The 104146-nt window shown below is 41.9% G+C and overlaps 2 protein-coding genes across 2 annotated transcripts; one reads left to right on the plus strand and one right to left on the minus strand.

Annotated features, from left to right (window-relative positions):
- Positions 1-15856: 15856 nt before the first annotated feature.
- znrf3 (zinc and ring finger 3) lies at positions 15857-94295 on the plus strand. The gene is made up of 8 exons (XM_080499806.1): positions 15857-15988; positions 60653-60775; positions 83520-83594; positions 86242-86373; positions 88475-88585; positions 89562-89729; positions 92247-92349; positions 92439-94295. Exons 2-8 carry the CDS (start codon positions 60653-60655, stop codon positions 94199-94201), a joined length of 2475 nt encoding a protein of 824 aa, XP_080355932.1. The 5' UTR covers positions 15857-15988; the 3' UTR covers positions 94202-94295.
- Positions 94296-97031: 2736 nt separating this feature from the next.
- On the minus strand, positions 97032-103140 carry coq5 (coenzyme Q5, methyltransferase; the record flags this gene model as incomplete). The annotated part of the gene is made up of 7 exons (XM_080500121.1): positions 97032-97430; positions 98376-98487; positions 98866-98954; positions 99147-99253; positions 101485-101709; positions 101802-101951; positions 102966-103140. The coding sequence occupies 7 exons, from the start codon at positions 103138-103140 to the stop codon at positions 97329-97331; spliced, it is 960 nt and encodes a 319-aa protein (XP_080356247.1). The 3' UTR covers positions 97032-97328.
- Between the last annotated feature and the right edge of the window lie 1006 nt (positions 103141-104146).

Raw genomic sequence — 104146 nt, forward strand, 5'->3', positions numbered from 1 at the left:
GGTGACATAGGTCCTCGATAACCTGAAGCTGTGCCACACGTGGGGTTGATGAATGATGCATGTGCAGATCTGAAATTTCACTGGAAAGGACAGAAGAAACTTAAGTTGTCACTCGGAAATAAGTTTACAGAAGTTGCATGCTACTATGATGCAACCTTGTTCGGATGCAACTCTGATGCAATTCAAGTCCTAAAAATTATGAAACCGACTTTACATCCTGACCTTGTACTGAAGTCACTTCCTGTATCTATAGAAACTGTTAGACTCAGAGATGTGTGATTAACACATCCTGCTACATTGAAGTCATTGTGCAGAACACGAACTTTAACCTGACTTGTCCTGTCATGATGCTGTGGTTTGGCTTTGCCTGAGTGAATACAATGTGTTTTACTGCCCCCTGGTGTACGTAATTCCACATTACAACCAATCTTTGAATGACGTTGGCGTTTCACTTTTGATTTAAGTTTTTTTTTTTGGTATTGATTTTATATTTCAGAGAACTTTGTATTTGATTTATTTGGATTTTATCTTCATTTTAGCATGTTTTGGTTTATATATCTTTTCAAATCTATTTAACAGGGACACTACTTGTGTTTTTAAGAAGAAAGAAAGAAAGAAAGAACGAAAGGACTGTTATGCCAGCTTGAGACTTAATACAAATTGAACTGCCACTCCTCCCCATTTAATGTAACTTTTCTCTTAAACTGTGTGCATTTTCTCCTAAAAGTGATGTACATTCATTCATGCATGATTTACAGAATGTAGAGGTGAATTATTGAAGAAACCTATATACGAGGCATGCTATTATTTGTGAGTAAAAGAAAGTGTTGAGGAACTACATCTCTGGCTGTTCACATGCTTGAACTCCTGACAGTATATAGGGAATTAAGGGTAAATCCGACATCTTGAAACACAGCTTCATCCTCAGCAGCTCAGAGGATGAATTATTCAATCATGAGATGTGTATAATGCGAAAAGATGTTCTGTAGGAGTATTTTCTATTCATTTCAGAGACTGAGATTATTAAATCATTAAAGCTCACAGTAAAAATCCATCTATCAACAAATACAAAAATTAATTCCCCTCTAACGTAAAACTAGATTCACTAATGTCATTTATTTAATCTCTATTTATTTAACTTTTTAACTTTTCAATTTATGATGAATCACTAATAAATAATCAGATATTGAGACAATCATGTCTAAATTGTTGCTTTAAATCTATCAGATTAGAGGTGGATCAGGTACCGAAGTTAAACTTCAGACATTTACGCACGTGTTTACACGGGGGTCAGATAGATTTATGTATAATGTTGGCTTTTCAGCTAACACAAGAGGTCTTGTTGGTAATCTTGAGATTTTATCCTACCATCTGCAGGTGGCTCCCAACACTGTTGGTGTAAAATAGCAAATCAAGTGTGATGGAGCAGGGAATGTTTTATCGAATTAACTTTGATCAGCGGTTAATCCCAGGGTTCACGTCCTTTTTTCAAACACCAGTTGTTTGGGGGGGTTTTTTGTGTTTAATTTTTTTTAATTTACGAGTTTTCATTTTACTTATGAACGTTGATTTAGCAGATGATTGTATAATATTTTATTAGAATTAATGGTTAAATTGCTTGAAAAGTCATAATGTGACTCTACTGCTCACTGAAAGATTAGTAGGTCAGGTCCAACTTATTGAAGTGAGCTAATGTTTATTCATGGAGTAATATAATTATTAAATTAGTAAACAAGAGTTTAGTGAAATCATAACCTGTCAAATAGCAGCTGTAGCTCAGGACAGCGAGAGGCAGCAGCTCTGCAGTGCTACAACTGGTTTAATACTCAGAATTACAGAAGTAATTAGTAACAACCTCAGGGAAACTTAGAATGTCATTAGTGATGATCAGACTGTCACAGAAACTGAAATATAGATTTGTCTAACTTCTTAATAGTGACACTGATTGTGACTTCAATGATCAGACCAGAGTTTATTACACAGAAGACAAAAACATTCTAACTTTTTTATTGAATCTTGCAAAAATTAGAGCCAAATTGTCTTTCACTGCATAAAACCATGAGGACAGACGAGCTGAAACAACAAGAAGAGCTCTGGTTTCAGCACATCGTGTGCTCATGTGTTCCTCAGGGCTTTTAAAGTCTTTTTAGAACTTGCCAGAACTCAATCTTAATCAGTTCTGCATTTTAGTAAATTGGCCAAAACACAAACTTATCTTTGAGCTGCACAGAAGCCAGCGTGATGACACAGTAGGATAATTGGTGCCCTGGGCAAGAGACTTTCTCTCTCTGAGCGCTCAGAGACCCCCCCCCCCCCCCCCCCCAAATCAGACTGCTCCTCTCGCTGATGAGCTTCATGTAATGTGATTGAAAGCTGGAGCTTGAAATTATTTTTGCCAGGTGCCACCTCTGAGGGCAAGGGTGAACTTCCCGTGCTTAACCAAACAATGAAAAACAACTATAGAGCTTCAACTTCCATCTCAATCCTCAAAAAAAAAAAAAAAAAAAGTCAAATCATCATGGTCTGAGTTCACTGAGATAACAAATGACGAAAAGCTCTGACTCTGAGGGAAAAAGTTAATTTGTGTCTACTGGCTACTAGTTTGAACTGAAGTCTCTTTGATGTCTCAGTCCTTGTACGTATAACTGCGTTACCACAACATAAGCAGAAAATAAAATAAGTCTCGTGGACATCAAACAGATCCAGGAGGGAAGACGATCTGTTTTCAGTCATGGTAAACCAAGAAAACCCAGTTCTCCAAGTCATCCCCAACTCACCCCAACCGCTACCCTTCCACTCCTACTGCCCCGAACCACTGGGTGGCACATGCGGCCAAGTGTTGTTACACAGTCAGCATGCCCCAGCACGCAAGATCCCTTCTTTGAGCACAGCCTGAGTGATGTGCGGAGGGGGCTTTTCATTTGGGGATTTAGATGTTTGGGAATTGGCTCACTGACGCATTGTTTTCCTCCTCATGAGTGATGATCTGTGTCTGGAGTCAGAACGTAAAAAGGGAGAGACGTGGAATTGGAGCGTGGGGGAATATACTGAGCCATTAAAGAAGTGAGAGGGAGGAGGAAGAGTGAAAGGAGGAGATGAATGAAGGTGAGACTGAGAGTTGGGAATTTGGTGTCTGTGTTAGGGCAGCTCTGAAGCAACAGACCACTAGGTTTACAGTGTGAAGCCACAAGTCGTCTGTTAGAAATGTTGAGAAAGAACCTTCCTGCTTGACTGTTGGTGGATCGTCCACCTTACCTTGAGTCATTCATTCACAAAACAGGAGCTAATAGCAATGAATCAATTGATTATTTAATTCACACAATTACAAATTAAAAGCAAGTTAAGAAACTTTAACATGCTTCTGGGGGAAAAGAAAATTGCAATGTGTTTTTTTTTAATACCTGAATTCCATGTTTTGAAATATAGATAATAAAAATGCATGGACTGATTGGCAGTTGACATTTTTCTATACACACACGTTTTCTGGACAGTCCTTATAGAATTTTGTTCCATTGCACTGGAGAAAACCATATTACTTGTCAGCTTTAAGATGGTTAGATCAACACGGAAACAAAATTAACATCAATCTGCCTTGCAGTCGCCAGAATCTTGACTGTTTCTTTACCAAACACTCATTTTGAGTTATTTTGATGACATTTGTGTTGATTTATAAGGCATGACAAAGAAAAAGAGCTGGAGACCTGAATATGAGACAACTCCACTTATTTCTAGGGGTGGGGAAAGTGTTTTCAGACATTTTATGATATATTTTAACAGATTTTTTCCCTCAAAGGTTAAATTAAATTAATATAGTGAGGTAGAAGTGGAAATATTATTTTATAATCAGTCAGAAGCACTTTAATTAAACATTTTCACAACTATGCACATATATACAACAAAACGGGCAAAATGCAGTTCAAAACAGTTGTCTGTCACTTTATTTTTTATTTTCATCTTTTCACTTTGCTGCACGAGCTCACAAGTTGCACTGGTTACAGCAATATTTGTAAAACAAAAAATCAACTCCACACATTTTAATAAGTAAAATATATATGATAGAAGTTGTGATTTTTTTCTTTTTTTTTTTATCAATTACATGATTAGTGTAATTAATCAGTGACTCAGCACTTTTCCAGAATCTTATCTTTCCAAAAGGGGGCAATTTTAAACTTGCAGTGCTCACGCTTCAGTCCACAAGTTCATCTTATTTATTTGCCTGGAAATGGATTCAATGAGATTTGAAGAAAACATTTGAAAAGAAATAGAGTCGGTAAGACGCACCTGAGGTATAGCATTTAAACTCAAACACTTCTTCCATTAAATAAGTTCACGAATGGGTTCCCTTGTCACAACAATGTAGCTTCAAGTTTATTATAGAAAAGGAGATTTACAACTATAGAATCATGGCCGTGTCCAAATATTATCTTAATCAAAGCCTCACTTGACTTCCCAGCACGCACACACACACACACACGCACGCACGCACGCACGCACGCACGCACGCACGCACGCACACACACACACACACACACACACACACACACACACACACACACACACACACACACACACACACACTGTCCTGAGGGCTCCTCATCTATCTTCTGTTTCCAGTCTTGTTCCCATTTTCCACTTTTCTCCGCCAAGTCGCCACCGGCCCTGCTGATGTTTTCACTCTTCGATCATTGATTAGGAAATCAAGCACACGTTTCTCCTCCTTATTTTTCTCTTTTATTACGTCTCAGGATGTTTACAGATTACATACAGCCAAGATATGATTACTGGACCATTCGCTACACTCAAACTTTTTGCTTTCTGCTTGAATACTCCCTGCATTCCTTTATCTTGGTGCGTCTGTGTGAGAGAGAGAGAGCGAGAGAGAGAGAGAGCACAGATTCCACCCATCCATCCATCCAGTCCTTTGAGAACATGTTCACGCCTGTGTGAGTGTATCAACATCATATCCCCCCCTATCCTCCTTATGTCTCAGAGCAGATTATGAGCACTGAAGCTGACTGAAATGACTTTGAATTCTCCAAAGCCCCCTAACCCCTGGGAACATACCTGTTCTTGCAAGCCTCAAATGTACAGGTGCCTCATTTCAAAAGGATATGGCCCTCCTCTCTCTTTCTTTTTCCTCTCTCATTTTCTCCCCCCCCCCCCCCCCTTATGGCTGCAACTTTACCCCACGACTGCACTGGAGGCCTATTGAAATACCTCCCCTGGTCGAGTCTGCCACTTCAAAGTCGACTTTCACCCTGCAGCCAGATCCGAGGGGTGGGCTGTCTGACCAGGGAAGGGCTCGGGACTTCAAAGTCTGCAACGGTTAGTTGGGAGCTGTTTGAAAATTGGAGAACACCTTCAAAAAAACGTAGGTGACTGATACTGTCGTTTGTCCACTGTGAAGTTGATACTGTAATTATGAGTGTCTGGATATAAATGCCATTATGTAGACCAGTTCTGCTTTAACTGTACGTATTTTAAACAAATGACAACCCATTTTTTTTCAGGCAAAATAATTACCTTTTTTTAGTCACGATTTCTTGTCGTATTATTTTGATTTCAAAGAGCACATTAAAAGTTTGGGTGTGAGGTCACAGTGACGGAGAAGTCCTCTCACAGTTGAGTTCATTCACTTAAAATTAAACTGTTCGTTGAAGAAATTATCATAGAAAGTGGAAAACTGTTTATAAGTGTAATAGAGGGAAGTAAAATCATATTATAAGCTTTAAGTACCAAAGAGTTACAGTTACAGCTTTGGGAGTTCCTGATCTTATATATGAAGACTGACTTGAGTTTTCACTTTAGATCTTGACAATATTACATGTAATAAGCAAGTGAAGACATATACCTGCCTTCCAAAGCGTAAAGCTTTCCACTCTAATGTAACACTCAAGATTAAGATTTTTTGATGCAAGACACATTGAGACAAGTGTTGGTTCAGATTTGCATTGTGGAAGTCTGTATAACCCTGCAACGATGCTCGGACAACACAAACATAACACAACAACAACATGTTTTGAAAACACTTACTGTGCATGTATGTGCACCACAGCCAAAATAAATAATTGTTTTGCACATGATGGGGGGCCTCCACAGTGTCATGACGAGCAGTCCATATTCTCCTGGGACTTGATGGTTTTACAGTTGAGTCACTTGGAATAGCAATTCAACTTTATCGTCTGTTCATAAGAATGTCTATTACAAAAACAAACAACAGCCCAACGGAAAAACGACATTGTTTTTCAGCATTTCTGCCATTTCCATGCAAATGGACATTGTTTTCAAAAGGTTGTGGTATTAACGCAGTATAAAACTTTTCTAAATTGAAAACACAAAAATTGTGCATTTTCACTTGAAACATTATCGTGTAAATTGAGTGCAGCAACACCACAATGATACAGTGTTTTAGAACACCCTATGTGGGAGAGATAATTAAAAGTAACACATCAGTTTCTTCTACAAGTAACTGGCTACAGTATAATTACCCTGTAAATCCACTACTTTTCAGAGAAGTAACTCATTACTGAAGTTATACGCTAATTTGCATGATTGAATGCAATTCTCCCACTTTTAGTAACTTGAGCATCATTGCACATCACTGGAATCAGGCTAAACTAACTGGACTGCTCACTTTGTAGCCTTTTTCTAATTATCTCTATTATATTGTCCAGTGACATGGAAAAACAAACAAACATACAGACAAAATGAGCCTATAGCTCTAATGTATCATACCACGGTACTATTGATGACTGAGCTGTCTTTTTAATTGGCCACCCAGGATGAGTAAAGCTTCCCTAATTCTGATTGGAATAAGTGTTTTGAAAGAGACACTGTCACACAATAGCATTGGCAGTAAATCTGCTCAATAGTATTGATCGATGAGGCCCCATGATCACTCAATTTGACTTGTGTGTGTTTAGTATCCAGCACCCCATGAGAACAATATCCATCTCCTCACACACTAAGCTTTTAAGAGCGGTCCAGTCATATTACTAAGAGTTAAAACCTTGCATACAACTGTACATAAGTGCTGTTGTTGCATTGTTTTGAAGGAAACACGATTGGAGCTTGAACTTCACAAAACAAACAGTATCTGTTGGTTGAAAGCACTCTGTAAATAAAGTTTGTCTCATAACTCGACTCTCCATCATTCCTCACTCAGTGCTGGTACCCCCCCTCATCTGTCTCCTCGACTTATAATCCTTCGCAGAACTTTTCATGAGACTTTCCCACTGCGGTCTGTGCAGTGACATCATTGCAAACATGCAACAGAGCCAGAGCTGGCTGGAGTCAATAGTCATCCCCATACTGTGTCATCATGGGGAAAGCATCCCCCATAATCTGGGGGGCTGTAGGGCCCCCTAATTGCTTTATGTAATAATATGCTACAGTGATGCGCTCTTCTGGGAGCCATGAATGTAAATGCTCCCCCTCCTCATCGTCTCCTTTCTTCATTAAAGCATAACGTCAGCACCGTGCCAACAAAGAGACAATTCAACAGAGGCTGGGAGCCTCGTTGGTGCGCAGTCCTGCACTGAGGGACACATTCCCTTTGGGTATTATTAGTAACCCGTGATCTTCTGTTTATCTCATATTTACTTATTTATGTGGCCAAGTCAATTAACAGCGAATCTGTGTTCACATAGACATGATGGTGGTGAGGCGGGTTGCAACGTTGACATTTTATATTTTGCAGCAGAAAATTTACGCAGCTTATAGCCGAATGAAAACAAACACTTGATTAGAATTGACACAGAGCCACATTAGATGTTTATTCCCAATAAAATATGTAATCATGTTCAATGGAATTAGGTTTACTTGCTTCCTTGTTATTCAAAATAAATCGTAAATAAATCGTACTTTAACGATTTTAAAGTAATTTAAAAACAGTTACCACAGTTGCGAACCTCGTGTGCTTTCTTTCATTTCTTTTTTTTTTTTTTACAACGTTAAAGTTACTTGTAATACCACCTAGTGGTACAAAGTGGAATTGCAAGATCAGAATATTTGAAGCAGTTCTGTAGATTATTTCAATAGACAGTGAATGTTGTCTACAGACTTTCTTGATGAGGGAGGTGAGTTAGCGCCCCTGGCCCGCCTCTCGGTGACAATGTCTGCTGGTTTCTAATGGACTCAGAACAAACTATATCAGGGGTGTCCAAACTATTTGCTCTTTTATTAGGGCTACATACAGAAAAAAAATTACATCTAGCTCACTCACTGGAGGTGAAGTATGTCATACACGTTTTCTGGCCTTCACTTCATATCTTGCATTTCTTTTTGGTCACAAGTGAAAGCTTTTTTGGGGGGGTGATTCCATTTTGTTAAAAAGTTAATTTGTCCAAGTGTTGAAACTCAAAATACAAACAATACAGCCAATTGCAAGTTTCACTTGTGGACCAGATTTCACTATATTTTTAGAATTTGCTGTGGGCCAATTAAAAATAAACCAGCAGTCACAGTTGGAGCGTGGGCTTCAGTTTGGATGCTCACCACCACCATGTGGTACAAAATGGGAACCTAGGACAGTGTTGGTTAGCTTTCCTATATAAAACAGTTTATATGTCTCAGTTCTAGCAGTTTCTTGAATAGAGCTTCAGCCATTGTTTGAATTCATTTATTCACATAAAAGTGTTGGTACCTGCTTGTTTGTTCTTCCTTGATGGACTGAGGAAATGCTGGATGCTAAAATGACTCATCACATCTGCCTAAGTGGGAGATAGCTTTACAAAGCAGACCAGACTGAAAAAGTTGGTAAGTTTGATAACTTCAGCAGATAAACCCACAGCGCAGTACAAAGAAATGTTCCCAACACCATATCTGTGCACTGGGTGAATGTGGAGGGTCACTGTAACATCCGGAGTTCTCTAAGTTAGGTTGTTTGAGTCTTGGGAGTTTCTACCTCAATCAACTGAGGATAGACCACAGTGACTCACCATACTTGTGGTACAAAGAGGTATTACAAGACAGGATCGGTTGAGGTAAGGTGTAAACTCATGGCTTGACGTCCATGGTCATTGTTTTATCGCATTCTGTTGAAAGTGTACTTCACAAATGATTGTGTTAAAGACAACACATTACACCTCTACAGCTCACAGGCTAAAATAGCATAAAAATTGAGGTAAAGAAAAGTCCCAAAAGTTCAAATCTAAACACAATAGTTGCAGTGAGAGCTACAAAGATGAGTGTTTTGCACTTTTGCGTCACAATGAAAATGTCCCGGGTTTGAGCCCCGGCTTGCGAAACTTTCCATGCAGAGTTCGCCTGGAAAGCTTAGCATCCTCACGATCTGGTTTCACTTTATCGGAAAAGTTACATGTTTGTTTAATGTCTATTTATTCTATTTTCATAGTAGTATTAGTATCACAACAGTGTCCAAATCACTTCATTGCAGATTTACTGTGTTAAGCCTGCCAAATAAATACATCTGAAAATCTGAAATCTGTTTCAACTTCATCGAATTTAAAAACCCCGGGTTGCAAGGGAACATTGAAATCAGAGTTTCACTAAAAGATAAGAGATGAAACAGCTTGGCAATAGCACCTAAAGCATCTTAAACCAGCCAGTGAATCTCGGATGAGCACCAAAAGGAAAAGAGAAGCCCCTCGAAGATCACCTAACCGAGCAGCCTATTGGGAGGGATGATACAGTAATGCAGAGAGTTGAGCCAGTTATCATCCCACCCAAAGCCCTCCTCATCCTCAGCATTCTCTCGCAGCCTAAACAAGTAGACAGCTGATTCTTCTCAGGGTGGCCTGACTTTAAACACTGATGCGAAGAGACTGGAGCGTCAGGAGATGCTCCACAGCTGCCGTCAAATCACAACATGACAGTTTGTCAAAGGTAAAAGGGGATATGACTTTCAATCCACCACACAATTTAACACCTTCACAGAGCCAGGTGGTCACAAAATATTCTTTAAATCACTGTCAAGTGGTTATAAAATCAGTTTCCATTGGAAAAAAAGTGGATTTGAAAGTGGCTTGAACACTTGTGGCGACCAGCAGAGGGCAGTCTTGCAGTGAAAGAAGAAGCCAGCGATTGGATCACTGAACTACGTGTCCGAATACATTCTGGGGTCTATACGTATGCTGATAATGCAAATCTAATTTAATTTCATCATGAGACCTGCAGGAATGACACCTTCCAAGTCCCATCCGTTATGCATTTATTCTCCTGGAGCCATGGTGTGTGTGTGTGTGTGTGTGTGTGTGTGTGTGTGTGTGTGTGTGTGTGTGTGTGTGTGTGTGTGTGTGTGTGTGTGTGTGTGTGTGTGTGTGTGTGTGTGTGTGTGTGTGTGTGTGTGTGTGTGTGCGTGTGTGTGTGTACTTCTTCACGGAGACAAACACAGGAGTGTGACAAGGCGGCTCTGGGGCATGTGGTGTGGATCAGGATTCATAAAACTGAGTGACGTCTGGTGTGATCTGTAAATTATTGTCATGCTGGAGGCGATGAAGAACTTCTTAAGTTTCAGCTTTGAATTGTTTTCCACCCTGCTTTTCTTTTCTTTTCTTTTCTTTCTTTCTTTTTTTAAAGTCCAAACACATGTTGACCATCACTGCTTTCTTCCAGAGGCTGCTGCATTCTTGACCTAAAAAGTCCTCACAGTTGGTTTTCATAATCGCCCTGCCACACAGCTGACAGCAAGATGAAACCTTGTTTTCTAACCTCTCTTGGGCCTTAAACACTGTAGGAGACGAGTGGAACCACTCAGGCTTATTCACCAGCTCGCTGTAATATTCAGATTCTTTTTTTTCTTCTTTTTTTCTTTTTTACAGGCAACTCTGATTCAAATAAGAAGCAGTGCTGTTCACTACAGTCAGAACAATGTGTGTACAGTTTAATCTTCACTTGCATGGCACCATGGGTTCGTTTCATGTATTGTTCAACTGCACAAAGATTCAAATCATCTTTTCTTTGCAGGAATGAAAAGAAGCATGTTTGTCTATTGCTTCAGCACTCCTCTCAGTGTGCTAATAATAAAGCCTCGCACATGGTGAAAGAAGGGAAGAAGAGGCACCAGGCAGAAGACGTTCTGCAGGAACTGGCCAGCACGTAACTTCCACAATAGACTCTTTATTCCGAATAAAGGATGACAGCCAAACAATCCTTCTGTGGTAAATAACAGCAACAAATCACTGCGAACAGAACTGTTGGATGCACCCAAATATTTTAAAGAGCACATAATGAAGCAGATCTTCATCAATAAATGTGCGATGAATCATAAACAAGCTCACAGCAGGTTTTCCATTCACCTGCTAATTTGACTCAGTGCACACGGAAATTATGTCAAATTACATTGAAACATTTAGAGGTTTGTAAAGTGTCTGAAATGATCTGTGATTAGCTTGTCGGGCCCGTCTTGATGACGAAGACTGCTTTGAAGATGAAACGCACCAGTTAATTGGAGCCCCATCCGTCTAAAGACCGGCGCGCAATTATATGAGTAGAAGTGAACCGCCTTCGATTCATGAGAAGTTCAACAAGTCAACAGTAAACAATGTTGCAGAGGAGATAAGACCTGAAATGTTTTGTGTAAATCATTGCACCAGTAAAGGAGTGGCTGCAGAAAAGAGTCGATGTCAGAAACTCACCACTTACACATGAAGAAAGCACATGGTGCCATTTCTTTGTCCACTGGACATGACGGGGAAGCTGTTCAGTTTATTCAAGTGCAGAAGGCCGAGGCCTCTTTTACAGTTTTAACTATTTTGTGCGCCCACAACCCGTATGCCACAAATGCTTCTTCTCACGCCAGGAAATAATTTTGGATGTGTGCCGAACTTCCTCATGTTTTTCACATTAGAAGATAATAAGCTGTTGGGTGTTGGCAGAAGCTGTTAATGACCATTGGGATCAAAAGACAATAAAAAAAAAAACAACAACACAACCAATTTTTAAGATGTTGCAGTTGTTTCTATTTTAAATTATATCACGGTTTTGCAACATTTATTATTTTATTATACTAAATGGGCTCCATTACAATTAAAATAACTTCACTCCTAAAACTGTATTTATTACAGTTATTCCATTTTAGTTCTTACACTTCACTTTTACTATTTGTTCTGGTAAAAGTCATTGCCTTGAACCCCGGATTTATCCCGTTTGCATCTTTTTTACAACAACAATAATCTGCACTTTAGTGTTTTACATTGTTAAGATGTATATTTCACCTGCTGCTTCATCTTTTCTTCGTGGACTCTAGATGGGCCAGAGTGAGTCATCGTGCCACCTCGTGGTACAAAGTGGATTTACACACCGAGAGATTCTGCTCCAGGTTGGGCTCATCACCAGCCCAACTCGACATCACTGGTACACAACACACTCAGAACTGTTATTTCTCAACATTGTATTATTTTGGTGTTATTAAATCTTCAGTCAAACTAATTTATTTGTTGCTCGTTAATTTTTCTTAACCAAGGACAGTATATTGTTTCCACTTTATACCTTCATTAAAATTGGACATGCATTTTATCACTTTTATCTTAATCCGTATGCAGTCATTTACACTATTTTATAGAAGAGATGCCGAATAGCTTAAAGTATATAGTGTTGATGAGATTGTGCCATTTAAAAACTTTACTTTATTGTTGCGGAAAGTATGTGAATGAGGCGACAAGAGACAAATACACAAGGCCTTTTCAATTAAATCAAATATTTGACCATTTGAATGATCTACATGATTTGGTTTGGTAGTGCAATAGAGGGTCTAGTTTCCAAGAAAAAACTAGTTATTATCTCCGAGGTATTCCAAAACACCTGGTGGGTTTACATGGTTTTCTTTGCCCTTCATGCAGACTTATTCTTCAGGTAGGTACATTTTTGGTCTGCGACACAGAATTCATATCACTAAATAGCAAAGAATTTCTCAGAGATTAGAAATAGAACTTTACAGACAGAATCTTAAAAAGATTCAGCCCGAGGATGTGCCTGATGGCAAAAAATTCCCCCAACGTATTTACAGATGGATTTCTGTCACCGCAGGAGCATATATAAATCTCCTCTTGACTGAGTGGATAGACTGAAGTAAAGGTTAAGGTAAAGACATTCGCAGGCTCGCACACCATGCATGTTCCACATACACTATTACATTTGCATGCAAATTTAATTTGTCAGCGCACTAACACATATTCTTATGCAAACACAATTCTGTACATGTACAATAATCTGATCGCATGTAGGCAAATCGAAGTACACGTGATGATGTACTTGCAAATGCAAATCACTCTGCCCCACGTTGCATCTAGTCAGTCTTTAACTCTTTATCACACGAACCCAGTTAGTAACTTCCTCATGTCTTCCTGTTCCTCGAAAGCTAATCATATTAAGTCAATAGCTCTTACTGAATACATGAAGAAATATTTGTGCTGTATATTCAGATAAGTTCACCTAGTTTGGGGCTTTGAGAATTTATAAGAAATGTGACAAAAAAAAACATCAATGCTATCAGAGAATATTGATAAGGAACTAAGCCAAAATACAAATAATGCCTTTCATTGTTGGACTTTACTAATCAATACCCCTTCACAAATATCAAGGGAAAAAAGCCTCATCTTTTTGTTTTCTTTTTTTTTCTAACCTATTAATTCTTAAATTGGCTTTGGTCAGAGTTACACTTTGAAACTGATATCTTTACATATTAATGACTTGAAATAACATTAATTTGATGAACTATAACAACTTACATTAGTGAAAAAAGTCAGAAACCCTGAGGGTTGAGTACCGGTAGTTTAAAAAGTACCATGTTAATATGTATTACTAAAGTCTTACATACTGTACCTTTAAAAAAGTACAAAGTGTTGTTCTTGTTTTAAGGTTTAAAAAAATTCTGATCTGAATGTGATTGTAAATTAATGTGAATACACAATTAGTCAATGAATAACACAGAGACATAATGAGGAATTTTGTTTATTGATTGCCCTTTACAAAAGTCCAGAAAAACAATGCAAATTCTATAAATTCTTAAGTTAGTGTGTGTCTGTTCAGATTTACCATTTAAATTGATTTTATTTTTTTTTAATGTTCATTATTGCCCTAAAACTGCATTTTAGAACCAATCATGACACTGTTAGATTAATTAATAATCACAGTTTTTGGCGAACTGCAACAAAAGTAAGACATACACTGAGGTTACACTGGGTGTTATTGTGACTCATTACTGCCGACCAATGCACAGAAGAGGCATTGCTAAAGTCATACACTACACCTTCAAAAAGTATGAAAATTTTGTTTTAGATTAATTTTGAAATCAGCAATATCCAGATATCAATCACATAGTATTTGTATAGGATGTTATGCCAACCTGGAGTTACCCAAAATACTTTACATCATCATCAACAACAACAACAACAAAAACCCCAACACAATAAAATGTATCATAAATACAATGAACCAGAACAGGTGTGTGTGTGTGTGTGTGTGTGTGTGTGTGTGTGTGTGTGTGTGTGTGTGTCTGTCTGTTTTCATCATAAATGCAACCAATAGCAGCCACTAGTGGGAGAAAAATGGCATTATTCTTTGCAATTTGACAGTTTCGTTGTAACCGGGGATTGCTTTCAAAATTAAACATGAACATTTTTCAGAAATGAAAATGCAATAAATAAATAAATAGATAAGTAACATTAAGAGGAGAAAAACAGCACTAAATATAGATCTGTGCAATTGTATACAATTATATACATAAATATGCAAGTGCATAGAATACACACACACTAAAAAAAATTTATGATTTAGCTTAGATGAAAGCTTAAAAATGTGAATGGACACCTTGGAAAGCGTTAATAACAAGTCAAAAAGATTAGGAATAATGTTTGTTTATTGTTTACGTTGCTGACTTTTCTTTGCGTGAATCCCAGAAAGCAGACTAAAACTCTACACCTGCCGCTCACAGTGAAACCCTGTCCTTAAATCAACTTGAAGGTAACCTGTAGGTGAGCAAATCTGAATGGGATTGAAAAATTAGCCCGGATAAATCCCGAACCGCCCTGACGTGGGGAGTGTTTGTTTTAAGGAGGCGCGGCGGGAGGAAAAAAACACACACACACAAAAAAAAACAAAAAACAAAACGTGTCAAACTCCAGGGGGAGAAAAACGAAAAAGCAACAGTACGCCGGGGCCCGAGGAACGCGACATGCGGGATCCACCTTTTTACATTCAACTCCAAGCGCCAAAACCGAGTGCGGAGATTTCCTGCAAACAATGCGTCCAGCCCCTCCTGCACTCCGCTCGGCGCCCAGTCCGCACTGAGGTCCGTGGTGCCTCCTTAACTGAGTGCTGGCACTTCAGAGGAGGGAGCGCAAAGGAGAGGGTCAGAAAGAGTGGTGGGTGGGAATATAACCCTTTTGGGAGAGAGAGAGAGAGGGAGAGAGAGAGAGAGAGAAAGAGAGAGAGAGAGGGAGAGGGGAGAGAGAGAGAGAACTAAAAAAAGAAAAAAAATCACGTGTTTGGAGATCAAAAGAGATCCGCTTTGTAGAGGAGGAGGAGGAGGAGGGTGAGAAAGAAAGAGAGAGGGAGGGAGGGAGGGAGAGAGAGAGGCAGCGTTTGCAGGCAATGTAATTGACAAGGCTCGCAGTGGTGAAATAAACACGCTTCAGCTCAGGCGCAGCTTTTCTATTATTATTATTAATATTATTATTATTGCGCAATCCTGACTCTTCGGACGCATCGCCGGCAGTGTGCGCAAGACCCGATTTCACTTACGATCAATTAATCCGTGTGAAATTATGTCCCGATCGGCGCAGATCCAGCCGGCAAGATGATGATTCTACCAAGGAGAGGCTCGGATCGTGTGCCCGACTCGGTGGTCCTGGTGATCCTGGTGGTCGCCGCGTCTCTCGGTGCCGTTTTCGCCAAGGATACAGCCTTTGTGGAAGTGGTACTGTTCGAGTCCAGTCCAAATGGAGATTATACGACTTACACGACTGGCTTGCAGGGACGGTTCTCCAAGGCAGGAGCCACTATCAGCGCGGAGGGGGAGATCGTCCAAGTACGTGTTCAAAAAGTGTCTGTTTCTTCTTACCGGGGGTGGGAACGGCACGCAGCGGACCCCGGGATTGCCACCGGGAGGCGGACTGTAATCTTTATTCACTATGCCGCCCTTCTTAAAACTTTTTTTGTATTATTTGTTTCCACCGGGTGGGGTGACAAGAGTTGTGTGTGTATGTGTGTATGCGCGCGCGCGCGTGCGTGCGTGCGTGTGTGTGTGCGTGTGTGTGTGTGTGCAGGCACAGTGTGAGGATGGTACCGAGCTTTGCAAAAGCATATGCGGTCACAAGATGGCTCCTATCTTGTGGAATTCATTCACAGGGAAAACATGCTCTTGCAAGTTATTTTGTTGATGTCTGGTGCGCACTTTGTGCGCAGCCGGATCACCTCGCAGCACCGAGACGCACACACGCGTTTTTTCCGGAACCGTCCCCCTCCACCACCACCACCACCACCACCACCACCACTCCAACCACACCGCCTCAAATAAACACTGAATCCCCCGCCGCTTTCCAAAAAAAAAAAGTTAGTAAACTTTCTACCGCATTTCGCAAGAGCTGCGCGGACTTACGAGGCCACGATCGCTGCTTAGTTGTTGTTGTTGTTGTTGTTGTTTTTACAGATTATCCGGATCACTTGATAGTTTCCGTCTAATGCAACCACTTAAATAAACATAATGTCGGGTTTGTTTTTCTCCTTCCAAAAAACCCGTTGTGTGCACCCTGATAGTGTGTTTGTAAGTCCGCCACACGTCTACAGCTTGAGGAATGCAGAGAAAAGCTATATAATCAAGTCCTGGAAAGGCCTCTCACGTCCCATCTTTTATTCACTGACCCCAGACGTGACAAGTGCACAAGCTGGATATGCTTGGATCAACCTATCAAGTCACTAAAACAGGAAGCTTTCTTCTCACTGTCAAGTGTTTATATAAAGCTGCATCCTTCTTGCTTGATCTGCACCACAGAGAGTATGAGTTATGTTTGCATTGTGCCAAAGCTTTCATGTTTAATGTCATTATTTTCTGACCTCTTAACAGTATTCCAGCTGGGATGTGCTGCTAAATCACAGCTAGATATAACTTTAATCCACTTGAATGGGAGGGATTTGGAGCTGAGGGCTATAACAGTGTTGTAGTGGTTCGAACTGTTGCCTTTTTAGGAGGTTGTGGGTTCGAGTCCTGGCGTTTGCATGTTTTCTCTGGATACTGCCGGTTCCTCCTGCAGTCCCTAAAATTGTGTGTTTGAGGTTAATTTGCAGTGCGAATTTCAGAGTGTGATGGCCTCTTTGTGTTTGATGGCTGGACGACCTGTCCAGGGTGTACCCTGCTCCAGTGGGAGCGAATCGGGCCAAATAGTAGATGAAGTGATATTGAACTTGAATGGAAACCCAAGAGGAATGTAATGGTGTTGAAGAGTAGCTGGTCAAATTTGTAATGTGCCATATGACTCTGATGTCAGTGGATGAAGTCTGCACTACTACTACTGAAGTATGGGGGGGGGGGGGGTCAATCCTGAAAATAAATTGAGTTAAACAAGTTGTTTTTTGCCCGCAAATGAGGCTGAATCATTTTGCCTTTTTCCAGTCGATGTGCACAGATGCTGGGTTTGCACTGTTCGCCCACCCCTTGCTGCTCTCTGCAACAATGCCCGCAGCTGCATGGCAGCACCTTCTTTTTTTTTCTCTTTTTTTTTTTGAGTGCACGCCTGCATTTTTTTAAATTCTTTTTTTTTTTTTTTTGTCTAAAAATGAACATTCAAAGAAAGATGATATGTGGGGGATCAAAGGAGGGGATGCTCGCTGCAAAAACAGGCCCTGTTTATACACAGTGATGGCCATTTGGCGCCACTTGGTAACCGCACCGAAAATGTCGAACCTCAGCTTTACATCAAAAACCACATCTATTTAGGTTTGCTTTCTTTACTAACATAGCTTCTGACCACTTAGAGACAGCTTATATTTTGTCAGGCTATAATGAGGGGCAGTTTGTCCAGCGCCGAGCACTGTCTTGAATTTCTTGCAGCGGGTGTTCCTCCAAAGATTTATGCAAGTTGAACCTGACAATGAATGACAACCGTACAAGCTGAGGAGTATAATTTTAAAATGGGATCCAATTACCTTCTTGTAAATTCTATACTTGTAGAATAACTTTGGAGCGACGTGTTGGGAAATGTCTGCGGTGTTGTTTTACACTGGAATTGGGTTGAACACAAATATTTAGGCTGTTGTGTGTTCAGTTGTCCGCGGTGACCTCTGCAACCAGTGCGCTTGTCTGCTTTTTCTCTCAAGGTTCTACTGGTAGTCAGTGAGTAGGTAGCTTGATTTGGCCTGACCCTGTGGTTTATGGAGCCACTCTCGCCCTTTCTTCTGCTGTTTGATCAGAGCCCTGAGGGCTTCGCTCGGCTCTCTGTTTTATTGTAGTGACCGTACCTCTGTAGGTACCGGTTCAAATAGAGGGTGGACAAGCAGAAAAAAACTTCCCTGACCGCAAAAGGTGCACATGCGCTCCCGACTGGCCTTCGCTAATTTCCTAAAGGTAACACCCCTTCGGCTCTGTCTGAAGCGTGCGAAAAGTGACGCATGCTTGTTAGGCCAAAAATAATAAAATAAGTTAATTTGTCTCTTGGCCTCCTTGAATGGTGGGGTGTGAGCGGTTGTGATGGCGATGTATCCACAGTGCCAAACCCGAGGCTCCCCAAGCCAGTTCCCTGATTGCTACAATTCAACTTGGTAATATCAAAGTAATCTGTCTCTTTAAATCATTGTTGGAATGGTGCTTTTGTGTGTGTGAGTGTGTGTGTGTGTGTGTGTGTGTGTGTGTGTGTGTGTGTGTGTGTGTGTGTGTGTGTGTGTGTGTGTGTGTGTGTGTGTGTGTGTGTGTGTGTGTGTGTGTGTGTGTGTGCGTGTGTGTGAGAACTACAAGAGTTCCTTCGCAGCATCTCTCGACTCGATTCTCGGGGACGAGAGAACATCTGGTTGTCAATCCTGCCAGGTAGTTAATTGTATTCACCTCTTGTCACAGGATTAAATACATCCTGATTAGCCTGCTGTAAACAAAGTGTGTCCCAGTAAAGTGACAAAGCAAGACTGCTTCCAGCATGGAAAACTGCTTTAGCTAGAGGAAACCAGCATGTAAATACTTTTGTTTTTGATTGTACATACATTTGCTTAAACATTCACGTTGGCCTCGCTGTACTTTTACTATCTGCTGTTCAGATTCGGATTAAGCCTTTTAAGAAGACTAATCACTATCTGGACAATTCTTTCCTGTACTAAGGGTGTGTTTACGCTACGATGATCTGACTTGAGAAAAAGAAGTTTGAGTGCATTAAGGGTGACAAATGCAGGGGTCCTGTGTGAGGGGATCTTCTGTCTTGCAATAAGCGATGATTAATGGTTGAATCTCTGCCTTCTTAATATTCTTCACTTCAGAAAATACATTTGTCAATAACTGGTGTGATCCATAAGAAAACAAAAAGCACTCTTCTTGTCATACAAATGAGAGGATTTCACTTGAAAATCTGATCAGATTGTAGCCTGCACCTGTTGTACACTCATGTTTTTATTCTAAATCTTGTCTTATAATTCTCGCTTGTGCATTTTCATGTGGTTTATTTTTATCCTGCTGGGTAAAGGGTAAAGGCATCTTCCTGACCCCCTGCATTGCTCCCCAGTGAAGGCCCGCCCTACTCCGAGAACCACTGGATTGATGTCAGATAAACTCTGATGCACTTCAAATAAATGGACCCTGTCTATTCCTGCAGGGGTGTCAGTCAATATTATTAATCTTTCATATTTAGTTATTCAAAGTACATTAATCAATTTCTGCACATTTGGTTAATGCTGACCTTGTTCTGAAGAATTAACATTTTAAGCAGTTTTCTATCTTCATAATCTGGATGAGTCCAGAGATGACTAGTAATAGATGGAGGTGAGTAATGGAATCCCCAGTTCTCCAGCTGTGTTGCTTGATTGAAGCGATTACGATTGCTCTGTTGGACTGATTGAAATGAAACTTGGCCGGCTTTGAAACAAAGACGTTAAAGCAGAACGAACTGCAGGTCTTTGTTATGTGCAACTGAGGAATTCCTGCTGCTGTTTTGGCTCCCTTGAATATTGTATAAACTTGAGTTCTCGACACAACAATTTCCCAAGAGAATAAAGTCCAGCCCACATCTTTGCTGTGCAAGTTGTGAACATTCAGTCAAGCGATATGAATCATATTCGCATCCAATATGCTTTTTAGTCCAGTGTTGGTATGAGCACAAAGTGAACTGTTCTAGAACACAATTCTTTTTTTTCCCCCCTGGCTTTAGCAAACACCTTCACTCAGTCACGTGTGAAGATAGACACCTACATTTGCAGGTTGGCACATTTGTGATGGTTCACTGCGAGGCTCGCTCGTTTCACCTCCTCATCACTGCATTTTTTTTTTCCTCAGTTGTGTCGTTGTTTACCGCGCTCACGCAGATCTCCTGATTAGAGCAAGTTTAATTCGGAAGGGAAAAAAAAAAAAAAAAAAGCCATCTGCTGCTCATCATTCTCTATTGTCTCTCAAAAGCCCAAATCGTCTTTCCGGCACCGAGATGAGCTGTGACGTGCCGCACGAGTTCACATCTGCCTCTGATTTCCAGCAGGCCTGTGTTCTGTTGCTGTCAGCATGAGAGTGAGGAGCTGAGGAAGGGACGTGGCAGGGGCACGGAGAGGACCAGATGGAACTTCTAGTGTCGTCGGCCAGAACCAGAAGGAATAATGTGGCTTTCGCCTGCTTCCTCTGGAAGGGGATACATGGGGTGCATCCGCGTGAATTCCGTGTCAGGAAGAGGAGGCCATGGTTTTCTCCCCGACTCCCACGAGGCTGTCTTCACCTTTGAACTTCATTGCGGCGCTTGTGAAGTGCCGAGCAACTGTAGCTTGGAGACTTCATGGTGTGGTTCCTTGAGAGTGGCCCTTTTTTTTTTTTTCCCTGCCCGACGGGATGTGCAGGGGGGAAAGTGGTGGTTTTAAAGCTTAGACAACGATGATCTTAAATACTAGAGCTCCTACCTTGGAGCTGGCATGAGTTGTGTCGTGCTGCATTTAGACTATAATGAGAGCTTTAGTGGTTTAAGCCATCCAGCGCGCTTTCTCACCACAGCCTGGAAACCCCAAGAGGCCATGATGGTGCCGGTCCCAGACGGTAGGTGCCAGGGACAGAGCCACTCCCAGCGCCGAAGCAACAGTAGCAGTACACAAACGCTGGTTTAAAAGGTTAAAAGTGCTACCTCCTACTTTTTTCCATTTATTGGCTTGGCGGTCGCAGCTGTATTTTAAGTGCTATCGTCTCTTTAACCGCCACCCCGTTTCACTTTCATGTCCCAGCCAAAGTAATTTGAGGCTGCGTTTCTCCCCTTTTTGGAATAGAACAGTCTAAACTGTTTTTCTCTTTCTCTTTGCTTCACACCCCCGGCTCCCCATCCCTTGTACCGATTCACTCCACACCTCCACTCTTGTCATTCAAATATTTGATCCCGCATCCTATATTGCCTGTGACCAACTTCGAGTGATGATTGATGGGTTGTTTCCTGAGCAATGTTCACACTTGTGGTGCAGTTCCCTGTTTGGGTGCAAAGAAGAAATTGAGGAAAATAAAACAGACACACATTTTAGCTCCCTTCCTTTTTCATATCCACAAGTATAGCATGTTGAGTGTTTCTTTTGTTGCGCATCTGATCTTTAAGAATTTCCACAACAGTTTTATGTGCTAAATGTGGTTATGTTGTGGAAGATCTCATCAAGAGTGTTATACACCTATAAAGGTGTGATCACAGTGCCAGGAACGCTTCCGATTACTCGAAAGGAATACTCTGCTGCACAGTGTCATCAGCAGGCACATCCTCTGTTCACGCATCTTTGATTTGTATGGATCTCTGTACTCTGTAATGATCTTCCCAAAACTGCTGGCATCAAAGTACATTTTACATGTAAAAAAAAAAATTCTTTGCACTTAAAAAAATTGATTTTCAGTAGATTATCGATCGGTGAAACGCTGACCGCCCCAGCAGGTCCACCACATAAGCGCTCCAGGTCATGCAAGAAGAAATCACTGAAAACCCTGAAATTTGATCACAGAATCTGCAGGTAGCACTTATAACCTCTGGTGTCAAAGTGCATGCAACTGGCAGCGCCCCCCCCGGGCTCTTTATACTCCCTCTCCTCTGAGCCTCCCATTCCCATAGTGCACACAGCTCCACCTGGAAACAAGTGCATGTTGGTACTGGTGGCCCCAGTGGCTGTACGTTTGATTCCGCTGGACTTGAATGCCTGTGCTCTTCATTTGATGTTCCACTCCAAGAAGAGATTAGCAGTCAGCGTGGAGCTCTTTGCTGCTTTCTCTCTGGTTTCCAGATTTTACTCTCTCTCTCTCTCTCTCTCTCTCTCTCTCTCAGAACTATTCTCCGCCCCCAGTGTCACTCACTCCCACCCGATCTGCTATTGATTATGTGTCCAAGCCCATTTGTATGAGCACCTTGTGTTTGTCCTCAGCGTTGCACTTCATTGATAAGGAATTGTTGATCCAGCTTTGGCCTGAGGTTATGATTTCTTTTGGTGGGTTTGATGTGTGCGAAACAACAATGGCACACTTTCACTAGGTGACAGAAATGTTGTTGTTTTTTTTCACACCGGTTATTTCTGAAGTGTGTTTGTGACAAGTCAATGATGAAGAAGAGCCTGAAGTGTTTTTGGCTGCGTTTGATGAAACGGTGGTGAAAGGCCCAGTCCATCCCCTCAGCCCACATTTTTATCCACTGACACAGAGGGGCTGCAAAACAAAAGCTAAGGGGTCGAGGGTTATGAAATGACAATGCTTGCAGTAGCTCATCCAGGCAGAGGCATGCTTTGTTGTTGGTCAGGAATGTGCTGACTAACCGTGGAGGGCCACAACGCCAGCCTCCCCTTTTGTTGTGCTTTTTGGGCCAATAGACTAGGAAGGTAACTGTGCAGGGAGTCTATTTCACTCTTCATGCCACACTCTCGAGGTCTCCTCAATATCTCCTCCTTGTATTTTTCTGCCATTGTGCCCGTGGCCCTCTCACTGTTTGTTTTCATAAAAGGAAAGTCCTTATCAAAGATCTTTCCGATTTACCCAAGTTCAAGAACACTGGGTTCAAAGTTCTCTCTTTTGTGTACATCATTACATAATAAACAACTTCATATGTCTGAAAAACAGTAATCAAGCTCTTAATAAAATATGCCCTTGGTTAATGCTAATCAAAGAAATTAAAAGTAAAAATACACCTTCATTCTAAAACTGCTTTGTGTTCTGTTCCACTATTATTTATCATTTGTTGTAGGTGGATGTGTTAATAGATACATTTGACATCAAAAATCAAACAACCGAGAAGAAGTTGGTATTTGTAAGTGATTTAGGTCCAACATTTTGAAAAACAAAATATTTGAAGAGAATCTGGAGTCGCCCCTCCAAAAATGCAAAATTCTTGATTATATTTTGCTTTCACACAGATACAGACAGCAAATGTGTATTCATGTTTGTTCAGGCATTGTCTGATTACATGACAACTGTGCTCAGACCCACTTAAAACAACCTTTTGAAAATTGCTCCCAGTGTGGAACTTTTTGAAAGCACTTCAACTCTGTCGCAATATAAATTGGGGAAACGCAACTTTTCTGAAATGTTGCTACTGCACATGCGCACCACAGCCATAGTAAATGTGCAAATACATGGACAATAACAACAATGTTTGTGAATGAGTGTCATGACTCCCAGTCCATATGTCCATATTCTCCTGAGACTTGGTAGTTTTATAGCTGAGAGTGACTCGTAATAGCAATACTACTTCATCTGTCTGTGTGTCTGTGTGTGTGTGTGTGTGTGTGTGTGTGTGTGTGTGTGTGTGTGTGTGTGTGTGTACTTCATGTAAACAATGCCTAAGATTAGTTTATCCTGGTGCTCTGCGTCCTGGTATAATTTTATGAAACCTATGTTTGAGCACATATAATTGATTTACTAATGAATTTTGTCTGTTTTGTGTATGGATGGGACTTTAGAATTGTTAGTTGTGGTTTTGTTGGAAGACTTGATGTTACTCCAAATTTCCCACAGTGCAGGAAATGCAATCAAAGATAACACGAGTTATTGACCTACAAGATACACAGTATGCTCTCTCGGAAAAAAATATTGGCTACACATACTGTATAAATGATTGTGTTTGAGTGCTTTTGTCAATACCATTGCTGGAAATCATCACACCCCAGAGGCCATGATGATAAGAAATAGGAGGTTGGTAGTATAGAGTTGACTGTAAGCCACATAAGATAACTGCATTTGTACAAAAACAGCATGTCCGCCAAGTAAAGTAATGCAGCCTGTGTATTTTACCATAAATTTGCTCTCCTATAAAAACCCCAAACAAAACTGTGTTACAACAGGTGGGCTTGATTTCGTGAAGTTCACATTGTAAGTCCACTCTGACCAGCACTAGTAACAACATGTATATGAAGCATTAATGTTCATCTTATCGAAATGTACAACACTACTGGTTTTTATCTGGAGACAAAGCTGAGTGTTCCTCTGACAGCCTCTCTGTCAGAAACCTTGCCATTTTTCTTTTTTTTCCTCCCAGTTTGCTTCCTTTAATGGATTCCTCCACAGCCGTGGCAAAGGTCACTTACATGGTGCCAGATGGGGACAAATCCGTTTTAGGTAGAAGCGCCGACCCCCATTAAGTACCTCTCTGCCTTCACCCCCCAATCCTGGATCAGTTTCTGGAAGCTTGTGTGTGCACGTGTGCGTGCATGTGTGGGTGTGTAGTTTTAGCAGTAATGAGGAAGATCCAGGCTGTAGCACAATGAGGCCAGAGGTATGATGGATTGGGGCTGCTTGGTCAGATGAGAACAAGCTGGTTACCTCTGCATTCTTTTTATCTGGCCGAGTGCTGCAGCTCCACGCTGAAGATGTATAACTGTATCTTCCCACCTCCTGTTTTTCTCCCCCCGATGCTAAAAATGCGCCCTAGATATTTGAAATGAAAAATTGACTTTCCTTTTATGCTGTCCCTGTATCTGGGGTATACTTCAAGATATTGAGGACACATTTTTTTCTGTTTCCTTGTTGTGCGTTATAAGAGAATACCCGCAAAGCTGCATATTTACATTTGAAGCAGAGCTCTCTTTGTAAAGTACAGCTGCAATGAAGGGTGAGAAGAAAAGCTCTGCCAGTGGTCAGGTGAAACTTTTTCCTTTTTTTTTTTAAGAATCTGCAAATGCAGTACCCCTCATCTAGTTATATAGTGCAGTCCTGGGCTTTGATAAAGTCTCTACAATACCTCTCCCGTCCTTTCCCTCGATCCCTGTCAGTGGCTCAGGCCACGCTGCCTCTCCACTCCAGCCCCTCTACCCCCCCACCCTGGACCCTGAACAGGGAGGGGCCTGCCTGCAGAGCTGGGTTGAATAGCTGCCGGGGAGTCATGCTGCGGGTGTAAACCACATGAATGTGCCGCCTGAGCAGATAGGATCAGGCGAGGCGGGGAGGCCTGGGAGGCCACGACGCTCGGCGCAGTACCGCGTGCTAACATCAAAGGCGGCGCTGAAGGGGGAGGTGGAGGAGGAGGAGGGAAGGAGTGAGAGAGCGAGCAAAGGGCTGGGCCAAAACTCTTCAAAGGCCTTCTCTGACTAACGCTGAGCCCTGATATGCAGTGCTGCAAAACTGAATGATGATGTAATTGCAGGCCTTGGAGCTAAATCTGTTCCCATACAAATAAAGGTGGAGGTGTTCCCTTGCACAAGCACGGTGAGAAACATGCCTAGAGTGTTTTAAGGCTGAAGCTGGAGATACGAGGACGCCTCGTAGGCGACATGATATAGTGCTAGTGGCAGGGTTCCGAGTCACAATGTTTTTCCTTTCTGGTGTCAAACTTTGCCGCACTTGGATTTTGTGTGATTTGAGCCGATAGCTTGATCCACTGGGCGTTTCTAAAGTACACAACGGTTGAACAGAGGCCACTCTGTTTTTTGTAAAGTTTATACAGGGCTTCATTTTTTTATGTGTGCGCAAGACAGCGTGTGCATGCACACTTTACACGTACGGTGTGTTCAACTGAGTACGATCGCTGATCCTTTCAAAATGCTCCCTTGATGGAGAGGCTGATGACTCATTGACAGCTCCCATGACAGCTGATAGGCACACGCTGCAGGAGAGTCTCCACCAACAATAATGCACCGTGGTCGATTCAATTATCAAAGGTTATTTAGCGTATCTCCAATCAGACTTTGTTTTTTCTTTTCCTTGTTTTCTTTCCTTGTTTCCCTTTGTGATGTTAAACTACTGAGTCATATTCAAGAAATCAAGCCTTCAGCGTAAAACCTATGTGGCCGCTCAAAATTCAAAGAGTCCTCCTTGTTTTCATGAATGTCACGGACGATCCAAAAACTCAATTAATCCTTGGTCCTTCTAACTTTCATTCATCCAATGCGCCTGTAATTCCATTAAAGATTCAATTCACCAGAGGGTGCTACTCCAGATAAAGAAATTACCCAAAGGCCAGGAAGAAGAGTAGGGTTCTGTTTTATAGGGGGGAAGAAGAAAGTCAACAATAACTATTATGCAACATATTGAGAAGGTGGATCGGTCAGAGGCAGAATAGCAGACGGTCGTGGTCTATAAGTCACCATTTTTGAACTACTGTACATCAATTTGTTGATTGCTCCTCATCTTAGCAGTGCCCCATCTGTTTGCCAGAGGGGGCTCCTATCTAAAGACGTCCAGAAATGCAGTGAAAAAGAACACAGAATATAGATGGAAGGCTTTGAATATGTCCCTGTACTTATCTAAAGTTGAGCATGGATGAGGCTTTGCTGTTCCATTTTTATCTGTTCAGTTTTAACCTTCCCAGGACGAGGATTACATTTGATGTCCTCAAGAAAGTGCAATTCCTAAGACATCTTCCAGATAACAATAACTGTCAGTTGTTCAGTTTTCCTCTGTGATCTTGATGGCAAGCTACAGAAGTCCTTGAACCATTCTAAAGACTGTTGCATAAGCACAAAGCCACATTTCTCTGCTTTTGGGGAGATTTATGTTCACTTTTCTAGATATCCTGTAAGGTTTAGGAGTTAGGTTATAAGTAGGTTTTCAAAATGTTGTCAGAATAACAAGAAACAAGTTAATTAACAAGAAGAAAAGGCAAACGGAATCCTGTTGAGCACAATGTACAATTTTCAGATATATTTAAAGTTACTCTACCAGAAAAAGACTTTAAAATAAACTTCCCATAAAAAAATCACTTCTGCACATAGAATAAACCAATACCGTAAAACAAGACCATCACCACTCATTTCCACAAATTTCCAAACTGCAGTGGACTAAATCGATCACACCAAAGTCAATATGTCTACAAACAACCCGGAATTTGTAGCCTTCAAACTGTGTTTGTTTTGCTGACTGACATAATCTTCGGAAACCTGCAGCAAGGGTTTCATAATGAAAGATGGTGTTGTGGCAGCTCCAGTGAAAATATCAACATTTGATCGATTCAGCCCGGAAAAAAAAAAAATCCAGACTTTCTCAAAGAAAGAGAATTGAACGGGATCTTGTGACACAATGCCTCGGGAATCTTCTGGAGTTTCGAAGATGTCAACAAACCCGGGGATTATCCGTGAAATTTAAATGCTAGAAATACGTGTTTGTAATGACAAATTTCCTTCAGAAATGTTTGGACAATGTGTTAGAGGTGTACATTAACAACTAAACCTGACTGCTCATTTTTTTTCATTTTTCCCATGCGGATTCTGGTACAGCAACTTCAGAAGTCCAGTTGGATTGGCAGTACCCCCCCTTCAAAACAAAGAAATAAAAGCGGCTGTTGGGTGCCAGTCTGCAGATTGACGTGACATTTTTAACTGAATTAGATTTTTGAAACAAATATATGATTCACAAATGGGCAATCATGTGATCAGCAATTTTTTTAATGAAATTATTAAGTTGTAATGTAGGCGTATTTTCTTTGATGTGAGGATAAACACGATTAACCTTGTTAATCTCCCCATGTTTAGCTCGGGTCACGCTGAGCAGCTACAATCAAGAAGTTGGCAGACGCTCACGATATACATGACTCGACTGGTTGTTGTTGGACCGGAAAATTTTAATTCATCATTTAGAAGCATGACATGTCTAAATGTACTTAATAGTCGAGGCGAGAGCAGCTAATGAAAGTTACATTCCCCTTCATGCAAATCGTATTTGCGTTCTTGCAAATCGTGCCGCTTCACCTTTCAAACCCCTGGCTCAGTGTGAACCTGGGTGCCCGAGAAAAGGTCAGAACAATTACGCCTGGCCAGCTGTGTCCGTTTCTTTCCCCTTTCCATCCATCTGTTCACCCTTCATTGCCCTTGTGTGTCGCTAGTCAGGCAAAGAGATGTTGAGACTTTCTTTTTTTTTTCTTGTGCAGATCACAGGTCAATAAGTGAAGACGGGAGGGAATGAGGATAGCTCTTGTGCGTGTACAGAAATTGAGAACATCATTATTTGGGTGACTGTGCTTTCTCAATCTCACCCTCTGGGATTTACTCCGGAGTGGTGCTACTGTCATGTGTCACTGTAAAAGCTATGCTTTTCATTTTTAGCATTTTTTAAAGAGGACTCAGGAGATTTTTTTTTTTTTCTCTATTCTCTGCTGTCAGTCTACGGGGCCGTTTGTCCAAACATACTTGTCTCGCTAATGATAACTTGTCCTTGGGACATGTCAAGGAATCTAGTTTCTCAGAAGGCTTTTTTGAGAGAAAGAAGAGATGGAGTGGGAGAGGATGGGAATGACAGAAAAAGACGGGCCAATGCAGCCCTTTGCTATTCTGCCTCCATGCCACAGGCATGAGGCAAAGTCAAATTGTCACCCCTGAGGTGACATGCATCCCACAGGCATTTCGAAGTAAATACGTCTCAGAGAATGTGGCCCTGAGACTTTGGATAGTGGCCTTGCCGCATGGTTGGAAGCATCATTTTCTCAAATAATGGCTGCAGAAGCATCTTTAATTTGTATACAGTGATTTTATTAGATCATTAGATTCAACAGCGTTGTTCGTATTGTGACACGCCGGGTCTGAATCGCCTATTGGCTCAGAGATGAATGATAATAACAAACCTTACAGTTTTTATGGTACAGGTAACATTTTAATGAACTTTAATAATCCTATAAAAGGAAATTTCTCTGTATCAATTGATAAAACATAACGATTCCCATTAAGATTACAAGATCTCTTTTCCAAAGGAGCCCTGGCCAAGGCGCCAGCAGCAGTTCCAATTACATTTATATATTTAATGCACGTATTTAAGTCATGATTTTAAATACGTGCTTGCCCTGCAGCATGAACAAAGGTAAGAGAGTAAACACGAGGTTTGAACAAAGATGGGAAAACACAAATGTGGCAAAAACTGAAGAAAAACAAACATGGCAATGAATATAAACAATAGAGAAACGTGACTTCAAAGTGCGTTTGGTCAACAAATACACAAATGAATACAGAAAGATAAGTTCAAGCCAAACGATGTGAATATAGAAATACTGAAGAATAGAAAATGTGAGTTTTAATACAAAATCTAAATTCTGTGATTGTGAATAGCTCCAAATGTGGAGCTGATTGTGGCAGTGGTGTTTTGTAGTCTGCTGATGAAATACAACACTCGATCAACTTGCGCCTTAAAACTTTCACGAAATATATGTTTGTTCAGAAGTTTTTACTTTTGCAGGCTTGTGCCTGCAGCCCAGTCATCATCAGCTGGGTTTTGGAGCAATTGAAATGAGTGACGCCAAACTCATCAATGGTGAATATGATGGAATAGATGGAAAAAGACATCCATAACAGGAAGTGCAACTTGGGACATCACCGCAGGGGTTTTCAACAGAGCTTGAATCACTGTACACCATCAAAGCCGTCTGTTTTCCACTAAAATATGTTTTATCATTCTGTCTGTTCATATTTATAAAATTTAAAAGGGAACGATCAGGTGGGATGAAAATCATCACACACACACACACACACACACACACACACACACACACACACACACACTTTGAAAACCACTGAGGTGAAACTTACATGTGAGCCTCTGTCAGATGCTTCATGCTTCAAGCCCTCTCGAGCTTGGTGGCAACACGTGTGTCTGTTCCCATCTTTTCTGTTTGTATCAAATCAAGTGGTACATTTTCTGAGGAGAGGCGTTAAGAGTTTGAAGGAATTTAAATCCATCAGTACGGATCAAAATATGCTTGTGAACACTGAAATGTCGTGTTTCGTAACACACGAGTCAGTCCATTTATTCTAATGGCTTCCAGTAAAAGAAATCTGGATTGGATCTGCTCAGAAAAAGCTTTTATTTGATTTATATTTTTGGTTTCTATAGCGGCTTCGCATGCCTGTGAGCCTTTGCTATAGAATGGCTTCCAAATGATGGCAACATGATGGTGACAGCTTTACAGGAACTCACCTCGCCTGTCAATGCCAGCTCTAAATTTTGAGGATTTGAATTTACCCTAACCATGCTTATGAATGACTTTGAGCTGTTTCCTTATTTGCAACTGCATAGTGTGTATTTGGGTCAGCTTTTCTGCAGGATTGCCTCAAGCTAAGCTCATGGACAGAGGATTTGGTAAGGTACTGATGCATACATTGGTCATAATTATTGTTTTGCAAAAGCCGGAGTTTGAATCGCCCAGGCAACGAGAAAAAGCTTTAGGATTCAAATTAGAGTGAGGGATCAAGCTTTAAAGCTGTTGAGATGGGCTGTTTTGCTGTTTGTGTATCCAGGAAAACTGCTGGGGTTTTTTTTTTTTTTACTCCACCCCCCATTGCGCGGTCTCGGTTGTTGGTGTATTATAGGCTTGAGTTGGCATGGTGCATTTGTTCTCATGAGTTTCCTGCAGCAGGGGAGAAAGGTGAGGAAAACTCCTGAGCATACACGACGTTCTCCTCAAAGGCACCATAACAAGGCGAGCAAAAAACATTTTTCTGCGCCAGGGAGCAGGTTCGCTTGTAATTGTATCACAAACCGTGAACACAAGTACACGTCTCTGTCTCTCTCGTCACCCCTTCCATTGCTTTATCAGTTCTTTTTTCTTGTTCTCTCTCTCTCTCTCTCTCTCTCTCTCTCTCTCTCTCCCTCTCTCTCTCTCAGGGCGGGGAAAGGGGGAGGGTGTATAAATGTGAGACCACACATGCTGTGTCAATGTTTGCTGGAATAATTAGAGACAATGTGGGCCAATATCGGGAGGAGTGCAGTAACCTGAACTCACTTTGTTCTGCCCCGACAGCGACACAAAAGCCATTCACAGATGCACAGATCCGCAGATCCGCAGATCCGCAGGCTCTGAGCGGGAGCAACTGCGCTTTTTAGGCCCTTTTTGCAGGCGCGCACAGGACCGGCGTGGGGAAGCGGGACGCTTTATGGCGCAGCCGGAACCTGAACTCTTTTGCGCCATCTCAAGAGTGACATCAAGGACTTGTGACTTTTGTCTGTGCATCCCTGTCACCAAACCCCTTTTTAAAAAAAAGAAAAGGGGGGGAAAAAAATGCAGCCCCTACCCCTCGTCACCCTCCCCAGTCATTCGACACATGTCCCGGGCTTAGAGGGCCCTCTTTAACTAGAGGATATCCGGCCGCCCGGTATGCAAAGAGCCTGTGGATTCCTGACGCGAGTGCTAGAGCTGGACTCAGAGGTGACTTTCAGCGTAGCCAGACAACTGTTGGATTAGCGGGACACTTTGCATTGACTGGGAGCCAATAGGAGGGAGCCTGGCCAGCAGAGAGGCACACTTGGTTAAATGCAGGCTAATAGATCATTTTGTGGCGTATAGATTAGATCACATTCGGCATGCCAGGACTGTTTGGATCCTGATTTAGCAATAAGCACAGCAGGAAGCTTCCTTCAAACTTGAATGTGATAAATGAGGAAAAAGATGAACGTCCACCTTAAATCTTTCATTAAATCTGTGTTTTCTCCTTGCATTATGAACTGGACTTCAATCATAAGAATGAAACGTTATTCCAGGGAAGCATCCTCTTGAATTACTTACGTCTTGGGTTTTAATTCACGGAAGTCCTTGATCGTCACAGTTTTGAAGTTGCAGTCTTCAGGCAAATAATCTCAGATAGTTACAAGCTCTTATTCAATATAGGTGTTAACTATGTCTAGAAATCACAGAAGTGTGACTTAAAGCTGCTTTAACAACACACTGTCACCTCAAACGTGGAGTGTTTCTGTTTCTGAAGCAGAATGACCTCCCCCTAACCGGGCCTTGGTGGACCAACTGGTTTGTTCCCTTCAGTGCCCATGGTGAAAGTGGACACTGCTGTGAGATGCATACATCCCCTGGAGGTCGCTGGTGTCATTGTGGCACCTGTCTCCTCCACTCTCAGCCTGTGTCAACAGCTCAGATTTATTTGCATTCACTGTTTTTCTGTTTTCCAGCGAAGTGGGCAGGGACCACCTTGATTGACAGAGTTTGCAATTGCTGTCACTCAACTTTATTCACCCCCGACTCTGCCAAACTTTCAGAGTCTTGGCAAAAACAACTCCTCCCTTTTGGGACCCCCAGATAATTCACGGGCCACGCTGGAACCACATATAAAAAAATATGGTTTTAAAAACTATGGTATTAAATACTACTATCTCTTCAATTAAATATCAACAAAAAACAAGCAAGCAGCAACAACTGAGTGGTTCCAGATCTGCTTTGCAGCAGATGACAACAATTTCAATCATGAATAAGCAATCTTTGTTTCGTTGGTATAAAGACGAATTAGGAGTATGACTCCCACAGAGACCTGATCTCAACAGGGACTTCGTGAATCAGGAAGTTAAGCTTTAATTAGTTATGAAAAGGATTTTATACAACCTTTCAACCATCTGTGATTTTATGAAAACAATTGATGGTGTGTTTTTTATTTTGATTGTAAACAATAACACCGACTTCTGTTCTTTTGGAGAATGTTATTCTTTTTTGAAGTTGTGTTATTTTGACAAAACCTTTTTGCACACTCTTTGGTGCTACAGTCACGAGACGCCCGTTTGCCCCCCTGAATCATTCATTCCTTTGGCTAAGCAGCACTTTCCCGAAGGCATCAAACAGACTTCCTGATTCAGCTCCCGTGTCTGAATTGATGCTGATCAGTCAGGATCATTGGACCGTTCTCATATCAGGACAAAGTAGCGATGATCTGAAGCAGCGATTCTATCAAGGATAACTGTCTCATGTTGGGTTTGGTTACCGAGGAAAGGTCTCCCTTATATATAAATACAACAGTGATGTTACGTACAGTAATAACCTTATTTGGATGTGGTGCCATGTATATAGTGGTCCAATATTTATTGGCGCTTGTATGTGAACTTGATTAACGTGCTCTATATGCTTAATGCTATTGTCGGCTATCCATGAGCATCTTTGGCCATTTATGTTTATGGTTTTTCAGTTTTTGTGTGACAGGGCCTCCTCTTATCTCTGTTTCTAGCTCAAGGATTCACAGCAGTTCATTTTGTTTGCTTCCACGCAGCGATCTCCTCTAATCACTTTCGCGCTCTCTCAAGCTTCCTTGCCATCCTCTTTTCTCACCCCTTTCCTCTCTTGTTTTTTCTTCGACACCCCTCTTCTCTCTCTCTCCCCCTCTTCTCTTTCCATTCCACCAGCCTGATGTTCTGTTCTGCGCTCCCGGTTGGCAATGTGTTCCTCATCACAGCTTGTGTTTCCTCTTATCTGGTGTTCTTTTATCAGTGACCGCCACACATGCCCAAGAGAAAGGGAGGGGGATTGGAGAAGGCTGGAGGGGTACTGATGCTATCAGCAGGTGGAGATTTCACCACAAGAGTTCACGGGACCCACAGTTGGCCAGAGTAGGACGGCCAGACCGGAAAGGGTCTGACATGAGAGGCTGGGATCCAGATACAGAAAATGACACAGACCCCTCCATCGTCTTTGTAGCGACTCAAGTGAGCTTTTGTTTGAAGCATTTTCTTGACAAACATCATATCCCTCTCTTTGGAATAGTTGTTTGCCCAGTTGTATCTGCCTCATCGTCTTTACTGGTGCGACTGAACCAAAATAAAATAGTCTACATTTAAAGCTGCACAGTCTTGTTGTTGTTGTGTTGTGTGAATCGACTGTGATGGATCACAAAAGTCACTGATTGGAGTCATATGTTGGTATTGTTTTTGATCAACAAAAGAAAGTTAAAACCTGGCTGTTTAGAGATGTTGTGACTTTTTTTTTAAATACTTGCAATATAGACTTAAGGAAGTCACGGCATTGCTGTAACCATGACCACTTGGTCCGTTGACGTCAGTGTGTCTGAGGGACCATTGTGACACAGCTGCGTTGTTTCTTTTTTTTTTTTTTTAAGCTTTGCCACTGATTTATGAATCACCTCCATTGCAAATGGAGTGTTGTCCATACCGATCAGCTGGCCATGAATGCACTGTGGCTCTTTGCATCACTGCTACACGACACACGAAAAACATGATTCACTTTCAGTCTAATCTACATACACCTCAACCATCAAGTGGAGCGGATTTGAGAATTTTGTTACATCACAAATTAACGGATGCCATCACGTGCAATCACAATTTGTGGTTGAGGTGCGTGTTGGGTCCTCGTACCGCAGGAGTGCGACGTTGAGGGAAAGGAGAACAGCGGTGATGGGGATAAAACGGGCGGCAAACCAAAGTACGGGGCTCACAAAAGCCTAAAATGATATCGCTAGTGGATATCTGGATGCTTGGGATGCCTTGGATGGCTGCTGTACACTTTTGGCTTTGTCTTTGTGGCGATGAATAGAGGCCTCTGTGGTAGTGATGACAGGCCTCTCCGGGCTGGGCCCTCGGCTGGCTGGCAGACTAGGTGCTGGAGGTTTGGAGACTTCAGTGCATCTCATAGGGGCAGAAGCCCGACGGGGGATGCTGGTTGTCCTGGTTCAACCTACAAAAGGTGCTCTGTTCTCTCTCTGCCTGTGACCGGCTCTTATTATTGTGACAAGCCTGTTACACTTCTGCATGCAGGTGTAGTCCAGAGCCGTGTGCCAATACGGTCCCACCATCTGTGTGTGCATGTTTTTAAATGTTTTTAGGTTTGAAAAGGTCTGTAATCATTGTCCCGCATTGCTCATTGCTGATGTAACTTCAGGTTACACAGTAACTACTGGAATCTCTTTGCTCCTTGTTGACTCCTGAAACGTTTTAAAATCTCAATGCAAATAGAATCAGGTCAACTGGATTTGGTCATGTCTTGGAAGACATCGCTGCCTAAGATGGATGTCCAACTATACCACAGCTTATTTTAAGTAAGGTACAAGAGAAAGAGCACTGCAACTTGCCACATCTCAAACCAAAACAGCATTAACATCATCCACAAGTGTTTATATTTATCGGGAATTGTGTCATTATTGCAAATGTCAACTAGATTATGCCATATTACCCTGATTATATGAAGACCTGTTGATAATTGAACTCTGTAATTGATTAAGGCTTAAACACAGTCGAAAAGCAATCAACACCTTGTTCTAGTGGATTCATTATCATTGGTATTAATTCTTGTGGTACAATTCGACTCTTCTTGAAAAGCTTTTTCCTCTCAGCCTTGGATACTATGAACATGTGTTGAAAAGCGGAAGTAATTGTGTCGTCAAGCTCTACATCCTCGTTGACAATCAAAGTTTAAAAAAAAAACAGGAGTGGAGTATTTACTGATTTATTTTAGGTGGCTAGATGCAATTTTCTGAATTTATCCCTACCACGTTTACCACTGACCTAATTTCAGACTTAAGCCCTTCAATGAGAAAACTAAGTGATAAAACACAAATTCATGTTTTTAACCTTCATCAAATGGCTTGAATGTCTTTGTACGTTGGGGTTTCTGAAATTGAGGAGTGAGCAGTCACAGTGAATCAGTGATTCCTGACTTGTAAGCCAACGTCAGCTGGTTCAGAGGATAAAAGATGCAGGTGTTTCCTTGAGAGGCTCACCTAATGAAGTGCATGAGAGGGGGATGTTTCTGTGGAGGAAGAGCTGCCATGGTTGCCACAAGAGGTTTCATCACACCTCGTTCAGCTGGCCAACGCGAACGTGAAGCATGCGCACGACTCGCTGGACTGTGTGACTCAATGCTCTAACATGCTAGCGGCTTGCCCTTGGGGGATCTAATGGCTGAGGCTGGGTTATGGTCTCTTCATGTGTTTTTTTGAATTATTAACGGAATGCGTTGCAGCTGTAAACGGGCGACGGTTGAAGATTGGCCTTCCACACGCAACACTTAAAGAGCGGGAGCTCTCCCAGATCCTTCACATGCCCTCCCGGCCCATCTCGATTGTCCCCCTTGAAGATTCACAGAGCCCCTTTGATCCGAACACTGTCCTCCCAGCTGGGAGGCCGAGGGGATGCGAGCAGCCCCTTTTTGGTCTCCCGTTTCAAGTCACACATTCTTTCCTAAGGACCTAGAGGTCCTGACCCATAGCTGCAGTGGAATTTCATATGCAAAAATAGGCCAGACTTGTCAGGCTATTTGAATATCCACTTGTCCTCTTTTGGCTTCCACTGTCCTCAGATCCTCAGATCCTCAATATTCATCCTTAAGGTGTCGTGTTGAGGCGTATGGAAATTTTGTCAGACAGACCTTCCCCAACCTTTTGTCTTTCTCAGTCCCTTTAATATTTTCATCACGCTCATTATGGCTCTCAAAAGAGTCTGTGTTGCCCGTGATGAAGTCTGGCCTGAAGCTTGCTGTTCAATACAAACATAAATGTGGAGTTCAAATTCCCAATTTTTTGATTTTTTTTTTTAGGCAAATAAATTCATTACTTCATATTGTAACATCTGATGGATAATATTGCTGTATCAAATTCAATTAACCTTTTTAGACTCGTGTGAGAACAGCTTGGGAAAAAAAACTACCAAAACACTCAGATCGGGCTGCATGATATCAGGCAATTTTGTTGGTGAATATTGTAACAGCCAGTATCTCTGCAGTTCTCATCAGCAGCATTTCAGAAGCAGTTTGATGACTTTGTTGATTCAAATGTTTGAATTAGTCAATGACACATTTTTGGGGAATTGAATTGGAAGAGACATGGTCCTCAATACTGAAGTAGAGAGTTGTAAAGGCTGGCGGGAATTGTTTTACTTCCATGATCAGTTAAAGAAATGAAAACCTTTATTTCTAATTTAAAAACTCTCTGCTTCCAACTTTATACTACATTTTTAACCTTCACATTGGGTTATTCCTTTTGTTTCATTTTAAAGACTGAGATTTTAAAACTTAAGCAATCCATTGAAAATGGATATAATTGCTCAATCAGATCACAATAGAGACACTAATATTCCAGTAAATGTGATGTCTAATAGAAGGAATTATATACACCAAAGTCAAAGAGTAATAGAATGACCACATAATTCTCAGTACAAAGGTTGGTAAAATAATAAGATAATTATATCTGTCAGTACTTTTTTGAACATGCAGAGCACATTTGACTATTACCCGGCTGGTACTAATAAGCATGGCGGTATTGGTCACAGTAATTAAGCTATGAAATTTTCATTCATTTTGTCAAATTTACAAATTCCAACATTTGGCTTCTTTCAGAAAGCTTGTGTTGGCCTTCTTTGTGACATCCTGTCTGACTTACTGTAAGTCAGCGTAGTTTTTCCAGCACGTGTTTTTCTTTTTCCCCTCACCAGAGTCAGTGTTTGCCATGGCTGCCCTCTTTTCCAGAAAAGGACTTGCAACCTGCAGTACCCTTAGATGTTGAGCCAAACGCCCCAGAGGTCATAGCAGGCTAAGTGGTTCTTTGTTTCTAATAAAAAACAAATCAAATAACGTGGATCCCCGGCGGTTTATAGCACTACACTCATCGACTCTGAGGCAGATAAACCTCTCCCAAGTATTACTGTAGATATGAACGCATGTGGGAATTTCCTGTTTGCTTTTATTATTATTAATTCATAAACCACATCAGAGTTGTGTCGAGGAGACTATTGGAACAATCCTCTCAACTGTGGAATGACCCTATCTTTTTGATGTTGGCCATTACCTTTTCAAAGCGCTCCGCGAATGCCACTGACAGGAAATGCTTGTGTGTGAAGCAGGTTTGATGTTTAACTCCGTTATCCTCCAGGATCTGCTTTACTCCTCAATCACGAGTCCCGTTGCTCTCCTTCACCTCTCTCTCTCTCTCTCTCTCTCTCTCTCTCTCTCTCTCTCTCTCTCTCTCTCTCTCTCTCTCTCTCTCTCTCTCTCTCTCTCTCTCTCTCTCTCTCTCTCTCTCTCTCTCTCTCTCTCTCTCTCTCTCTCTCTCTCATTCTGGCCTCCATCAGCTTCTACCACTGGCAGCGCAGCCAGTGAGAACCCGAGGAACAATACTGCGTTTGTGCACCACTCTGCACTTGGCCCGCTGCTAAACAAATGTTCGGAGGAATTCTAGTGGCTGGCCTTGCCCCTGGGCCCGGGCTGATCCCACAGTGACTTCATAAACACTCTCCGGGACGATCAAAAGAACAAATCGCCCTTTATAAGGAGCTATATGGTAATGGAATTATTTCCACACCAATTAAAATTTACTTTTCTCCCTTCGTGTAGACTTATTTATTTTACTCCTGCTGCAGAAAAGGAAACGCTCTGTTACCCAGGACACGACATATGGTTTTAAAGAGTTGCGGGCTTCTTAAGTGTAGGAGCGACAAAAAGCCCGACAGTCAAGTTTATGTCATTTTTCTTGCTTTAACTGCCACTTGTGCTTTAGGAATATTGAGAAAGGGGCTTATACACTCTAAAAATGAACAAACCTGTACAGTTAGTTATAAAATACTGAGTTTGGCCAACCTTTGGCAGATATATTTCGGCTCCTGAATCTAATATAGGTTTTGTAAAAGAAAAAAAAGAAAATGCTGGAAAGACATTCTATGCTAGGATTTGAATTATGAGTTTTGTATTATTTTCTTCCACTAATAATGATAATGTTTGTATTAAAACTGTGTGAAGTGGGATCATTTCTGTTCTGCCTAAATAGTTTTCATGCCAGTTAAGTCATTTTACTTCACATGGGTCGCTCTCATTTCAGTTTGCAGCAGGTTCAAATATGCAATCAAAGCTGGAAAGGGGGGAAACCCCAAAGAATATCCCCTTCTCCAGAATGTATGACATTCACCGTCTCTGTCCTTAGGCGGTGGTGTGTCTAGAGATTGAATGACCTGGTAACACAGTTAATGTAGCCACAGAAAGGTGATTAGTAGAGGATACCTCTAAGTGTGTTCTGCTATAAAGGGTGTTTTTACCCAAAAATCTTGTATGGCTTGGATATTTCAGACACGAGATCTGTAACCTCTGCTGGATTGCCCTCATAAACAAATTATTGTGGCAAAGGGCCACAACTACAACTTGAAAGAGGTATAAAGGTAAACAGGTGTTAGCTGCACTGAAGAAAGCGTGTTTTGTTAAACTCCCATTTTCACAAACTAATTAACAAACGGAGTGAAAAACCCTCACTGGAATCACCACACCTGAAAACATACTGACACAGACCACACAGTAGTCCACACCTAACCTGCCAACACCTGCCACTGCGTTTTCCCGCAACCCATCCAAGCCTCAACTTGGCACCTTTTTCCTTTTTATCTCCACCCACTGATGGAGCCAGCCATTGAAGCAACCTTAGTGCTGCCACCCCTCCCCAACCTTTCTCTCTGTCTCTTTACTGTGCGCCTGCACAATGGCTCCGCTCGGCAGCGGTCCAAGAACAGTGTTTGTCCGATCACCACTACGGCCCCACCCCGCCCCCCTTTTATTGGTGTATGCAAAGGGACAGTGAGTGAGCGCGTGGGTATGTGCGTGTGCACGCTGTTTTTCTAAGCAGCCAGAAGGGAGGTGTGGCTGGATTGGTATGGTGACTTGAATTACCCCCCCCCCCCCCCCCCCAAAAAAAAAAATACAAATAAAAAATGTTGAACTGGATATCTGCTTTGGAGTTGTAAGGTGGGAAAAGATATGGAGAGGATTTGTGATTGTGGAAGCAAGTCGGCAGTTGCACTTTGGTGGGAACTGAACACTTGAACTTCAGCTGTGTTAGAAAATATCAGACTTCATTATTTAGAACCTTTTCACAAGAAATCCATTTCCACAATCACAGTTGGAGTGTGAGCTGATTTAAACTTGCTGCTTTATGATCCTACAAAGACCTACTGGTCAATTTCTAAGGAGTTCAGCTAAAAGTATGCTGCTTTTCGTCCTAAATTGCACTGATGTGTTTGCTGGAGCAATGTACTGTACCTTCAGCTAGCCTTCTTGTAGCAACAGTCAGTGTCTGAGGCCCTCTGTAGGCAGTTACATCAAATCATTGTTACCAATGGCCCATGAGCGTTTATTGTACGGGATCCTTGTTTATCATTGACAGGATTTTCAGTCATATGTAAAATAAACTGTCAAAAGCAGTTCACCAATTTGGACTTCCTGTTCCCTCATTTCAAGGTCTGTTTCTCAATCTGTAGTGTACCCTAACCCAACTGTTCACAAAGAAATTGAACTGTCAAGAAAGAAACGATAAAAATCATCTATAAAGGCCCATATACCCATAGCCCTACCAGACCCAGAGACATGAGGTTTTGGATTTGTACGACGACTCAAAAGCTCCTTTGTGTCCTTCATAGCACACCTCAAGTCCTTATTCCGTGAGCTCAGCTCAGCTGCTTGGCCTCGGTAGAATTTCTTTCCCTTTTGTCCACTGCCGCTGACCTCCAATATCACTCGGGAGCTCACCTCTGCGGGGTCTGGCCCAAAGCCGGACGGTTGATGTGGACATTGTTGGAGCAGTGGGTTTCCTTCACCCAGGCAACCAGGCCCCTTTGAGCCCCTTACCCCTCACTGTTTGCCCAGCCACTCTTTCCTCCTCGGCCCACTCTTCTTCTTTCCCCCTCGCCGTGGAACTGAAAAGGAAGCTTGAGATACAGCATGTTGTTTTGTGCTCACTGCTTGGTTATGCTGCTGGTGGCTGGCTTCCTATGGTGCACCAAAGCTCCCATTCACTTTCTTTCGCTCTCTTTCTTTGACCTCCTCCAGGGAACGAACCACTGTTTGATCACATTAGGGGAGCAAGAGAGAGATCAGTGGTGCTTTTGACATTCCCACTAGCTTTTGACAGTCTATGTGCAGCTGATCAGTTTGCCCGGCACCAGCAAGTGGCCCCGTTTGAATTTCTGCCTTTTTCTTTTATGTTTTTGAGCTAACCATTGAGAATCCTTTTGATTAGAATGTGTGGGTCGACCTTGGTTGGACTGCTTCACCATTTCTTATTTCCCACTGTTTTCTTGATCCTACTCCCGCTTTTCTTCTTTTGGTCTTCTGTTGATCGCTTTTTTAAGACGCCAACTTGTGCAATCCTAGCTGAGGCGAAAACTGCATTCTGAAGTGAAAAGGAACCACGGCTCACGGGTTCGTTGCTTCGACAGCCTCTTTGTGGCGATCAAAAAGTTGAGGCACTTTGATATTTTGGCATTTTAGAAAGCGAGAACTGTAAGTGCTGTACAGCTGGTGAGAAGTGCACTGGGTTTCTTCTAAAGCTAACCCACAGTGTGGGGATTGAGCCATTTCTCATTTTGATTTGGTTGATTTTCTAATCACAACTCTGGATGATTATGGTAGCAGCCCATGTTCTCTTATGATTAGGGAGGTTGCCCTTGCAATATGCAACACTCTTTGTTGAAAGCAAACAAACAAAAGGTAAAACAAACAAACACGTGAAGGATCAACAGAAGAAATAATCATAAAGAGCGAGAGATATCTAAAGTTGACAAACCAATGAGGTACTCACTGCCTGTCCAATTTTGTAGCAGCAGTTTCTAACTAAGGCCACGTTCACATAAAAATGATCTTCTGGAAATCGTATTGTTTTTCCATTTTTGTTTCGGAAAAGTAATGTGTGCAGACATCAACATTTTTGACAACAATGTCGCTACACATAAGAGTGCAAGAACTGTGAAAAATGGTGTAGTAAATGTAATTTTTGTTGAAGGGGCATCCAGAATCTGACATTGTTGTCTACTAGTCCATGTGCAGAAACACTATTCAGTGTTAATTTAATGCCCACTCTGCATTTTTATAAAAGTTGTTTTCACATTTGAATTGAGACGAAATACGGTTTTGTTTTAAAGACTTTGGATGTTTTTGAAAGTGGCTTCTAGAGTACAAAGACTTGCAGCACTGTTTTGGAGTAAACAGCCAAAACAAAACCAAAGTTTACAGTTTTCACTTGAAAACATTGTTGTGTAAAGTGGGCCTCAGAAGGATGAGGGCAGATTGAACAATAAACACAGTTGCTGAAACGTTTTGTGTCTAACTCTACCACAAATTCTGAAGGAAGCTCGGACTCTACTCTCCAATGACTGCTTGGCTGTATGCCACAAATAAATCTTGAATTCGGGCACAAACTTGACTGGGTGCTTTAGTGACTCACCACCAATTGTTGAAAAATTGGCATTACCCTAAATTCTACATTTTGTATTTTTAATGTTTTTCAGAAGAGCTAACTTTGGAGTATAACCACATTACATTTATCAGAGAACATCCACACAAAGAAGTAGGACCCATCAAAGACTTCAAGTAGAAGGCCTCTGGAATCTTGTTTGATTCATGCCAAAAAATGTTCGGCCACATTTAACCAACCACAACCAGTCTGAATGTCAATTTAGGTCATTTTCTACCCTCACAAAAGCCCTGGACTTGGAGCCCATGAAGCAGAAAAAAGCTGATGTAATGGGTTTAAGAAATTCTCCAAGGGGAGTCAAACCTCACCCACACAACCCCAACTGACCCCCCCTCAACCCTTTTCCCTCTGCCCTCCATCTCCGTCCAAAATCCCACCCCTTTCTAACTCTTCCAAAGTGATCGCCACCTTTGGTCAACACCTAAAGACGTCCGCTTTGAAACAGAAAGACAGAAACGTCTGAAGTGAAGCTTGAGAAGCTTTTCGAAAACAAAGGTTTTGTGATGGCAACTGAATGAAACTAGTAAATGTTTGTGATTCAGTGATTTGGTGTTTGAGATAGAAGGGGGAGGGGAGCAGGAGATGAAGGCAGCGGGACGAGGGAGAAGAAGAAAGGAGGAGGGAAGGGGGTTAAAGAAAAGAAATCCCTGCCTTGGCACACACACACACACACACACACACACACACACACACACACACACACACACACACACAACAGCACAGCACTAAGCACAAAAGAAACCTGTAACGCCTCCAGATTCCTTCTAGTCGAGTATCAAAGACATGCTTTGGTTTGGAACAAGAGAATAGTGGGTAAGATAGGACTGAGCAAGCCAGTGAACCCAGCACCGGCTCGGCTGGGTGCTGTGAGTTAATCTCTAAGATAGGATTTTTTTTTTCTCCCTCCCTTCTTCTTCTCCCTCTCCTCCACCACCTCCCTCTCTTTGGGGATATCAGTATTGCAGCAGAGCTCTGAATAGAGGGGACTTGTCTAACCTGATCGTTGGTCAGAATGAGCTCCGAAAACACATGCAGAGATCAGTGCTGCTTTCAAGTTCAGCAGGTGGCATAAACCTACTTACTGACTAGATCGAAATGCCTTTAGTGCAGCTCTCCTTCTCGGAACGCCCAGCGTTTTAAGGAATATTCGCAAAATAGAATTTAAAAGGGAGTTTCTGATGAGAAGGAACTTTTTTTTGTTTCTTCAAAGTTGACTCTGACTTGATCCCATCAACCATCAGAGTGTCTTTTAACTAATTGTTCAGTTGTATTTTTGGAAAAGGCCATCTCACAACCTCACGAGTCAACAAAAGATTTATTTGTCACAGGCTGTCTTAATATGTTTGAATTGGAGGCTAATATATAAATATTGTTTAATATTTTTGAAAATTGAAAACCTGCTCTGTATTGTAAAATCTTGTTACGTGAAAAAAAAAAAAACGAGACCTTGACCTTGTCATACATTTGATATTTCTGCTTAGTCAAAACATTGGACTGAAGTCTATGTACTTTTTGATGGGATGGCAATATGAGCACCACACAAAGTAGGCTTCAGAAAATATACAGCCATATATGCATTGTATCTACGTGCTGAAAACTCACAGGACCCTATCTTATCTTTGGAGCTACAACAAAGAGAGAGCAATTGGCTGCTTGGAGAGCATCCAAATAGCTTCCGGTGCTCCTGTTCTTCTCATCAAGGCCTTCCCTCAAGGAATACAAGTTGGAAGCTAAATGATGACTCCCTGCGCTACATCTAGGCACCCCTAATTCCATGTTTCACATCGTTCCTGGAAATGGCCTCGGCTTTGTTTATTCATGTTCTCATTTCCTCTGGAATATCATTAGCTCTTCGGAGGGGGCCTCGAGCTCCTGGATTGCGTTTTCCTCCTCTTCACCCCTCCAGGTTTATCGTGAAAGGTGATCACCCAGCCATTCACAGAATGAGGAGAGTTAAACTGAAGAGAGCGGTAGTCAGAGAGGAGGAGAAAAAAAAAGGCTGCGAAAAAGTCGGGGGAAGTGGCTGACTCTACTTACGCCAGTTTTCTCAAAGAAAATCAATCTGTCAAACTCCCTCCTTACCACTTATTCCTCCCTGTTTTCTTTAAAGGTCAGTACATTTGAAACGAAAATCACAAGGTTAATTGCTGGTGACACCTAATACATTCCACATGTGGTTGAGTGGTGCGCCCAGTCCACATCTCCTCCCGGGAGTTTTAATGTGACCTTAACCGTTCGACCCGGATGTGATGTAGGTGAGCACTTCCTCTGGTGTAGCCGGAGCCCCAGTAAGTGTTTCCTAAAGAAAACAAGTCGGAGGCGGCTGAAATCTGAAACCAGCACTAATGCCTGCTGCCTCTCCACCTTGCCTCTCTATCTCTATCTCTCTCTCGTCCACTCTCTCTCTCTCTCTCTCTCTTTTGACAAGCGGATTGCTTTCATGCTATGAAACCCACCATCGGTGGACATATTCGTTTTGGTGTGTAAAACATGTGCATATATTGCAAGTTTAATACCCCCCCATTTGTGTCTAGCCGAGCACAGACATGAGGCGCGCAAGGCCAAAACTGCTTCTTGTTTGTGCAGTTGTTGTATGGAAGGTCACTCACTGCATTAAGTATGTGCGAGGACAGAATGAATGTGACCTTTTGCAGAAAGCTCTGTCAGTCTCTCCTCAGAGAGCGGCTGGATTACAACACTCATCTCCTGCTGTAACTGGACACACACAAATACACCCCACACACACACACACACACACACACACACACACACACACACACACACACACACACACACACACACACACACACACACACACACACACACATGCAGTGAGAGTCCTCAGTCACTCTGATTTCATGTTCGGCTCTCGGCTTTGATGCTCCGTGGGGGCTGCTGTGTCTGTTTGCCAAGTGACTTTGGTCATCTGAAGTGTTTTCCATCCCCTTAATCTAATATCTAAAGGCATCAGGGTTTAGAGGTGCAGCTTTTGATGACGCGCCAGCAGGCCATTCTTGGACATGTTAGATCTCTGCAGGCCGCCTCTGCACATACTGTAAATCCAGAATTACACTTGGAAATGGGTCAAAGGAAGAAGTTTGGAGGAAGAGCTGGCTGATCACTTACTATTCTCCTCTGTATTGCAGTGGGATCACTTTCACCCAAATGTTCAACTCTGAGCAAAGTTTTATTGAAACTCAAGGATTGTCATTGCATTGTTTTTATTGTTCATACTGTTATTGTACTGTTTTGGCTTCTACTGCTTGAAACTGCTTTTCAGATAGAAAATACTTTGTGAAGTTTAAGTATGAGCTTAAAAAAAGGTGGCTTAAGATTAAATTTATGAAATGCTAATAAGGTTTCCATTTTAAGTAGATCTAGGAAGTCGCAGTGTATGTATTAAATCTCAACCACTTGGTTCATCATTAATTCACCATATTTCATAACATTTGTTTGAAAAATAGTCAATAAAAAAAAAAAAAATCACTTCTGCTTCACTACTCTAATACCACTAACGACATTTTGTCTTGCCACTTTGACCCCCACATTGGTTGATATGCAATGTATTGTGTACATACGAATTTGCAAGTTACTAGATGATCATTTTGAAAGTACTTGGTGGGTGCTTGTTGGCACACCTTTACTCATCATCACCCGTGTTGGCAAACATGCATGACTGCATGACTTTCTAACAAGACATGGACATTTAAGTAAATGAGCAATATGGCGAACAGATTGTGGAGAACAGATTAATATTGAGTAGAACTGAGTTTGATTCATTGCTCGGTCTTCTAAAGCAGTCTAGGTTCTTTATGAACCCCCTCAAGGAAAATTGATTGCCCATTCAGGCCTGAAATGGTGTTTTTCTCTTTATGCATTGTTCAGATAGTCAAATTTCTGTTGGCACTCCGAGAAATGAAGACACAACTACTCTTTTTTTTATATAGTTTGAATTTTATAACAAAAATATAGTAAAGCTTGCATTTTGGGGTTTTATCAGTAATCGGTGTGAAACATGATATATTTTGCAATAAAAAAACAAAACAAAAAACAAAGTCATGCTTCCTGGCTGCAATCTCATTAAATTGTCTTACAATCTTCTCGTGAGATGCATTGCAGTGTCTGGCTCAATAAGTAAAAGAAGCCACAAACTTTGTGGCCTGGACAAGGCTGCCACCATGTTGTCCGCCCCAGAGGGCAGGGCGGGAGAGATCTGCAGGAGGGGTTTATTAGAGGAAGGGCAATATGGGCCTGTGCTCTAATCCCATTCCAGCGGGCTGAGCAGCAGCAGCTTGCACCACATTCCATAGCACTGGGGGCTTTTTGGGGCGGGGGTGGGGGAGGGTGGGAGAGCGGCATTCCTTCATGGCCGAGCCCATCAAAGATGCCGCACAACATCAAAGGCCACTTAGAGCGTAGGTGTTGATGACTGCAATCCTCCCCTCAGTCCACTTTTAGCAACCTCAACCCCTCAGCCCTTACATACAGAGCAGGGCCGGCCAAGCCAGGTATGTGCGGCCTTCCAGCCTCCTCCCTACTCCCAGCCCCCCCCCCCCCCCCCCCCCCCCCCCTCGGGGTCACCAGCCATTCTGTGGTGGCATTAATCATAGCTCATTAACCGGTGACTTTGACTTGTGTTTTATGGCGAGTGTTAAAGGAGAGCTGGGGGTGGGGGGGGGGTTAGAGGAAGGGATGCCTCTGATATTTGGGGCGTTGCTGGCGGCTTTCTCTGTAACTGCACAAACACTGAGGGTGATGTTGGACAATGACTGAAAGTCAAGTCATATCTTCTACAAACACACTTTTGCTTCAACCTCTCATACCATAGATTTTCATGATTTTACGTCATTGCCGATTGTAAAGATATTTAAGTTTTAACAGTGGATAACATGCTGCTTGAAAAGGTCACCTTGGCCTCAGGGGAACTTTTTGTCGATGATTTCAATTTGTTTCCATTTGTTTGTGTCTTCCTTATTTCATTGGGGTATTGATGAAAATGAGACACTAAAACAGATATTTTCCTGGTGGTTGCACTGATGACTTGCGTTTTTGTCTGAATCAGCATTGCTTCGGTTTCACACCCCCACAGTGCAACATCCAGAAGTTGCAACATATTAATGCATATGTGCATATTAGTCTGCTTTATTTGGTGATGAAAAGACAGGATCTGAACTGAGCACAGTCATAGTAGATGAGGAGTCTCACTGGACACAACGGGTGGCCCTCCATTGTTCCAAATGGTCAAATGGTCAATCTGATGGTGGAATACAGGGTCATTGCAAATATTAAAATTTGTGTGCACATTTTTGCAAATTGCTAACTTGAATTTGCTCAAATGTTTCATCAAAATCTGCACAAGAATGACCCAGAAATGGCTGTTTCGCTTACCTCACAGTCTTCAATTTGAATACTTAATGTGAGCTGAAATCTTGTCGAGATTGGTTTGGGAGAATGGATGTGTGGTCGCTCTTTCCTTCTGAAGTTGTGTGGTGTAACATATTATCTATTAATAAGCCTCTAATTTGCCTCTGTTTGTCACATTGTTAGTCAAGCTAATTACTTCAGAGTAGCACCTTGATGCCAACAAATAATTCATGCATCCGTTCACCGACTTTGCTATTTGCCCTCATAAGGACAGCAGCCTCGGCACTGTTTCTTAATCTTTGTGTACTGATGCTGCGTAGTTCTTCTTCTATTGAAGTTGGAGCAGTTGTTTCCACCCCCCCAAAAAAAACCCTTAGCCACCCCACTCCAAAATGGTGGCATCCAGCCTGATGCTGACCCCTGAACTTTGTCGGCCCATCTTTTGTTCTTGTCACTCTCGGTTTTTAAAGACTGAAGAGCTGAAAGTGACACCAGAGAGACTTTTGAGAGTGCGCGCGCGCACACACACACACACACACACACACACACACACACATGCACACAAGCCATTGACGGTTTCGAGATGCACTCGCAGAGTTAATAGAGTCACAAGCTCGGCGTCCTGCTCAGTGTTAAAGCTGTCAACCCCAGGGCCTCGTGCGACATATCAGGACATTTACATGATATTAGGTGTCCCCTGCCAACATCCCTCGCTCATGCTGAAACCATGACACTTGTTTGCTTTGCCCGTTGCTAGGAAAATGACGAGGAGGTGATTTTCAGGGGAGGTTAAGGAGAGGGCACGGCATCAAGGGGGGGGGGGGGGTGATGTTGGATGGGCAAACAGACAAATGATGAGGGATATGCTTACTTAAGGCTTGACCTTGACATCAATAATTATTTAAAATCAAACTGTACCTCCGTTTTAGCTTTAAAATATGCAGTTCTTGGTGAACAGCATAAAACAAGAATCTTAAAATATTTACCAAATGGTTGTCAAGTTAACTTATTGTACATTGTGCCTCATCTATATCTGCGGAAGTTATCAAGCTAAGCAACGAGCACCAACCATGGCAATGTTGTCATACTGCTTTGTACCATGAGGTGGTGTATTTCTATTGTTTTTGTTTCTTTTAGTGAGAAGTATCAAATGCAAAAGCCTGTTGATGCTTCCATGAATCTTAACAATGACCTAAGCTCCTGAGAACTATGAAGCAAAAACCAAACAAACGCAACCAACAGCTGGACTGAGGTTCAGACTGGATGCTCCCGTAGCTCACCATCCTGCGCAGAAGTGACATTTTTAGAATTTTCTGCACTTTGCCTTGACTTTATGAGACCAGACATAAGTGAAAGTTAAGCTGCTTGATGATATGTAATCAGTTACTCTGGAGTGTAGTCTGTCATCAGCTCAACAAAATAGGAGAACCAATTAGCAAAACCATGGATGCGAGGGTAAACAAAAAGATCGGTTAAGCTCCTGAGAACTTTCTAAACTCTGAAAAACAGACTCAAAGAGAGAGACAGACTGAATACTACACAAATGTAACATTTCGCTTCCAGCTTTTCCGTTTGTATCCAAGCAGGTTCTTCTGATGTTGTTCGGCGAAAGACAAACATGTGGACTGAGGACTGACTGGACGCTGCAGTGTTGTTCAGAGGCACAAAAGCAGCACTTTTTGAATTTCACATGCTGTACTTTGTACTACAACGTTAACTTTGAAACTAATTACCCGATTTGACCTGATTAACATTCTACCACCAGATGATTTTGACTCTGTGCTACAAATTTACTCCAAGATACATTTCATGAATTCCTAACAATCAATGTTTAAGGAATTATTTATCCCTCAACATGCTATTTTGGAGCTTCACACTACACCCCCCCCCCCCCCAAAAAAAAAAAGAGAGAGAGAGAGAGAGAGAGAGAGAGAGAGAGAGCTAAACTCGCTTCGCTAATTGTTCTTTTAGTCCCAGTAGAGAAGACAAAGGGGAGGAAGTCTTCATTATTTGTGAGTCGTAGCAGAGGGATCTCTTTACTGCGATAATGTTACAGGAGGAGGAGTGGCCAGCCCCACCTGTAGGGCCCTCCCAGCTGCTCCACTGTAACTGGATCCTGCTCCCTCTCTCCTCAAGGCTACCAGCTCGCTTTGAAGTTTATTTCCAGTGCTGGGAAGAGAGTGACTGAGCGAGCAAGAGGGGAAGCATGCATGTGGACTCGGTGTGCATGCATTGAAGTTTGCGAGACTATTTGTGCATGCCGTATACATAGAAGGCTGCAATTCAAAACTCCTGCTCTATTCTCATGCTCATTTCTCTGTCTGACATTGCACCGCTGCAGGAGGATGAGAGAAGTCCCAGATGTGGAGGTCTGGTTAGCCAGAGTGCAATGCAGTATGAAGCAAATGCATTAAACCCACAGTAGGCCTTGAGGGCATATCAATCATTGGCTGGAAAACAAACCACCCAACACCTTGACTGACAGCTTTTCAGGGCAGAAAACTGTTTAACAGCTTGAATAGCAGAGGACCAAGGTTACCGAGCGGCCACATCTCTGAAGTAAGCCTCTTGATGTGTTAAAAAAAAAAAAAAAAGGACATGCCCTAGAGTATCAATCAGCATAATTTCTCACATGATAAAAAAAAAATTAAACAAAAAAACATTATTACGAGAAAGGCATCAAAGAGTCATGCAGTATCAAACATTATAAGCAGATGTGTCAAAACATCAGAGGGCAACTTCTAGCTTGTCTGAATTTGGCAGGACTTTACCGAAAGTGGAAAATGTGGACTAATGTTGGTAAATTTGAGACTGAACACATGTTTGGAATGCCTTTTCAATGTCTACTTGAAATAAAGATCAAATGTTATTTTGACAGTCTCAGTTCAGTTGGTTGTCTTGTAGAAGTGATATCTGCTCAAGTGGTGTTTGAATGCTGTTGTGACAATATGTCACTAAGCTTTTTATTGAAGTTCTTTGCCAAATATTTACAAAATACTTGGGTTGAGTGTTGAAAAAAAGAGGAGTCATACAAAAAAGCATTTGTCTGTCCACGAGTCAGCACAATAATTGCTTCTTGTGTTTCCTTAAATATGTTCCCTTTGTTTTCTTTGTGTAATTGAAATCATTTTCAGCCACTTTGAGATCTGTTACCGTTTTCTTTCTCATGATAAAATGTGCTGGATCTAACTGTGCAGAGGATCAGTCCATCATAGAGTAATCACAGCTAACCAGAAAAATACACACGTTCACATTTACACCTATTTTAGAGTCACTCATTAACCTCAAATGTAAAATTTTGGACTGAAACCTCACACATGCACAAGAAGAACAACAACTTGGATATTCTCACAGTGAAGCAGTCCACTTTAAAGCCCTAGTGATTGAGATTAAAGCCTCCTTAAAAAAAAAAAAAAAATCCAGCTACTTGGATTCTTCTGTTTATGCGAGCGTGAGATCAATATCTTCAGCCTATTTGGACAACTCTAACCTGTCTGCAGCCAAGGACGCACGCTTTAACTCAGGCTGGTTAAAGGTGCACATACAGTAGTCCACTTGAACTAAAATGACTCGTTGAGGAGACGCTCCTTGTCCTTACTTGCTTCAATCTTTGGGGATTAAGGCTCCAGTGTCAGACTGCTTCACTCCTTCTCTCCTTCTGTTATGATGTCTGAGCTGTTCAGGGTTCAGACAGTCTCTTTGCGACAGTGGGTTAGGTTTGATAATGAATTAGATGAGGTGTGGAGGGAGGAAAGGTAGAAAGGAGAGGATGTGAACAGATTGCAACAAAACTTTTAGAAAGTTAGACTCTCAGTCAGCTATAGTATATAGAAATGTCTAATCTGTTCTCAAGATTTCAATGCTTTAAGCATCAAAAGTAAGGGTAGATTTTCATATGAATACACAAGACATAATCCCCCTATGATTTTTGGCACGTGTTCAAAAACGACCCCAAAGTCGAGGACCCCCCATGAGATATGCTGTTCGAACGGCATTTAAGTTATCAGAACTAAGAGTTTAATTACTACGTATTTTTGTCTGAAACATTTTCAGGGGATGAGGACACATAAAATGTCTTTTCATTATTCAACATTAAACTACACCCTTGATTTCAAGTCATTTAATCCTCATATGTAATTGAAATTCATTAAATGGCATTATGCGTATGAATGAATGGAACTTGAGCTTTGATTACTTATGCTGCAAATGTAAAATGGAAGATTAAATAAATGATTTATTTGGCGAGACTCTCACAGTTTGTAATTTCAAGCTGTAACAGAGAGCCACAAATGGTGTTTACCTGCATGCATGGGGCTCATTATTATTTTAACAGTTACAGTTAGGGTTGATGTCATTAGTACTGCGGGGAACGAACACACATGTTAACTGAAAGGTAGCAGGGACAATTGTCTTGTAAAAAGGACGAGACCATTTCCCGATAGAATTGAGAATATCTTTCTTTCTTTGAGAAAGTCTTTATCTGGTGCTTTGGCCTACATTTACCTTCACATGGATGGAATGAGAATATCGGTACTCGAGAATGAAGCGATTTTACTGAAAATGTGTGAATATACGAATTCCATTTCACAGGCTGTGTAACTACTGTAGCTCATCATCCCCGAGTCAATTCAACTAAAAATCAGTATTTACCTGAATTTTACTGATAAGAAACCAATTCCAAGACTGTAACCTTTCAGCCTTTAAAAAATAAGCTGACAGAACAAATATAATGGGTTAGTTTAACCAACTATTATTATAGTGTCACAAAAAAAAAAGATTACCGGTAGGTGCTAATAGGGTGAAAATATACTGTATGAGTGAAGCTTATTTAGACCATCTTGTGGTACGAAGTTATTAGAAGAATAAATGGTTTTGAAGCGAGCCTGCTACCTGGCATGAAGATCCATAAAACATTGGCATTTTAGCTATTTTTGTTTTTCCTGGTAAAAACCATTCCGCGTTGAGGGGATGTGTTTTATATTTCATAGGCTTATTCAGAAGCCGATGACGCCATTTAACACTTCACGCACCCTGCCAGTTCAAGCCGATATCTAAAACCTTTCTGCTGGTGCACAGAAGACATCCAGCAATCTATGTGTTTCTATTGCAAGATCTGAAATTTTACACAATTGTACTGGAAAAGATAAAGCAGATAAATACCCTCCCAAATGTCTTTGCAATACTATTTTGGAGAGATAAATGAAGGTGTCTTTGTTGTCCTATTGTTCCTTCATTTATTGAGTTTTATTACTGAACACTGGTTTGTCACTGGTTACAGAAAACCGTAACCAGTGACTATTGAACCATCTTTTAAAAGCTGTATTTCCTATACTAATTGAAATTGAAACCGTAAGAACATTTTTTTTTTTCATCTCCTCGATGGTGTGATTATGTGCAGTTGTGCTGTATTGGGTCAAGGTTGCTTCATCTGTAGGTGTTTACTGTATGTGCTGGGTTGATTCTGGCCCTGAACATCATGTCGCATGTTGCCTTTATTTGATTTGAGTCACGACTCCGTTACAAGGCTCTAAAAGACACCACGAATCCCAGGGGTTAGACTCAAACCTACGCTCTGCCGCCTCATCCTCACAGCCGCTCGTGCACCTATGCTGGCAAGGCTGGTGTGTAATTCCAGGAAGTCGACAACACTCCCTCCCCCCCACCAGTAGTGAGGGAGTGTGGAGCACGGTGCTGCAGAGGGGAAAGTGTTGGTTGTGAGGAGGGGTTACTGGAGGAGGTCGGAGGGGTCGGCTAAATTAAAGGCCTGGGGTAGGGGGGGGATGCTGCTTCTTCCTCGAGAGGTGAATGAGTTCACAGCAAGCGGACTGTCGGTAAGAGATGCTGCTGAGTTACCCCCTCCATCACCCTCACATGTTGTGGGCCACGCTCACTCAGTCTCCGCATGCTGCCTGTGCTCAAACATGAAGCTACGAAAACACATGCACGGCACCGGTAAAGCAGGTGGGTGCGAGTGCTGGCACCTTGCCTAGGTTTTTTCTTCCACTGGATTGTGTGTGCTTGTGAAATAGGTGCCAGCTCTTCTTCCAAAATTCATAAAAGAAACCGGCGAACAACAGTTCTGTGCAGTTAATCATTTAGCCGGCTTCAGAGAGAACATCTTGTACATGATATTGTCTGTAGTTGGCTTGGCCTTCAGACAACAAAGCACCTTTGATTGTTACAACACACGCTTGTCCTCTGTGACCTAAATACAATCGCAAGAAAATCTTGGAACTCGGTTTGAGGTAAATAATTAGTCTTTGCTCCTAGGGTAAAATGTCGAACTAAAATCTGCTCAAAGTATTCTGCTTTGGCTATGCAGTGGTCGCCGAGGTTTTGGGGAGTAAACTTGTGCTTGGAATCTCACTGGTTCAAATCCCTGGAGAGTTTTAGGTGGGAGAAGTGAAAGCCGCCGCTTTTACCCACATTTTGACCACCAATGTGGGCCCTTGAGCAAAGATCTTAAACTCCCGACAGCTCTCTCTGTGATGCGCTGCAGTAGCCCACGACTCTTGGTATATTAATGTCAATCATGTATTGGATGGGTTGAATGCAGAGAAAATTATGTACACTGTTCAAATGAAATGTTATGTTGTGCCATTTTGTTGTGCCGCCTAATAAGTGTTGTTTATGTTTGTAATGAAAGCACTCATACATGCTTGTAGAGCATTAGCAATGTCAAGTAAACAATCTCAACTTTAAAGTAACAAAGTCCCTGGAGAATATGGACTGGGAGTCATGAAACTCTGAAGGCCTTATTGTTATTATTGTACATCTATTCGCACATGTGCAGAAGAACTATTTGCTACAGCTGAGGTGTGCGTGCACAGGAGCAGAGTTTCAGAAAAGTTGCGTTTTCCTCCATTTACATGGAGACAAAGTTGGAACATTTTCAAAAAGCTGTGGTTCTGAGCACCGTTGTTACGTAGACAGACTTGCAAAACGGCACAAATGTTTTCCATTTTCACTTGCAAACATCATGTAAATAGAGCCTCATTTGCTCTTCTTTTTGATTTGTCCTGCTTCCAGCAGCGACATTTTTCTGTGAACATTGAGTTATAGTTGGCCCACGGGCCCCAGTTTGTGTACCTGGAGTGAAGGAAGGTGAATTTCTGCTTCAAAATGTAGCAACGATTCATGGGCCTTGATCTCATTTTGCATCCCAAACCCATCGCCGTGGATCACCAAGTTTCTGGGCAAAGTTGCTCGACGTCTAACCCAGCAGTCAAAACCCAGCACTCTTTTTAGTTTGTGCAGTACCTTCAAGTCTACATCCACATCTTTTATAAATCAGTTTAGCTCAGGGAGGATTCTCTCCTTCAGCCCACCTAAGCGTTTTTTGATGTTTCGAGCTCTTGGTGTGTTGAAGCATGGATGCCTTTTTGAAATGCACAGCACACTGCATGTGCACATAAGTGTGAAACTTTAAAAAGCTGTGCGATTCAGCAAATTCTTTAGAAACTTTAGAGTTTTGGTACCTTGTGGCTATCTCGTTGCCTCGTATCCACTAGGTTCTTATGACTGGCGGTGACTTTTTTTTTTTAGGTGGAATTCCTGCTTTGCCATTAAAAAAAAAAAAAAAGCTTTTTTAGATCTAGAGATTTTTTCATGTGCAAATACAGACTTATAGAGGAGATTTTAAAAGTGTAAAAGTAGTACAAAGAGAAAGCAAATTTTACTGAAATCACATTTTATGTCACCCATCAAAACTAATCTCATTAAATTTGAATGCAAATGAAATGATATTTGTAATTTAGTGTGGTGAGGGCAGAATAAGGGGGACTGTTTTTGACATTTACAAGGAATAAGAGGTAATTGGAGGGGTGGGCTGTAAGTGAAGGGGAAAAGCAAGGAGAAAAGGCGATGTGGCAGGAGGGGGAGTGAATCTGGGGGAAAGCAGAAGTGGTTGTTGTACGATCAAAGGCTCAACGGATTGAGTCACAGACAGAAGAGCAAAGCGTTGGATGGTGATGGTGTAACTTGCATCTATTTGAAAGAGTGGCAGAGCGGGGGGGGGGGGGGGGTGATGGTGGGAGTTTTTCAGAATAGTGCCATGTTTTGATCTCATTACAAAAAGTCAGCTGGTCACCTTTTTGACCGTCAATCGAGTGGAATAATTGTTTTGCAATGGATTTGCACAATAAATCAAATCATTGTTGAACTTTCATCTTTCGGGAGCATGAACATGTAAAACATGAAGTTTGAAATTGATCAGCTTTGTTTCAATTATGTCTTGGTACAAAATATATCAATGTGTTGACAATGTGTTCATGATGATAATACTTAAAATATTTCTGACAAATTCTAGGGTGAAAGGAGAGGATTTGAAATAAGTAGTACTACATCAATACTATCAATCACTTCTGTGTCGGACACCCAAAAGAGCCATCACCTGTGAAGAATATCCTTTTCTGCAGGTGGGTTTCCTGTCGGGGGGGCGGGAGGTTGGGTTGTGCTGGTGGGTGTGGTTAGCTTGAGTGACACGTGGAGTTCAAATCCCTGCCAGGGTTTCATTGAGAGTGTGGCCAGTGTAACAAGATATTCATGTGAAAGGCTGCCTCCTCCAGTGCCAGGACAGACAGGGAGGGGGGCAGAACAAGAGACGCCCCCTTGTGGAAATTAGGCATGGGTGGGGTGGGGGGGTGGTAGGGGGGATCGAGATGCCCTTCATCCAAACCCCCGGGTACAAGGAAGACGACAGAGTGGAGCAAAGTGGAGCAGCCGGGTGTTTTCCAGAGGGCTGAGCCTGTGCGATTTTGGGGGGCCGAAGAGGGGAAAGCTAGAAAAAGGAACACAAGAGTGGACAGTCCCTTGTCATTCTGTGAGTTTGTGGGCGAGGGCACGTTGGCGTATGTGCTCGTTACTCCTTTGTGTGCGCGGCCGGTAGCTGTGACCCACTTCACCAGCTCGCTCCTCTAAACAGAGCTCCTTTCCCCTGTGCTCCCTGTCCCTTACATCCATCAACGCCTACGTCAACATCTGACTAAAAAGAAAAATCCCTGTGCTGGAGATAATGGTGCAATGGCCAGCCTCTAAAATAACAACATGGCCCACAACAACAACACTGTCCCATTTGGAAGTGCAAGAGTCCCCCGCACAATGGCCCAGTGTTCAGGGCCCAGGGGCGCAGGCGGGGCTCCCCACTGCTGTCCAAGCTGTTAGACAAGCAGGAAAGAGAGGTCATAATCACAGAGCAACCAGCTTTCTGCGTCATGGTTCCTCTTTTAGATCAACTGAGACACACAGAGGCAGATTGAGGGTCTTTGAGAAACCCCCTCCCACATTGATTCTCTCTGCTTCTTGCGCCAGAAGCAACCTCATGGCGTATTTTCCAAGAAATTCACAATTTACCTTCGGTGATTGGGACGTGTGTTGATTATTGTAGATTGTAGGACAATGATATGTGAATATGGCAGGTCGAGATGTGCATGGTTTGATGAAAACTCTATGAGCTTACGGTCTTTTATCCCCGTCTTCCCATTCCCCTGCCTCCTCCAAAAACAGAGATTACGAATGTGCTCTGAAATTATCATGCAGAATGTGTATGTAATGTACACCTGTGCTGCCTACCTGCTCCTGCCAGCCCTAGGCTAGTATCCATCTTCCAAGTCGTCAGCCAACTCTGCAGCTATGTTAACAGCAGAACAGCTCGGAAAGAGGGTGAGTTTATGAAAGTAAAGGTCGACAAGGCAACTACATATTGTGGGTGTGTGAAAAGGTGTTTTGAGTTAGAGTAGCCTTGCTTTACGGTGATCTTGAGCTATTCTGCAGTGAGAACAAATCGGTTTGTTTTCAGAGGGCTGCAATGGAACACAATGGAGCGTAATCTCTGATGTGTGGGCGGGCTGTGGAGGAGAATTCAAGGATGAGTGGGTTTATCTGTGAAGGTACAACCAAAATCTTGGAAGGGACGTGTATTTGTGGCGTGTAGGATAATTTTTGGTCTACATACGCAGGTGTTGAAGATCTTTTTCCATTTGTCATTCGCTTGTAATCCCAACACCAATAAGCTTTGACCGACATAAAAATGGACACAATGCAGAATATTGCAGGAAGAATTATTTGTCTGTATATGTGGTTTTAAGTGGCATTACTTACTATGTCATTCTGCTTGTGTTTCATGCATTGCAAAAGGTGGAGTTTCACATTGAAGCAATTTGATGAAAAATACGATGAGAAAAAAAAAAGTTACAAAGAAAACCTAAAAATAAATTATTGCATATTTGGGTGGCCAAAAAAAGTCATTTGTTGCATAGAGATAATATGTGCCACAAATCTCAAGCATGATTTTTTGACATTCGACATCTTTATTTTGCAGCAGGAAGAATCATAAAAATGTTAGAAATAGCATAATGTTGAATTTATCCCTGTTTTCATTATCACTTTAAACTTTCTTAGGTTTTGCAAATAAATAAATACATTCTAAGCAGTATGTCTTTATACTAAAACCGGTAGAAAACATTTTGCGTTGTGGTCGTCTTCATATTATTGGGGTGTCGTTTTACTATTCCAGCCCATTCAAGATCAAAACGAGCTGCATGTTTCACCTGAACTAATGAGAGTCTCACACCACTTGCTTAAACCAAAAGATGCAATTAATTTATGAATTGCAAAACAAAAAACAGAAAATCTAATGGAGACTTTTACAAGATCCACCAGCTTTAGATCTAAAGAATCCAAGGTGACAGAAACCCAAGTGGAACTGCAGAGTGGCACACGTTGTCCACATTCCTTCCCTGTGACTCCCTCACAGTCCACCTCATTTGCATTTGACCCCTTTGCTCTTAAGTCCTCCCCAGAAAAACCCTTTCAGGTCAGGGGCTTGACCCCCTCAGCCTTGTGGCACTGAAGTGACGAGGCATTTTCTGAGCCTCTCTTCAGTCCTCAGTGCACAGCGAACCTGCTTCCAACGTGATGAAGTGGGGTTCAAAGGTCGGGGGTCACCAGTTGGTGGAGCAGGGTATCTTGGGTCATCAGCAGTGCTCAGTGGACAGAGTGGCCTAAGAGCTGGGCGCCACGGTGCTCTGGGATTGGGGTGGCGTGGTCTTTGGGTTAATAGGATAAGTGGCCCACAGGTCACATGGGCCCAGTTCTAATGCTAATACTTGTCTTTGCAGTGCTGCCAGGGTGGGGAAACAGATCCACCATTTTGGCACTCTGCTGGGTTTTAACAGGACAGGCAGTTATTTCATGCTTATGAAAGTTTGGCAGCTGTCCTCAACCTTTGCTTTTCGTTCTCTTGTTGGTGCATTTGTGAGTTCTGGTTCTTTTTAATCACTTTTCAAGTGATGGTGTTCTGTGATTGTCAGCATTATCTTCAAAGTTCCTCCATGACACAAGCACCTCTTGGGACAGCATCCTGGCACATCCACAAGACTGGAAATTAGATAAGTGCTAAGCGTTTTGTCGATGTCCAATGATGATATCAGAGTTTGTATTTTGTTTTTTGTTTTTTTTAGATTTGCAGTCAGACAATCCATCTCACACTTCATGTCCAGGTCACTTTCACTCTCAACATCGAGACTGCAAGAAATAGAATTGAGACAAATACTTTTTTTTTTTTTTTTCATTTCAAATTAAGGCAGACCAAGGGAGTGAGTCAGTGTTTGTGAAGTCTGCCTCCCATTGCCTCTTAATCCTTTAAGTCTTCGTCTAGGTGCCGGCTTGGCAGAGCTTTTTTGGCAGAGACCCGAGCCACTTTATCGGTCTTAACTGTGACGAGAGGACATCTGAAGATGGTCTGATAGACAGTGTTTGGTGTGCTGTGATGTGAAACGTCAGCATCTACTTTTAAATCTAATGGGGAAAGATAAAAAAAAAGCACCCATTGTGCGTGTATGTGCAAGCACAATAGGAATGGCAGTGACATTAATCATCCGCAGCAGTAAGAATGAAAGTAGACCTAATGCATTGCTTCTTAAGTTGGAGATTCAGTAACAATCTGCATCGTCAGCAGATGCATGAAAGCACATAAATCCTTTTTGGTTTTTTTGGTGCTTTTTTTTTGCTTATTCTACTTCTTCTCTCTGGGAGGTCACATTCCCTGTGCTTAATGTTCAGATCTTGGACTATATTCTGCATCGCTCAGCAAACACCTTGTAAATGTCTCTAAGTCTCTTGCATTTTGTTACAGAAAATAGGTGAGAATTGGATGATAAAATAGTGTCCTCTCTGTTAGTATCAGCTCTGAGATATTAGTTTATACTATGCCTGAAGCAAATCCATAAAAAGGATGCCAAGACCTGTAAAGTTTATGCATGGAAATGAACACACACACACAGGGAGTTGACATGTATTTTCAGAAATGCATTTGCTATGTCAGTGTGTTCATTTTTACCCTGAAGAGGTCATGATGAGGCTATGCATGTACTGATTTAGTGATACAGATTGTAATTACTTCACTGTAATTCTCATGTCAGACTCATTCATTGAGTGACATTAGTCACTTCAGTGTTCGGTCCATCCTCAGTTTTTATTTGTAATCTTCAAGAGCTCCCAAATTCGTTGTATTTACTATTTAATCTTGAAGTGTGTGGATGTACCTTTTCTTTGTTACTTCATGGATTGTCACAAGAAATGATACAATAATGGCCAATAACACAACTTAACAACAATGGCCAATGGCAGCCATAATTGAGAGTGATGTACGACGATCTAAGGACAATAGTAGTAATATGCGACTTATCTATGCGACTTATCTTGCCAACACCAGTAGACGTCGCTATGATGGTGTGACCCTTGTTTCCTAAGATTGTTGCATGCAATTTTTAATACTTACCTGTCACTTGTGTCTTATTTCCAGATGCATCCTTTGGGACTATGTAATAATAACGATGAAGAGGACCTGTACGAGTATGGCTGGGTTGGGGTGGTGAAGCTGGAGCAACCTGAGCTGGATCCCAATTGTCTCACTGTGCTGGGAAAGGTAAAGAACTGTTTTAAACTTTGCAGGTGTTGTTTGTGCGTACTGTTCCACTGTTAGTGAGCATATAAAATAGAAAGTAATTTTCATTATGTGTTCTACAGTCAAGAATCGTGTTGATTTGTCACTGTGATGGGCTGGAATTCCAGGAATCAGAGGATTTTTACTAAAAGTACTTTGACAGAAGACCATTTAAAGAATACTAATTGGATTACTATTTTCTGTGAAGCTTTATATTCTAAAGTCTTAACTGTCCACACCAGAAGAGACCACTCTACAACACTGCAGTCAAGCCGAGCCATCACAAAGTGTATCACACTGCTACACTCAAATCAAGTAAAGTTTTTATCCTTGTGCTTAACTGAACCCTTTGAAAAAAATGCGTAGTTGATAACAATACACAGAAGGATGATTTTTGGTTTAGTTGGTTTCCTACTTCTCCTTGCTGGGAGGATAAGGGTAAACTAACCCCCCTCTTGTCTCTCATCGCCCCCCAACACCCACCATCCCTCCCTCCCTCCTGTGCCCAGACCCCTCTGGAGTCTCAGAGTGGTATTTTATCGTGCTTTAATTAAGTGTTCCTCTTAATGGAATGTACCAACATTCCCCGGAGGATGAGAAAGGGGTGGAAGGGCGGACCGACTATAGTCTCATTTATCCTGTGCATTCCCGGTGACAGAAAGAGAGCAGCCCTTCATAATTTAAGGAGCCCTTGTGCCATCTAGACATGCTAATGGTTCTTTGGTGAGGGCTTCTGCGGGACAGTTGATGCATACTTATGCTGAGACCTGAAAACTCACATTTTGAGCTCTCAAAAGCTTTTCTTAGATTGTAACTAATAATATCCTGTTGCCTTATCATCAGTCATGTGTAAATGGTCTCCATTGAAGTGACGTGTCCTTGTTTAATTGCCAGTTATAATTTGTTTATGGCTGTTATAGCAGAAATCCTGCTCGTAGGACAATGACATTAACCTGGCTGAAGTTTGAAGGAGATGACGTGCCTGACATTTTTATAGCTGGTTGTTGAAGAAGTCTGGGGATTAATTCAAGGCACGGTGGATGCAAGACGCAAAGAACAATTGAAGTGTAAATGAACACAACATGCAAAAACTCATCTTTTCCTGCAAGATTTCTCTTTGTTTTTAACCTCTGGCTTCAAGATAATTATGTTTTGAGTTTTTCTGCCTGTAAGTTTGTTTTTTTTAATAAATTCTCCTGTTAGCTTATCTCTCACATTGTCTTTAACAAGCTATATCTCTCAAACCACTTTAAAATAGTTTTCAGTGTCAGGCACTTATTGATGCCCCAATTCATGACCTTAAAATATCTTTAACACAATATTATCCCAAAGATCGTAAAATGATCCTTATCAAATTTGTCATGTTTACTACACCATCTTCTGATGTAGGTGTAGTAAATGTTCACTTTGATGGAGAAATGAGTGAGCAACACAAACACTCAATTTCCCCATTGTTGCTGTTTTTATTGTCAATCCACATGCAAAAAAAGAAACTATTGACAGTGACCATTGTGACCATAGTGCAGTACTGTGCTTTTGAAAAAGGTTTGCATGGGTAGTGCATTTCTAAAATATTACACAGCGAAATCAGTTTTTACAAAAGTGCTTTCTATAAATTCCAACACCGGATAAACAAACAGCCAAAATGTAATATAACATCTATGATTATCCTCCAGGTATTTATTATCCTTTGTGAGAATGTTTAAAACCAACCAGGTTGTCAAATGTAATCGGCTGTTATTATAAAATTGGTTCTTCATACTTCTTCATGTTTGCACCATTTACACAAACCCCCCCCCCAAAAAAAAAACTTGGGTTTTGTGTGTTATACAGTGTGTGACAAGCCAAATTCAGATCCAGATTTTTTTTTGGGCATGTGCCTTTGCTAACTGAGCCACAAGGACACCCCAAGTAGGAGAAACCCACACCTTCCGCTCAGTGGACTCAGTCAAAGCGTAGTACTAATGAGCTGGCCATTTTCATACGTCCTGGGTTTGATGTTTGCAAAGGGACACCACAGTGAAGATGGCAGGAACCTTGGCCTTTGACCTTTTGGCCTCCATCCAGCCTCCCCAACATCGAGACCAGTCTTGCTTCCTCTGTGTTTATTCGCCCGGGACTATAATTAGAGGAGGGAAAGCCCATTGTTGCATCTTGACAAACCCTCGCCTGGGGCCCGAACACAGCTGGGTGCTCTGCGTTGGCACCACCACTCTTGCCAGGCCAGACAGTGCAGTATTTACCCCCTGCCAGTTTGCTTACTCTGCCCAGCCATCCACCCAGCCAGACCTTCATGCCCAGCCCCGATCCGGATGCATTTTTACACACTCACCCCGCTTGGTCTGGCTGCGAGCTCTGCAGCCCCAACCCCCCACCCCCTCCGCCCTACCCAACTGGCCCCTGACTGAACCCAAGAGCCCACTCCACTTTGCTGCCACTTTGTCACCAACAGTGTTGGGGTCTTGTCTGGTCAATTTAGATTCCATTCAATTACAGAGTGAATGCACAAAACAGAGTTCAAGAAGAAAAAACATTGTTTACTGTCGTCCATGTCTAAATATAAAGCGTCTCGGGACACAAGGCCCCCAGCTGGGTTTCTGAGCTGGTCAGTTTGTAACAATGGGCATGCCAACTTGTACTGAGACTTGCCTGAATATTATAAAGGTGCCTGTCGTTTGCTTTCTATGTTTTGGCCTCGTAGGGCCTCATGCATCAAGTCATCCCGATTGGATTTAATTAAGAAGGCATTTCTGTACAAATAAAATTCTTCTTAACAGCAAGACAATCAATGTAGGCAAATGTACAAATATTACTACAAGGTTTTAAAAAAACGTCAGGCCTAGCAATGTTTCTCTGTGCTTTTGTGACTCAGAGATCTCAGACTGCTCTTATTGTAAAAGCAAGATGCTCTGATCTGATCTAAAATATTAGCAGTAGAGGAAGCGGAGGAAGCAAGGTCGGTCATACCAGCCTCTGAAGTCCATGTGCAGACTTCACTAAAGTGCTGGCGTGTTACATATATGTACACAGTTTTTTCCTGCACTTCCCGTCTGGTTCCTGTGAGAGCTGCACGACTGTTAAACCTCTGACCTCTGTGTGCCACAGCAGCAGCTCCTCCCCCCAACTGCAGGAAACCTAAAAGCAAATCGGTTCCCGCAGCAGCGATATGAGTCAGAGAGGTCGTTTCTAGGCTTTGATTGGGATTTCAAAGCTCAATAGATCATAGTGTATTGTGAATTTGTTGTCAGATATTGGCATACAAAGAGTTGAAACTTAAATGTGCTTAACCATCCATTACATTTCATTCAAGACTACAAACATGTATGACATGGGGGTGTCTGATCGACCGTTCAAGTAGTTAGTGAGTCAGTTTCATGTACCTTCTGAAGGTATTTGAAGCATGTTGGTGATTTCCACAAAAGGGACTGCTGCAGTTTACAAATTGGGTGGCAGTCCTGAATCACACGAAGTCACATTAGCCTCAAAGTTATTCTGAAAGAAACCAAGCCTCTCTCCAAATGTATAGCTCAAACTGACCACCGCAACGCCTTGACTTTTTTCAGACAGAATAGGGATTTTTTTCAGAGCTCTAAAAATGGTGAGTGGAAGCCAACATAGTTATGGGAAAGTTGTCTATCCACTCATTAACCTTCAATTCAGTTTTATCCAAGGTAACTATCTGTGAAGGCACCCCGGACAAATTGCCCGTGTATGACTGAAAACACACACAGACACACACTGTACTAGAAATTGCCTGTTTTTCTACTGTGGGAGGAAACCAGAGAAAGTCCATGCACAGGTAGAACATGCATGTCACATAGAATGATTCAAAGCCCTTCTCACTGTGAGATGAGTAGCAACATTCCGCCATGCAGCCTGACGCAGTTCTCATGAACCAATTTCCAACAATATTAGAAAATAAATCTCACCATAAATTTAGCAAAATGCTGACAGTTTTCTGAGTAATTTCCTTTTTTTTAAAGTAAGACTAGTCCCCCTGATCCAACAAGACAAATGTTTACTTGGATTAAATGTGATCTGTGATAAACCAAGTATGTACCCACATTTCAATCGGGGTTTGCTTTCTCCGAGGTGTTTGTAAATCACTCCTGCGCTTCTGTACCCATGTCGGCTTTCTATTTATTGCAGTCAATAACATATTCTTAGTTGTCATTTCCTCCCCGCTGCTTGACTTTCTCAGAACTGGCCTCCCTCTCTACTTCACACACATACACTGCAATTTTTGGCAGCTCCTCTGGAACATGAAATCATGCAGCGGCTTTCATTGGTGGCCGAGACCGTCGGGGTCTTTGTCGCTGCGCCAGTGCTGTGTCTCTTCTTTCAAGTGCCGCCGTGTCCAGTCCAGCGGTCGCGCGGGGGCCTTAGCGTGCCGGTTTTCCCTCCTTTTATCCTGCCTGGGCTCTCATGACATAAGTCCCAAACTCTGGGTAACAACAGGAGGAGGGAGAGAAGACTAGTGGAATGGCTGGGTGGTGACAGAGAAAAGAAAATGACAAATATATTTAGTTTTGGGATGTGGGTGGCTGTTTTTTTGTTTTGTTTGTTTGTTTGTTTGTTTTTTTAGTTTTTTGTAACCATATAGGTAGAAAAATGCAGCCCATCCTCCCACACAGCACTGCAGCCTGTGTGAAGCATGTAAACCTCCCTGGTATGTGCTTGTTGTGTGTGGCTCGCTGCTGCCCTTTACCAGCCCGCCTCTGAACGGCGATAAGTTCCACCTTCAACAACAGCCAAAGACAACATTTCATTCCGGCAGAGCGCAACTGGCCAAGGATCAGCTGCTACAAAGTGCTTAAATATAACTTGTGCGACGAAAAAAGTTATTGACATGTGCTCCTCGAAATAAAGGTGCTTTAAAGTTTTTGCCAGAGGCACACAGCCATCAAACTTGTGTGGGAAGCTCTGGCTTTGACACACACACAAGCTTGGCTTGAAGAATCCCAAGGTTGCCACGAAACAATGTGAGCAAGGCAAAAGATTGCAGTTTTTTTTGGGGGGGGGTTGTCTTTTTTTTTTTTTTCTCTTTCCCGTCCCCGAGTTGGTACGAAGGAATAGTGGTCCAGAACAAGCAGCTGCTGCGTCTTAGCGTTAAGTGGGTTTTGGATTCTGACAGTGTCTGGCGTCTCGGCCAAAGCTGCAGAAAGGGTGTAATGTGTGTGTGTTAGAGGAATGACCGGGTTATAGAAAGTACTTGAGGGACTGTGCGGATGACGTGTGCTTGAATAAGAGGGAGAGCACATTAAAAAGAAAGGAATGGCAACAGACAGACGAGTGTGAGATTGCGGACGACTGGCTCAGAGCCTGTGGCCAGGTTAGCCGTCCTACACACTCAGGTGTGTGTTCGAGGTCGTCCCGAGGCCGCAGTAATGCCAGGAGGGTGTCATGCCGCGGGGCTTGTAGTGGAGAATCTTCAATGCCGGATTGAACTGGCTTCCTTTGGCCTCGTTTTCGGACCACGTCTGGGAGAACACGCGATCTGATCAGTAGGCGTATTTGTTAATGTGTGTAACTGCGCCTGCTGCAGCTCATCTACGATTTATCTGTCTGGATCAAGAGCCGCAGAAAGGTCCAGAGGATCAGCGTGCCTTTCAATGCAGACGGCTGAATGACTCACCGTCTCTCCTCACCCTTCTCTCTGCTTCACACTTGTACCTTCTCTCACAGCATAGATCTCAGGAAAAGAAGAGAACTGAACAGAAAGAAAGGAAAAAATTGTTCTACAATCTGCACTCTGTGAATCAATGACTATTGTGGTTGCATGGCAATTTACCGAAACGCAAACTGCAGCTTTTGTTCGATACTGATGATTTTTTTTTTTTTTTGCTCCCAAGTTTTAGGAGAGAAATCTTTTCACACAAGGATCATAATGATGCAAGACATCGATAAGACAATTTTCCCTGTGCCGATGCTACATGTGATAACGGACTTTCCCCGTTGCACATTTCAATTCAATTCCTTGTTGTTTGAATCAAGATGGCTAACTCTAGCATGAAGATTTGAGGCTTCAGGAAGATGTCTGGTTTGACAGATATTGAGGGACTTTTGACTTCACTTTAGAAATTCTCTCACTATGTTTTATAGCAATCATTTGTGAAGTGTGAGGCAGACTGCAGAACATTAAGAACTCCTTGGCCCGTGATTGCCCATGTTAAAAGCATGCTGGGCCCTGAAAGCCCGTGTTCTAAATATGTTTATTGAAGCTTTCTTCTAATATTATTGAGACAATCTTGCCCCCCTCATAAATTGCTAGGCTCTGACAGAGATTTCAAATTGTTTATTAAAAATGGTCTACCTATTTCCTGATATTGGCCACTACACCTGTATTGCTGATAAGAGGGGTAACGGTAGCCTCAAAGTTACAAAGGCAGACTTGAATATTTGCAGGTTCGTTTCTCACAGGTGAGGTCACCACTGAGTCCCTGAGCAAGACCCTTGACCCACCGGAGTTCCCTAATCTCTGCATCTCTGCATTCTACCAAGAGCATTAATAGATTATGATTAGTTTAGTTTAGTTTAGTTTAAATTGTTCCAAACATTTATTAAACAATTTTGTCTGGCTCTCGACAAAATGCTAACATGAGCAATCTCGAGCAAAGGAAGCTCTTGCTGCTATTTGAAGTGACCATTGAAGACTGCTAACAATGCCTCTTCTCTTCCAGGTCAAAGGTAGAAATGAAGGAGTACATGCAGTGGTTGTTATCACATTAGGTTGTGTGGAGCAGAATTAGGCCCCGGTTACACAACAGAATTATCAATTGAAAGCGGACGACTTTTGCTGTGTTTTGGGTGTCTGCTTATGTGAAGCAGATCTGCGTCAAACATGGAAAATGTAACCTTTTGAAAATCCAACTTATTTGTCTCTAACTCATTTGTCCATATGAATGTCCATCTACTCACAGTAGTTGCATTAGTTTATGTGGTGCTGAATTACAGTCAGTCAAGTTCTTCCTTTGGTTTAGATTTTGTTCAGTCATCTTTAACTGTTGTAAAAATATATACAACAAAGACAAAGATTGAGTGTTTCCCAATAGTGTGGTTATGGTGAATTATAGCTTATACTAACTTTGTAATGTGAGGAAAAACAGAAATTGAGATTTATAATGTTAGTCTTGCTCACAGCTGACATATGAAGCAAAAATTAGCAGAAATAACAAGAAAACATGGTCAGCAATATAATTTTAGATTTTTCAAAATGATGAATTTTCCATGACTGAAAAAAAAACAAAAAAAACTGAAACAAACTCAACCGATCGCCCATTATTGCTAACTGCATGAGGTGAAGTGCACGGGCTAACCCTTTAGCTTTCTCTCCACCTGCCCCTTTGCCCCAAAAACACTGCACAAACACTTTGGAACACCGCAGCGTGGAGGGAGGGACAGAAAGAGAAACTGAAAAAGAGAGGAGGAGCAGCAGGGTGAGCGGAAAAAAAGGAGGGAGAAAAGAAAGGCTTGTGAAGCATGGAGCACTCGGGGGGCCTGCCTCTTGGGCTCTCCTTTCATGTTTGTGTACGCCTCAACTTGCTGATATTATCTTGGCCGCTCTTCCTGGCGGGGTGTCGGGAGAGGTTTCGACTATGACCAGACGGGGGCCTCCCTTCTCTCCTCCTTTCTCACTCTTAGCCACCCTCACCCACATCTCTCCTTCAAACCCCCGAAAGTCCACCCCCTCCCAGATAGAGTAAAAAAGCCCCACTCTTAAATCACAGCTTCAGCACGTTTCACGGCACTTGGAGGCACCCGGGATCCCACTGCGCCGGTTTCCATGGTCACTGGGAAGCGCCTTGTGTCATGTGGCTCAAAGTGAGCCGTCCCTGGGCCGAATTACCCAGCTTTCAATGGGAGGCCAAATGACCATTATTAGACTTCACAGCTCAGGCCTCTATTTAAAAAGAGAAGAAAGGAGCCCCGGGGACTTAAGATGAGACAGAGATGGAGGGAGAGAGGGAGTCCGAGAGAAGAAAAGTGAGGAAAAAAGGAAGGAGAAGAGAGGAGGAGGAGAAATCACAGGAAAGAGTTGTTTCTTTCTCATTTCCCCCTCCCTTACATGGTTTTTTGATCTCTATCACAATTGTTGTTGTTTTTTTGTTAGTTACTTAGAAAATCATACACCAGCGTCAGCTGAACGGCTTTGTAAATTGACCAGGCAGCGACGGATTAAAAGATGAGCAGTAAAAAAAAAAAAAAAAAAAGTACATCTAGAAAAAGATGGAACCAGACATCAACTAAAGCCCTGTCTTTTCCCTGCTCATCTCGGCCTAAGCCTGTTGCACAGGAATGTGCCAGTATGCATGAGAAGCCCCGGTGCCCCGTGCCTCGCTGCGTATGTCAGGGCTGCGTTGTCCTCCAGGCTAGGGACCCACTGGCCTGGCACGGAAGCTGGAAACTCAAGGCCCCCGCCCCCGGTCCCACATGGCTAATCTGATGCCCTCCCCAGCTCCACATGATTCCTCAACTAGAGGGTTAGCGGGGGTGAAAATGGCATCCTACTCTTGTGGTTTAAACTTTTCTTTTATGCCTTGCCAGGGAGGCGAGGTTAGGTTCAGCACAAGGAGATGGGGGAAGAAACCGTGTGTGTGTGTGTGCGTGCGTGTGTGTGTGTGTGTGTGTGTGTGTGTGTGTGTGTGTGTGTGTGTGTGTGCCTGTGTGTGTGTGTGTGAGGGTGACACAGGAACTGGTCAGAGACGGTGAGGTAATGGAAGAAAAGAAAGAGAGGTTTGGAGGTGGGTGACAAGTAGGAATATACCTGGCACAAACGAAAAGATTTTTGCATTGTTTCTGGGAAACAAGATCAAGTTGACACATCTGGATGGTGGTTGACAAAGGTTAGATGTCACCTGAACAGAAATGTTTTCTGATCTTTTCATTAAAGAGAAGAGATGAGTAGGATTTAGAGAGAGAAAAAAAAATCACAGTACCCATCTACATATCCATGAAAAATGCAAGACCTGCTGCGGTCATCAGCCATCTACAAACCGAGACCACAGATTCGAAGCCATGATCAATATGTCTTCCATCAGAGATGGAGTCAAGTCAAGTCCTACTCACAGGTACAGGTGTTGGTCTTGTCTTCTCCAGATTACTCTAAAAATATTGCAAACAATAGTTGCTTTATTTCTTTCTCTTTTTTTTTTTTTGAGTAATGTTCTCATTCCAAAGAGCTTTTCGTGAGGAGCCTGAAATAAAATATCTTGTCATGGGGGAAAAACAAAGCTCAAGATTCGAGAAGAAGAAATAAGTTATTTTTGTATTTCCGTGCTGTCATCCCTTCTCTTTAGACGTGTGTTTAAGTTTGCAAGCCCTGTCCTAGATTAGTGAAAGAGCGCCACCGACATTTCACATCAAAGTCTGTTTACGAGTGCTGGAGTCGCTGCGTGTGTGAAAGCAGGTTTCTGAAGCAGCTGTGGAGGCGCCAAGTGAAGTCTGATTATTTGCATTAAGTGATGTCACTTGAAGTAATTTACATTTGAGGGTGAAGGTTAAGTTAAGGTGAACTCTCAGGGTGTTAAGTGATCTTCTCAGACTTGGTAAAATCTACACATCTACTTGAATCTGACTCATGAGAACTGCATTGTGGGAAAAAGTCTGACTGCCCAGGGACTCATAGGGTAATCATCTCATCACAGCTCAGTTGCCGGGAGAGAAATGTTACTATAGTCTACTTCTGTGAATCAGGCACATTACGTTGTGTATATTGTTATTATAAGGGTCTGTAAACATCGTGGTAAAGCCGGCAGAAGATGCATGTTGATGAAAGGTGGTTGATCTTAATAAGATCGTTGTCACTTGAAGAGATCACCCATCACTCACACAGCTGCATCTCCAAATTTTATTAATTTTTGTTTTGTTGTTGAAATGATTAGATTGCATTTTACGCATCCTATTCTTGGTTAACCATGACTACATATGCTAATACATAAAAACCCTGTCACGGTGAGAACCGAACCTTCTCTAACACATATTCCACCACTGGCACTAGAAAACTGAGCGGATCAGTTGAGAATTTGTTTAATGTGCTGTTTTTGGTCATTTTCCCCTTGAGTTTTGTTGTCTCTAACTTCTCATCAAAAGATGTGATGGAACGTCGAATTGGTTATCTAAAATACCAATTTGTTGTCAACACAAGATGCTTCGTTTTGAAAATGTGATGTTCAACTGCAGCTTCCGTCAAGACTGCAAGTGTGTATTGTCCACAGAGCGTACGCTTAGCTCAGATAGTGGCCTGAGTATCAGTTTTGGGGGGTTTTTTGTCGAAAGGTTGTGAGTTTGATCCCGTATCTTGTCGTGTCCATGTGGCAAGACAGTGTGAAAGGATGAATGTGACAAACAATGTACAGCACTTTAAGACTGCTGAAACAGTGAAAAAAAACGACAACTATATAGGTAAAATTCAAACACAAACGTAGTCCAGAATGGATCCCTCAGTCTGTGACGGTACTTCATTCCATGGTACAAAAACAGAACGTGTCTGGACTTCTCTTGTTGTTGATCAGTGGGGGTAAAATGGCACCTGTTGATTTGTTAGTGGATCTGCTTTACAAAGGGTCTCGGCTTGCTTGTTTTTTTGGGTTTTGTTTTTCTGATGACACAAAGCAACCCACTAAAAGTCAAGTCAGCCCAATAGTTCACTGCTTAAGAGAGATACAGAGGCAAAGTGGGGGGGCGAAAAAACCCGAGTCCCAACTTGCTCTGCCTTTTGCCCAAGGAGTGAAGACAGCAAGCAGCAACACTCCTCCATCACCAGCAGGATAGTGTATTACAAGAGAGAGGCAGTAGCAGCAGCAAACTCCTCTTTCAAGCAAGCAGAGACATGGCTGCCAAAGCAGCTTCAAGGCAGAGAGAGAGATTAGAGAGGAATCGTATGACTGCAGACGAATTAAGGGAAGGGGGAAAAGTGGGGAAGTTGGGTGAGATGCTCCAGCTACACATGGATTACCATGTGATCTCACAATACAGTTTCTGGCAGGAGGTAAACCACAATCACTGTGATGCAGCTGTTTAGTGGAAAAACCAGAAATGTCAGTTACACCATTAATGAAGGTTACGGTTTGCTAATGGCCTCGTCATGTCGGCTGTGAGCATTGATTGGTACTCTGAACTGGATCCGCTGTGTACGGCAGGTGCAGGTAAATGTTTGAGGCTTGTGGTTTGCTGCTGTTTGCTCTTTGTTTTATTTGCCTGTAAAAGACTGTCGAGTGTTGCCAGAGCTCACCGCAGTGCCTTGTGTGTTTGTCTGTGATAGTGCACATGCACTCCGGTTTTAATCAATATAGCTGTGAAGACAGGTTGTGTAGTGGCTTGTTTCACTTGCACTGCAAGCGCACAACCGAAATGTGAGATATGATTTCACATCTTACAGAAGTCAAAGCATCTTTACTGTGACTATCAGACTGTCAGTCTCAGCAGTTAGCGGTTTACTTGTTCAGTTAGACGATTAAACCAAAAACAGCCAACATTACTGCAAACTTATCAGAGGTGGCTGACTACTGCAAGACACTGTTACCCTCAGGGTCCCTAAGTGACTCACTACACCATCTTGTGTTATGAAGTGGGATAACAAGACAGGGTGGCACCGAGCTTGCTGAATAGCGTTTTAACTTCAGTATATATTACTTCATCATAACTGACTTATGTCTTTGAGATGGGATAGTCACATTTTCTATCCGGTCATTTCGTTGTTCTGTGGATATTTCACACTCAGAGATGTAAGTATTGTGCCCATATTGCTCACAAACTACACTATTACTAAATTCTCTCGAACATATTTGAGAAAACAATTCTGTTTGAAATTGCAAAGCATGCATTTTATGTAGCACTATTTAATTTATGCTATTTTAGAGTATAATATTACAAAAAAGAATTATTCCATCTTTAAGGTGTATTTTTTCTCTTCAAGCCAGACATCTTTTATCAGAACTTTGTGCAATTGTTTTTCATCTATTGACCCTCATAGATTCTCACACAACTTATAGATTAAAACAATTAAACATGCATGCATGCATACATTTCTTTGTGTTATTTTGTGAAACACTTTGCATCATAGAAATATTCTCAACTGTCACTCCCCTCTTTTTTAACCCCGACTTCTGATGCTTTCATCCAAACGCCCTTCGTTGACACACTAAGTTGAGCGAAAGCTCTTAAAAAGCAGTATTCTTGTCTCTCAGAGCTTGTTTATTTTCCTGTGAATCACAAAGGGCCAGAGACCAAAACCGGTAAGAAAACAACATGGGAGGGGACGGAGAGGAAAAGTGGAGGAAATTTAATTAGCGGTTGTCCATTCCTCCGGCCTCAGTGTTTGGTCTCGGCAGGGCAGAGCAGCGGGCAGCGGGATGAGAGCAGACTGAAAGGCTTCTTGATTAGCGGCGGTCGGACCCGTTGCATTTTGCATCTGCGCTGGTGTTTGTGTAAGAGAGCTCGCCTGATGCCACAAGACACCGAACTGTAGAGGAAGGCAGGAAACGCTGCCTGTGGTGCACAACAACCAGCGCAAACATGTATAGTTAGAGAGCGAGGCAGATAAAATGCTTTGTATTCCACAACAAGTTTCCGTTCCAGGCTTTGAATTTCATATGTCTTATTTATTCTGTCCTTGTGACACTTAAAAGAAAAAAAAATCCTGCAGCATTCCAACTTATTTTCCCGCCAAAATAAATGTGCCGGGAAAGCAACCCAGTGTTAAACGATGGAGCACAGACTCAAATCATGGGTTGATGAAAGTTATAAAGCAGGTTGTTATTTTGTGAAAACCACAATGTTTCCACAGAAAGTCAGCTTCTGGGCCACATGATGACAACCATTCAAATATCTTTTTTATATAATCTTTTTGAAGGTTGTGTTGCTTTTCTGTCCGTATTAAGCCAATTCATTTTTTCTTCAAGGCATTCAGAAATAGCCTCAATTATTACAGCATTTTTGAGATTATATTTATTTTCATTTCATTTATTTGTTTATTTTGACAGGACAGTGCATATTAATGAACAACCAATCTCTTCATGAGGCGACTGTGAATATGCCGGATTTAGGACGAGGCTAATTTCCAGCCGTTGTCCCACAGAAAAACCATACAAGCTTACAAACACATAAAAACAACATGGTGAAACAAAGACGATAAAATAACTCTTCCTAAAAACCTACCATAAAATGCAAATATTATAGGGCTTACTCGGTAGTCTGACAAAGATAACGTGCCATTATTTTTTTTTTCTACATATTTCTGACCTATTTCTGTGGCTCATGGACACATTTTGGGCAAAAACATGAAGCGTTGTGGTTTTTTTTGGTTTTTTTAAACGTGAGCATTGTTAACGGGTGGTCTGATCATGGCATTAGTTCTCATCTATATTATAACTTCTTTCTGTACATTTGTCGACTTGGCTACACAATTCAAAGGTTTTAACCTGCCTGACTTCCTGACAGATATTTTCCAAACTGCACTTTAAAATATGCGAGTTCTGCTTTAATTTATCATCATTAATCACTAAAAGACCAGTTTATATCCACCAGGCACCATCTGTTAGCAGGTTTAAAAAGTGTCTCAACACTTCATTTGAAGTAGTATTCTTTTGAAGCCTTTTCTTGTCTGTCTCATTTTAACATTGTAATTGTCTTAGAGTGTGTGTGTGTATGTGTGTGTGTTTTTTATATCCTGCTTGTATCTTTATTTTATTTATTTTCAGCTCCATTTTTAATTTCCATCCATTATTGTGAAATTCCTTTCAGCGTATTATTCTTGTTTGATTTGAGTCTATTATCAAAGCCACATCTCTTTCAATGTTGAGCAATTTTATTAAATCACTTTTTTTTACCTCCTCTTTAAATTGTGTATGAAAGGTGCCTTATAAATAAATTTAATATGAGTTGTCAGTTCAGGGTCTGTTGGTGTTTACAAGGGCTTCCACTTGAGGTGAGAATCAAGACTTCAGTATTGTCAATAAAACCTCATATGAGGAACAGAGGTATGTTTTTGAGCATCTCTCTCTCGCTCTCTCTCTCTCTCTCTCTCTCTCTCTCTCTCTCTCTCTCTCTCTCTCTCTCTCTCTCTCTCTCTCTCTCTCTCTCTCTCTCTCTCTCTCCAATCTTTAATGGGGTTCGGCTGTTTGCCAAGCTCCACCGACAAGCCTCCTCAGAGGTGCCCCTTCACACACACACACACACACACACACACACACACACACACACACACACACACACACACACACACACACACACACACACACACACACACACACACACACACACACACACACACACACACACACACACACACACACACACACACACACACTGTGATAGCACAGTTCACTTGTATAATTCTGGTTATGCAATTGTGGGCGAACAGCCACCCGACATTGGGCACTGAGGCAGATACAGAAATGGGAAGGAGGGGAAAAGATGAAGTGAGGAAGACAAAAAAATGTCAGAAACGCACACGTAGGTGGAACGATCTCTGGTATTAGAGGGATGTTGACTTGGAGGAGTGTGGTAGACTATGACAAGAGCCGACAACTTCAGGCTCCCTCTCCGGATGTGTTGTTTTGTCCCCAAAGAGCTCAGTTTTCCCACCTTCTCAGGGGCTTTTCACGCCGATCCAGATGTCGGCCCGTGGGTGAAACACTTCTCTCTCTGAAGGAAACTGATTCAAAGAGGGATGAACCTGCCGGCATCCTGTTTGTTGCACAACTCCTTCGTGGGATTAAAACCAGTAGAAAGAGAATACTTCACCCATGTGTTCCCTCTGGCTCTGGCTTTATTGTTGAATGCATAGTTATTATATATCCATTTTGGTGTGTATGCGTGTCCATGCATGTGGATGTTGTGTACATGATGTACAGCACACATGCAGGGTCACCTCAGGTGGGTCAGGTCACCTGCCTCAGATCTTTGTCTTTTGCTGTCTTTCAATACAAAACAAGTAAACTCCCCCTTTTTCTTCTTACTGGCACACACATACAATAATACTCATATTTCAGCCTACCTTCTAATACTCATTGCAGTTTTGCAGCCTAGAAAACACTCACATGCTGTATAGTTCTGAGGAAAATATGAGGATTTGTATATTTGAAGGTTTTCAGAGTGTGTTCGAACCACAAGATCAAATAATCTGAGGAAGTTGGAAAGTTTAAACACGAGGCTGTAAAATTGGATTCGCCTATTTCGGTGTGATGATATTACACCCTGAGGCCATACAGTGGTTAGCATTCTTACCTTAGAGTGTGAGTGTGTGTGTGATTGTCTTTCTCTCTTTGTCATTCAATGGACTGTTGACCTGTCCACAAAAGTGAAAAAAAATTTTCTCATATGAATAGTAATTTTAGTAGTTTTGAGTGAAATATTTTCTTTTAAAACAACAAGAAGAACAATTTAATTTTGACAAATGATTTGATGCAAACTTTCTGTATTTCACAGTTTGCCCCCTTGAGGTTAAACTAATTAGTACCGCTTTAATCCTTTTTCAATCTATTATAAAAACATATTTTACTTTTCCAAAACATCACTCCACCATAATATAACTTTGTTAATTAGGTCAGCATTCATTCCCTAACTTCACCTCTTATCTTTGTTATTTATTAATGGCACTGTCTGAGCTCACTAAGTGCTTCAAGTGATTCTTTCCCCCACGTGTTTATGTTGAGTAAACTGTGAGTTTACATGAAGGCGGTGGAATACAGAGGAGCTGAAGGAGGCTCGCCGGCCCCTGTCCCGTGCTGGTGTGTGACACACAAGTGGATTTTCATGTACTTCTTAAGACAACTTTTTTACTCCACTTCGGAAATGATTCCTCTGACTGCAGTCAACTGCCTCAGCTGGAAGCCTTAACCACATAAATATTAAACCGAAATCACAAGGGGGAGTTCAAAAGTTTGCGAAGGTGGAAGAGGGAGTAAGAAAGACACTGCTTTTTCTTCCTCTCTGCTTTAATTTGCAGTTCAGAGGGTGAAATTTCCTGGTTTTAATTCGAGACCTTGCACATGAGCCGAAAGAGATTGGTATAAAGAATTTACAGGAAGGATTAGACTCATCTAGGTTATACGAGTTCACATTGTACCCTCCTGAATGGTTTTTTGGACTGTTTGCCTGCCTGTGGGAACAGGAACATTTTAATCCACCGTTGCTGTGACATGGCGTGAGCACCAGCGTCAAACCTGTTGATTAAAGTGACACACACTCAATACAGCAGAAATCTGTAAACGGGAACAAGTCATGGCAGCCAGCAAGGTGTTAAACTGACAAAGACAGATAATGAGGGAGATGATCTGTAATTATTTTGGTGAAGGTAGAAAATGAATGGGGAATGTTGTTATAAAAATGTTTGACTTCTTGAACTCTTAAAAACTGTTCAGTTAAAATAAGCTGATTTGTTTTTTTTTATTTTGATTGGTCAAAAGGGATGAGCCCTGCCTTTGGTTGTTAAAATCAGAAGAAATTCTATTTTACTTCAGGAAAGCTTCACGTTAATGCAGCAAAGTTTTTATAACTATGTTCATTCACATGGAAATGTCAGAAACATTGAAAATGGCTTAGTTTTCATGTTGGTCCAATAGTGGGTGCTGTTGTTTGTTTTTGTAATGAAACCACGCACACACACACACACACATACACATGCACTCAGAGAACAATACGCTATAAACATTAACAATGGCGAGTACATGGACATCCTTATAATGGTTGGATTGCTATTACGGGTGACTGTAAACTATAAAACTACCAAGTCCCAGGAGAATATGGCCTGGGAGTCATGACACTGTGGAGGCCGCCATTGTTGTTATTGTCCATCTACTTGTGCAGTAGCAGCGTTTCCGCTGTCTGCACAGAGATAGAGCCCAACTGTTTTCAAAAAGTTGCATTTTCCCCATTTACATGAAGCCTATTTCATGAGATTGGGCATATTTGGACATGTTTACCCCAAAATTGATTGAGCTGTGGAGGTGTAATTCTCTAAAATTATAAAATGGATACATTTTTGTCAGTATATCAGTGTCTGTATACAAAAGTACCATCCAGAAAGCCGGTTTTCATCACTTTCTCTGTGCCGTCAGATGGAGCACGGCCACGTTGAAAGCTTTTATTTTTGTAGAATGTAAATAATGTCTTGGCTCAAATGCCAGCTCTGAAAGGGAGTGAGGAAGAAGAGGGAAGAAAGGGGGGGTGACCACATATAACAAAATCCATGGGAGAAAAGTATGCCTTTATCTTTTAATAAACTGTAAAGCCAGGAGGCAACATGAAATTACAGCATAATAGCAGTGGAGAGTCTTCTGAAGACTTAATTGCCTTAATTATAGCAGTGCAGTGAGAGAGGGAAAGGAAAGCATGTCGAGGAGGAGGAAGGAGGGTAGCAGAGGAGAAGAGGGTAAATGAGAAAGCAGGAGTGATGCGATAGGAGAGCCGACATGTGAGCAGATGTGGCAGGTGGATCCAGGTGTTGGTGCGTCCGCACGTGACTTCGTTTTTCTTTTAATGTGTTTTCCCAATGCCCGACTGCATTATTGTGGGAAATCCTGGGTTTGTGTCAGTCTGATGAGAAGACTCCTTCCATATGAGTGAAAAATTCTCTTCCTCAGATCTTACAAGCTGGCAGGCTTACTTAGGGATGCTAAACATAGCTTTCATTTTCGTCTGTGTCTAGACTGAGCTCTCAGTACTTTCTGCTGCGGTTTTTTGTTCACTCGGGGAACGATTGTACCCTAATTTAATGCCTCCCAGCCAGTGGGAAGTTTGTTTAGCCAGCAGTATTGTAAAGTACCTGTAACCCCCACCCAGCACCACAACCCACCCACTCCCGCTACTTGCGGTTTAGGTTGAGAGTTAATCAAGCGCTAATGGTGTCAGCTTAAGTTGTTTCATGTCTCTGTTTTAGGTAACTTTATCGCAATATTTCAAGGTGTGTTTTCATTCTGTGTTGCTTCGCTCCCTCTGAGATGCATCTTAAAGTTTCCTCTACAGATCTGCTTTGAACTAAAAGTCTTTAAACTGAAGAACGAATTATTTGAAGTTCAGAAGCTCCACATATGAATCAAATTGTTTTATAAACTATGCCTGCTGCTTTGTTGTAACAATGGCTCTTGGCAATCATTTTTAAGCCTGTTTATTTCACTATTCGCCTGTACAACATCTGTAAGGAACGTGCCTTTGTGGGATGAGCAGCAGAGCTGAGAAGGTTGGCTGTGCTCATGGGAACTTCTTTGTCAAACAGCTTTTCTTTGCTATTGACTCATGTATGGTGGATTGATCGCAGTATCATGTTGAGGAGCCTGACAGATGCTCACCAGCCTGCTCACACACTGAATTTCATCTGGACAATATTTCAAGTGAAAATGTGCAGTTTTTGCATTTTTGTCTAATTAAACTTTGTATTTACACTGCAACATTTAAAAAAACCAATGTTTGTTTACACACCATTACACACCATTTTCAGCCTTCAGGCTGAAAATGGTGTGTAAACAAACATTGCTTTCATGTCACAAACATTCCTTTCATGTTGCTGTTGTTTATCTAGTAATATCACCTATGTTTGCAAACAGAGAACAATACACTGTAAACATTTAAACTTTAATTTGTCTTTCCTTGTTGTTTTATATTGGCTGTTTTTAAGAAAACAGTATTTCTAAATGTCGTCCAGATGATGGAGTAGATACATTTTCAAAAAAGTGCTGTTATATTCAAGAATGAAGATCATACACTGCATTAATTGTTATGAATGAATCCTTCTCCTGCATAGACAGAAAGATTTACTATGATTGTTGTGCTCATGTGCTGTATCGTTGTTTGCAATGCAAGTTGCATTCTCACTATTTACACGGACACCTCTGTACATGCTTTGAACACCATTTTCCATTTTCTCTTGAAAACTTTTCAATATAAACAGGGCCTGAGTACATTGGAACCTGTTTGACAAGCCAGGGTTTTTCCAGTGATGGAGATCATGCCATCTCCGTCAAAAGATATACAGAAATGAACAATTTCCTCACCCTTTGACTAAATGATTCAGCTGGAAGATATGGACAGATAGAAAATTTGGTGTTGGCAGCAATAATAAAAAAGCCTTTGCAAAGAACAGCAATGCTCTATGTTTTTATGTCTATTCCCAAAATGTTCAGCAATAATCTTAGAAATAACAGCTGCAGAGATAGCAGAATGTTACATTGATAATTTGGCCGATTGTTGGAACTCAAATATACTGAATCTTTATTTATTTGGAGGAAATTGCTGCTACAGCGCCACGAGAAAACCTCCATTCCCAGCGTATTTGACTGGCAGACCAACAAAATGTTGCTAATAGAAAAAGCTACACAGCAGACTGAATGAAAATTTAAAAAAAATAAAAAATCTATACAAAGAAACAGAAACAGAGTAGCAGAAAGAGTGCAAAACTGAGAAAGTTGTGAAGAACTGATGGCTGTTACTATGATGAAGAAACAAAGAAGGCTAATTGTGGGTACAAAACAGGTTTGGAGGAACAAATTCAGATTATTCTTGAACAGCAGCTGCTGGTCAAGACGTATCCACTGTGCGGTTACGCCTGGACATGGGGAAAAAAACCCAGAACTTATACACGTCTTTCCTCTTCTCCATGGCACGTCTTATTTCAGATCCGATCTGTCTTATCACGTCTTAAAGAATTGAATGAGGGTATCAAAATGTTATCTTGCACAAGATTTTCAACTGTCAATATTCAAGATGACCAGTCGTCCTTGAAATTCCAGTTCAGTCTCAATGAAACTCGTCTCATGGAAGCTTGTATTTCTGGTATGCGATTCATCTTTCTGAAAAGTTTGCCATACGGGGCTGTCTCAAATTGCTGAATGTCTTCTTACGCTGGCGCTGAGGAGATATCGGGCACCAGTGTCAGTTCGTTGGAAGTTTTAAGCAATCTTTTCATTGTGTTTATCCCTTCTTTGGTGTCCGAGGTTGAAGCGGGTTTTTCTTTTTACAGGACTGAAAAGGAGATGTGTCATGTTTTTTAAGAGAGCCGGTTTGCCTGTGGGTGCATTTTTGTTGTCGTCGGGCAAGTCCCTGCACTGCCTACCCAAGTGGAGATTCTTCAGGAAGGAGATCTCTTTCTTCTCAAAGCGTCTTACCAAGAGCTATTAATTATTAACCGGGAGAGAGCTAACATCAAAGGAGCAGACTTGTGCTGAATTAAATGGGGGCTGGAGCCTGGCAGCGTGGAGCTGAGAGAAGAAAACTGGGTGAGAGGGAAAAGCCGAGCCGTGATTTTTGCTCCGCTCGCTTTTGAACTTTCCAAGCACAAAAGTTTGGTAAAAAGGAAGAAAAAGAGCAATGTTAGTTTATGGAAAGGAGGCGAGACCAAAGCAAAAGTTTGAGGAACTGGTATTTATCACCCCCCCCCCCCGTCCAACAGTGCTATGTTTGATAAGCCTTTCACTCACTGCTGGGAAAGATCGAATCGGTTTGTAGGGTTAATTAGTCTTTAATGTGCTATGAAAGCCAGACTCATAAACATCTCGTCTTCGGATTAAACCAAAGGGAAAGCTAACCGAAGACCACGGTGATGTCTTTGAATTCTCTGCAAGTTGATTTACTGAATCAAAGATGAAGTGATAGTTTCACGCATATACCACCCTTCAAATCAAAGGCCTTTTAGATGTTTGATTTTATTTTTCTCGAGTTGGAACTTGTCCATGCAGCAGTCGTCCCACCAAACGTAGCCTCAGTGAAGGAAATCCCTTCAAACATGTCCAAAGTCGAATGACATTATTGACTTTGTTATCGACAGCGATTCTTCTTGATTTGAAAATTGATTAAAACACTACAGGGCTATTCTGTCTGTTGTGTGGAAATACTGGTACAGTTCTTGGAGTGCTTTGTCTGATCAGTAACCTCTTTTTGAAGAGTATTAAAACACACAGGATGATGGGGGAAAATATCCCAAAGCAGCTTTTAATAGACACAATTTAAAGCCGGGTCATATTGTACTGACTGCCACTCATCAGCGATGCTGGAATTTAGAAGGTAAAAAGATAAACAGGGTTGACTTTGAAAGATTTGAGTATTTCCACTTTGCTCGCTGGCTGGTGAGTTACTGCAGCATCTCGTCTGCCCTCAGTCCAGCTCTCTCGCTGTTCACTTTGTAAAGAATTATTTTGGCATTTGTCAGGGAGCGGCTACCTGGAGAAAAGCAAAGAGGCCGCAATAATAAAAATAGAGGATCCTGAAGAATGCAGATCCTTTCATACGAGGCTCGCTTGTGTTCCAACACCTTCTTATCCTTTTCAAGTGTTTGTTTGCACGTCTGCTGGCTTTTTGTTTGGCCAGACAATGCACAAACCTGCTCAGCGGCCCATTGTCAATTGTAGCTACCTTCAGAAATCAACGCGATGTGCTGTGAAAAGAGCGAGTGTGCCTCCCACGCACACGCCGCCCGCCACCTCTCCGGCCCTCCGTACCCCCCTGCAAGTGGAGCGGTGACACTCTCCAGCCAGTCCTCAGCAGATTCGCAGTACTGTGCATCATCACTTTGACCCCCCCCTCCCCTCCTTCTCCTCCTCCTCCTCAGTTATGAAGCGTGCTGGCAGGAACCCTAGGGTACTTGATAATACCAGGATATGATCCGAGCCGAGCTCCTTTAGATCATGTAGTGCACACATCAAAACGTTGTCTAAATAGGGCACCGTGAATCAAACGGGGTGAGAACGGCTTGTAAAGGGGAAGGCAAGAGTTAAGATAAAGGAACAATTTCTTTTTTTTTTCCTTCTTTTTTTTTCCAGATGAGGGGAAGCCAATTTGGATTCTGCGAGCAGATACTTTGGGTTCTGCAGATCCAAGCATTTCCTTTATCTTTCGCCTTTAGCAGAACTCTTCAAAAGGCCTCGGCGCTGTGACTTTTCCCCACTCGCGGATGAAAGCAGCACCTCCATCTTTAACAACTGGAAATCCTTGATAACTTTATGCAACTTTTCACAGCGCGCACACCAGAATTCGATTCAAATTCCACTCCTGTCATGCGGCGTTGCGTCACACAGCGCTGTGCATGGATTAGTCCTTTAACAGTTTTATCATGAAGTTAGCTTAAAGATTGTAAGAGCTGAGTAACGCCGTTTCTGTGTGTCAGTTTGGCTCTCCGTCTGACTACAAATGGCAGCTAGGTGCTGCTGTGTCCTCCAGGTTAATTCAAACTTTTCGGCCGACTGGACACTCGAGTGATTCACTACACTATCTTGTGGGGTGAAGACGCGCCACGAAAATAGACGAGACTGTTCATTATGAGTGCACAGTACGGTGCCCGCAGGCACCTGGTAGCCTGCAGGGCACTTGTGAGAAGCCTTCAGGGCATGTTCAAGTGGTCAATTCAATCAACATAATTTGAAACTTCTGATTATGCAGTTTGTTCCGAGTTACCACTCAGTCCATTGATGATGCTGGTTTATCAGGACTGCTCTTGATTATATGGTTTGTTTTTTTGCTTTTTTAATGAGGGCTAGATATAGTATCCTTGAATGTGACCCTTTTAATAACATCAGGAGGACATCAGGAAGAAAAAAGAAAAGCTCCACGTGTGTTTCAGGACTCGTCACCAGCAGCTTGTTTACTTCTCTTCTCTTGGGTCCCTCATGATAGGTCTATAGTGGAGATGACACCCAGGCAGATAACTCCCTCTAGTGGCCTTCAATGGAATGTGAACACCTTGGCGGCATCATGGATTTCCCAGATAAACACAACAAAATGTTTTGTTCTGTGTCTGCAGGCAAAGCGAGCAGTGCAGCGAGGAGCCACGGCTGTCATCTTTGACGTCTCCGAGAATCCGGATGCCATCGACCAGGTTGGTACACACCTAACCTAACCTTTCCAAAAGTGAAACCGCCTGATCTTTCTATGAAAGCCGCTCCGCTTTTCATTTCTGAATGAGGCCCGGCGGCACGCCCTGCCCTTCTCGCCCCGGCGACGCTTTGCACAAACAATGATCTTTCTATCTTTAGTGCTCTCAAGAGCATGTGGATGGGCCTCTGTTGGATCCGGGTCTATCAGCTCTCTTAACTTTCCACTGCATTCTGGGAAGCACTGAAAATGGATATCTGAGCTTAGCTTTCACTGGACTGTGACCAAACTCTGTTGAGCTCATAATTGCACAGGTAGCACACATTACCTCACCCTCTGAGACCATTAACGTGTCTTCAAACACAAAGCTGTGCGGAACAGAAAGTTAAAAAAAAATTGTAATTTTTTATCGTGTCACAGTTTTGCCAGACTCTCTACCGAACTTTATGATTCCTGTGTCTCTGCTTCTAAGACTTCTAATACTGGAGTTGCTCCTCTCTGAGCGTCTTTGTCGCAAGAATTCTCCTGTGGTATTCATCCTCGCCGTGCCAGGCCTGGACTTGCAGGGTTCTCTCTCTCTCTTTTTTTTTCTTTTTTTCTTTTTTCTCCTCCTTGCCTCGTCTTCTCTGCTGGGTCGTAAAGTGCGTAGCTGAGAGATAAAAGGGATTGCACGCAGGCCACATGAAAGGCAGCGCTGGGCGGCTGTGTTAAATTCCCCCGAGAGGCTTTTCCAGTCAGAGCAGCACGATCAGCACAGACAGGAGCCACAAGGCCAAGGGGCAGGGAGGAGGAGCTTGGGGAGAATTAAGGTCCCAGGGCCAAAATTATGAGAAGCTTTATAAAGTTAATGTACTTGAACTCGCATTCCAGCATAAATTGAAAGAAAAAGTCCTGCTTGGGGTTTTCTTTCAGGGGAAGTCAAATAATGCATCATTATGTTTGCATTCATCAGAGATTTTTTGGTTTTGTTTTGAATTTGTATTTGTTTTTCCAGCATGTTGTGGGTCATTGATTAAACTTTAAGGCTTGGCTGAGTCGAATCTTGAAGCAGCTCACGGGAATCAAGCGATAGATCAAAAGTTTCGACAACTATACTTTGAAAGCAGAACATACAGTATTTCACTGGGGAACATGATGACAGCAGAAGAAATAGCATGGTGAATATCCTCGGTATTTCCCCTGGGCTTTTCAAATTACAGATTCCAACCAGCAGACGAGAAGAAAGAACAGAGAGAGGAGAAGAGTAAAAGACTATGTCAACTGCCTCAAAAGCCAGAACATAGTATTCATTGACTATTTCCTCCTGTTCCTTCGAGCAAACCATGGGCACAGTTTCCGCTTCTCGGGCCTGGAGGTCATTTTTCCCAGCTGAGAGAGGAGTGTGGCTCCCAAACTTTTGGGATTTTTATATTATTTGAATAAAGTAACATGTGCAGCCGAACAAATGTCGTTGAGCTCTGAGCTTTTCCACCACAGAGTGAATTTTTGACTTGAATGAGACAAATTCAATGAAACGTCTTTTTAGGAGAATCGAAACTCCTTCACACTGAGAGGCTGACACAAATGCATCCACAAAAGGTTCCTCGAAGAAAAGGAGAGACACTTTTTTGTTTGGTTTACAGAGTCTCGTTTGTTTTATTTTTATGCTGGGTCACAACAGCAACGGTATGCCCTAAAAAATGGATTAACAATTTTGATCACTGTGAGGGCCAACTTGTGACCAAACACTTCTACTTCAAGGGGTTATGGGAAATATGGCTGCTAATTATTATAATTTATTTTTTTTAAGAATTTGGAATTTTTCATAGAATTGGCACAAGGTTCAACTGTCAGAATTAATAAAATCTCAAAACCTGTGAAACCAGTCATGTAAAATTGTAACACGGGCAGCACATGGCTCATTCCTGAATTCTTAATAATCATGACTTTTGTCATTCATTACATACACACCATAGGTGCATGTCAGAATAAAATTGTCCCTCAAAAGGCTCAACATAGGCTTTTAAAAGGTGTCTATAAAAACAAGAATAAAAGTATAAAACGACAGTTAAAGGTATACAAACACACAATTAAAACAGTGACAAAGTGCCTCACAGAACTAGAGTTGCACTGGATTATTGCATCATCCTCAAGATCTGACAGCATACTTATTTGCAGACAATGACCACATCCTGGCATCATGAGCGTAATAGGCTATTTTGTAGTGGTTATTGAAAAGCTCTGGTATTGTTATCATTCAATGTTTTTTTGGTGCAACTTGTCCCAATTATTTGTAAATGTTGCAAATCTTAATGTTCTGTACTTGTTTTACAAATTGATTTTTAGTTTACTTAGATGTTGATGTAAATCTAAAAGTTAGGTTTTTTTTAACTTCGAAAAGCTTCAAGTCACTTGAAATATCCTAGTTTCACACTTCATACCAAGACTTAACCTATTGCAATACTTGGGCATTTCTGTATTCAGTATGATAAAGGTTGTTTTTATTTATTTATTTATTTATTTTTTAATAAAGCCTGAAATTAAAACTCTCTTAGCGTTCCTTCCAGTCATTTATCAAGTTGTGATGAATCTGTTGTTGACACACTTGATCTGAATGTATTGTGCGTCCACGTTGCTTGAAACTGAAGCGTGTTTTTCTGTGCTCTCCTCAGCTGAACCAGGTCGCTGAGGATCCTCTGAAGAGGCCGGTGGTTTATGTGAAGGGCAACGATGCCGTGAAACTCATGAACATCGTCAACAAGCAGAAAGTGGCGCGAGCCCGGATACAGCACAGACCACCGAGGGTAAGGGACTCGATCCAATCCGAGGCGCCGAACGAGGAGCCGAGAGGTTCTGAAGACAAACGAAAATTCCAGCTGTGAAATCTGACCCTTTTCCTTTCTGCTCTGCTCCCCGCTACCCTCCGGGCCAAAGAGTCTTTCACAGCGCTGTGAGAGATTAATATCAGCCATTCAAAGAGCTGTTTGTTTGCTTGGAATATTTGATAAGAGACCAGCACACTTTGAGGTCAAATAACTTGACATAATGAAAGCCTGAGAGAAAGCACTGTCTGATAACGGCCTTCTTTTCTACTTCAATGTACTTTTTTTTTTTTTCAAACAGTTTGAAACAGTTGTTTAATGTATGAGGGCTGAAGGGCTGGAAAGTCTTGCTCACTTAAACAAATCTGCTTTTTTATTCAATATTTTACCTTTGACATGAACTGTATTCTCACTTAATTTGATCATTAAGGCCAAATGTTTCATTAGTAGAACCCCACATTCCTGCAAAGAATGCAGTAAAGTCTTTTAAAACTTAAATATATATATAATCGGGGGAAATGGGAATATATCAGTTGACTTTTATGGCCAAGAACATCAAAACACAATAAAATAACACAAACTGGGAGTAGCATCATGCAAAACACATGGTTAAACATCTTACAACTAATGATGGTTATGAAGCACCGATGGAAAAGGAATCATCCACTTTTTTTGGACATTTTTGACTGTGTGGGTGACTTGTACATCTGTGGAGGTTCCAATCAGTATTTAAAGAGGTTTCAGCAACATGTGTTGCCCTTATTATTCAAGAGAAGACCTTGTTTATTTCAGTCAACACCAAACCACAAACTACAACAGCATGGCTCCTCATTAAAGGAGACCCGGTGCTGAACTCGGTTGACATGACATATGGGACATTTACCTTGTATATCCAACAAGGATGGGAAAACATTCAATGTTAACTGACAAATTATTTTCTTGCTAAAAGACAAAGATGCATTTCCAGCTAAGATGCAATTTGTAAATTAGAATGATGTCACGTAATCCAGATTGTCGCATTCTCGTTGATCGCAATGTTACGAGTTAGAATAAAAAAAACATTGTGGAGGTTAGAGCCACTGCTTAGTACTAGTCTTTGTAAATTCCGTTCATGCCAACATGTCGCATTGTATACCGGCATCTTAAAAATCTCAAGGTCTTAACTGTGACGGACACTGACGCAGGAATTTGAGGCAGCGACAGAGCAGCAAAGCAAAGCTCAAAGCCTCCTTGGTCTCAGACTTCTTCTCTGGAAGAAATGGTTAAAGATAGGTCACAGCACTGCCCCCGAGTGGTTAAAAGAGAAAGCTAATTAATTTTTCTTTGACAAAGGCAGCTGATTGCTATTTTTCAATGTTTAAACTTTCTAATTAAAATAAAAACTTGTCATTATTCTGATTGCACAAACCTTTGTGCTTTATTTTTACTTCCGTATTTTGAAAAAAGAAAAACCAAAAAACACATGGTATTTTCAGGCTTATAGTTTTTGTAATCTCGTGATATATCTTGAATCATGGGCTCTGTACTGTGACATGTTTCATATCACCAGACTCTTTGCCAATGCACTTCCCCAGTTTCCACGCAGAGGTGAGGATGCAGCTGTTCCAGCTTTATCAGACTCAAGAGTCCAAGAACTTAGGCATGCTCGAGATGGAGTGATATAACACAGAGAAGAATAGTAAATCCCTCACATCTGTTTCAGAGTTGGCGGTGATATACTTTAATCGATCTCTTATTTGAGCAATCACCTCCACTCTGCAGAGCAAACTCCATTTGTGCAACAGATGTGACACTGACCTCAGAGGAACACTGACGCAGTGACAAGAAAAGGATCCCGATGTGGAAATGAAATGACTTACATGAATAATCCGCCCTGTTTCTCACACAGAGTGCCTTTTGAATTACATGTGAAGGTCACATATTGTATTATTTGCATAATGAGTGTATATAGCTATGGTGTGATTTTCTGACAGTAGAAGTGAAAACTGCTGCTCTTTGTAGGCAAAATGACACCTTTTCACACCCAACATGTGGAGATGATTTCACCATTGTCCTTGTTTCTTATTGATCTCCTTCTCCACAGCAGCCGACGGAATATTTCGACATGGGCATCTTCCTGGCCTTCTTCGTGGTCGTGTCTCTGGTGTGCCTCATCCTGCTCATCAAGATCAAACTCAAGCAAAGGAGAAGCCAGGTGAGTTTGCCAACACAAACTCACTGTGCCCAAAGGAGGAGAAACAAACTCTTCCTGTTATCTCCCATCGAACCAAACTTGTGCAGAGGGGCGTGCGCACACACACACGTCCACACACACACCCAAACGCACAATGCCAGCCTTTGTTTTTCCTGTCAGCGGCAACTTCACTGGGAGTTGCGAGCGTTGAGTCAAGGCGACGGTGGCTCCGCCGCTGATTGATTCCTCTTGTGTGTTGACAATAAGCTCTCAGTGGAGGCTTACGTCGGGTACATGAATCAGGATTAGCATTTAATTAATGCTGATGAGAGGTTGGCTGCCAGAACCAAACGTACAGGGATGTCATGACGGAGCAGAAAACCTACAGCGGCATCCGCTCCGATGGCTGTAATCCTGCCGGCACACGTGCATGCTCGCGTGCACTGCAGCAGATGACTCGTTTGAGGCTTCCTGTGGTGGTTAATTAGGAAAAACTCAAGCTGATACCAGGGGCAAATTTGTCACATGTAATGACCCTTTTCCTTCCTGAAACGTGAAAATTTAATAAACACCGACAGTTCCGTCAACAGATACTGTGAATCCATTAGTTTTGATCTGTATTTTCCATCAAGCAGATAAAGTTTCAGTAATGCCACTTGTGTACAGTCTGTTAGTCACTGTAGCATTCTTAAATTGTTACCCCTTTATCGACCAGGTCGTGTTTACATCACAGCGTGTCAAGTGAAAATGCATTGTTGGACTTTGTGTTTTCAAAAAGCTCCGCCTCGGTCGCGGGTTTAAATAAAAGTCATATTTTCAATATCTCACACATGACTCGAATGGTTCAGAACATTCGTCGTCAATTTTTTTCATTCATTTTTATGGCAGCTTGAAGAAACATTCTGGTTCTTCAGTCAAGCATTGTTGTCGAACTGTTAAACATCACTCAAACTAAATGCCCGTTCTGACCGCCGCTCTGTTCTTGCGCCCACCGCAGAGCTCAATGAACAGAATGGCGATCCAGGCGCTGGAAAAGATGGAGACGAGGAAGTTCAAAGCCAAAGGAAAGGGCCAGCGCGAGAGCAGCTGTGGAGCCTCTGATTCACTGAGCAGCAGCTCCACCTCCGACTGTGCCATTTGTCTGGAGAAGTACATCGACGGCGAGGTAAGAAAACGCTTTGCTTTGGACGTTTGGCACCTTTGTGACTTAAAGGAATGAATCACAGATTCTGGTCAATAATTGCAATAAATCCGACTGCTGTCATGATGTTGCTTATCAGGTTCAAACTGTAGGTAATGATCATTCTTTTAAAAAGGAGGGAATATTATTATCATTTCTATTTCAAAGGTTTTTGAGGTTTTTTGTATACCTTATGTGAAATGTCATACCTCTTGATTTTAAGAGGTATAACAGATTTGTCTTAGAACTTGATTAGTTTACATTTAATTCATTTATGTCCCAAAACTACAAAGTTTAAGCATTTACTGTAATTTACAGATGATAAGCCGCTATTTTAATGTGGCTAATTTATAGATTTTTACGGTTTAATGAGCTTCATGTTGCCAATACATGGGTGATGCATTCAGGTGCATGTAACTCAGACCTTTCTTTTTTCTTATTCTTTTATTCTTTTTAAATTTAGTGGGTGCAGCTTATATTCAGGTGCGCTCAATAGTCCAAAAATTACAGTACAATAAAGAAAACTGGTGAATGAAAGTTTGAAAACTATAAGCTGAAGTGGCACCAGACCACCAAACACCTCGAGATTCGGAGGAAAAGAACTCGGCATTAAAGACTATTAGAAACTGTATTTCACATAGTGTGGTACAAGGTTCCTCCAACTTTTATTTTGTAATTGTACAGGGTGTGATGGCTCTGGGATTACCTACTTTCACAATGGTAAAAATGTAGGTCCCTCAAAAAAAGGGTTGGGAATCACTGTTCTAGTGGCCCTCATTCTGTTTTAGCTGTTCACTGCCACAAATCATCACCTTACGACAACTCAGAAATAATGTGACATTCAGTGACCCGCGATCCAGTCAAAACTTGACGTGTGATCCTGAAGAAGTCTAATGAAATCTTACAAATCTCTAACTGGAGGAGCAGCTGAGTTACAAGTGTTCAGACGCTTTATTTAAAAACTCAGTTTCATGTATACTGGAGTGACCCACATGGGACTGATGTGGTCATCCAGCCACTGGGTTTATTTTGTTTTCCTTGCATATTCTGTGGACATGAAACGTAATGCAGTAGCGTGGACAATAGTGTGGAAGTTCCCCCGATGTGCTCGGGGACTGCAGCCCTGCGATCTTTACTGACGTGCTTTCCGGTACCTTTTTTAGATGTTTCGCTGGCTCTTTCACAGCACCTGGAGAGATAAGGGGGTACCCACAGTGATTATACTTCCTGCTCTCCCAGCGTGGCCTTCTTTAATCCTTCATTGTCAAAATATGCATCCTGATCTTGAACTCTGAGGATTTACTGTAACAGTTGGAGCTCCTCCTCATTGGGGACACTGCAGGGACAAACCCCAGTGTCGGGAAGGGGGCATAGCTGCTCTGTTTTTTTGTGGTTATGTGTCTCTTTGGTAAGGAGGAGAAGAAAACACAACAAAGCGTGGCGCCAGGATTGCACAGAGGAAGTGGCGATATAAAAGGCTGAATGGCATCAAAGCGGTTTCTGAAGCAGTCAAGCAAGCAACAAAAGCTTTGGTGGAAAGGAGCCTAAAGATGAGTCATATTAAGCCACAGAGCAAAGTATTTATGTCAGTGGAAGAGTTCTCGCCGGAGAAGAATATCACAATTCATGCTTCCTTGCCAATCCTCCATCTGAATGCAAAGTGCCGCATTCTTTTCACGTCAATCCTCGAGTGTAAACCCCTTGTTTGTTTTGTTTCCAGAAAGTGGCGACATGGAACATCAAAGTTGTATTTGTACTGTGGTGTGGGAGGCGGTTGAAAGTTTTGTTGGGTGGCTCATGGGATTTGATTGGACTCGCATCGATGCCTCGGTGGTGCTCTGCTGCCACCTTGTGGAAATTCAATTAGTCGTAAAATCTCAGAAGAGTTTACCCTTTAAGAAACTAAACCTTTAACCTGGCGATCAGACAGAAACTGGATGTCAAACTTGTCCTTTTTCCATAATTTAACCATTGAAACAACAGTTACATGTTACAGTTTAAATTGTAGGTGCAGCTCAGCAATACTTCACAATCACAACTGAAAATGTTCTATTCTACTAATTCTACTGTGACTTTCATTAACAAAAGCCTTTAAGGAGATATATCAAGAGTAAAACCTTCAAATCAAAATGCTCTACACAATCAACAATGGCTAAGAAAATGCCAGTCAGCAGTTGAAATGTGTTCTGCAAAGATATCAAACGTTTGATTTTTCTGACATCAGTTTGTTTCTGCAAAAAGGAACAACATCTACTCAGTAGTTGGTTTAACAAGAAGACAAAAATATGTATTTTCTCTCATAAAAAGGTGTATGTTGTGGTAGTTGAAAGTTCCTTACTGTTATGAACAGAAAACTCTGGATGCTATAGTGACTCACCACTCAAATCCAACACAGAAGTGGCACATTTTAAATACGTTGATTAAAGGTTAAACAACAACATTTCGTCACTGCAGAAGTCTGTGATCAACAAAGTCTAAAATCTTGTTGCATTTCTTGTGCAGGAGCTGCGCGTCATCCCCTGTGCACACAGATTTCATAAGAAATGCGTGGACCCCTGGTTACTCCAGCACCACACCTGTCCTCACTGCAGACACAATATCATTGGTGAGTATCTACCGAGCATCAATGACAACATGAAAGCATTTCACTGAGGAGAAACCTGCTCAAATGTTGTTGTTTTTTTCTTTTTGTAGAGCAAAAGAAAGGGAACCCAGGACCAGCATGCATGGACCCTGGGAACCCGGTGCACGGCAGGCAGCGGGTGGTGCTGCCGGTCCACTACCCGGGAAGGGTGCACCGGGCGGGGCAGGTGACGGCCTTCCCGACCAGGACCAGCATGGACCCCCACGGCAATCCCATCACCGTGCTCACCGTGGACCAGCATCCAGATCCTCAAGGGCTTTACCCAGCGCAGTCCACGTCGGCTTTCCTGCGGAGCTACCACCCCACCCTCCTCGAGCACTCGCTCAGCCCCCACCACTGCGGGCTGGAGCACCGCGGACCCCCCGCCTACCCTGCACAGCCGCACCACGCTGCTTTCAAGCGACCCAAGTTTCACGGTCGCAACTTTTCCAGAGCGGCTTGTTTCTCACAGTACGAGACAATGTACCAGCACTACTATTTTCAAGGGTTGACTTTCCCTCAGCAGCCTGAAGGCGTCCAGGGGCCCGCGGTGGCGGGGCAGCTCGGTGGGGGGAGCGCGGCCCACAAGGGTCACCACAGCCGCGCCTTTCAGCAGGGGCTGTTATACCCCACAGTGGTACACATGGCTCCGGCCTCTTCCTCCAGGATGGGAGACACTGGCAGCACGTCTGGCTTGAGCTGCTACCACGGCCACCGCTCGGTGTGCAGCGGTTACCTTGCTGACTGTCCAGGTAGCGACAGCAGCAGCAGCAGCTCCGGCCAATGCCACTGCTCCTCCAGTGACTCCATGTTGGACTGTACTGAGGTCAGCAACCAGGGGGTGTATGGAAGCTGCTCCACTTTCCGCAGCTCGCTGAGCAGCGATTACGATCCTTACGTGTACCGGAGTAAAAGTCCTTGCAGGGGCTCCACGGGGGAAGCGGGGGCAGCGGGGGCAGCGGCGGCGGCTTGCACGGCCGCCCCTGCAGAGGACTCGTCATCCCCCGCACCTCTGGGACATGACTGCCTCCAGCTCCCCTCCGGAGCTTCGGGATATAACTCGGGGGACCACCTATCCAACTGCAGCTTGGAGCCCAACTACAGCAGTCGCTCGTCACTGGAACCCAGGGAGAACAGCAACACTAGCACTACCTCAGCCGGGGCTCCAGAGGCCGCCGGGGTCGACAGGGGGAAGGGGGCGCAGGAGGAGTCGGGGGAGCTTGGGGCCGCAGCCTGTAACTGCTGCTTCGAGGTGCTGCCTCCTAGCGTGGATTGCAAAGGGCAGGACTTGGACCAAGGCGGGCCTCTGGCCTCGGGACGCTGTCACAGGGGGGTGGACTTTCAGAGCGCCACTTCCAAGAACTACTTTGCTCCTGAGCACATGTGCCCTTCCTCGGAGCAGGTGAGCTATGAAGGGCTGCCCTGCTGCTTCTACAAAGAGATGAAGGTCCACAGGGCTGCGGCGGGGCGTTATACTGAGGACTACGCTGTCAACGTGCAGTACGCACACGCAGAGTCGGACCCCTTCTCAGGACAGGGCTGCTGTGAACTCAACCAGAGAATACCCATAATTCCCGAGGACACAGATTGTGAGCTGGGTGCGGGGTCGGAGACCCAGACTAGTTTGTTACCTGTTGGCGTCGCGGTGGAGGCGGAGTTGCGGACAGGGGAGCAAAACGAGCTCAGTGAGCGGTACTTCACCTCAGGACAGTTCAGAGGTCAGCCATACCCTCATGAGGAGGAGACCAGGGCTTTGTTCCACTCTCAGCTCTCCGCCAGCCCCTCGACGCAGGGGGGCAGCTGTTCAACGAACGAGGGAGGTCTGGGCATATGAACTCGCACCCCCCCCCCCCACCCCCCCCCCCCAACAAAAAAAAAGAGCGAGACTCAGAAATTGTGGTACCGTGTCAGTCAGTCAATCGTGGAAAAACCCTCAGTTGCCTTGTTGTATCCTCGCTCTCTGAGCACTGAATGTTATCATCTTAGATTGTGTGGATTTCTACTGAAATGGCCTGTCACTTCACAGTATCAATGTATCAAGTTCATTCCTGTGGCCGCAAAAGTCTCACGACTAGGAGACGAAGTGAAATAACAATAGAGGTTGTTATCCGAAGCTAGATCCAGGTTGGCATTGGCATTGTTGGAATCGGGGCCCAGTAATCTTTTGAGATTTTCATAATCGAGACTCCCATCTTTTATCGCAAGCTCTAAAAAGAGAACCTTCAGAGTTCACTCTGCAAAGGTACACTATTAATTCACAAACATCTGCATCTAATGTATACATTTTGTATATGTGCGCACATTACACTGACTGCCTATAAAGCTTCAGCCACCCTTTGAAATAGGTTTTATAGACATAGCTATACCAAAACAGAAAGACATGATTGTTTTTTGTTTTTGTTTTTTTCCCCCAAAAGCAGGGAAATGGGTCTTTTCTTTAAAGAGTTTATGACCCTCACAAGCTATATATTTCAGAAAACAAGCATAGAAATGTGAATGCAAGGCTGACACTGGTCTTTATTCAATATACAGAATTTGTTTTATGCATTTCTATCAAGCCGTGGCCTAATCTGTGTGAGATGCGCTGGAGCCTTATGCTGGGAAGCTGTTCGAAGCAATATGTAATGACGCTGCACGGGCGAGTGTCTCGAGGTCACTCGCTCTCCTCCCGGGGAGAGTCGACTAGAAGCTCCTAAAAATATATTTCTGTCACGTACCCAATTTCCTTAAATGCTCTCATAAATAAGGATCTAGCATGTATCAAAAAGGCCAAAGGAAAGTAGCTGAAAAAGACTCATAATTCATTATATTATAAGGGTTCCTTCTTGTACTGTGACTTTTTTTCTCTTAATGATGCAGTTATACATACCACAGCATATCCATTTGAATCCATTCAATACATACTTGCGATATCAGTGCTTGTCATTCATGCCTTTGTTTGTCCTGCAGACTGTTTTTTTAATACTGTTTCTATGAAATATACGCATTCTCTACACAGAGGTAAACCTGAAATAACCCTATTTAAGTTAACCCCGTGCTGTAATCAAGTGAGACTCTAATCTTGCCTTTTGCATAGAGATATGTACCTACTGCAAATATAACATTTTTGGGGGTACTTCAGTCACTATTTAATTTTTTTTTGTCATCGTTTCTAGCACTTAAGAAGATAAAAAAAATGTGTACAAAAATTAATTTTTTTTAATTTTTTTTAAAAATATAATTATTTTCTGTCATTACCATTACAAATGTTTAAAAAAAAAAGGCTATAAATCAATCTGTGTATATTTCTGTACTTGTATAGCAAACACATTTCATAAATGGAAATATGTTCTCTGAATATTTATTTACTAATATATTTATCTTTAAGCCATGTCTTATGTTCAGAGTGTATGAACGTTTGAGTTATTTGGTTGCCTTTTTTTTTTTGGAGAAAAAAATCACTAACATGAGACGTTGTATATACATGGTAATTGCACACAAGACGATTAAATCTTCTCTGACCAAAAAACTGATTTTAAAACTTTAGTACCATACAGTTTTGTAATTAAAATGTACAAAGATCTGTAAAATATACAGTTTTATTCAAGTAATGCATGGCGTTGTGTCCTCTTTTTATTTTCAGGGTCATCAGAGCTGCATGTATTGAGACCGATTCTTGTTTTTTTTCCACACTAGAAGCCGATTTCATTTTTGTGAAGAATCCTGAAGCATCAACATTTAAAGGCTTGATACCAGTGATCAAGCGTTCTCTATTTTTCTACTCAAATGTTTTCTGATAACGATTTTTCATCCAGAAACATACACGCAAACCAAAGAAGCATTGCCAGTTGGGATCGGGCTTCAAGTTAATCTAGCATTAAAGATTTATACGCGGGCTCATTGTTTATACTCCAGTATTGTCCTGTTCTCTCTGGCGTATGCTTAATTTCCTCCATTTTTTTTTTTGCCCACTTATGCTTCTTGGAGTATGAAGATGTTTGCTACCGTTTCCATAAAGAAGGTTTCTTCCATGATCTTTAGCCACTGATCCTTTGTTGGTGGCGTTTCCTTACCCACATTTCCAACCAACAATATTTATTATCATATATTTGTCATTCTGTGGGACAATTCCTTCGAGGATTTAACAGAGCTATTCTTCAACTTCAACAGCTTCAACATTCAAAATTTCAACCAGGATTGCCACTTAATTCATATAAATATGAAACACTGTACTTGTCACACTCATGGTTAATATTATAGCTTGTAATATCAAATGTGTTAGTTTTATTTTGGGGCAGCAAAAATTTCACTGCAGTTCCCAAGCTATCAAAAGTTAGAAGTAAGAAGAAGATTTCTCATTTCATCCTCCATTCGATCCCCTCTACTTAATGTAACACACACACCTTAAAATTGTTTTTTTTTTCACATTGGAGCACATTTTGGTTCAGCAGGACCGATGCGCTTTTTTTCATTTGAAATGTTTTGGAACCTTTGAGCTGCTTTAGTGACCCCGAGTTGGATAAAGTCCATCTACCATATCCATTGAATTACACTCACTGACACAAAAAATGATTGTTTTGAAGTGAAGCTGTAATGAAAACTAAAAAGTGTCTTTCAGATAGGACAAAAATCCAGATCAAAATTAACAAGTGAAAGATACGACCTATTAGATAAAGACAGGTTTTTTAAATGGAATTTGAGCTTAATGGAGTAATATTGAATTCAGACATAAAGAACAGATCAATGCAAAAAAAAAAGTGTTGTTGCAGATTTCTGACACCAACATGTTGTATTATTCACCATCATTCTACAAAATAGAATCACACCTCACTGAACTCTTCAGGTTCATTTCTGTTGACATTCTTGTCATCAGCACACAAAGTGAAACCAGGATTTAATGATCCAAAAACTGATCATTAAATAAATAGTCTCTGACTGGATATAGTGTCTCTGTGCAGGCCCGTGTCCAAATCATTACGGTCTCACAGCTTGAAACCAGAGTGAAGAGCCACCACGCCACCGGTGAGGTTGTAGTACTGCACACAGTAGAAACCAGCATCCTCGATCATGTCTTTGAACTCCTCCTGCAGGGATGAAAACGCAGTGAATGAATCCAAGGTGATTCAGCTGGGCATCACAGAGCTCTACAAATCAGATTTGATTAAAGCTGGGTCACAACAAGGATAACTAGAGCCTGAGGGAAGCTCGAACTCCAGCTTGGTGCAATGAGATGCAGTAGTACAATAAAATCTCATGTCTGTGTAATACATCTAAAATGATGTGGACCAAAATTAAATGTTTGATCCATGCACTGAAATATACTGGCCTCAAATACAATTATAACAGATTGAATCAATTCAGTATTTGAATAGATATAATAATAATAACAATACCAGATAATTGTCCTTCAATGGGGATATTTGCATTGTTGCAGCAGGAACAACAATAATATAAAAACACAATAAACAACTGACAGTGTTTCATAGTCTTGCATGATAATGTTCACAGTGATGGGAAACAACATTGTTATTATTGGACAGAATATATGTTTATTGCAAACATAAATTAGTGATAAACATTAAAAAGTGTAACGTGTGAAATTTTGAAAGGCAAAGCACCATACTATTTCATCGATCAGATGAAGTATCACAGGTGGTTGATTAAATCAATGCATTTTGCAAACGTTTAGCCAGAAACAGCAGCTTCAGTCATTTTGTTCCAGAAAAGACTAAAAATGTTCTTAAGTACCTTTACAAACTGAACCTTCCAGCACTTATTAAAAAACGCACTGGATTGAAATGAGTGATCCACCGTAATAAAACAATAATGTCAAGCTCAATAATAAGTAAAACCTATCCATTGAGTAATAATCTCATGAAGGAAAAACATTCACACATAATATTGAGTTAAAAAAAAATGTTCCCTGCATCAAAACCAAAATAAACCAGACGAGATCTCAACACAGCCAAAACCAAGAGTGGATCAGTGAGAGGACAGTTAACCTCTGCAGACTAAATGTAGATTATTACCTGGTCGGGAAAGTTGCGGATGCTCTCCACCAAATACTGATAAGACTTCCAGTCTCCAGCGATCACCTCTCCCAGAACCGGGATCATCTGGAAGCTGTAAGCGTCATAAAGCCTAGAGAGCGGGACGAGATTCAGGTGAGAAATCAAGCATTTTACACACCAAGAGCCACATGTGAGCCTTTAAATGTCTAACTAAAATCAAATCAATCAAATCAAACTTTATTTCTATAGCCCTTTATAATCACCCGGTGACATCCGGTAACTAGTTTAATTAAACCCAAATTACAGCATGAATGTTATATTCCACATCTACAAACTACTTTTTTTGAGATATAGTTTAAATTTCTGTTGGGTGCAGAACCACGAGAGGGCAGCATTTACTCAAAAACAAAAGGAGCAAAGAAATGTTCAGTCTTTCTTGAAAACATGGGACTAATTGTGGAATTCATAATAGATTCACCCCCGGTTCATCCATCTTCACCATAATCACCTTGCCAGTAGAGGATTTGTGACTTTGCTGAACTCTAAACACATGAACCTGCCGCCTGGTTTCAGGACCCGCAGGGCCTCCTGCAGTGCCTGAGAAAAAAAACAAAAAAAAACCAAACTTAAACACTAACAAAATGTACTAGTCAAAAAGTGCAACATCAGCAAGGAATAAATGTAAGCAAAATTTGATCATTTGATGGCTGATAGTCTGTCGGGCTCCACACAATCTGCATGGGGTGTTTCTAAGAATCATCTGGAGATTAAAGCTGCGGTTCAGTCTACCTGATCTATATGGGTGACGTTCCGAATGCCAAAGGCGATGGTGTAAATGTCGAACTGGTCGTCGGCAAAGGGCAGCTCCTCTGCGTCTCCCGCCACCCACGACAGACCTGACACACAGTCACAAGAAGCAGCCACATTACAAATGAAGGAACAGTGTGAATGTGTGAGACATAAAGTACATCCGTCTGGAGAGATACCAACAAGAAAAAAAACGGTTTCAATTATCCACCTGGTAACAATTTTGGAGTATTGTGTTGATTAGTGGATCATTCACTTGTTCTTTGGAGTTCTGTTGACAGAACTCTACAAAAATGTAAATAAATTAAGGATGCGTCATTCAAAGCACTTTCTCTGGAGTGTATCTGGGAGAAAATAAGGACATGGAGGTTTTAAGCAAATGTATCTGATCCTACTTTTGGCTGCTTCAGTGCTGCCACCTCGTGGGGGCTTTAGGAAATGAGTGACCTGTGAAACCTGTGCAGCCCACCTCTATCGACTCAAAGAATGTTCATTTTAAAGAGCGGTTGTAACAGTGAAGTCCGGCAGGAGTGATGTTGTTCAGCAGTGACACTCCGATTGTTTATTTTCCACCTGTTGTTTTCTTCTGCTTCAAGCAAAAGTATTGATGACTGAAATTAAAACGCTTACAGAAATACAGATTTTATAAAGAGAAAAATTGGATCAAATAAGGCAATTTCATAGCAACAGCTAGATATAGACATGTCGATCATTTTCAAACAACTGTTTCTCCAAGTTTGTACAAGAAAACCAATAAAAACTAAACTACATCTGCCTACTTCTGGTATCTTCTGATTCACAGTGGTACAGTTTAAAGTTCCTTTCCTACGCTTATGGGTGCGAGTCAGTTTATACAGACAGCTCTGCTTTAACAATCATTCAGTGAATCCAGCGTATCAGTCCCGGCCACGCACGGCCACACACAGAAATCTCTCACACTTGTAATGAAATTGTTTGCATCTGCTCCTCTCGCGTGTGAAACGAAGCGAGTGTTTGGAGCCAAATGGGTTTTTGTTTTTTCGTTATACAAACACAATTTGTATTCATGCATAAAATTATTCAAATGTTGTTGACATCCAGTCACTCTGCGGTTTTGGCTGCTTCTGAGAGGAATAAATGCGGCTTATTTGCGACGACGTTCCTCCTCCACACGGACACATTTCCACTCACAGAAGCTCATTATCAGTCAAACGCTCTTCTCCACACCAGTTGTCTTTTTAAAGTGACAGCAAGACATTCGTAACACACTTTTTGTGCAGGAAATGTGTTTTCTGCAGCAATATTTTTTACTTCAACAGAACAGGGTGAGGCTGATGCTTAATGGCTGCATCACAGACGGGGACCAAATTATTAATAACAACTACCAGTGTATGTTGAGCTGGAGTGAAGCTACTGACTGAAAAACAATAAAAATCATATGATTTCTCTGAGAAGTGATTTTGAGAAATGTAGCAGGACACTATTGCCATCTGTGAATATAATGTGGTAAAAAAAAGGAAAAGTGAATTGGACAGCATTTTAGAAAAACAGCTTTTCCATCTCCAGTCTGAAAATCTGGATGAGCATTATTGGCTTTCAGGGGACATATTTTATTATGTTTTGGAAAACAAATACTGACCATACCAGTGGAGACTACTGCCATAGCAATCAGTAAAACTTCTGAAGAATTGTGATTCTTTGGAAATAAGGGCTTTTCTGCATGGAGTTTGTTCTGTCAGTACTGCGGTTTTCTCAGTATAAAGACAAGTGTATTAGATGAGATGATATCCGTAGGTGGTATATACCTAATGTTTCTTAAACACTTTTCTTTCTACGTCACTCTAGTGAGAACCCACTCACCGGAGGAGGCGGCAACATCACATTTAAACTGGTCAAACCTCCACATCTTGCTGCTGCTCCACAGGAAACGACTGCTGGGCTTTCCCTATTTCTTACTTCTCTACTCCCCTTATTCAAAATTGATGCACATATGTTCCATCAGACTTTAACTGAATGCAGCAGAGAAAACTTCAAAATGTGCCGAGGCCTACTTTTTGGCGCAAACCAGAGTGTAAGCGGCAGCATTCACATTTCCGCATATGCACTGAACTGACCAGACCAAACCCGACACGTGTGAATGCACCTCAACAAAAAAGGTGGAGGACTAGTGAAAGCTAAAGTCTCACCAATCAAATTTATATTGAATGAATCTGATAATAAAACTGCATAATACAAGCAGCTGTGTAGCTGACCATGCATGCTTTACAGGTCTACATTATTTTAAATCAAGTCTTCTTACAATATTCAGCTACAAGGAAAACAACACGTTGTCAGATCTCACCAGCACGGATGCCCATGTTGTCAGCCTTCTGCTTGCCAACTTTCAACATCTCCTTGTTGATGTCACACACCACGGCTCCAGATTCTCGGGGCCTGTCCTCGTCCTCCGTGGTGTAACTGCCGGAGATGTCCTGCCACGACGGGGTCTGGCTGGACTTCGCCGCTCGCCGCCTCTGCCGCTCCTGCTGGGACCGAATGTAGTCCAGGAATCGGAAAGCAATGTCACCTGCCAGGGAAGGAGTGTCGTTAGGGGAAAGAAACAGCGGAGCAGAGCTGAAGGGAACTCAGGTTCGTGTTTGAGAGAAAGAAACCCCTCACCTGTTCCACCTGCCACATCCAGGAGTCGCGCACCGGGCTGAGGGTGCATCACGTGCAGAAGCATGTCCTTCCAAAGTCGATGAACCCCTAAACTCATGGCATCATTCATGACGTCATACTTCTGTGCCACATTCTCAAATACTTGATACACTGAAAAAGCAAAAAAGACAAACATTAGCTTCACTGGAACCTCTCCAGTTTCATCACTCTGCTAACAATTAATAATTTAACCTAAACACTGCTTTAAAAACAGTGACAGGTTTTCTGTATTATTGTATAGTTTTACAAACTGTCTCCAAGAGACTTCGACACATGGAAACGTGAAGATTGGGATCAAAGTGTCAGTCGTGGGAATAAGACCAGCTCTACCACCTGATTGACAGCTGCTCATTTAAATCACATACGTCATGTCATCAAGACATATGAATCATCATATCCCGTGATTCTGCAACGACACCAAGGGATCACACCCCCTGTCCACCTGTAGTGAATAAACTCTGCTAATGCTGACACATCAAGTTGATGCATCACTCCATCAAATCCAAGTTGCATTCATGTGGACTTAGATGGTTTAATGACTGCAAAAAAAGGCTTTCAGCAGCTGTAATATGCATGTACTACTCACTCATCATTCAATACTGTAGAAACAGCATGTAGAAGCAGAAATGCATCCGGTTAATCTGTGCAATAATTACTAATCCAATCTAATCTGAAGAAGATAAAAACAACTACAAATGTGAGTCAATTTTTATTAGGATCTACCTCTAGTGTAAAGAACAACAAAGAATCTGGGACTTTATGGTGTGAATCCCATCAACATAAACAAGTCAGTCTGTATTTGCAGGAAGAGACAGAAAGATCTGAACTAGACTACACTGAGTTTTCCAATATGCATTAAAACAACCTCTATCGACACTGAAGAAACGGTGATCACACCAAATATAGATCTTCAGCCACTTAAGTTGTGAAATCAATGAGAAAGATCAACAATAGTAAAGGTGTGTCACTTGCAACCTCATTTACAAGCAGTAATACAAACCAGTTCTTTAAGATTCATACCTCAATCTAAAACTCTGAGCATTAAGGGCAGAAGAATGACAGTAAACCACAGTGATGGAGACAGCGTCATCCAGTTGGCTGTAGTAAGTCACCTCCTTCACTCACCTCTCTTCGCCTTCTCCGCCTCGGGCACCGTCTCAAAGCCGAAGTGTGTGCTTCTGTCCCCGGCTGCTTCACTAAAACAACGACGGGCCGCGGCGGCAGAGGCGACTTCAACTGGAACATTTCTGAGAGAGAGACGGATAACCCGGCGGAGCAGGACTCGCATGGGTGCCGCCATCTTTCCTGCTTACACAATGACGCGACTGTTCGACGTCATTTATCTGCGACAGCGTTTCGTATGTTCATATTTGTTTTACTACTTTTGAAAATTACATAATTTAATTGTATTGTAAAGTTTAATAGCATATTTGACTTTAAGAACTATATAAACAACATTTTAAAAATATGACTGTTTTTTAATGATATCTATATTTGTAAATTGTCCTTTCAAAGTAAAAGCGGAAATAATTAATTTAATTGACTCAGATTTTGGATAATAAATTAGGATTTTATGGGTACTTATATTAGATAACTGACTAGAGTATTTTGTAAAATATATAATTTCACTCATACTTTGTGTTTGATTTACACTGCTTGGGGTTCCTCCTTATTTCACAGGCGTATTATTTTTTCATCCTCACTTTACGTTCCTTCAGGACCACAAACAAGAGACCTGGAAGTTTATGATCCGTGAACCCATCCAGTTTCTTGCTTTGCGTCTTTGTCTTATGTATATCTTCCTTACTATTGCCAGACTTCAACCATTGCAGCTGAAAGATGTCATCTTGAAGTTGAAATCTGCTGAGTTGTTTCTCTCCACTATTGTTGATGCTTGCTCATGTAGGATCTCTGTAGTTTATTTGAATGTAAAATGTCATCACATGTTGCAACAGGCACCATATAAATAAAATGGATTCAAATTGAACTTGTTTTGCCTGTCTCGAATAAAATACTAGCATTATAGTGTATTTCTTTAAAATTATCACTACGTCAAATTTCAGTATTTTCTTTTCATGGAATAAGGAGAGCAATACATACATAACTAAACACCAGAGTACAAGTAGTACCAGGAATTAAGAATATAGTAATTTATCAACTCCACACACAATTTAAAGAAGCATGTCTCAAATCTTCACTTATCAGAAACAGCAGTCTATGAATTCATCATATTTTTGCACAGTTGATAACTCCCTCATCCAGCAGCTACTTTCATGTCAACTACATATAAACAGCTTTCAGCAGCA

Source organism: Blennius ocellaris, assembly GCF_963422515.1.
Source record: "Blennius ocellaris genome assembly, chromosome: 7".
Classification (NCBI taxonomy): Eukaryota; Metazoa; Chordata; class Actinopteri; order Blenniiformes; family Blenniidae; genus Blennius; species Blennius ocellaris.

Excerpts from the sequence above, each read along its gene's own strand:
- znrf3 (XM_080499806.1), top strand. The coding sequence starts at position 60,653 with ATGCATCCTTTGGGACTATGTAATAATAACGATGAAGAGGACCTGTAC. Across the intron at positions 86,374-88,474 it reads TACAGCACAGACCACCGAGG|CAGCCGACGGAATATTTCGA; the intron begins GTAAGGGACTCG and ends CCTTCTCCACAG. Across the intron at positions 88,586-89,561 it reads TCAAGCAAAGGAGAAGCCAG|AGCTCAATGAACAGAATGGC; the intron begins GTGAGTTTGCCA and ends CGCCCACCGCAG.